The 116,550-nt window shown below is 39.5% G+C and overlaps 5 protein-coding genes and 1 long non-coding RNA gene across 6 annotated transcripts; 3 read left to right on the top strand and 3 right to left on the bottom strand.

The window, feature by feature from the left end:
* The first annotated feature begins 25,856 nt into the window (after nucleotides 1–25,856).
* On the top strand, nucleotides 25,857–43,924 carry LOC113507952 (modular serine protease). The gene is made up of 15 exons (XM_026890894.1): nucleotides 25,857–26,336; nucleotides 30,223–30,274; nucleotides 30,412–30,528; nucleotides 31,545–31,604; nucleotides 32,623–32,739; nucleotides 33,874–34,008; nucleotides 34,405–34,585; nucleotides 34,844–34,923; nucleotides 35,235–35,443; nucleotides 35,916–36,122; nucleotides 39,585–39,746; nucleotides 40,436–40,557; nucleotides 41,163–41,339; nucleotides 41,851–42,010; nucleotides 42,821–43,924. Exons 1-15 carry the CDS (start codon nucleotides 26,303–26,305, stop codon nucleotides 43,012–43,014), a joined length of 2,007 nt encoding a protein of 668 aa, XP_026746695.1. The 5' UTR covers nucleotides 25,857–26,302; the 3' UTR covers nucleotides 43,015–43,924.
* A 419-nt stretch (nucleotides 43,925–44,343) lies between these two features.
* LOC113507951 (probable C-mannosyltransferase DPY19L1) lies at nucleotides 44,344–58,720 on the top strand. The gene is made up of 10 exons (XM_026890893.1): nucleotides 44,344–44,652; nucleotides 45,414–45,664; nucleotides 46,270–46,478; nucleotides 48,965–49,148; nucleotides 50,083–51,017; nucleotides 51,550–51,656; nucleotides 52,521–52,683; nucleotides 53,256–53,381; nucleotides 54,687–54,848; nucleotides 56,092–58,720. Exons 1-10 carry the CDS (start codon nucleotides 44,562–44,564, stop codon nucleotides 56,117–56,119), a joined length of 2,256 nt encoding a protein of 751 aa, XP_026746694.1. The 5' UTR covers nucleotides 44,344–44,561; the 3' UTR covers nucleotides 56,120–58,720.
* A 1,723-nt stretch (nucleotides 58,721–60,443) lies between these two features.
* LOC113507957 lies at nucleotides 60,444–62,916 on the top strand. The gene is made up of 2 exons (XR_003401947.1): nucleotides 60,444–60,625; nucleotides 61,341–62,916. It is a non-coding gene; the product is annotated as an uncharacterized LOC113507957 (long non-coding RNA).
* A 10,142-nt stretch (nucleotides 62,917–73,058) lies between these two features.
* On the bottom strand, nucleotides 73,059–75,515 carry LOC113507956 (piggyBac transposable element-derived protein 3-like). Its single transcript, XM_026890897.1, has 2 exons — nucleotides 75,292–75,515; nucleotides 73,059–74,892 (listed from the first exon to the last, which is right to left on the bottom strand). Exons 1-2 carry the CDS (start codon nucleotides 75,513–75,515, stop codon nucleotides 73,059–73,061), a joined length of 2,058 nt encoding a protein of 685 aa, XP_026746698.1.
* Nucleotides 75,516–83,160: 7,645 nt separating this feature from the next.
* On the bottom strand, nucleotides 83,161–93,385 carry LOC113507954. The gene is made up of 2 exons (XM_026890896.1): nucleotides 92,652–93,385; nucleotides 83,161–83,959 (listed from the first exon to the last, which is right to left on the bottom strand). Exons 1-2 carry the CDS (start codon nucleotides 92,962–92,964, stop codon nucleotides 83,853–83,855), a joined length of 420 nt encoding a protein of 139 aa, XP_026746697.1. The 5' UTR covers nucleotides 92,965–93,385; the 3' UTR covers nucleotides 83,161–83,852.
* On the bottom strand, nucleotides 84,261–88,760 carry LOC113507953. The gene is made up of 2 exons (XM_026890895.1): nucleotides 84,979–88,760; nucleotides 84,261–84,763 (listed from the first exon to the last, which is right to left on the bottom strand). The coding sequence occupies exon 1, from the start codon at nucleotides 86,342–86,344 to the stop codon at nucleotides 85,289–85,291; it is 1,056 nt and encodes a 351-aa protein (XP_026746696.1). The 5' UTR covers nucleotides 86,345–88,760; the 3' UTR covers nucleotides 84,261–84,763; nucleotides 84,979–85,288.
* Nucleotides 93,386–116,550: the final 23,165 nt, after the last annotated feature.

Raw genomic sequence — 116,550 nt, 5'->3', positions numbered from 1 at the left:
TATGGAGCGCACCAGACGTTCCCAAGCGCCGCCCATGTTTGGCGCGCCAGGTGGATGAACTTCCATTGTATGTCGATCTTCTCGGCTTCAGAAGTTAGGTCTTCTTTGTTCATTCCCTGCAGCGCCTCCTGAAGTTCACGGTTGGCGCCGACGAAGTTGGTCCCGTTGTCCGAGTATATAGTCTTCGGCATTCCTCTTCTTGCAGCGAACCTCCGGAGAGCCATCATCATACTGTCGGTTGACAGTGACGGAACCAGCTCGATGTGCACCGCTCGCGTCGTAAGGCACGTGAACAGAGCGCCCCATCTCTTCTCGTGGTGTCTTGCCACCGTGACGGAGAGCGGCCCGAAGTAGTCGACGCCAGTGCATGTAAAGGGTGGACAACTGTGCGTCAGACGTTCGACGGGCAGGTTCCCCGTCGGCAGCTCTCCAGGCTTCCCTCTTCTTGCTCTGCACCATTGACATTGATGCTGGACAGTCTTCAATGCTGAGCGTAGCCCCAGCACCCAATATCGTTGACGGACCTCGTTCATCACCGTGGCGTGGTTCCCATGATTGAAGCGACGGTGGTAGTCTTCCAAGATAAGTCTTCCAATCAGGTCTTTACTGTCGAGCACGATGGGCCGTATGAAATTCCTCGAGACGCCCTGAATCGCGTCGATTCTTCCTTTAACTCGCAGCAGGTCTTCATCTAATACCACGTCGAGTCGTTTCAACTTGCTGTTGCCCTCGAGTTGCTTCCCCTTCTGCAAGTGTCGTATTTCTTCGTGGAAGCTTCTCTCTTGACTCTCCCTCAGCAACAACTTCTCGGCCTGCTCCAGCAGCTCCGGACTGAGGGGTATGTATCTTCTTTCTTCCTTCGAGGACGTCGGTCGCCTTCCCACTCCCGGCGCCTTCTTCTTGATGACCCGCCATGTCGGGTCGGTCTTGCATGCGTTGACCCGGCCTATGGGACGGCAGAGTTGAATGAATTGCAGCACCCTCGCCGTTGCCCGCTGAAGTCTCTTCCATGACGAGAATCTTTCTGGCTTTGGAGTCGGCTGACGACGCTCGCTGTGCCACGACGTCCGTCGACTTTTCTTCGCCCGTGGTCTCCTTCCTGAAGGTCCTCGCTGCTGGCCAATGAGCTTCTTCTTGTCGCAGGAAGTCAGGCCCGGTGTACCAGCGATGCTTGTTGTCGAAGTTGTCCGGCACGTCACGCGTCGCGTCGTCCGCAGGGTTGTGCGCCGTAGGCACCCATCTCCAGTCCTGTGGCTTGGTGAGGTCTTCAATTTCTGCTAGTCGGTGAGCCACGAACGTCTTGAAGGTCCTCGGGTCCGTCTTGATCCAGGAGAGCACGATGCTGGAGTCCGTCCAGAAGGTCTTCTTGCTCGCCTTCAGGTCCATTTCCTCTTCTACAGCGTGCGCCAGCCGGCTTCCGAGGAGGGCAGCTTGCAGCTCAAGTCTGGGAACTGACACAGGTTTCAACGGTGTGACTCTCACCTTCGCTGCCACCAGATTGACGAGGTAGGTCCCGTCACTTTCTTGCGCTCTCCAGTAGACTGCAGCTGCATACGCCGTTTCACTCGCATCCGTGAAGGTGTGCAGCTCCCCCTCGGTGCTACGTGGAGCAGACATCTCGGGATCTGAAGGCCCTGCAGGAGCTTCATCTTCTCCAGGTTAGACCTTCCAAGTTTCGTGATCCTGGTCTGCGATCTCTTCGTCCCAGCCGATGCCGCTGCGCCAGATGTTCTGCAGTAACTTCTTACCTTGAATCAGGACCGGTGATGCCAGTCCCCAGCGGGTCGAAGGTAGACATGACCGCACTGGTAACTTCCCTTTTCGTTGGCACCTTGAAACCTCTCGCTATCTCCTCCGGCGTGTTCCGAAGGTTCGCCCTGAATCCGATGGAGTCCTTCTCTGTGAACCAGCGTAGTCTAGGGTCTTCTCTTCCTTCTCCCCGAGGTTGACCTCGACCTTCTCTGTCATCTCGGTCCTGACTCCGGTGCAGCAGCTCAGGTTGGTGGACGCCCATCCCCTGAGTTCGAAGCCCGCCTTCTTGTGGATGAAATCTACCTGTGCTGTCACCCTTCTTAGGTCCTCTTCTGTGTGGAAGCTGTGCAGGTAGTCGTCCATATAGTGGTTCAGCTCGATCGCCCTTGCTGCTTCTGGATATTCTTCTTGGAAGTCAGCTGCGTTTCTGTTCTTCACGTAGATGGCTGTGCTCGGAGACGAAGTCGCGCCGAAGATAACAGATGTCATCCTATACTCCTTCGGCGACACATCGCGTCGATCTCCTCGCCACAGGAAACGCAGGCTGTCTCGATCTTCTGGCCTTATACGTACCTGCAGAAACATTTCCTTAATGTCCGCTGCAACCGCCAAGGGTCCCTGCCGGAACCTCAGCAGTACGCCGAAGAGTGACTGCAGCAGGTCTGGCCCTGGCAGCAGGGCATCGTTGAGGCTCTTTCCTCCGGACTTCGCTGCCGCGTCGAACACGATCCTAATCTCTTCTTCAAAGGATGCACGACGGCGAAGTGTGGCAGGTACCATTTCTTCTTGGTGTCTTCTGGTTGCGCTGGAGCCTCTTCTGCATACCCGCTGTCCAGAAGATGTTCCATCTGCCGACCGTATTCCTCCTTCAGCTGAGGGTCCTTGTCTATCTTCTTTTCAATGTTGGCCAGACGGTTTTTTTGCAGAAGTATAACTGTCTGGCATCCTTTCTTCTGGGTTCCTCCACAGCAGACCGGCCTCGAAGCGCCCGTCTTCCAATCTTCTGCAGGTCTTCTCTAGGATGGCGATGGCCTGTCCCTCGGCGTCCGTTGAGGGTCTGCGTGGCTGCACACCAAGCGCCTCGATCGCGAAGTGATCCTTGATGACCTGGTGCATCTCTTCTTCTGGTGAGCTGACAGTAAGGCAAGTGTTAATAAACTGCACCCTTTTTATTGCACCACTGTCGGTACCGTGCAACACCCAGCCGAGTCCTGTCCTGGAGGCGACCGGTTCACCTGGCTTCCCTTTTCTTACTTCCGGGATACGATCAGCTCCCAGTTGTCTTGCCCGATGAGTAGTTGCGGTCGCTCTCCCTCGTAGTATAGGGCGTCGGAGAGCTTCGTCAGGTGCTTGCAGCGCTCAATTCTTCCCTTTTCTAGGAACTGTGGCGCCAGCTTGAGTCCTTCCATGGTCCGGACTCCTCTCAAGATCTTCTTGGCCCCTTGGTGTACGCCTTTCACAGCCAGGTCCAGCAGCTGTGAGTCCTTCTTCTGGATGAGCCTGCCGCCAACTGTCTCGATCGTCAGCTCCTCCCTTCTGCCATGAGCGCCGACCTCTTCGGCGACCTTCTGATCCAGCAGCGTCACCGTCGACCCCTCATCCATGAGGGCCAGGATCTTTTTGGAGCCCTTGGTACCGTAGACCTCTACTGCACCATCTTCAGGTAGGCTCGTGTGCTGCTCACCGTGTTCACTGCCGCCATGACCGCTGCTGCCTCAGTAGCGTCCTTGCTACTTGAGGCCTCTTCTTGTGCTTCTGCATGAAGCAGGTGATGGTGCCACCTCTTGCAGGTCTTGCACGGAGGCTTGCGACACATCTCCTTTCTGTGCCTTCCCTGTAGACATTTGAAGCACACCCTGCTCTTCTTCACGGCCGCCCATCGGTCTTGCACTGAACTCTTCTGAAACTTGCGGCACTCCAGCAGCACATGTTCGCCCTCACACATCGGACACTTTCTTTCAGCCTGCCTGGGCTCCCGCTCCTGCGAGTCCCGCGTGACGTGTGAGGCGTGCTTGATTGTCTTCCTGTTTCTTTCTTCCAGCGCGGCGAAGGCTCCACACTTGTCGGCCTCCTGGTTCAGGAACCTGCTGATGAGATTCAAGTCCGAAAACTCACCATCATCCGTGGCTGCAGTGTAGTCGTACCACCGGAACTTGAGTACTGTTGGTAGCTTCTCAACAATACACTTCACGATCTCCGGTGAGTGCAGGTACTGCGGCTTCTTGAGTCCCTTGATGGCCGCCACGCTGTTGTTTACTTGACTGGCGAACACGCAGATTTCCCTGGGGTTTTCCGATATCCGCGCCAGGGTCTTCACCTTCTCCAGCTCCGCCAGGATCAAGGCATCCGGTCTCCCGAACCTCCTCTTCAACGCCTGCATGACCTCTTCTGCAGATGCCTCCGAGTACAGAAGACTTCTGATAGCTTCTCTGGCGTTGCCCTTCAGCGCTCTTCTTAGTCGCGCCATATTCTGGACGTTGCTGAACATGTGAGCTGTGTCCTCGTAGACCACCTTGAAGGCCATCCACTCGCTGCTGTTGCCGTCGAAGTACGGTAACTCGTGGATATACTTCGGCTGCCCCGTCGCACCTTCTCGGCTTGAGAAGGCTTCCTGAGAGCAGCAGTCAGCGCCTGGATCCCGTTGAAAGCACCTCCTGCAGAAGCCTCTTCTTCTGGCTTCACCTTCTGATCTTCTGCTGGTCGCTGTCCTGGGTCCACATCCGCTGTCTTGGTGGTTTCATGTAGCACCGACGTCTCGATCCAGTTCTTGACGTGGGCTGTCCTTTCTTCTTCCAGGTCTTCATCTTCTTCCATGGAGTCCTCGTCCTCGCACTGCGTCAGCTCCAAGCGGATGCGTGCTAATCTTGCCGCCGCCTGAGCCTGCTCCAGCTCCAGGCGTGCCAGTTCTTCCCTGGCTGCTAGCTCCTTTCTTCTGGCCGAGGAACTCGTCGTCTTCGTAGACCTGGCTCGGCGACCGACCCCCATTGGTTTCAGAGTTGCGGAGGAACCCGGCAACCCCTTCCCCAGGGCCTCTTCTGGGGTCTTCTTGTTCGCCTTCTTCGCGGCCGTACTTCTCTCTGATGCCGCCGTGGTCGCAGTCTCCATGGTCGCTTCGGTGGTGGTAGTGTACTCCCGTTGCTGTTGTTCCAGAAGAAGTAGTTGCTTCTGATGAAGGTGCCTTAGCTGGTGCTGTCGCAGACGTGGCCCCTTCTGGCCCTGACGATGGAGCCGCCGCGTCCAAAGGACGGGACGGAGGGCGCAAGGGAACATCCTTCTGAGACCTGGTCACCGGCATCTTGCAGTCTTCAATCTTCTTTCTTCTTGCAACCTCTTCTTAGGTTTCGAGGGATCCGGCTCGAAGGACCAACTGTTGTGGGCGCGGTCGACCAATGGCCACGAGGTAGCTGTTAGACTACGGTCGCGGCGGTCGACTGCCCGGGGACGGTGTCCCACAGTGTTTGGTACGTGCGTAGCTTGCGCTGGTGCGCACGTACCCCACGCACCCCTCTGTGCGTAAACTAGAGAAACCAATTGAAGAGGGTACCGAGGTACCGAGGTGCGACGTCATACACCCCACGTCTCTACTAGAGGATTATTGAAGAAAACACGGAGTAAATCTTCTAATCAGGATCGGAGGTTCGCCAATTTTTCTTGAGTGATGTTGTCCGTACTGAAGCTGAGCTGCGACTGACTCACGACGGAAAGCCCCGCTGCTTTTATACAACGAGACTTTACCGCCGCGTGCGCCACTCCAATAAGACTCGTGTTGGAGTTAATTTTCACTTTGGCGAACCCCTTTACCTTGTATTTATTCATCCATTTTACATTAAATACACCTTTTTATGTTTTATTATGATAAATATTTGTTATTCTTATCTAAATAACACCTTACAAGATACGTACTTAATTGTATTTATTAATTATCGACCCAGAAACACCAATATACCGGCCGTCTTATTGGAGTCATTTACACATTTGTTCATAACTTTTTACTCCGACGGCCGATCTTCAAAATTCCAACGGATTTGGCGTTTCTGGGCGATTTCCAATAAGATATTCACCCTTACATTTAAAAACAACTTAAAGTAAAAAAGTCAATTTTACAATTCTTATTACGTAACCATTAACTTTCATAGTTCAACAATTTTACACTTAATAACTTTACAAATGGACACAAATGTGGCAATAGTCTATGATAGCGTAAATAACAATAATTAGAAATATAAACAATAATAAAAATATGTAAAATCCTATTTCTAATTCACTATATGTCTGTGGGGCGGGCCGCGATGTGCGCGGTACCCCACACCTTTCTTTGCCGGCGGCAGCGCGGCGCCTTACTTTGGGTTGTTGATACTATTATAACTAATAACAACTTAACCTAACCAACGTAAATTACAACAAATAAACAAAAATGCAAATATCTTATTTCTAATGAAAAAATGTGTGTGAGGCGGACCGCGATGTGCGCGGTACCCACACCATTTGCCGGCGATAGCGCGGCACCTTACTTTTAGTCGCCGACACTCTTTATCGCGAAAACCCCTAAACGGGTTTACACGAAACTTGGTACACAGATTGCTTAGACCCAGGATTAACATTATACATATTATATAGGATAATTTAGGTTTAGATCCCTATTTAATGTTCCCGTGGGATCATTTTCTAGCCTAGTAGGAAGTCTAGTAGTAGGAAGATATATTATACACAAACATTTGTCCTGGGTAGAAGTCGAACAAAACTATCCCTTTTTTTTTTTTTTGTTTAGGCGGGGGAATCCTCATGGACACCCACTCCCTCGGGGGAGGAAATGGGTAGTGTCAGACTTTTACTGACTAAACCTGAACCGCCGTGCTACGTCATCCGCGTTTTTGTGTCGGTGTATGGCAATGCGTTGCAATCCTTCATACACCGACCGCGGGCTTCCACCGGCCAGTAATGTGGGCCGGTAGGTCACTTTCTTGTGTTGTGTGGAGGCCGACGTGTAAAGAGCGTCGGCCTCCTCGCCTCATATTGGGACCGCATCCATAGCACCGAATGTGGCCCCCCGCCGTGGGTAATATACTCGGACGACAGACACCCCCGTGCCGTCGCCCAGAACCCTAGTTAGGGCGGGAGAGCGCGCTCATGCGCGGCTCTGCGCCGCCCCACTCGACGTCGGCGTATGGCGGGCGCGCTGGGGTCAGTTTCCCGAACGCGCTCCGCCGCCTCCTTCTGTGACATCACTGTTTCACAGAAGGAGGCCAATGCATCCCACGCCGCCCGGCTGCCGATCGCTGCAGCGATGACAGCCGACAACTCGGCGACGTCCACTCCACCCAGCGCAGACACAAGTTCGGCGCGAGGCTCCGCAAAGACCGGACATGCGGCCAGTGTGTGAAGAGCGGTGTCATCCGCGTCACCGCACTGATGACACACTGTGGTGACCTCCCTTCGGGCCACCCGAAACAGGTAGTGCCCGAAGGCACCGTGTCCGGTCAGCATCTGCGTGAGGCGGTACGTCAAAACACCGTACCGCCTCTCCACCCACTGTTGGAGATGTGGGCGGATTGCCTCCACCGTAGCCCGCCCCGCCGTCGGATTGGCGAGCCTTAGTTCCCAGAACAAAACTATCCCTACTAACTAATATTATACCTACATGCGAAAGTAACTCTGTCTGTCTATTTGTCTGTCTGTTACGTTTTCACGTCCAAACCACTGAACTGATTTTAATAAAATTTGGTACAGAGATAGAGTTGACCTTGAGAAAGAAGTTTTTAAGTTTTTAGTTATAGCTTCTTTCTTTTTTATTTTTTTACACACTATCTGCATCTCTTCTTATTCTAACTCTCCCATAACGGGCCTGCTGGAAGAAATTTCTGTTGAAATAAGCTGTGCCTATGTACTATGTGTTCTATCTTTCTTCTTTTCTGTACTCTGTGTATCTGTGTACATAAACTATTAAATAAAATAAATAAATAAATAAGAAGATAGGATAGTTTTTATCCCGGACTTTTGAAGAGTTCTCTCTGAAACGCGATATAACTAGTATTTTGCAAAGGTTGTAGGTGCGTCGCGCGTGTTCCAGACACCGCTGCCATACGCATTAATCCTCCCTAATATTATAAATGTGAAAGTGTGGATGATTGGATGTTTGTTACTCAATCACGCAAAAACGGCTGAACAGATTTGGATGAAATTTGGCATGCATATAGCTGATATAGCGTAGCATTGACACGGAAAAGAAAATAGGCTACCTTTTCTCGCGATTTTTGAAATAGTTCCCGAGGGAAAATATAAAAGGTGTGTAAAAGCTCATTCATTTGATTTGATCATTAAATGGATATATTTCCATGGAAACGGGGACCACCGAACTGAAGTCCACGCAGACGGAGTCGCGGGCAACAACTAGTCTATATATATATAAAAGAAAGTCGTGTTAGTTACACCACTTATAACTCAAGAACGGCAGAACAGATTTGGCTGAAAATTGGTAGGGAGGTAGCTTAGAGCCAGGAGACGGACATAGGATACTATACTATACTTTTTATCCCGTTCGACAGCGTTCCCGTGTGACTTGACATGAAACGTCAGTCACTATAAAACGTGGTATAACAAAACGCAAATGACAGCTATGTAATGACGTATGGATTACTATGGATAACAATTTGATATTTGTAAGAAATCAATATTAAAACTACTTCTATCTATATATATATACTAGCTGTTGCCCGCGACTTCGTTCCCGTGGGTAGAAGAAGATATAAGTTATGATTTATACCCCTCCTGTTTTTTCCCACATTTTCCATTGTATCTTCGCTCCTATTAGTCGCAGCGTGATGGTTTATAGCCTAAAGCCTTCCTCGATTAATTGTCTACTCAACACAAAAAGAATTTTTCAATTTGGACCAGTAGTTCCTGAGATTAGCGCGTTCAAACAAACAAACAAACAAACAAACTCTTCAGGTTTATATATTAGTACTAGCTGTTGCCCGCGACTTCGTTCCCGTGGGTAGAAGAAGATGTAAGTTATGATTTATACCCGTTCTGTTTTTTTTCACATTTTCCATTGTATCTTCGCTCCTATTAGTCGCAGCGTGATGGTTTATAGCCTAAAGCCTTCCTCGATTAATTGTCTACTCAACACAAAAATAATTTTTCAATTTGGACCAGTAGTTCCTGAGATTAGCGCGTTCAAACAAACAAACAAACAAACAAACAAACTCTTCAGGTTTATATATTAGTATAGATAGATAAGAAAGTCGTGTTTGTTACAACACTTATAACTCGAGAACGGCTGGACCGATTGCCATGGTTTTTGATTTGTTGGATTTGTTTCCGTCCCGAAAACAGAATACATCTTAAAAACAATGAAAACTCGATAAGTGTAATGAATACTTTCATTTCAATAAATGCTGATTTGTTTATTACATGTAAAACTTTTGTTGTCCATAGGGTGATACCAGGAGATCAGATAGTAGTATTTCATGAGGGTTGTAGCTGGGGAGCACGAGGGCGGTACCAGGAGAGCACGTAGCCGTAGTTGATACCAGGAGATCAGATAGTAGTATTTCATGACCTTAGAGTAGGTAGCAGTCATGAAGGGATTACCAGTAGAGCAGTGAGGGTTATAGCTGGGTAGCAGGTACTGTACGCGTGAGAGTAGGGTGGGACCTTAGAGTAGGTAGCAGTCATGAGGGGATTACCAGTAGAGCAGGTAGCAGTAATACATGAAGGTGGTACCATTAAATCGGGGAATGGTAGTCAAAATCAAAAATAAACTAGATATCTATTGGCAGCACCCATGAGTTTGGCTCTAAGTTGCAGTAGATGTATATGAAGGTGGTTGCGATCTTGCTGAAGGGCCGCGATTAGCATAAAAAACTAATTCAATCGGCAATATTAGTAAATCATGTGTTTCTTATTTACAACCTATATACAACTTAAAATGATTACTGAAAAACAATCAGCAATATTATCATCGACTCTAAGGCGGTACGAAGTCCGCCGGGAAAGCTAGTATTATATAAAGATAGCTTTGTAGGTGCGTCGCCGACTGACCATTCATGAGACAACGCTACCATACGCATTAATAGATAATATTTATTACAATTAATTATGAAAAGACACAACGCAAATACAAAAAAATACAAGCTTTCAATCTAGTCCTTTCTAAATTGAATCGCACAAGACAATATCTAGTAATATTCGGAGTCGCGTCAGATCTCCAAACACGCTGCTATCTCGCTCTTACTTTCAAAACTTTGTGTTCTATCTCGCTTGCTCACTCCGCCCACGAAAAGATGGCGCGCGGTACTTAGTAATTACTGAATTGTTTAATGTAATTATTCTACGGACAAATAAGAAATAAAAATTGAATTTAAATAAAATTACTTACATTTAATATTATAAATGCGAAAGTTCGTACGTATTGAAGTGTGTTCGCCTTTCACGCAAAAATAAATGAACGATTAAGACGAAACTTGGTACACAGATAGTTTATAACCAGGATTAACACACAGGATACTTTTATTCCGATTGTATGTTCCCGTGGGATGACTTGATTTGTAGCGGGCGGGCCCGCGGGATACATCTAGCTAGATTATAGTTACTGAAGGATTGGGATTAGGTTTGCTCCAAATAAATACTCAACTTGGATAATAACTAAGTATATTTTAATGCGTTCAGTTCAACGGTTGAACAACAAGTGTCGTGCATAATCAATTCAAATACATAAATCAACTCCCATATTGAGGGTACCGGAAATGAACATTAAAAATAAAATAACTTAAAAAAAAGTACCAGCACAAATGTCAACGACATCCAGTGTAAAATAATCTAGCATATGTTATGTATGTTTACAACTCGGCCATCCTTTTCCTGAGTGAGTCCTCTCACTGAATCTACAAATACTGTAAAGGACATAATACATCGTACGAAATATATATTAATTTACATATTATTTATATAATTACAATTTATATAATTCAAAATGATACCTGAAAACACAAAAGAATAATAATTAACTTTTATTGTTTCACTTGAACACATCACTATCGTACGTTACTCATTCTTTCTCCTCAGCGTTCCACAATCGCCAAAACGCTATGCAATCAATGCTCACATCGTATTTTCGTCAATAGAGATGGCACAGTCTGCTATGATCTACGGTCATCTGTGCGATGCTAATTGCTTAGCACCGTTCGCTATCTGCACTGACCGCTCATAGCCCATGCTCTATCTCATCCAAATACGTAGTCTGCTATGATCTACGGTCATCTGTGCGATGCCAATTGCTTGTTGACACCGTTCGCTATCTGCACTGACCGCTCATAGCCCACGTCTAAATCTCTCAAGTCACCATAGTCTACCATGATCTGCAACCATCTGTGGTTCTCTGGTTGCTCATGGCCTATGTGTCTTGTCATGTATAGGCTAATTAACTCATGCAATTTTGTCAATCAAACAGTCATATCATTTTAGTGTCATATCAAGTGATAAACATAGTAATAAACATCAGTCTAAGTTTTAATATTTAGTCTTTACAGCCCGATTCGTTACCACTATTGTCGCTTTCGCTTTCCTCACTATAAATATCCTTATAACTGAGCCAGGGGTGTATTTTATCTACTGCTACTACATTTTCGTACTTTTTATGTCCTCTTTTAGTTAAGGGAGTACTCTCAATCACGAATCTATCGTTTTCTAAAATTTTAACTATGCGATAAGGACCATGGAATTTGGGTATAAGTTTCTTCGATTTGCCCGAATGCTCTTTATTGATTATTGTTCTTTCGACTCTAACTAGATCGCCAATACTGTAAGACGTTGCCTTTTTCCTATGCTTATCAAACTCTTTCTTTGAAATACCCTGCTGTTTATCTATATTAGCTTTAGCCTCTGTCCTCATTTCCGTCAATTCTTTATCACTAACACGAGATATAACATCAGTAAGTACTTCATTAATAATATTTTCAGGAGGACTTAGCACCCTAAATCCAAACAAAAGTTCAGAGGGGCTTTTTCCCGTAGTCTTGTTAACAGTAGTGTTCATGCCTAACTGAATATCACCTACATATTCGTCCCAGGTATTGTCACCTTTACCGTGGCATTTCGTACTCAAAGCATTCAGTATGGTTCTATTATAACGTTCTATCTGTCCGTTCGCTCTTGGAGTCGCTACTGCGTTCAATATATGTTTAATGTTAATATTCCCTATAAAAGACTTAAATTTAGCGCTCGTAAAGCAAGAGCCTCGGTCGGTGATGAGACGCGATGGCGTTCCAAAGATACTAAAGTGTTCTTTAAATATTCTTATGGCTGTTGAAGTTTTTGTGTCTCTTACTGCTCTAATAGTTATAAACTTAGTAAAAGAATCAATTATAGCAAGAATATACGTGTTGCCTCTCCTAGAGCGAACGAACGGACCTAAATGATCAGCGTGAAGCGTTTGGAAAGGAATATCCGCCTTTGGTATCGGGTGGAGCATCCCTTCCTTGCGACCACCCGGAGCCTTGTGATGCGCACATTCAAGGCATGCGGACACGTACTTTTTGATAAAACGTCGCATCTTTGAGAACCAAAAGGTCTCGCGAATTCTGCTAAGTGTCTTCTCATACCCGAAGTGGCCCACATCATCATGGTTCATTCGTAGAACCTGCCACCTCACAGCCCTTGGAACGACCCACTTAATTTTACCGTCAACGATTCTGTAAACGTGGTTCCCTTTCAGTTGGTAATTTTTGTGTACGTCTGCTACAAATTTCGTATTTTGGTCTTGTAAAATATCCTTGATTCTACCTATTTCTTCATCATTGCTTTGTACAGTTGAGATCCAGTCTTTAAGGTCAATATTTAAAATATCAAGTGCGCGAGGCTCGTCATCACCTACCACGGGGTCAGTTACAGGAGCACGGCTGAGGGCATCTACGTGCGCCATGCGAGTTCCAGCCCTATATTCAATTTCGCAGTCGTACTCCTGGAACTGCACCCACCATCGAGATATTCTTGGAATAAGATCGCGCTTAGTTAGAGTAGTACGCAACGCGTTACAGTCCGTCACAATTTTAAATTTCAAGCCTAATAAGTACACACGAAAACGATTTAATGACGCTATCACCGCTAATGTTTCTAATTCGAATGAATGTAATTTTTGCTCATCTCTAGTTGTCTTTCTACTGTAATACGCCACAGGCTTAAGTATACCGTCACTATCCGTCTGCATTAGAATACCGGCAATTCCTAACTTTGAAGCATCAGTATGCAATTCGGTTGCTAATTTAGCATCATACAGGGCTAGAATTGGTCGATCAATTAACTTCTGTTTAAGGGTCTCAAAAGCTCTAATATGTTCATCACCCCATTTCCATGTAAAATTGGACCTAAGCAGATCAGTAAGAGGGCGTGCGATTAACGCGAAATCCTTCACGAAACGTCGGAAAAAGCTTGCCAGGCCTATGAAACGTCTTACGTCATGAACATTTTTGGGTACTGGGAAATTAGAAACAGCCAATGTTTTACGCGACCCCGGCCTTATCCCCTGACTACTGACCTGGAATCCCAAAAAGTCAATCTCCTTGAAAAAGAAGTTACACTTTTTAAGTTTCAGTGTCAACCCAGCTTCAGAAAGTAGCTCCAGTACTTTTCCTAGTCGCTCGAGACCCTCGTTAAACGATTTGGCGGGGATGAGGATGTCATCCATAAAGATGATCGCAAAGTCAACTTTCGATTTGGCCAATATCTTGTTCATAGCCCTCTGGAAGACTGACGGGGCGTTAGCTAATCCAAATGGCATACGTTTAAATTGGTATTGGCCATCCGGTGTGACGAATGCGGTCTTATCTTGGGAACTGTCTGCTATGGGCAATTGGTAATAACCTGATGCACAGTCGAGTGTGATAAATAAGGAGTTTCCAGCTAGCATATCGAGCTGGTCATCGATCAACGGCAAAGGATAATGTTCCTTCTTCGTTTTATTATTTAAAGCACGATAATCTATACATAACCGCTTTTCGCCAGTCTTTTTCTTCACAAGTAGAATAGGACTGGCGTACTGAGAGTTTGATTCGCAAACTATATCGGCTTCAATCATCTCCTGTACCATTGTTCGAACCAGCTCTCTTTCTGGGTAAGACAGTCTGTACGGGCGATAAACAACCGGCCTATTATCCGTTAACTCGATTTCCATTTGAACTATGTTAGTAAACCCCAAATCTTTTAAATTATTTGAAAAACATTCCTTATAACTTATCAATAAACCTTTTAATTCTTCTAATTCACTAGTCGTCAAATCCGGATTATAATTGAGTTCTGAACAAAATTCTTCATTTTCAACATTAAGAACATTTATATTCATGTAACTATCAGTTTTGATCGCGCGTGTTATCAAAGAATCACTTCTTAACAAGACCGCATTATTAGAAACATTCTGAACCAGTAAAGAACCATGCCCCTTGTCAATATCGTATTCACCCGGTAAGAGATAAAATTCATGATCAGACTTGCCACGAAGTGATCCCCGGACGTATACTGCCCCTGAATAGTCTTCTGAACAACTAACTTGAATTAAGCACATTTCCTTTGGCCGTATAGAAGAGTCTGTCACTAATGTAAAATATAACTTGTTTCCAAATTCGCGTGAAAATATCAACGAATCATAAGTTTTGGTGATAATAATACCGGGTTTTTCTGTGAAATTCTGACCAACTAGTAAGGGGTACTTAATAACGCTATCCTCTACAATTAGTACTTCTATTTTCTCTATAATATTCTGTATCTGTAAAGTAACGGTAACTAATCCGATTGGTAACACAATATTGTTACCTATACCTCGCATAGCGGGTAAAGCAGCGTCAGTCGCCCATTTAAGACCTAACTTTTGGGCATCAGTGCAACGGATCAAAGTACACTGACTGCCCAAGTCTACATACCCTGTTATAAGTTGTCCGTTAAGCATCAACCGCATGATATACTTATCATTACTGTTAACAAGCGTTAGGTTATCTATACGCAAAATTTCCTTCTGACCTATTTTATCCATCTTGCTGCCATTGCTATCTGAAGGGAGTTTAGTACAGTTCACGGAAGTGTGACCTAGCCTATTACAGAGGTTGCATTTCAAAATTTTCTTTGTACATTTAAAACTAAAATGGCCTGGTTCGTTACAGTTATAACAAACAATGTTGTTGTTTGAAGTCTTATCCTTTAATTCACTAGTACTATACTTAAAATTATTTGATGAAGCATTAGGTCTCCTGTCATTATTAGAACGCGATTTATCTTCACGCGGTTGTTGCTTAATGGACTGGAAATACTTTAAAACCTGTTCAGGCTCCTCGCACTTTAATGCTTTCGCGCCTAACCTCAATGAGCGATCATCAATTCCATATAATAAGCAATCGACAGCATGTTTTCCTTTAATATCGCAACGGTTTAACATGTTAATTTTTTCAAAATAATACAATTCTAACGACTCGTTGTATTTTACCCGCTTGGATAACATCTCCGTTAACAACTCTGCATAATCATCACTACTGGGAAACGATTCTAATAATTTATTTTTCCATTCGAGCCACGAAAATGACATAGTAGGTAAAGCTTGGTACCAAGTTTTAGCGACACCAATCAATTTAGGTAAAGCGTAATGTATGATTTGGTCGTCGCCCCACCTATACAGCTTAGCACATTCATCAACTTTGTTGAGCCACATTTGAATGGTCTGACCTTTTATCATTGGATCAAAATCAGGAATGACGTTGCCTAACATTGGAAATTTATTGCCTTCAGAGCGATTATTTATTAAATTATTTACCAGTTTAGTCAAGAGTGCATGCGTCATATTATCAGTATAGTCATTGGAACGTCTTACCGGTGAGCGGGGCGACTGTCGTGAAGGCCTGCTGCTGCTGCTGCGTGTGTCGGTGTCGCTGCGGCTAGCACGTCTGCGCTCGCGACGACGGCTGCTGTGCTCGCGGTGCTGCCGGTGGCGCTCATGATGGCTTCTCTTGTTCTTGCGATGCAGCCGGTCTTCACCACGACGCTCACGAGAACGGCTCCTCCGTGCTACACCCGATTCTAAAGTTTCGCGCCTCGAACTTTGTTCGCGCCCGCGTCTCTTGCTTTTATTCTTTTCGTGACTCTTTTCAATTTGTTCGCGTTTCCTTTTCCTTGCATGTGATCTACGGCGGTTGCTTGATTCACAGGGCGTGTTTTCATCTTCCATAGTTTAAATTGTTCGTTATGAAGAATGAAGGAGAAAAAAAAATATCGTAAACTAACACTATTGAGCTAGCCTTTCGAATCCCACTTCTGAGATGAAGGATTGGGATTAGGTTTGCTCCAAATAAATACTCAACTTGGATAATAACTAAGTATATTTTAATGCGTTCAGTTCAACGGTTGAACAACAAGTGTCGTGCATAATCAATTCAAATACATAAATCAACTCCCATATTGAGGGTACCGGAAATGAACATTAAAAATAAAATAACTTAAAAAAAAGTACCAGCACAAATGTCAACGACATCCAGTGTAAAATAATCTAGCATATGTTATGTATGTTTACATTACGGACTTAATGCAACGATTTTATAATGTCAACTAATGTAGGTACACATATTTAAATGCGTAATATGCTGTTGCATGGGCAGGCCTCGTTTAAGGAGCTATGCTCCTAAAATATAAAGAATGTATTTAAGTCAATTTAAGAGGACATTTAGAGACGCAACGCAGTCGCGAGTCAAACTAGCAGTTAGAAACTAGTCAGGCAATCTCGATAAATACGCGTGGGTAATCTGTTGTCTCTTTTAAGTGTGAAGTATCTTCACAAAATTACTATTGAACCTAAGATATACACGTAATACTAAATTAAGTCTCAGTTGAGTTAATTAAATAAATGCTTCGTTTAGTATTCGAAATGTCATAAAACCTGTCCGCCATTTTGTAATGATTTTATTCACACGAAAATGCAAAGCAAACTAGAATAGTAGAATGTAACAATGTGAAACAAACGTCAATAAACAATCTAAAAGATGTAACAGAGAAGTTTATTTAGCTTTAAATATTTAATTAATACTTAATACTTCATTAACCGTATTTCTTACCATGTCGTAAAGTCGGTAGGTATACGTTACACGCAACACATAAGCGTTACAATGTAACATACATACAATGTAACAAATAGTGCGGGCATAACATTATCGATAAAGAAATATATCTTATAAATTCTCACGGCTTTTAAACATTAAAAAATAAATATTATTAAAATCTGATGAACATAAATAACAATATATATACAAAATGCGTGACGAAAACTCCCGACTTTTAAAAAGTTTTGTATAACAATATTAGGACTTCACCCATATACTGAAATCGTACTTATTTTACTAAAAACTTAAGTAGGTACTTACCGCAATGTACGGCGACGAACTCATTAACAAACACTCACTTTTACACTCGTAAAATGTTTTTATATCAATAAAGTTTATTACTAAGAAGTACGGAATAAAACTCCACATAAAATGAAAATTACTATAATTCTATTAAGGAAATTAAATACTGAAGCTTTCTGGCACAATCACTGGGTACTGGATTTGCACAAGACTGATCCCGTAATCCCGTCGCCCGCGCAATGCGGCCGCCGCCGCGCCGCGCCGCGCGCCGGCGCCCGGCCGAGTTCGCTGTTGCCTCGCTCTTTCTCGCTCTATCTCGCTCACTCGCCACGCCCCCGAGTAACAGGGGTGACAGGCTTGCTTTTTATGAAACAGCTAGTATTTTTTGGATAATAAATTAATTTTGAAAGTACTTCTATTAGTACTTGAAGAACACACTTACTTGATTGCTTGTATCCCCTTTTAATTGATGTTATTTTCATAATAAGTGTCTGTTAAATTTTGCTATTAACACTTAGGGTCTCGCGCCTCGATGTAACACACAATCTCGCTACCGGGTGCGTTGGACCCAGTATAATAATGTAGTTTATTCCAAAACTGATTAATAAAAGTGAACGTTTACTGTAAGGGTAATATATGAATAAACACAGACAATTTTCAATCAAATGCTTATATTTATTGTTTTTAATTAAGAAAGTTTCTTACAGACCGTACAATAATACAGTAGTTCGTAGTTTTTAAGAAGATAATAATGTCACATAAGTGTTATTTAATTTAATAATTCAATGAACGTTTTCAGCCCAAGTTGCCCGCTTTTTTTAGTCTTTATCTTTAAAAAAAACGAAATTTGCACAAATATAAGTAACAAACAAAAATTAAGTAAATTTATTCGATATTTTATAATTTAGTACATGTTGCAACCCTACAGGAGGCAGGCGTCGCCACGCATTACGAGCCCACAAGTTTACAAGCGCTGTTCACAGATGGCGCGATCATCGTAACTTTATCGACATGATTAATTTACTTCACTAAACTTTATCTTTGCGACTTCCTATGTATTATTTATTTATATAAGGCGTTATGGACCTATCGATACTTTATTGAGGTGTCTGCAGTCAAACGCTAACTCTGACAAATCAAATCTATGTAGCTTTAATGTCTAAGTCACCTCGCTTGTCGAAAACGAATATTATTACTGTAATTTAAATGCACGTTTGGTGTATTTACGCTAATTAAAAATAAAAGCTTTAAGCCAATAGGGATGATGACAATTTTTTTTTGCAGTGTCCGTCTTGTAGTTTTTTGTATAATAATGGATACGTATTTTTTAATTTGTCCCGCAAACATAAATTGACCTATTTACAGTGAATGAAACTTACGAGTGACGTCACGATTTTGTATAAATTTTACCATATCGTTACGTCACAAGCCCCCTCTCCTAAACTTTAAAACAGTTAATATTTGTCAATTCTATTTTTTCTGAAAAAGTAAAAAATACGTGTCTCATACTTTTCAATTATCTAACTGAGGGACTAAGGAGATTTTTTATTTTTATCCCCAGTCGTCATCCCTATTGAATTTTTAAGGGTATCTTTATCCTTCAATATATTTTACGTTTTAATTTAAACTGCCGTTTAGTTTTATTATTACCTTTGGATTTAAGCCACTTTCTCTAACAGTTTTTTGTCTACAAGAGTTTGGCTAATTGTTTGTTGACTGCCTCGTAAACCATAACTACAATAAACATTAACAACTTAATTAAATTGCCCATTTGTTAGTCACAAATTGATTCCTACATGAAAATATATTTATATTATATATTATATATAAATATATTTTAATAACATAGAAGTAAGTAAATAATTAAAAGAAAGTTATAAGAAAAAATGATTATTTCGTCTCCTAGACAAGGCAATTATGTATATTAAAATTAGATTACAACAGTTGACAACAGATGGCGCTCTTCGCTACTTACAATATTCTGATATTACCAAGCTAATTGTCTTCAATAATAGATTTTGGACTATGCAGTCTTTTCCAAATAGCTTGTATTTGGTACATTTTGCGTCTAATTTATTTATAATAAGTAAGAAATAGGTTAGGAATTCATAAACCGGATAACTAGTTTTAGATTTCCCGTACCCCGTTATTGTAACATATTTAATAACTGCTCGGTTCCTATTAATTATAGCGTGATGATATACTACTGCGCAACTAGAGACATTATTATAACATTTCGTGAGATTTGAACACAATGATGATGTCAAAATTTATGTTTGCTGGACAAAACAAAAGGAAATATACGATTCCTTTATTACGCATTAAACGCATTAGTATGAATGGATGTTACTTCTGCTCTCACGCAAATAACACTGAACAGATTTAGACGAAACTTGGTGCACACATAGTTTTAACTAGGATTAACGATTAACACAATACATATGATAATTTTTATCCAGATTTTATGTTTCCGCGTGCTCATTTTCGAGTTAGAATATAATATGTGTCATTTAATGCCGGATATGTATTTTAATTCCACCCTTGTTTCACGCTTTATCCAAATAAGCTTCTAAATAGAGAGAGGGTACACCATAATTGAATCGTACCGACATTTCCACACTAAAAGAATTATAAATGATTGACTGGCTTGTTGGTTTAATGGTGAGTGGCCCCGACTGCTATACCGGAGGTCGTAGGTTCGATTTCAACCCAGGACAAATGTTTGTGTGATGAGCATGATCATTTATTCTGTGTCTGGGTATAATCTATATCTATACTTCTATACTAATATATAGAGCTGAAGAGTTTGTTTGATTGTTTGTTTGTTTGAACGCGCTAATCTCAGGAACTACTGGTTCAAATTGAGAAATTCTTTTTGTGTTGAATAGACCATTTATCGAGGAAGGCTTTAGGCTAAAACATCACGCTGCGATTAATAGGAGTGAAGATACAATGGAAAATGTGGCCCTCTGTTCAAAAATTCCTAAGTTATAACTTCTAACCAGGCGGACGACGTCGCGGACAACAGCTAGTTTATCTATATTATGTGTGTATTTAGAAATATTATATAAATTTAGAAATACAAGTTTAGCTTAGTTTGGTTAACTCGAGGATACAAACGAACCGTGCTGTGCTGAGCTGTGTGAGGCTACGCTCTATATAAAAACGCAGCAGATTCGAGCGAGACGCGCCGTGCTGAACTCTGCTGTTTTTTATGGAGCTCTGCCATACGTTTTTTTTTTTAAATAAAATATTTTTTACCGAGATAAATGATTACACGAGCTCCTGATTACTTTTAGAAGTGAGCTAAGCAAAGCGCAGCACAGCTTGATATTGGTTTTTTAAAAATACGTAGCTTTAGAAACAAAGCAAAGCACAGCGCAGCATTTGTCGATGTTGATATAGCGTTACTGATCCTCACGTAAATGCCTGTACAGTTTAAATTGGGCAAGCTTTTGAAAATTGCTACACGTTCTTCTACACGGCTTTTTTTAAGGGACTAGCCCGCCACACATGCCCGTCATTGCAACTCCTGTAAGCCAGGATCTACAATGAAATCAACTAAAACCACCGGACTCGGACTGTCAAAGGAGAATTAATTAACTGCCTTGGAACGGAGATGCGCTTGCACAGGTCCGAAAAAGAATCGAATCGCACTGAGTAATTTAAATCCTTGTGTCGTTGAAGGATTCATAACCTTTCGTGTCCCATCATATATCACACAAATGATTGTGACAGTGAAGCCATTACATATTTCTTTACTTCAAGTAAGTTTAAGTAAATCTAAGCTTCGGTTTTCGCATGCTACCGTTTTCCAACTTCACACACAGTGTTCAATACACAAGAACAATTAATACTGTGGTTAAATCTACACGTGTGATACGATACACTATACCTTTACAATAACGGCATATGATAATTCACGTGTTGCCTGACGTGTGTGAATGTAATTAGCGTGTTGTCGTTACACAGGCTCGCGTTTGAAAGCGCTGTGGAGACGATCCCGCGGAGTCAGTAGCGTACTGCGTCGTCTTTCTGCGCGGGAAACGAGAGCCCGCCCCCGCTGTCGCCTCTGCAGAGCGATTTACCTAAACAGAAACATGACTCGAAGGTTCATTACTTCCCGAAAGTCATATGTAATACACCGAAAGGAATATAACAAAACAGAACCCTTAAAATAACGCCATCTAGCGGTGAGTAGCTCGAGTAATGTAATTTGGTCAAGCGCCATCACGGCGATATATTTATTTAAGTTTAGTTTAGTGGTCATATGACTCATATGTAATCAATTAGAAACTAAATACAGGAAAGAGACAGCAATACTCATTGTAATATGATATAATAATGTGTCACAACGAATTTAATGATTTAAAACTGGGATCATTAAGGACAAGTAGGTACATGACGACGCGCGACGCCGACGCGACGTGTCGTGGATTCGAACGCGGCGTAGTATACCAAAAATAATGCATAAATAACATAAACATAATAATATAATTGCATAAGTTGATAAGAAATGGTATGCAATAGTTTTACCGCGGCAGTCTCCGAGGCCGCACGTCTTTATTTTTATATAAACACTAGCTGTTGTCCGCGACTTCGTCCGCGTGTTGAGAAAATATAAGTTAGGAATTTTTGAACAGAAATCCCTCGAAGATGAATAATTTTCCCTGTTTTTTCCCGCATTTTCCATTGTATCTTAGCTCCTATTAGTCGAAGTGTGATGGTATATAGCCTAAAAACTTCCAAACCGAATGGTCTATTCAACACAAAAATTGTTTTGTTTTTCAATTTTAACCAGTTGTTGGGGCGTAACTCCCAACAGTGATTTGTTATGTTGATGTTGTATATCAAAAATGTTATGTTAAATGTTTTGTTGAATGAGTAGACAACTGATTCGTATAAAAGGTTTATTGCTACTAAAAATAACATGTTGTTGGGCAATAATATACAATTTAACGTTCGACACGTAAAACAGCAACGTTTCACTTTAAGTAGAACAAGTAAGTTAGGTTCAATGTACAGCGTAGCTCGTACACCAGTAGTTCCTGAGATTAGCGCGTTCAAACAAACAAACAAACTCTCCAGCTTTATACATTAGTTAGTAGATATAGATATAGATAACCATCTAAACAATCCATACTTACCACTGAAGTCTCCAGCGCATATCTTGTCATTGTTGATGATTGAAGGATTGCATCGCATTGCCATACACCGACACAAAAACGCGGATGACGTAGCAGGGCGGTTCAGGTTTAGTCAGTAAGAGTCTGACACTACCCATTTCTTACCCCGAGGGAGTGGGTGTCCATGAGGATTCCCCCGCCTTACCAAAAAAAAGGGGAATGATGATGTTATTGTACAGTTAATCAATTGTCTAGGACTATAAAAGCTTTGCTTAGTTTGAAACTAGATGGCGTTGGGTAAAAATTGTGGAATATTAATATTATTTTAGAGAAAAATTGTAATACCTGCAGGAATTGTTCGTCGACTGAAGCACAAAACGAAAGACTGAAACATAACAAAAGCTAAGCACAAAAGCTGAAACATAATTGTTAATTTTTGTAATGAATTGCATGTCAATCCCGAGCGAAAAAAATCTAAAAAACAAACAGTTAAGTAGGTCTTATAATATCATCCCACCAAAAACATTTTGAAAAAACTAGCCAAGTCAGAGTTGCTTGTTTATCTTTAAAAACGAATGAAAACTAAACAAATTCGTTCCAAGTCTAGGGTTAATAACTGCGTTTCTTTATTATTATAGTAAATGTTGTGACTTGGCTGTTGAGGGGAAGTTGAATATCATTCCGATCGTTCTGATTTGTATTATTTTGTATCCTTTTACTGCCGTGCCCCCAGATTTGTCAAAAAACAACTTCTTAATAGGGATCAAAGTACTTGTCAAAGCCAAGCAAGCAAAGTCAAACTAGACGTTGGTGTTTCGTTTTTTTTGCCAAGCTCCTATACTTAACCTTACTAGCTGTTGCTGTTAAAATATATAAATTCGCGACAAAAAATATCTTACGTTTTAAGTCAATCTATAAACTATCCGTTTACTAAATTTCGTCCAAGTTCATCCATTGGTTTTTTTGCGTCAAAGCATTACAAACATTCATCGATCCAGACAGACTTTCACGTTTATAATATTATGATCCTTTCACGCAGCGCATGCAACGCAAAAATCAGAACAAGAAACCGGACAAAATCATGTTTAAATTGAAAGATGTGATGAACAGACAAAGGGACAGTTTTTGTATAAAAATAACTTACCAAAATGTAACAAAATAATTTTAACCAACATTTTGAAATAGCACTCGCACGAATAAAAAATTATTAATGATATTAATTTGGGTAATAATTAGGTTGAATTTTCCGACTTATGTTCCTAAAGTGACGTCATAGTCCGCACACACACACTGATAATCTAAACTACGTATATGCAATGCCGTCCAAAAATTGATAAATTTTTAGAACACTTAAAAACGCGGAGTTTTTTTAATCTATTAATTATTTTTAGCTCCTGACGCAAAAAGAGCGTATTAAGTTTGATAATCAAAAATTAAAAGCGAGCGTTTTCAGACAGGTTTATTAAAAAGAATTGCCTGTTGGTCTAATGGTTAGTTGCCCTGACTGCTATGCTAGAGGCCGTGGGTTCGATTCCCAGCACGGACTTCTATGCATGCAGTCCGACTATGGAACTCACTGCCGCCTGACATAATTGGAATTATTCATCTGTCCTCCTATTTCTGTTGTTTTATATTCATAAAATTATGTTATATAATGTATGTATTTATTTATACCTCTCCCTCTGTTATAAATTGTATTTGTTCATTCTTCTTTCTATACTTGTACACTGTTGCATATTTTTTTATTTGTTTTGTCCTTTTGCAGGCCTGCTGGAAGAGATTTCTTAAGAAATAAGCAGTCCATCGTACACCTCCTTCGAATGAAGTGTTATTTTAAGCCGTTTGTGTACATAAATGGTAAATGAAATATGAAATGAATAAAAACACGACAACACCGCAACAAATTCGCGCGAAATAATGAACAATTGATCGTATTCGCTTCATTTCGCGCCTCTCCGCTCCGCTCCGCATCCCGTGGGCGTTCGGTTATTCAAGCCCCGTCAGTACCAGCGTTAGGGGCGTGATGGGGCGATGGAACAGGGCGACAATTTCTGAGGGCCGCCAAGGTCTGAAGTTGGAGTCTCTTGCCTCTCCTGGTACAAACCCTCAGAACTGTCTACGCTCTGTGCATATGCTTATTTTTTCTTGAGATTTTTGCTTCCCTCAAGTGGGCGCCACAATACTTTCGCCCGGGATGTCAGTGGCCGTTACGCCGACACCTAGCCCCGACAATATGATTCATGAGTTTGTTGTCTACGTGCCACACCGGTTCGCGTACGTGTATAGATCGCTCACACACTACGTCACTACAGAAAGGTGGAGGATATAAACTAGCTTTTTGCCCGCGGCTTTGCCCGTGTCGACGTGGGTAACCAAGAGAACTCTTCAAAGGTCCGGAATAAAAACTATCCTATGTTCTTTCTCAAGATCAACTCTATCTCTGTACCAAATTTCATTAAAATCAGTTCAGTGGTTTAGAAGTGAAAGCGTAACAGACAGACATAGTAACTTTTGCATTTATAATATTAGTTAGGATAACATAGCAAAAGTTCACGAAAATCAAAATTATTAGCGTCGTCTTATCGCACTGTTGTTATAACTTGTAACCTTAAATAACCTGTTTGGATGTCATGAACTTTGTTGCCAGCGTGTAAAAATTGCCACAATTGTGGGAAAAATAAAATAAATTAAATTTATTGGTATACGGACAGTGGTGTGGCCTTGTAAGGTATAACAAAACTATATTAGATATAAGTCATGTTTTTTTTCGTATACTGTTTTGCTCGACAGGTGGGCATTCTATCTACCACTACTTACGTCAAGGCCGCTATAGTTTCCCAAGCAAGAGAATAGTTTTGCTGTTAAATAGTTGTGTGATTTGATTCTTGATTGCTTGATAAACATTTCAAGTAAACAAAATTTAAAAAAAATGTTTTAGTTGTCTGCAGGAGCTAAGCTATAACCGCATTTATAAGTGAATGAATCACAGGTTAAGCTACTAGCTATGCTTGACCATCTTTGTCATAACGAGTTCCTCCGTGTTTCGGAAGGCACGTTAAATTGTGGGTCCCGGCTGTTATTCCTACATCGTTAACAGTCATACAGGTAGTCAGAAGTTTGAAAAGTCAGACAACCAGTGTAACCAAGGGGTATCGTGTTGCCCAGGAAACTGGGCTGAGGAGGTCATATAGGCAGTCGCTCCTTGTAAAACACTGGTACTCAGCTGAAACCGGTTAGACTGGAAGTCGAATGCAGTATAGTTGGGAAAAGGCTAGGCCGATGATGATAGTCTGCAGAAATTGAGATGACTGCAATTGACAAAAAAATCTGTTTATTCCATTGTCCGTCAGACAGATTTCTAAAAATATTGTATACGATTTTTTTTCTTTTATTTCCATGATAAAAAAACTAAGTGTATACAAAGATTTAAAATCTCTTGTGACGTCACTTAGCAGTATTTGCTAGTAAAGCAAATAATGTTTTTTTTGATAGTAACTGTCGTGAGAATGATTCATTATTAAATGATGTAACGGTTCGAGTTCGACTCGCGATCCCGCCGCGTCTGCTCATGATTAAGGACTCCGGTTATGTCCGAAACTAGTCGGGCTACCCCGATAAATACGCGTGAGTAAACCGTTACATCATTTAATAAATAATGTTTTTAGCCACTATCTAAGTGCTTTGTATCTTCCATGCTTTTTAATATTGAAATAAAATGACAAATATTTATTCAATATTTTTATTGGAAATCTGTCTGACAGACTGAACAGATTTATATTAATAGATTATCCTATTAAATGGGGTAAGTGCAGATAAAAAATAAGAGGCAGAATATTAAAATAATAAATTGACATTATTTCTTTAAAACAAAATAATTCCCGTTTGTGTAAATAAGGAAAATTGATTCCGTAATCTGGTATCACAGTTTTGTCGACGGCTTCTTCTAGCGAACAAGTCAGTCGAGTTAATATACAAGACCATGACGCTTGTTTTGTAAAATAACAATAAACTAGTCAATTAAATAGTTATTAATATTTCAATAAGTGTTGTGTCAATATGTTTGTGTTAAAATTAGTTTTTATTAGCTTAGGTGAGTTTTATTCTGTTTTTATTATTATTATCACCCCAAGGTTATCGATCTCAAAATAGTTTATTCTGCTTTAAATTAAACTTCAAATGAAAATAAAATACGTTGATTCTGACTTGGTCTATCTCAGAATCCACTGAACCGATTTTGAAAATTCTTTTATCAATTGATAGCCACGTTATTTGTGACTGTGAGTGTCGTAAGTTATACTGGTTCGGAAAATAAAGACCGTCTGAAGAGGTTAACAAACATCTAATGAAGTATTGATCTCGTCGTTTGGCGTCAAATGTTTTGATAAAGAGAGGTAGAGGAAAATGGTTTGTTGTTTTTTTATAATTGACATTCCGACTTGTTGTTGTTGTTTTTTTTTTGTTTCGTAGTTTTTTTCGTCTGTGTGTGTGTGTATATTATTTTAATTCTTATAACTTCTTTTCCTTATCTTGTATCGATAACAATGATTGTTGGTAAGCTCATAACTCAATAATGGATGGATCAATTCGGCTGATTTTTTTTGTGTGTTCTTTGAGATCTACAAAAGGTATTAATAATTAATAAAAAATGGTTTTAAGATAGTTATGGGGGAAGGGGTTAACTCTAAGCTTATGTGTTGGATATTGCGTGAAAATGTTTTGATCCTAAAGAGACCGTATGAACCCAGAGTAAATATAAAAAAAATCTTTTATTTAAGTCAAGTCGCTACATGTTTAAAGTTAAGTTATCAACGTAAGAAAAATTAATTATTAAAACCGAACAAAATACATAATCTACATTAAATAATTAAGGAGAATACAAAACACACGGCTTATTTATGGCATTCTGCCAAAAACAGGTAAGAATGAATGATGTTTTTATCGCAAGAGTTCCTATTCATTGCCGAGCCGCACAGATAGCACTAGATAGCATTTCATATTGCGAACGGCAATGTATAATCTAAAGACATAATGTAAATTCACGTGATACGTCGCATATTTTATGCCGTTATCATAAAATAATGAAAAACCAGTTTATGTATTTTGCTAAAACCTAGACGATCTCCAAAACTTGTATTTCATTTTCCTCATCAATTTAATAAAAATGACGTCAGAAAGCTAAACAGAAGAGTAAATTATTATTATTGATTTCTAATTTGCTTGAATATTGAAGCAAATGATCCCACGGAAACATAAAATTGGAATAAAAACTACCCTATGTGTAAATCCTGGTTATAAACTATCTGTGAACGAAGTTTCGTCAAAATCCGTTCAGCACCTAGTTTTTGCTTGACATTGGAACAATCCCTACTAATATTATAAATGCGAAAGTAACTCTGACTGTCTGTCTGTCTGTTACGCTTCCACGTCTAAACCACTGAACCGATTTTAATGAAATTTGGTACAGAGATAGAGTTGACCTTGAGAAAAAACATAGGATAGTTTTTATCCTGGACTTTTGAAAAGTTGTCTTGGAAACGCGATATAACCGACGTCGACACGGGGGAAGCCGCGGGCGAAGCTGCAGGCGAAAAGCTAGTCATTCATAAATCCAAACATACAAACTTTCGCGTCTATTTTATCAGTTGGATGTATTATATATATGTTTCGAGTTCTGTACTCTGTAAAGACAGTTGAAACTAAAAGAAAATATTAAAAAGGCTTTAAAGACTCTGTTGGGGTCAAGCCCAAACCACATTATATCCCGGCATTCCGACTCAAACGTTAACCACTGCGAGCTGTACATTAAACTCCACACGAACGGAGTAACGGGCAAAAGCTAGTACCGAATACATTCGACATAGCTTTGTCGTAAAGAGGAAAACCCGACCGGCAAAAATCTCCGCGCACTAATGTGTTACCGAGAAAAATACTCGGTGTGTTAAATTACGCTGTTATCAAAGCTCTCAACCTTATTCATTTCAATTCCATTAAATACTACTGGGTTTTACTTAGTAAGGCCTATTACAACATCATCATCGTCATTCCCTATCCCAATATTCTATTTGGAGCGCAACATGTCTTCTTCTTCCATACCTTTCTATCGGACGTCATCTCACAAGAAACACTCTTTGCAGCCATATCGTTTTTCACACAATCCATCCATCGTTTCCTTGGTCGTTCTCTTCCCCTATATCCATCCACATCCATACTCAACACCTTCACCACTTGACTCTCATTCCTCCGCATAACATGCCCATACTATGACAGCCGGTTGCCACGTAGTTTCTCTGGAAACTGCCAATTTCAAACTCCCCCCTATATACTCATTTCTTACTCTATCCGCTCTCGTAACACCACACATTAACACATCCTCTTAACATCCTTATCTCTGCTGCATGCAGTTGTCTTTCATTCATACCTGGATATTCAACAAGGACGAGATTTTAACATCATGTCTTTTAGGTTAGGTTTCCATACCCAGAAAGTTTAAGGAACCAGTCCGTCTATCAACAGGATGTCTCAAATGAATAATAAATAAATATAGATAATTTAATTTATTAACTGAAGAATATAAAATTATGCAGAAGTTTGTCTCATGACATCTTGAATCTTAACTCCACTCTTCTTCATTTAAGTAAATACTTATATCCCAACCAGCCAGGATTTAGGATTTATGAATGAAGTTGAATCTTATTTAGCTTCAATGAGATTTTAACTCACATTTAGCATATAATTCTCATGTCCATCTCGATATTAATAATAATAAAATGACCAAGGCAATGCGCCGTCAAATAAAAACGATACAATTTATTTAATTTTCGAGTAAATTTATCACGAATAGTAAACATTTGAGTCATAAACATACTTATTATTATTACATGTTTTGGTTTATCCCAGGGTCATGAGGTTATTATGACATGATAGCACTGAAAGTAACTTTATTTCAATTCTATAAGTACTTAAAAATAGATAAACAATTTAATTTTGTCTTATAACTCAATTTAAAATAAACGGCATTTAATCGCGTTTTATTGATTGGAGTATTAATTACTATATAAATGGGTTTATGATTGATTATAGTGCTTGTAATTATTTGAATGTCATTAATTTTGAATTAGTCTTCCAGAATTAGTAGAAGGTATTAGTGGAGCTAGAAGAATATTTTTCGTAAATAGTAATATTGCTGCGCTTGACGTATTTTATCTTCAGGATTCGTGAAACCATCCGTTTGGTCTAACAATATTAGTACTTTTATTAGCCGCTAGGTGTCACTGTAGCTAAGTTGCCATGGTTACGGAAATAACAATATTAGTACGTCTCTTTGCCGCTAGGTGTCACTATAATTTGGTTGTCATGGTTACGAAAACAACAATATTAGTACTTTTATTAGCCGCTAGGTGTCTCTGTAGCTCAGTTGCCATGGTTACGGAAATAACAATATTGGTACATCTGTTAGCCGCTAGGTGACTCTGTAGCTCAGTTGCCATGGTTACGGAAATAACAATATTAGTACGACTCTTTGCCGCTAGGTGTCCACTATAATTTGGTTGCCATGGTTACGGGAGTAACAATATTAGTACGTCTATTTGCCGCTAGGTGTCACTGTAGCTTATTTGCTATAGTTACGAAAATAATTTTTAATTTGACCACTAGATGGCAAGTCGTACTTATTATACAGACAGTATAGTACACACTGTCATATTTATCCAATGAATGAATCAATCAATAAATAAATTGAAATTATATATTGTATAATTGTATTGTATGTAGTAGAAGTAGAAGGTATATTTTTTCCACCTTTGGATGACGTCTTAAACGTCTGTCTGAATCATGCCGTTTAAATATGCCATATCAGCTGATAGCTTAACATTTTTATAGTTCAGTTCAATTTACGTAAATGGCTACGGCAGTACAAAATTTTTGTCATAAATAATTAATAATTATACATAACTATAATTGGTTTTAATAAATTCCAGCTATATCTTCAGCGCTGGGATCAGTGGCGAGGCAGCGGAGCAGTTCTTGTGGGTAAGACATGTTCAAACTAAAGGATGCGGTATTACCCCGAAAGGACCTAAGGCCTAGCATCATCATAAATTAACAAGGCTTCATAACAACCCACAACGTTCAGTCAAATATCGTCTTATGGTTTTCCTCACGTCCAGTGTCGGAGAGTTCCCTTGTTCGGACCGCGTATGCGTGGCGGCGGGCCGCGTGTGTGACGGACGCCGCGACTGCAGTGACGGCGCCGACGAGGCGGTCTGCTTCACCGGAGGCACTCAGTAAGTACTGCACGGATAGCTCAGTGGTTGAGGTCGCCAAGCCAAACCCACTGAGCGCGTCATGTCGATGTTCGATCCCCGCAGATGACAAGTATTTGTGTGATCCACTAATGCTTGTGCTGAGTCTGGGTTTCTTTGTGCATGTGATTTGAATGTTTGTAAAACCCCCCGCGACACAAGGATTAACTTTCTTAGTGCGGGAGAAGTTTAAAAAAAAAGTGACAGACTGCAGAAAAATGAACGATGATCTGTGTTATAGTCGAACGTCATCCGGACCTAGATTATAAAAGAGACGTGCTCTGTGTAAGAGGATCAAGGATACAAAAATGAATAATGTAATGGGCACGCTCCGGACTCGGCTTGGGCATCCTTAGCCAGTAAGGATTCTCAGTAGCTTGAAAGGCGGCATAAAGAAGAGCTCGGTGCTAAACGACGACCTCCGTGGTCGAGTGGCGCACGCACCGGTTTCAAGGTGTCGCTAGCTCTGAGGTCCCGGGTTCGATCCCCGGCCGGGTCAATGTAAAAATTCACATTTCTACATTGTCTCGGGTCTGGGTGTTTGTGGTACCTTCGTTGTATCTGAATTCCATAACACAAGTGCTTTAGCAACTTACTTTGGGTTCAGAACAATGTATGTGATGTTGTCCGCATTTATTAAAAAAAAAAAACGAGATGAGAGAACGAACGGAATTACCTACGTGGGAGGGGTGTTGACTTGAAGTGAATATGGACGGACTTTCACTGCAAAAATTAGCTATGTCAGTCACCAGAGGACACACCAGCGATGCTCTCAATAGTCGAAATCGGTCAAATAGATCTCAATCCAGCGAGCATAGTTTTTTCTACATGTGAAGTTATCAAATGAATCCTGTGTCATTTGTCCAGTGTCATTTGCTGATCTCAATCCACTAAAACATTACCCAAAAGAAGATTTCATTCGATGCTCGGTGATGATCAAATTTTGATTTTTTTCTGAGTATTCAAATAGTACTAATAAGGTTTTGTTCAACTTTCAGAGACGAATTGTTTGAGGATCCTGTTCTGCATCGGTTAAAACGGCAGGCGTCGCAATGTAGGTAAGTACTGGTTTTAATTCTTCACACTTACTTCAATCTTCTTAGAGTACTCTTTATATATAAAAATGAACTGTTCGTTAGTTTTGCTAAAACACGAGAACAGCTAAACCGATTCGGCTTCTTTCAGTCTTGGAATATTCCTACTTGTTCAAGAAAGGAGTAAACCGGGAGATTTAAAAAAAGTCGAAAAAAAAAACAGAAAAAAATAGCGGAGAAAACAGTAAAATTACCACGGGAGTGAAACCGCGGGAAACAGCTAGTTCGTTTATAATAATACCTTTATGGCACTGGCCTCTTCAACTATAGATGCCTGTAATTGGTCATAACGCTTTCTTGACCTAGGAATCTTAGAAGAGTTCCCCCGATTTCTACAAGATCCCATCATCAGATATTGAAATGAAGCACAAGCTTTCAAATAAAAAAAGAATCATGAAAATCGGTTCACCCAATCGCAAGTTACGAGGTAATAAACATAAAATAAAAAATACAGTCGAATTGAGAACCTCCTCCTTTTTTTGAAGTCGGTTAAAAACAAACAATTTCGTCCAAAGAACAAAATATTTTTTTTTTGTGTGTGGGTTGCCCACACAAAAAAAAAATATTTTGTTATCACTTAGGGGTATGAAAAATAGATGTTGTTCTATTCTCAGACCTGCCCGATATGTATACAAAATTTCATAAAAATCGGTCGAACCGTTTCGGAGGAGTACGGTAACTAACATCGTGACACGGGAATTTATAAATATATTAGAAGATATTATATAGTAAGGATAGGTACCATGTGAGTACCAAGTTTTGTTTTAATCCGTTCAGTATTTTTTTTTGCGTGAAAGATTAACGAACATCTCCCATTCAAACTTTCGTGTTTATAACATGAAGTACTTAGGGTAATATTTAAAATATATACTATGTCTTTAAAGGGGCGTAACGTTTTTAAAACTCTAACCGATATATCTAGGTGGTCGAAATTTTAAAGTTTTTTAAATTTGTCTTATAACAACTTTCTTTTTGTTTCCAGAAAGGATCAGTGGCAGTGCCGAGACGGTACTTGCATCGCTTTCGATGGCAAATGCGACGGCGTGCCCGACTGCCAAGACAAGAGCGACGAGACCTTCGCGCTCTGCAGGAAGACTAGGTGAGTTCAAATATAAATAATGTCCAGACCCATAGTGCCGAGCAGGCTGTAGGCCTGATTTGCAAAAGTTATATGTAGTGCACAAGTTTGCTACACAGGACACTCTCGTAGCCCGATGAGACGATTGTCGGATAAGACCTGAGGGAGTTTAAACTTAGCATAATTTAAGCGTGCTTTCGGAAACACAGAAGCTGTGTCATTTATTACTGAAACGCATATTAAAAACTAGCTGTTGCCCGCGACTTCGTCCGCGTGGGTAGAAGATATAAGTTATGATTTATACTATCTATAGATAGTATAAATCATACCATCACGCTGCGACTAATAGGAGCGAAGATACAATGGAAATGTGAAAAAAACAGGGCAGGTATAAATCATAACTAATATCTTCTACCCACGGGGACGAAGTCGCGGGCAACAGCTAGTATTAGTATATAGTTATTAGTATATATAGATTTGTCTTTGAATTATTGCGGTCTATACTAATATTTTAAGGAGATCAAATGTGTGATGTTGCGGCAATATCAGGGTCTACTAAACGAAACCAGGTTATTTGCAGTGGTCGAGGGCACCAAGACAAATTGTGCGTGATGACGCGAGTATTTGACCGTCCGCGTACAACAAGCGTTTTTGTGATCCACGTATACGTCCTGGATCTAGATGTATTTGTGTACGCAACTTGAATTTTTGTGGAACCCTCCGCGACGCAAGGATTTAATTCCTGTGGGAGTCGTTTTAAAGACAAAGTTTCTTAAGTCAAATGAGGAATCGTATTATTTCTTGTGCATATAGATCGAAATAACAAGGGATACGATTAAGCGATCAATACGAAGCAGACTAAAACCTTTTTTTATATCGAAGATCATTAAATCCTTCGGCTTTGGGTTGAGCAAAACCTGTCAGATTTCTACTGAATAAAATCCACCCAAGGTATCTCCTCTGGTCTGGTCTTTATGTACCGGGGCCACGGTAACCCGGTCGGACAATCCCGCTGCCCCGACAGGCATAAGCCCTAATAGGCTCCACAGAACTTGCTGATTCCTCTTTAAGGTACGAGGCAGCACATTGCACTGACCTTAGCCTCGATATGACTGGTATGGTTTTTGATTTTGTATCGAATGTGATCGTTCTCAGATGTCAGCCGAACTGGTTCCGCTGTACGTACGGCGCATGCGTGGACGGGACAGCGCCCTGTAACGGCAAGACGGAATGCGCCGACAACTCCGACGAGCTGATGCCGTCCTGCAGGAACGAGACCAACGAGGCCCAGTAAGTTTCATTTAAACGCAAAAAAATATGGAAAATATAGTATCATCAGCTGAAACTTTTCCCATCTATGTTGGACTCGGCTTCCAGACTAACCAAGCAAATTACTACTGTTTTACAAGGAGGGACTGCCTATCTGACCTCTTCAACCAAGTTAGTTACCTGTACAAATTAAAATAAGTAGTTAGAAGCTTTAATGTCTGACAAACACTCAAACTATGGGGTATCGTGTTGCCCAAGTAACTGGGTTCAACTGGGTTGAGGATTTCAGATAGGCAGTCGCTCCTTGTAAAACACTGGTACTTAGCTGGAACCGGTTAGACTGGAAGCCGACCCCAACATAGTTGTGAAAAGGCTAGGCCGACGATTGTCATCGTCAATACTTACCTATTTTTACAGTGGTATCTTCAAGTGTTCAGACGGCACCACCATCCCCGCATCCGACCACTGTGATGGCACACCAAACTGCGCGGACGGCTCGGACGAAACTATAACCGCATGCGCAGCCAAAACCTGCCCCTCCTACCTGTTCCAGTGCGCGTACGGCGCCTGCGTCGACCAGGGCTCTGACTGCAACGGGGTTTGTGTATATTATGATTACTTCTCAAAGAAGTTCAAAGGTCGAAAGGGGGTTGATTTCAAACACGCTGCGAGCGATGCTGTAAGCGCAAGCGATCCCGTGGCTCTGGCTCAGGCAGTTGAAGGGGCCCGGGGGGTTTTTAGTCGGTGGGAGACCGACATACCCCCTTGCCGTGCCCTCGGCGTAGGTTGAAGTCATCAGAGTTTCAGCCCGGACAAAAAAAATCCATCTAATTATTTTTGTTTTTTCCTTCTGCAGAAAACAGATTGTGCGGACGGATCGGACGAGTCGGACGAGCTGTGCGACAAGATGCTGCCTCCGGTGGAAAGCACCACACTGTAATAGTCCTTTCACATTAAAATTCCTATTAAAACTTTCTCGGTTAAACGTGCCGGCACTAAGATGCGACCTCATTTCAACTGCAATTTGAATTCAGTAGACTACACTGTAATAAAACTGCAGTTGATTGGTTGCGGTCACCACGCCAAACCCGGTCGGATCAATGTAAAAATTAACATTTCTACATTATCTCGGGTCTGAGTTTTTGTGGTACCTCCGTTGTATCTGAATCCAACTTACATTGGGTTCAGAACAATGTATGTGATGTTGTCCGCATTTATTTATTTATATGTATGAATTATGTTCCCAGTCCGGTGTCGTCGGGTCGCTGTGTCCTGCCGCCGTACCCCGAGCACGGGTCGTACCGCGTGTCGGGCGCGCCGCGCGCTCGCCCCGGGCAGGCGTTCCGCGCGCTTGCACTCACCGTCGTCTGCAACTCAGATTACGTACTCTCAGGCAACAATCTCGTCTTCTGTCAGGACGGCACTTGGTCCGTTGACTCCTTGCCTAAATGTACTCGTAAGTATTTTTTTTGTTGAAACAGTGTTTTACCAACTGTATTCGCCTACTGGTAAAACCACAGGACTTCCAATGTGTAAAAATCAATATCTAAAATATGCGTAATTTCTGAGGCACCGTTCAAGTATTACGTAACGCAATTCAGGGAAGGGTTTTTTTAAACGTTACGGTGAGTTACAAGGGCGGCAGGGGGTGTTTATAAACTCGTTACGAACCCTTTTTATTCAAATATTAGAATCTTGTAAAACCACAACTCTTTTTGTCTATGTGTTATGGGGAAAATGTAAAATGTTACTTCACATTTAGGGAGGGGGGTATAGATAAACGTTACAAAGCGTTACATAGAGGGGAGGAAGGGTCTAAAATCTTCAAGAATTGCTTGAACGCTCCTTAAACTTAAATACATACAAAAACATTCAGTTTCTTGAATCAATTGAAAACTGTTTCATCCGACACTTATTTTATCTTACAGGTTATTGCAAACTGGAAGCGAGTTCAGCAGTGCGCTACGACTGCCTCGTATCTGGCAACATCACTGGCAAGCGGCCGTGCGGCTCCCAGGAACCGGTCGGCACCGTCGTCCAACCAGAATGCAACACTCCTAACTACTACTCTACCGACAGCCGGCTGATGCGCTGCACCGAGTCGGGGTGGGACTACACCGCCCATTGCTACCCAGGTTTGCCCAAAAAAGGATATAACATCACCATAATTATCAAAGATGTAATAACTGTATCCGTCGGTAGCTTCTTGTACTCTAGCAATGGGAACAGTTCAGATAACTCCCTATCCAATATGACCGTTCATGATAATACTGTGACTGGAAACAAGGATGTCAATACTCCTCTTGCAAGTACCACGGGTAATCCGCTAGATTACGAAATTAGTGAGGATGATTGGCGCATGGGCCCTATAGGTCCCCCTATAACACAAAGTGTAGCACCAGCCGATAATAAAAACAATGATGGCGGTGTCAATGTCCATATTTATAACAGCAGTGTAACCGTCAATACTAATGATAAGATTCATTTTCCAAATTAAATTAAATCTGATGACGGACGCATATTTGATATAACAGGTAGATAAACTCACTATAAACCAACAACTATGATAACACAAAACTACAGGCGTCAATTCAAGTAAGACAGATGTCAAAAATTACTGAATCAAACCTTACCTATATGTTCGTTAGATAAACCTTTCAAATTATCTAAATAAGCAAACGAAAACTAGCTTTAAAACAACTAAAACCCACGTTTTTAAATTTTATCAAAATCGATCTAGCCTTTTTTATAGTTGTAAACTGCATTATCATCGAGTTCGTAGCTACCCTGAAAATTTCAGTCAGCTAGCTTATCGGGAAGTGCCTTTAAATTGAGTCACAAAAATTCAACCCGAACGACAAACAATTAAGAAAAGTAAGTGTGTCAAAACGTGGGTAAAAAGAACTATATAAAACAACTAGCTGTTGCCCGCGACTTCGTCCGCGTGGCTAGAAGATATAAGTTGTGATTTATACCTGCCCTGTTTTTACCACATTTTCCATTGTATCTTCGCTCCTATTAGTCGCGGCGTGATGGTATATAGCCTATAACCTTCCTTGATGAATGGTCTATTCAAAACAAAAAGATTTTTTCAATTTGGACCAGTAGTTCCTGAGATTAGCGCGTTCAAACAAACAAACAAACTCTTCAGCTTTATATATTAGTATAGATAATACACTATACAGTAGGGGATGTCGAGACTCTATCTGAACTCTTGGTTAATAACCTTGATAGCCTAGCGTCGTCGTGGCGTGGCGCCTCGTGCTTGCTAATCCAAGGCCCCGATTCTGCTATTTACAATGGCCGTAAGTTTTCCGTGAATGAGACACCTATGAATAGAAATGATAAAAATATTCATATTCTCTTAAGTATTTTACCAACAAAATTATTGGAAATTCATTGTATTGATCTTGAGTGTACCTACGGTCGCATACTGAATTTTCAATTACGAAAAGAATCACATACGAAAAGTGTCATTTTAAGCCAATTTTCATCGGCCATTGTCAGAGGAAAGATTTGTATTTTTGACACCAATAAATAGGCCTCGAAATTACTGATCTGATTTGAAATATTCTTTCACTGTTGAGAAGCTACATTATCTCCGCTGAACATAGGCTATAATTTATTTCAAAAAATTAGGGTTCCGTAAGAAAATTGCGATATTGTAACCAAAGGTGTCATAAATTATAAATTGTAACCACGCGGACAAAGTCGCGGGCAACAGCTGGTATTTATTAAATTGCAAAAAAACATATTCGAAATCAAAAAGCTGTTATTTGTAATAGGCCAAAAAGGCGTTTAAGAAACCATTTATTATAGAACTATTGAGTCTAAGATCGCAGAACTTCCAATATCTCATGCCCGTGGAAAAGAAACGGAAAAAAACCTCCAACTTTGAAATAAAATATTGATACAAGATTGTATGCGTCTAAGCCGCAGGATCGCTATTAGTTAGAATCTGAAAACTTTTTAGGTTTTAATAAAATGCCTACAGCCTTCAAGTTATTCGATTCCATAATAAATCTCTGTGACACATTTATCAAAACTACTCGACCATAAAGAAACGAGATATTCAATCATTTTATTATTTGGTAGAAAAAATATTATTTTTGGTCGTCAATAAAATCATGAATCTCAGATTTCTAATTTGATCTATATTTTGTCAAAATAGATACGATGTGCCACATTTTCCTCTTATTTAGCATAACTTTACATAATATTTATAGATTTCATTATAATATTCCAAATAAATAAATTAACAGTTTGAGCTCTAACAGCGCCATCTCTTGATCTCAAATTACAACTATTTGTGTACACTAGATGTCGCTACTATTTCGTAAGAGACTTTGATAAGAGATTAATTGCAACCAACCAAAGAATTCGTCGGTAGTTACTCAGTTCCTATAGCGAATCTGTAAAGGTTTTTATCACAGACTTATTGATAATATAGTTTTAATATTATACTTTTTGTCATAATAGCATATATATCTAACCTAAAAAATATCCTTTACTTATTTATTTTGTTCGTCGTTTATATTAATAGTACAGTAATGTTAACAGGGTGGAAATTGTTTATTTTCAATAAATGATCTAATTATTTAACGTTGTTTAATTTTAACCTGTTCCACCATCCTATTAACATTACCTAAACATCTTGTTTATTTATAATATAACAAAAATTACCATTGTTTATAGATATATGAAGATATATTATATGTAGATATAATAAGTCTGAAAAGAGCGCTTCTCGCCTTCAAACCTAAAAGTTTGGCGAGTTGGAATAGCAAGGAAAATTGTATGATTAAAAAAAAGGGCATAGAATTATAATTTTATCTGTGTATTGGTGTAATTTATCTATATTATGTATGTAATTAGAAATATATAATAAGGATGTTTATCAGTTGTTTAGTACTCATAATACAAGATTTACAAGGGCTATTTAATTCTTCGTCTTATAGCAGGGCCCCAATTCTGCTATTTACGATGGCCGATAAATGAATGAAAATTGGCTTAAAATGACACTTCGTGAGAAATTCAGTACGGGCCGGTACAATCAGAGTCAATACAATGAATTTTCAATTTGTTTGTGTTTTCATAACGCATTAGAATAATTTCAAATTTAATCCAATTGCCCGTTTCGCGGGTTCGATCCCCGGGTGAGGACAAGCATTTGTGTGATCCACGAATGCTTTTTCTGAGTGTGGGTGTCTTTGTGCACGTGATTTGTATGATTGTGAAAGCCCCCGCGACACAAGGATTAAATTCCTTACTGCGGGAGTCGTTTAAACTCGTTTAAAAAAAAAAGTATTGTACTTTGTGTAATGGATCGATGGGCCTGTTGGTCTAGTCAAGTCTAGTGGTTAGTGACCCTGACTGCAATACCGGAGGTCGTGGGTTCGATTCCCGCCCAGGACAAAGGTTGTGTGATGCGCATTTTGTTCTGGTGTCTGGGTGTAATTTATCTATAATATGTATGTATTTAGAAATTTATAAGTAAGTTTATCAGTTGTCTGGTTACCATAACACAAGCTCGGGACCAGATAACCGTGTTTGAGTTGTCCCAGGATATATAAATATATTATATTCGATATCCCCAGAGTGCGGTCGCGTTACGCCAGATGGTGTGGACCTCATTATCGACGGGCGTCGAGCCAAGCGCGGCGAGCTGCCGTGGCATGCCGGCATCTACCGCAAGAACACCAACCCCTACATGCAGATATGCGGCGGATCCCTCATCTCCAACACTGTTGTTATATCAGGTACTGGCTGTCCCCCGCCGGAACATCTGCTACACATCGAAAATGATCCCAAGGGAACATAACATCCAGGTTATAAACAGATGTGTATTACATAGTCAATTCAACTCATATTTGCGCGCGGCTTCAGTATTGGGTAGCCCTTGTAAGTACACACTGACCTGCTCATAAAGCCCGTAAGTGGGAAAGAGAGAGAAACACTCGAATGATTTATGACACAGCTTTGATTTGTGTGTCACTGGCACACAAATTAAAGCTTCCATTATAAACAGTCGCTGTCAATTGCACGCACACATAGCGACACGCGCACAAATGAGTTGAACTATCTGCACTAAGTTTCGCCTCAATCCGTTTAGCAGTTTTTTCGTGAAAGAGTAAAAAATGTGGTGAGGAGGAAGGAGAGGAGAGGTTGAGTTCACCACGCCGAACACACTGTGAGTTGTGAGTTCGATCGACGAATGTTGTTTCTTTTCGTGGTAGGCGGGGACCCTCTTCGGGAGAGGGAGTGGGTAGTGTCAGAATATTTTTGACTAAATCTGAACTACCGTGTAACGCCTCCCACATTTTGAACGGTGCTTGATAATGCGTAGCAATACATCCCGCACCAACGAATGCGTGTCCTGAATCTTTCCCTTCTTTCCGGAAAAGATTTTGACAGGGACCAAATTATTTAGCCAAAACTTGTTTTCTAGCTGCTCATTGCTTCTGGAACGATTTGACCAAGAAGCAGCCGCCTTCTAACTACGCGGTCGCCATCGGGAAGCTGTACCGTCCCTGGGCTAACCAGATGGATGTCGACGCGCAGAAGTCTGACGTAAGATTCAATCTATAATATACTTCTATACTAATATATAAAGCTGAAGAGTTTGTTTGTTTGAACGCGCTAATCTCAGGAACTACTGGTTCAAATTGAAAAAACATTTTTGTGTTGAATATACCATTCATCTAGGAAGGTTTTGGGCTATATACCATCACGCTGTGACTAATAGGAGCGAAGATACAATGGAAAATGTGGAAAAAACAGGGAAAATTAATTATCTTCGAGGGCTTCCGTTCAAAAATTCCTAACTTATATCTTCTTACCACGCGAATATTCTTTTTTCGAAATCTACCTGTGTAGTATTTGGACACTATAAGCTAGCGACTTAAAATAATATATCGTGTGTAGACCAAGCAGCATGCAAAGATTTTTTTAAAGAAAATTTTCTTATGGTCCTTTGACACGGGGGGCAAAAGACAGACAGAGCGATATTTCATGCGTGGCACTCGAATTACTTACACATCACGATGTTTGACTTCTTCCGCGCGGAGGGACTGCACACACTTATTTATCACTAATATTCGATGTAGAACTTTCATTTTATTGCGATTCTGTTGTGTTTTAAACATGTGTTTACCTCTCGTATGTTGGTTGAACAGGTGAAAGACCTGCACATCCCTCCTCGTTTCCAAGGCAGCGCGGCAAACTTCCAGGAAGATATTGCTATTGTGATCCTGCAAACTGCTTTTGAGTATCGGACGTATGTGCGCCCGGTGTGCATCGACTTCGAAGTGAACTTCGATAGAAGACAACTGCAGCCATCTAAAATGGGCAAGGTATAATTATCGTGAGAATAATTCATTATTAAATGATGCAACAGTTTATGAGTAATCACTCCGGTTTGGTCCGAAACTAGTGGGCTACTACTACTAGGGGGCGACCCCGGGAAAATAAACCGTTGCATCATTTAATAAGGTATAATTAATCTATGTTCTGTTTTTGGGTGTAATTTACCTAGAAGATGTAAGTATGTAACTATTTAAAAATATATAAGTATGTTTATCAGTTGTCTAGTACCTACTCATAGCCCACGCTTCGCTTAGTTTGAGACTAGATGGCTTTGTGTGAAAGTTGTGGAATATTACCTATTAGAACAGCAGCCGTTAAATAACTTCAGACAATAGCGAGAGCTGTTTCAATAGAAGTGAGCACGATCAATAACAGCATACTGGCTGGCTGAATTGGAACTACTTTTAAAGCCAATGTCAAGGCCATAAAGGCCACAAAAAAAGAGTTAAGAGTTTTTGTTCTTTTAAAAGTTGATAAAAATATTGTATCGGTTACCAGGTGGCGGGGTGGGGACTGACATCTGAGAACGGGGTCGCGTCGCAAGTGTTGCAGGTTGTGGAACTGCCGTACGTGAGCATCGAGGAGTGCATCAACACCGCGCCGCCAGGCTTCCGGGAGTACATCACCAGCGACAAGATCTGCGCTGGATATACTAATGGTAGGACTATTTGAGTAGATAAACCTTTACAAACCACGCGCAGGTGACCTTTTTTTTTGTTCTGGCGGGTGTATCCTCATGGATACTCACTCCCTCGGGGGAGGACTGACTAAACCTGAACCGCCGTGTTACGTCATCCGCGATTTTGTGTCGGTGTATGGCAATGCGTTGCAATCTTTCACACACGCGTGAAGGTGACCTGCTTCAATGGGATTTGCTGCACAGTGCTTCAAAACCTATTGAATTGTTGGCAAAACCTTTCTGCAGTATCAGCAGCATGTGCTACAGTCTTAGCCCCAATAGACACCGCTTTATATCCAACGGAAATTGAAACTTTTCCAGAGAAATTATAACTGGAAAGAAGATTCACATTAATTGCTTCTGGAGAGAGGTCATCACGTGGCCAAGCATTTGTGACCCACGAAAGCTTGTTCTGAGTCTGGGTGTCTTTGTATATGACTTTAATGTATTTTTTTTATAAAACGACTCCTGCAGTAAGGAATTTAATCCTTGTGTCACGGGGGGTTTACAAACACACAAATCATATGCACAAATACACCCATACTCAGAACAAGCACTCGTGGACCACACAAATGCTTCTACTACGCGGGGATCGAACCCGCGACATAACGCGCACATTGGGTTTGGCGTGGTGACCTCAACCACTCGACTAAACATGTAGTCTGCACTGTTTCTCGAAGCAGATTAAAATTGATTAGTACAGACATTAATTTGAGGGATGACTATTCATTGTTGCATGTTTGTTTTTTTACGAATTCGCCATTTTCATAATGACTTTTTTCTTCGCAGGTACAGCCCTGTGTAAGGGCGACAGCGGCGGCGGGCTGGCGTTCCCCGAGCCTGAACGTGGCATCGACCGTTACTACCTCAGGGGCATAGTCTCCACAGCGCCTAACAATGAGAACGCATGCAACGCCCACACTCTCACTACCTTCACGCAGATCACGAAACACGAAATGTTTATTAAACAGTTTCTACAATAAACTGTAGACATGCTGGCCGTTCTAGCGAACTGACATGTCTACAACCTTTTGTAGACATTTGGCTTCGGTAAAACTCATGACTTTGACCTGTCATCTTCGTACAATCGCGCTTTTTGATTACCGAACAATTATTGTTGATTTGTCAATTCGCTGTAGGGGCCGGCTGACATTACGGTGACATAAATTGACAGTGGATATCTATTGCAAGCCGTTTTTAAGCGAATCTTTTACTTAAGCTGTCTGTTAGTCTGTCACCAGGCTGTATCTCATGAACCGTGATGATCTATTCCCACTATAACAACAAATAACACAAATAAAAATTGTGTTTTTGCTATTGTTGCTGCGGTCATTTTGTTGAGTGATCAACTTCTATTGCATTTTTATCTGTTCAGTCTTTAGTCTATTTGTACTGAACCGTCTATGACATGTGATACATTTTTAATTACAAAAGACAATTGACAATAATGTTGCCATATTTCTGCAAGACCAACAATGAAGGTATAGATTGTGTACGTGTATAATTTTATTAAACATTATCTAAAAATTACCTATACGAGACATACACATTTGTGACTGAATGATGCAACGGTTTACTCTTGTATTTATCGGTAAATCTCACAATAGATTACTACAAAAATGTATAGAGTATTTAGTCAAACACCCTATTATGAGAGCAAATCAAACTTACCTTTCGTTTGGTCTTTAATATAATTGAATCTATTAATTGCGCCATCAAACTATATTATAAGTGAAAAACTATGTTATAAACAAATGGTTGTGAAAATACGTATCTTACAAAGTTGTTTTTTTATACTTAATTAATTACTGTATATTTTGAAAGTAATTTTATTTGAATTTTTTTAATAAATACTTATAAACACTGCCTCTTCATGTATGTTTTAATAACCAATTTTCGTTTTTTCTTTTATGATTAAAAAGCTCCAGCAGGAATTTAATTTGTGGATCTCACAAATGCTTGTGACCTCAACCACTCAGCTATTCGTGCAGTCAAAGGTTTTATGGGTAAGGTGGCCGATAACCATCAACATGATTGTTCATGTAAATTAGTGGCGTTTTGCTAAACAAATTATGAATTAAGTTTATTGTCCTCGAGAAGTCCAAATAGAGACTACAAGTAAAAATAAAGAAATGTCATCACATTATTTAGAACCAGGGTAGAAAAATATTTGCATACGTAGCGACTAAATCTGTGAAATATGTCGTGAAGAAACCTGGATCCCAAAAATTCGAATAGATTGGAAATTGTTTATAATTAATTACTCATAGCTTTGCCTGTTTAAAAAACATATATAAATAAAAACATTAATAATGCACGATGTTGTTGTGAAAATAATTTTCAAGGCTCTGGTAACATTGAAACGGACTATATCTCTTGTCAAACGACCTTGTCTGCCACTGTCAATTGTCAAACTGTCAACTTGCCGTCATTCACTGTTTGTGGGTGATTTTATCAGTAGATTGTGTCAGTCGAAATAAAATTATATTTCTTGGTTTTTATAGCTATTCAATCAAGATATGTGTGAGAAATGGAGGAAAATAAAATAGAGACGAACACTGGAAATAAAAGAAAGTTTGCGACGCGCAAGTTCTTTAAATTCTGCTTCATTGTTGTCATTGGTAATGTAATGTAATGTTTTTTTAAATAGTTTTTGGATGAATACAATTTGTCTTCGCCAAGAGGCGAAAAAAGTGTTCAATTGCATATATTATAAGTTTGACATACATAAATATTCCTGGTTAAAATAAATTAACACTTTTAGATATAAGTTTCATTTCGAGCTATTTTTCTTTTTGAACTACAAAAAGTCTTTATCCCATTAATAAAACAAGTTGAAGTGACTATGTCTAATTGTAATACACGTAAAATTAAATGCTCACTGATAAACAGAAAGTCTTTGTAATTGAATTGCATTGTTTTGTTGTAACTTTTAATTTTATTTATGATTACGGCTGAGTAAATAGTGATTATGCCATAGCATGCAATGTTAAAGGGTCACAGGCAGTCAAATGGTTTAATAAACTATAAATAAATACTTTTTTTGCATGAACTTACATTTTACAAAAAAGGCTTATAATATTTTTCCCCTTATGCATATTGAATATCTTTATTTATTCATGATTTTCATGGCTTCTTACACAGTATTGTCCCACTTTTAATTGATAACACAGAATTAACGATTTTCGTAATATAAATCTAGCCTTATGCCTTACTAATTTAACTAATTTCAGCCCCTCATGAGTCTTCAATCATAAGCTGACACAGCAACAGAGTTACCACAAGCTCATCTGACTCATTTGTGACTTGTTGGCCTCCCCTTTTTCCTAAACCGACCTTTATGAGTCAGTTTACTAAAAAAACTTATTTTTGCCTTTTCCAGCATTTGGCCTGGGTTACGTTCACTACCGTTACGTATCTCACCTGTTTGAGAATGACCGCAACTTTTCATACCTCTCCGAAATGGAGAGAGAGATGTCTTTGCGGACGGAGATGGGTTTCTACTACTCTTACTACAAGACTATAGTTGAGGAGAGACCGTTTATAGCAGGGATATCGAAGCTTATGTATGACAGACTGGTTGAGTATCCCAAGGATGTGAACGCTTTTAATAGATTCAATATACATCCTGAGGTAAGTTGTTAAAATTCAAGTGTTTTTTAACTGTATTACTGCCCAGTGGTTGAGATGATCATGCTTAACACATAGTGTGTGACGTTTCCCGGGTTCGATCCTGATTGGAACAAACATGTTTTTGTGAGCTCCACCACAGTTCACAGTGTCATGGTGATTCCAGGTTCACAATATCAAGTCTTTTTTATATATTTAGGTGTTGAATCTAACCATAAAGAAGTAAACAGGTTGTATAAGTATTTGTCACCTCATTTCTAGGCTAATGATTATAGACATTGTCCAGCTAAGTCTATCAGCAAGGCTTTTTCCCAACTATTTTGGAGTGGCAACAGAATACCCTTAGTTTGTATGGTTGTCAGACTCTTGCTTCTGACTACGCGTAACAACTGTTAAAGATTTTACCCACAATGGAACCCTTCCGAAACGCGGACGAACTCGTCATGACATAGATGGTCACCCATCCACGGACTGACCGTGTCAAGCGTAACTTGACCTGTGTTATAACTTAGCTACGAGCAACTCATGAGCTCTGATGCATTATATCAAGGCATTATGCATATACATTATACCGAAACTTACTATTTTTTCTTTTTTTCACATTTCAGGTGATCATCGGTGCTCTGTACCGCTACTTCGAGCCGTACCTGAACACCACGACACACAGACAGTGCCACATGGTCGACCGCGGCGAGGGCCTGGCCCCGGTCGAGAGCTGCGTCGGCCTGGGCCAGCCCATCTTCTTCTATTTGGAGGCCGTCTGGTGGCTCGCTGGCCTCACGGTGGCCGCACTGTTCTTGCATGCTGCCGCTTTGAGGTTAGTCGACAATAAAGTGGCATGTTGGCCCATTGTTTACTTTCTTTTTGTTAATTACTAGCTGTTGCCCGCGACTTCGTCCGCGTGGGCTTCAGTTTGCAGCACGCGGTAGCATATCTAAAACTATAGTCAATTGGTTTGGATATTGATGTGACCGTCGGTAAAACAGTACCCAGGACCTTCATTACTGAATCGCTAGATGGCATTGAAACATTTTTTTAATTTCTCGTAACAACATTTTTTCCTTAATAAAAAATATCCTATATTACTTCTAATACTTCCAAGAATATGACGTGTACAAAGTATCATGATGATTGGTTGAGTAGTTTTTGTCTAAAAGCGTAACAAAATAATTACTTTCACATTTATATATTAGTAAGGAAGTAAGGATAAGGATTTATTCTTATACATGTTGGTAAGTAAACTAATAGACTAAGCCCCACAAAACCGTAGTAATTGTTTGTGGGGTGATGTGGATGTTAGAAGCCCTGACTGTCCGGACTTAGCTATACATATAGTAAAACTACTCTGTCTGACGTCAGTACATTGAAAATATTGATAAAATAATAATTGGGGGTTGTATAGAAGCAGTAATAGAACACGAGTATATCTGTTTGTCTGACCTCGCTAATCGATAATTTATTTTTAACTGACTTCAAAAAAAGGAGGAGGTTCTCAATTCGACTGTATTTTTTTTTTATGTTTGTTACCTCGTAACTTGCGATTGGGTGAACCGATTTTCATGATTCTTTTTTTAATTGAAAGCTTGTGCTTCCCGTGTGGTCCCATTATCACCATTTCAATATCTGATGATGGGATCTTGTAGACATCGGGGTAACTCTTTAATAAATAAAAGCAGATTAACCGCAATTGTTGCTATAGTATATCTAAGCATTGTTTACGCCATCACACAACATATTATCGCGCCTGTACTCACTACAAAGGTTATAAAAACTATTTCGAAAAAAAAAAATGTTCAACGGCACTTACAAAGTTTTACAAAAAACGCAATACTGAAACTAAAATAAACATAATTAGATGTTTGTTCTGATGAGATATTCGGTTATTCAAAATGGCCTCCATAATTAACATCACTCTCAAATGGTAACAGACTGGGTGGAGGCTTTCGAACAAATATCACTGGGAATTCTGGGCAGTTTCACGGGGGCAAAGAATTCATTACCCATACTAAAAATCACTAACTTTCCACTAAAAAGTGAAAAATAAAATTAATTTTGGAAAAAAATAAAAACCGACTTCAAAACTACACTAACAATATATACAATTGAACTAAAAAGTATAAAATAATATTTTAATTACAAGCCAAAGAACACTAAAGGAAAATCAACGAAATTATTGATACTTATGCATACTATTTACATTTTAAAATCAGTTATTTTTGGAGTCGGTGCCAGCCAAAACAATATATTAATGACACAAAAAGAAATTACATAAATAATTGAAAAACAACCGATAATTGAAAAGAAGACAATAAAATAATTTATCTATTAATAACACAAAAAAGAAACATAAACTAATACATACAAACATAAAACACAACCATCAGCGTCTGCCCGCATTCGGCACCGACTATCAATAAATGGTAATCTAGGACCAAATGTGAAAATACCCCAACCACAATACAATTCCACAATACCCAACCCCAAGTACTTACCATCCAACACCAAGTACTTACCATCCAACACCAAGCACTTACCATCCAACACCAAGCACTTACCATCCAACACCAAGTATTTACCATCCAACACCAAGTACTTACCATCCAACACCAAGTACTTACCATCCAACACCAAGCACTTACCATCCAACACCAAGCACTTACCATCCAACACCAAGCACTTACCATCCAACACCAAGTATTTACCATCCAACACCAAGTACTTCCCATCCAACACCGGGTACTTATCATCTAATACCAAGTACTTACCATCTAACACCAAGTACTTACCATCCAACACCAAGCACTTACCATCCAACACCAAGTATTTACCATCCAACACCAAGTACTTCCCATCCAACACCGGGTACTTACCATCTAACACCAAGTACTTACCATCTAACACCAAGTACTTACCATCCAACGCCAAGTCCTTACCATCAAACACCAAGTACTTACCGTCCAATTAAAACACCCCTCTTATATTGTCATTTTTCAGTCAGATTTATTTTGTACTAATAGCTGTTGCCCGCGACTCTGTCTGCGTGGACTTCAGTTTACAGAGTTCGGTGGTCCACATTTCCATGGATAAACATCCCCTTAGTGATCTTATAGCTTTTACAGATCTTTTCAATTTTTCCTCGGGAACTATTACAAAAACGGGATAAAAGGTAGCCTATGTTCTTTTCATGCCAAATTTCATCCAAATCCGTTCAGCCCTTTTTGCGTGATTGAGTAACAAGCATCCAAACATCCACACTTTCACATTTATAATATTAAGTAAGGATTATTGTATTGTGTTTGCCAGTGAGAGCACGTTAGGGGGTCTGGTTGCCGTGGCTCAGTACTTCGGCAACCACGCGGAGGTGACCCGCGTGCAGTGGGCGCCCAACGAGCGCGAGAACCTCGCGGCGCCGCTGCTGCTGCTGCAGGCCTGGCTCGTGTCGCGGCAGCTGCGCGACAGCCGCGCCAGGACCACCTTCCAGCTGCAGGTACACACGACACTAATACTTAAACATACCTACACTAATCTACATCTCCACTAATATTATAAAGAGGAAAGAGTTGTATGTATGTTTCTAATGAATAAGCTCAGAAACTACTAGACCCCTTTCGAAAATTCTTTCACAATTAGAATGCTTTATTATTCCAGGTTAACATAGATCATAAATTATTTTGAAAAAAAAAACGATCCTTGATTTGAAAAATTATGTCGGTGTAAGATAGTATGTTCATTGAGGAAGGCTATAATATATAATATACATATTATCTTCCATTACGCTATGATTAAAAGGAGCGGGGCAGTAATGAAATATCTTACAAATACGAGCCGAAATCAGATGGAGTCTAAAAAACACATCCTATTTAAAAAAATCCTTACTTATATCTTCTAACCACGCGGAAAAATTCGCGGGCCACAACAAGTACTTAATATTATATAGTAACACCAGCCTACATACGTCCCACTGCTGGGCACAGGCTTTTTTTGTATCTTGTGCATGGTTTTTATAATTACTATTCTAATGCAGTTGACACGACTGCAACAGAACTGAAAACCAAACGTGCAGTCCGATTGCAGTTCAATTGCAGTCGGCGTGCAATGTCAACTTGGACGATGGAAAAGTGCTACTTTGTAGTATTTTAATTAATGATTTTTTAATTTGGTTATGATGTTCTGGAGTACAGAATAAGATTCGGTGAAATCCGAGTCGGACTCGCGACACTCCTTACAATAAGGCAAGAAAAAAATACTTTGCATTAAATTTGCTTGCCAACTGTTGTCGACTTTTAACAAATGACTAAAATTAAAATGAGGTTTGATGAGATACAGTCTGGTGACAGACGGACGGACAGACAGTGTAGCCTTAGTTAAAGTATTCAACATTGATTTAAGTAGACCTTAAAATAGTTAAATCCTTGTTGCAGGTCTCGATCTTCATCCTGAACTGCCTCTGCCTTCTGTTCTGGCAGTTCTCTCAGTTCATATTCCTCACTCAGACCGCCATCTTCTTCGTAATGGAACAGATCCGCGTCATCGACATCAAAGCCCTCTGCATCTTCCTACACTCACACTTCTGCGGCCTACACATGGCCGTCCTACTCCTACAAGGCAACGACATGCTAAAATCGTCCTTATACGCGTCCTTCTTCCTAGTAGTCTCCATATACTGTCTATTTTTCAGTTCTTTACGCATTAAGGTACAAAATCGAGTGGATTTGTTCGTCGAAGCTTGGTTAGTTGTTTTAAGAATAGCCATCGTGATTGTCGCTTCAGTTTATATTAAGAAGTTGATTAGTAATTTTTTGGAGGTCGAAGAGGATTCCCACGTTTGGGACATTCTATACTCGAAATTCACGAATTATAAATCATTCCATACGATGATCTACACGTGTTCAGACGTCTTTGACTTCTTACCGTGGAGTACAGTTAAAAACTTGTTCAAATCATTTCTCATTCCATTCGTTTTATTAAGCGTTGTAAATGTTTGCCACCGCTGGGCCTCAGACGCGGCCGAAGAATGTAAGAAAGAGATCAGAGACCAGACTTCGGTAGAAAAGGACGGAAATACAACTGACGAGTCCGACTCTGGTATTGAAAATTCTGATACGAAGCTACGTAAAAGAATAACTGATTTGGACGTTATTGACAAGGGTGTGAAGTCTAAATTGGAGGGTGAGGGTGAGCAGGACTTGCTGCTGATGTATCTGCGTCACTTGCGGGCCGAGCCGGCGATATTCTACAACATCTCACAGATGGCGGTGTTCGGTGTCATGGCGGCGCTCGTCATGCGACTCAAGATACTGTTCGTGACGCAACTGTGCGTCGTCTCGTCACTCATGATGAACACGTCTTACTATGTGTGAGTATTTATTTTCTCCCATTATACAGTCCACCCTCGAAGCTAGAAAGTCTGACAACTAGTCTGACTAAGGAGGATTCGCAGTCGCTCCTTGTGAAGTTCTTGTACTAAGCTGCATCTGTTTAGAATGTAAGCCTATCCCAACATAGTTGACATTCAAATGCACACTGCTGTTTTTATCTGTTCTATGGCATCATGATTGGTCTAGCTTCCACTCTAACAGGATTCAGCTAAGTACCAGTGTTTTACAAGGAGCTATTGCCTATCTGACCTCCTCAACCCAGTTACCTGGGCGACACGATACCCCTTGGTTAGACTAGTTGTCAGACTTTTCAAGCTTCTGACTACCTGTAACGACTGTCAAAGATGTAGGAATAACAGCCGGGACCCAACAATGTAACGTGTCTTCCGAGACCAACCGCGTCAAGCGTAGCTTAACCTGTGATCGATTCACTTATGCGGTTATAGCTTAGCCACGAGTTCCAAGGAGATACCATAATAATAAATCTATTTAATGTTTGTGTGTTGCCAGCATACCAAAGCAGTATCTCCGCTACCTGCCGTTCTTGTGGGTGGCATGTATGTCGCCTCTAGTGCAGCATCTCTTCCACAGCGTGTCGTACGAGATGTCACACATCGGTGAGCGAACACACGGTTATTTTAGACGAATTTTAACTTATTCTGAATCAGTATTAAGATGTAAGCAAAAAAAGCAAATACTTTAAAAAAAAATAAACATACTCAACAGCACAAATCTATTTCTTCCTTTAAAAAAACGACTCCCGCAGTAAGGAATTAATCCTTGTGTCGCGGGGGGTTTACAAACAAACAACTCACATGCACAAAGACACCCAGACAATCTGTTCATTCAGCTTGCGGTAGACGGATACTAGGCACTCTGTTACGCAATACGTCATACATTCTAAGTATTATACTTGTAAGTTTTACCGACGGTAGTTAGTTAGGTAAATGTTTATAAGTTTAGGGGTTGATTGTGTGTGTAGCCATCCAAATATTATAATTGCGATAGAATCTCTGTCTGTCAATCTCGCTTTCACTTGAAAACTATTTAACCGATTGTAATGAAAGAGGAGGTTCTTTGTAGGCTACGAATATACATAATTATAATTAACTAGCTTCCCGCCCGTGGCTTCGCCCGCGTCGAGGTCGGTTATATCGCGTTTCCGTAAAAAGTCCGGGATAGAAACTATCCTATGTTCTTTCTCAAGGTCAACCCACTCTGTACCAAATTTCATTAAAATCAGTTCAGTGGTTTAGACTTGAAAGCGTAACAGACAGACAGACAGAGTTACTTTCGCATTTATAATATTAGTAGGGATAAGACATGTGCTCAGCGGTTTTAGAGTATTTTGAGTTTATGTCAGTTACATAACTATGTAACGTTTTAAAAGTGCCTAAGAAACGGCCTATTTGAAATAAAACTTTTGATTTTGACTTAAAAAAAGGTTATAAAAGTGGAATTGATGAATGTCGTTTATGCAGGTGAGTTTAGCGACGTCCAGCAGGAGCAGCTGCTGCAGTGGATCGCGTCGCAGACGGCGGCGGGCGCGGCCTTCGCGGGCTCCATGCCGCTGCTGGCCTCCGTCATGCTCAGCACGCGCCGGCCCATCGTCGCGCACCCGCACTACGAGCACAGGGAGGCCAGGTACTGCCCTCTATACTTACCGGCACGGATCTTGAGCGCTGAACTTCACCTGCAAAAGTGATTTCATGGGGCCCCTTTTGCGGTATGTGAGTAGAGTAAGTGAGGCGCGGGGCGGATAAAAGTGTAGTGATTGTCGTAGCCGACATGAGTGATTCGTCGAAATTCGTTCTTTGGTGCAGGTGCATGCACCTCAACTCGGCTCAAGATTGGCGTTTTACTTTGTCATGAGTGTTCGATGCGCAAAGCGATCCCCACTCTTCCGCCGAGCGCTCAAGATCCGTGCCGGTAACTATATCACACTATAAAAACGTAAACAAGCGGACCGTCACTGAGTTACATTGCGATCGCGAGGGATGGCTTAAAATAGCTAAGGAAGTACCTATAATTATATTTACAAAATTCTGGATAACATTGTTCGTTGTGCTTATTTTGAATTTATATGAAGATCTAGATAATTTTTAATATTCTTCTAGCATGTCCTTCAAGAATTAGGTAGAATCTTTCCACCAATAAATAACTCAATATTTTTCATCCTTGAAAAGCTACAATAACATCGCGTGTTATGTTCACAGAGAGCGCGCGTACGCTGTTCACAAGATGTATGGAAGGTTTTCGCCGCACGAGCTGTACCAGGAACTCAGCAAGCTGCGGGCCACGTACCTAGTCGTCGAGACCCGGTACTGCTACGGCAGGAGTAGGTGTGTAAATGTCCTGAGGCCAATGTAGGTTTGTCACTCGATCAGCTGACAGGCCAAGAAAGAGACGGGCTTGTCATCCTACGGCGTTCTTATGAGGGGTGACGTATGGCCTCTTTATGTCCATTCTTAATGAGAAAAGGAGTCTAAACGACTAGGGCCAGCCAAAGTCGTGCAGAAGTATTAAGAACCGTGCAAAACCGCAACTCTTTTTTGTTACGTCTAGGGAGGGGGCGTACAAAAAAACGTTACGATGCGTTACATAGGGGAGACGGGGTCTTATCTGTCACACTTCAGGCCGGTGAAAGCCCGCGGTCGGTGTATCAAGGATTGCAACGCAAAGCCATACACCGACTCAAAAACTCACTCTTAGTAAGAGTCAGTAACCATTTCCTCCCCCCGAGGGAGGAGCGAGTCCATGAGGATTCCGCCGCCTAAACAAAAAAAACGGTAGGGTGTGCCTAAAATCTTCTAAAGTTGCGTTACGTACTACTTGAACGCTGAGACTGTGAAAAGGTAAAATTGAACATGATGATACTCAATACTCAATCATTGATTGCATTCCATATGTTACAGAGATGGTAGAAAATAAATAACAGTTAAAGTTCAATATGGACCATGTTGGGCACGCAAAAATTTAGGAGAGAGGAAGTGGGCAGAATAGCAATTTAGTCAAATTAATATTGTCATAAATTATAATTAACCGTCTTTCATTATGTATTTTGTACTGTATAGGAATAGGTGATTTTATTGTAATCTATACTGTATACTAATATATAAAGCTGAAGAGTTTGTTTGTTTGTTTGTTTGAAAGCGCTAATCTCAGGAAATACTGGTTCAAATTAAAAAAATATTTTTGTGTTGAATAGACCATTCATCGAGGAAGGTTATAGGCTATATACCATCACGCTGCAACTAATAGGAGCGAAGATACTATGGAATATGTGGAAAAAACGGGGAAAATTATTCATCTTCAAGGGCTTCCGTTCAAAAAATCCTAACTTATATCTTCTAACCACGCGAACGAAGTCGCGGGCAACAGCTAGTATTGTCATAAATTATAATTAACTGTCTTTCATTATGTATATTATTATGTTTGGGTATTTTGTATTAATATAACATAATAAATCTTTATTGCACTAATTGCGGTAACATTATATGGTCTTAACATAAGTTTACAGCTCTGCACAATTTACCTACATAGGCATGCAATAGGACACATAGCTTACATAAAATGTTACGTATTGCATAGGAATAGGTGGTTCTATTGTAGTTTTAACTAGATAGGATATGGTTTGTCGTGTCCAGTTCTGGGTGTTCGTGGCTGGACATCTGGGACGCGGAGTGGCCGGCGCGGCGCGGGCAGGCGGTCGCGTGTCGCGCGCTGCTGTCGCGCCCCGTCGACCACTTCTACCCCGTCTTCAGGAACGACCACTACGCCGTCTTCAACGTGCACGACTACAGCGTACGGTGAGTCTATACAAATAAATGCTGACAACATCACATACATTGTTCTGAACCCAAAGTAAGTTGCTAAAGCACTTGTGTTATGGAATTCAGATGCAACGAAGGTACCACAAACACCCAGACCTGAGGCAATGTAGAAATGTGAATCTTTACATTGACCCAACAGGGAACGAACCCGGGATCTCAGAGCTAGCGACACCTATTATTCATAAATAGTTATTTACAAATAACTATTTATTAAACGGCTTATCTTATCTTTGTTGACCTCTGTGGTCGAGAGGCGTACGCACCGGTTTCAAAATGTCGCTAATTCTGAGGTCCCGGTTTCGATCCCCGGTCTGGTCAATGTAAAAATTTACATTTCTACATTGTCTCGGGTCTGGGTATTTGTGGTACATTCGTTGTATCTGAATTCCATAACACAAGTGCTTTAGCAACTTACTTTGGGTTCAGAACAATGTATGTGATGCTGTCCGCATTTATTATGAAACGACTTATACTATTTTCTTGAAGGTGCTCGTGGCTAAGCTATAAACGCATAAGTGAATCGATCACAGGTTAAGCTACGCTTGACGCGGTTGGACCGTAGATGGGTGACCATCTTTGTCATAACGAGTTCCTCCGTGTTTCGGAAGGCACGTTAAATTGTGGGGTCTCGGCTGTTATTCCTACATCTTTGACAGTCAGGTAGTCAGAAGCTTGAAAGTCTGACAACCAGTCTAACTAACTGTTGGACGTTGGGTATCGTGTTGCCCAAGTAAATGGGTTGGGGAGGTCAGACAGGCAGTCGCTCCTTGTAAAACCCTGGTACTTACCTGAATCCGGTTTGGCTGGAAGCCGACCCCAACATAGTTGGGAAAAGGCTTGGCCGATGATGATGACTCTTTTCAACTTAGTATATATAAATGCATTCGACTGCACGGATAGCCGGTGAGTGGCGTGTCGTGGGTTCGATCCCCGCGCAGTACAAGCAATTGTGTGATCCACGAATGCTTGTTATGAGTCTGGGTGTCTTTGTGCATGTGATTTGTATATTTCCGAACACCCCACGACACAAGGATTAAACGCTTTTCTGCAGGAGTTGTTTAAAAAAATAATTAAGACGTTTAGAATATAGAATGCTGGGCAAAAAAAAACATACAGCAAATTCAAGCGCCGTCTTCAAGCGATTTCCGAAATACAACCTTCTTTTAAATCCTTCTTATTTACATTAAATTAATTATTCTTATATTCCTCTTTCTTACAGATACATGCCCCGTAGTTTCGACACTTGACATCAGGCGAACACACACACAGATAAAGACTGACGTTATTATTAGATAATCAGGTGAATGTATTGTTCGTTAAGAATATTAAGAATATTAAGAATATTTATTACTTATTTAACGACCGTACAACTTTTTAATCATTTTGACAGGCAAATGACGTCTGTCAACAAATTAAACTTGTAATCTTGACAGTTCGGTGACGGCTAATATAATTGCGCAATTATAAATAATGTGCATTATTGTTGTCCGTATCGTGCTAATATATACTGGACTGGACTGGCCTGTTGGTCTAGTGGTAAGTGAGCCTGGCTCTATTCTGGACGTTGAAGTGGTTTCTTAGGTTTACGCGAATGTTAGACATTGAAATGAAACTACTTTTACGGATTTTATCGCGGTTTCATTTTAGATTTTAGTTCCCGACGTTTTGACACCTTTGCAGGTATCATGGTCAGGAGCAGACTAGACTAGAATAGACTAAAATCTAAATTTTAAGTTAAAGTCTAAAATTAAGTTTCATTTTCAAGGTTGGATTTCCAACTCAAGACAAATGTTCAATCCTTTGGTTTGTATTCAAAGTATATTTAATTATTTTTATCTGTTGTCTAGTACAATAGTAAAATCTTTGCTTAGTTTGAAACTAGATGGCGTTGTTTGAAAGTCGTGCAAAATATTATGTTTAAGATTGAGCAAGAAAGCAGTTTTTTTTGCTGTATTGTAATGACTGAGTACTATGCGTCTTGGGTTGTTGCGAATTATTATGCGAAGTCGATAATATTCGTGATTGAATGCATGTAATGGTAAGGAAAATATTAAATCTCGGTCAGGACTCAAAATTGCGACTCCTTGTTCAACGCACCGGTCGCTTTGCCAAAATTTTGTGTAGATAGCTGCCGGTCAAAGTCACAACTTCTGGTATAACAGTCAGAGCAACTAATTCCTAGATTTAATTTATGTATTATATTAAATTATAATTGTATTGAAAGGTTCGCAATTATTGTTTGTTCTGAGTCAGTGTGTTATTAATCTATAACATCTATGTATATGTATAAAAATATATGTAAAGTATTTGTCAGTTGCCTAGCGCTCATACTACAAGTTTGTTTAGTTTAAGACTAGATGGCGTTGTCTGAAAGTTGTGAAATATTAATAATTAATAGATTTAAAATATCTAAGAGCCCACGTTTTCAAAAGACACCAAAAAGTAACTCTAGATTGAGTTTAAAATTTCCAACCTGAACGACAAAACAACAAGAAAAGTGTATAAAAACGTGGGAAAATGTTATATTCGTGACCGGGGTCTGTTGAATATTTTTTGTGCCTATTTCATATGTATGCTTGTAAATAAGTGATAGGAATCGATTTAAGATAATGTTCCTATTGAGTGTTATGTAAATGTAGTGTTGTGTGTGCAATAGCCAACTTGTACTACGTATAGATACAAAATTAAAAGTCCGTCACATAGATTAGTTAAAAAATATATGACACTTATTTTTTCCCTTATCTAAATAATAAGTTAACTGAGCGTAGGGCTTGTGACGTAACGACTAACAATCGCGTCACGTCACGAGTAAGTTCGATTCACAACAATATGATGTAATTATGTTTTTATAAAATAAACATTATTATTTATGAAACTATATGACAGACATAAAAATATCATCATCCCTGTTCGTTAGCGCTGGACAAAAACTCTTGTGTTTACAAAAATATATCACTTAAGTTTATCTTTCTTGGTTGAAAACAAGTTTTTCAATACATTATTAAGACAAGTTAGGCTCTACAAAAGTTTATTTTTTTAATTAATATTTAGTAAATACTGTTCATCGGGATGAGAGTTTCAAGAGGTGAATAGATGATAGTATTTTAAGGGGTTGCGTTTGCTTACATAAAAGTGCTTATGAATAGCTCGAGAAATTTCATAAAATCTTTATATTTTGTCTTCTTAAACGAATCTTAATAAAAACTGTTTCTATCCACCGCAAAAATGCCTCTATTCATAACGTGATTGTAAAGAAACATCTTGGTGTCATTTATTTAATTTTGTCTGTCTTTTGACTTAAGTACAGGTCGAGTTTTAAACGCATGTGACTATAGTACTGTAAGGCTCTACTCCAACTCCAATCCAACCGCAAATTGCAGTCGAATGCGGTCCGTCTGTCTAGAGACTAAATTTTACATGTAATAGACTCAACAGCTCGTTAAAGAAAGGATAGTTTTTTCTCATTTTGTAACAGTTACAATAGTTACAAAATGTTATGAAGTCAGGAAACGTCTTAAGCTCAGTCACAGCTATTATCGTGAGAGTGCATTCGTCGAGTATAATAGTGTCTGCCTGTCGCTCGTAGTTTTAAACCATTTCGACAGTTGTCACACAAACCTGTCTTGTATTGACGAATGAATATTCTCTATTTAAATGATTGTTAATCCGCAACTATCTTTCTTTAGCTTAAACTTGGGCCTACTAAAATTTAATTCGTTTTTTATTCTGGCAATACTTTGAATTTGAACTGCCAATAAGTCTGTAAATAAAAGTATTAACCATTGTGATTACTTACTGTATGTATATAGAAATGTCGAGTTTATTTTAAATAAATCTATTCTGTTATATTTATATTGTTTTATTACCTGACTCCACCTCCTTTTTATGACGGGTGGGCGAAACTGGGTGCTGTCCAATGTAACCTGACCTTCAAAAAGTGCTACTTAGTAGCCTAATTTGAATAAATGAATTTTATTGATTCCGTACAAAAGAGGGCATAAACAGACTCTGTTACTGAACTGTCTGTCTGTATGTGCAACTCATGACCGTTACCTGGTAGTATACCGTGAACCGTGACATAACACGTCGTAAATATCTGTGCACCTCGCTGGAATGCGCTTTCCCTCGCGATGTCTGGTAAGGCTTCTCTAAATTGTTAACTTATAAATAACGGATAATTAAAAATTATAAAAAAAATAGATGCGCTCGAATAAGATATTTTATTTTATGTTTACATCGTTTTTTTTGCAAGCTCTAATGTTGGCATGACGTCATAAGCCAGGGGCGCAGATATTTTCGACGGATTATAGCTAGGCAGCTAGATACTTTTCGAGATGATACATTTCTGCTGCCGCAAAGACAAATACAATACAAATAATAAAAAATAATACCGAGGGAGGCAACATTGTTATGAACACATATTCATTCGAGTTCGTGATTTGACATTTCAAGTATTGTAAGGTTTTTTTTTATTTCTTGATAAACAGGTTGCATTATCCCTACAAATATTATAAATGCGAAAGTTACTCTGTCAGACTGTCTGTATATCTGTGACGCTTTCACGTCTAAACAACTGAACTGATTTTAATGAAATTTGGTACAGAGATAGAGTTGACCTTGAGAAAGAACATAGGATAGTCTTTATGCCTGACTTTTGAAGAGTTCTCTTGGAAACGCGATATAGCCGACCTCGACGCGGGCGAAGCCGCGGGCGAAAAGCTAGTAATATATATTACTTCTGTTTCTTATACATTAAACTAAAAAGTGTCAATTAACTATAAACAAACTGAAGAATTACCTGCCAGACAAAAACAGTTGGAATCATGTTTCAATTATGAATCATGAATCATTAATTTGCTGTTGCACATTGTCGTAGTTTTTATCAATTGGCAATGTCTCAACAAGAGATATAGAACAGATATAGTACTTGAATAAATTGGAATCAGAGCGAAAACAATTTATTGATTAGAAAAAAACACTTAATTTAGCGCCATCTATTAGACAAGGTTGATTAAATGGTGTATAAGAATTTCTAAACAAAACACCGGTTTTATAACTTTTACAATTAATCGTAGGTAGGTATTTGTATTTAAAATAATGAATGAGAGGGTAATATAAAAATAAAGTGGATTCGATTTCACAAAACATAAAAATAGCGTTAAATTAATGTTTGCTAATTCACAGAGAAGAATAAATAATATTATTTCAGAAAAATAAAAAACTAATTATGAACAAAGTTTTTTATGTTACTAAAAACTCTGTACTGAATCTAAATTTCTTCTCCAGAAAAAAAAAACGTTTATGCTAATACTTTTTAAAAATTTAATGACGATTAGTAGAAGACTTTTGATGACTAGACGTTGCACGCATTTTTTGGAACTGTTTTATTGAATGCCATCAAAAACTCGCATAGCATAATAAGTCTACGAAATGGAAATCAAAATTAGTAATAGGATTGCCATCAAATTATTTATATGTAAATTAATATATATCTAGTTACCGACCAATCATATAATATCACATTTTTATAAAATTTGTTACTAAATCTGTAAGCCTGTATGACAATCGATTCTTACAAGAGTTTATTTAGTTGTAGTCTGTGGCAGCATCGAGACTAATTCTTTGTTATGTCTGTGGACGTTTGGGCAAGTCGACTCTTGTTGAAAATAAAATACATGGAAGTTGAAAATAAAATGATGGACGGGTCTTGCAGTTGCAATTTGCATTGTCGCGGCCTGCTACTAGTAAATAAGGTAATAAAAACAGTATTAGGATCATTGTAGGCATTTTCATCAGTTTACAACATTTGATATACATAAGATAATATTTGTCAACTTAACGACTTTAAAACCGTACAACAGTGAATGTGTAAAACAAATTTATAGGTAAAAATAAAATAATGAACATTGCTTACATATGTTTTATTTAACGGTTGAGACATGCAACCTTATGGATCCAACATGAGAGCTCTTTCAAAAACCCCTTCATGCAACGTCCATTTTCCATCAGATAAGCAATGAATTTTTCTCACCGAAACAATATTTTGCTACTTGATTTTGAACACTTATTCGTAATTCGTTAAGTCTGTTTGTAGTCTGTTTTACTAGTTTTATGAATAATCTAATAAATTTTAAATGATAAAATGACCAATACTTATTATTAACCACTTGTTAAAAACTTTTACATAACCTCTCACTTTTTATGTATTGCCTTAAATTTATACTTAACAAACCACCTTGTAACATTCTTCGGCGTCATTGTTTTTAAAATGGTCTAGATGTAATTATAATATTATGCAATAATATATATAAAACATATCATGCCAGTATTCTTGTATTGACAAGTTAATATTGAATTCATCACATTCATTGTTCAATGTACTCGCAATAATTTCTAGAATATTCATGTTCTAAATATCGTTTTAATCTAATTGTGTGTGTACTAAAATAGATTTTTCATTCATTTCAGATGTGAACGCTGGTTTTAACCTTTGTTTAATCTGAATACTTATCAGCGTCAACAAGCTACAGTTGAGAAAATCAAGTCTGGTTACTGGGTTTGTGGAAAAATGTTCCTACACAATAAAGGAAAACCTTTGTTTAATCTGAATACTTATCAGCGTCAACAAGCTACAGTTGAGAAAATCAAGTCTGGTTACTGGGTTTGTGGAAAAATGTTCCTACACAATAAAGGAAAAATCAGTCTGCAATCTAACTTAGCTAAGTTAAGAGTCAAGAAGTTCAGAAAATTAAAAAGAAAAATTACACTTTAAAAGTTTTAAGGATACCAATGAACAAAACTTTTTTTTTAAAGTTAAAAAGTAAAATCTTTTTATTCTGAAAATCCGCTCTACAGTACAGATATGTCAGCATTGAATAATTATTTGAAAAAGTGGTTTTGTTGTCCTGTCCGTCTGTTTTTATTCGATATTGTTTTGTTGGAGTCAAAATTGAACACAGTAGCCATTGCTGCCAGTTATACAGATTCACTTAAATGTGTCTCAAACATTTAAAAAGTTTGTCTTTTGTTTTTTTTGTTTGGTTGTTTGATGTTCTTGTTGTTGTTTGTCATGGATTGTTGGTCTTGTTATCCATTAAGGTTATTGATTGTAAATCTTTGAAATGTTTGGTTCTTAAAGCTATTTATTATAGGAGGTTCTAGTTCCAAGCGATGCTCAGTGTACCATATCTTAACCCTTAACAAGGCCCAAGAGAACTACACAATTTACATAACTTTCAACAATGGATTCTATATACCAGGGGTCAGCAAGTAGTTTTAAGTAAGGTAGGGATAAACCTTGAAAATATTTACGAAGTCCACTAAAGAAAAAAAAACAAGGGATAATAATTAAGTGTTAGGCAGCTATTTGTTGTAGGATTAAAATTCTGAAATATAAAATTGTAGAATTAATGTTATGAAAAATTGCATCAATGGTCTTGAGCTAATTAAGTTCTCGAGAAGAACAGCAAATTCGAAGAGTGCCGTCTAAGTGAGCGTCTGTTAACCCTTGAATGTTCGATTTTTTTATTTCCATTGAAAAAAATTAAAATATAAGTAGTACTTTAGGCTTACTTTACAGTAAAAATAGTAAAAAGAATCTTTGATAGATTTTACTGCTTTTTTATCAAAAATGTTAATGTTGTTTTATAGGTATGTATGGGTATTGTGTCGTACGGGCTCCAACTTTGCAGCATAGAGCACCGCACGAGCACAACTATTTGGGGTGCCGGATTGGTGAAATGAGAAGGCCCTTATAAAAACCTAACTTGATTTATTGACGCTCCTTTTAGAGGATATACATATGTAAACAAACAAAGTTTGTTTACTACAAAAACGTGTAGGGCTCCACTGAAGTCCTCGGGGCTCCGTCAACGTCTATGGGGCTCCGTCGACGTCTATGGGGCTCTGTCGACGCCTATGGGGTTCCGCCGTCGGTGAGGGCTTCGCTGTCGCCGCTGAGAGTTTCTTGTCGCCGATTTCTTGCTGTTTCCCGCTTCTCTTGAGGTGTAGCCGCCGAATGTGTAGACCCTCTTTTTTTTTTTTTTTTTTTTGATTGGTCTTCAAGAGTAGACAGCAGGGTGTCTTCCTCTGCGACACCGGACTATAATGGCGAGACTAATGGTGCCTCCAGCCAGAACAATATAAATGAGCTAGGGTCAGCAACGAGTTCTAAGGGCACCCCCTGCGGGGCTCGAACCTCGACTTAGCCGTTGCTGACTATCGAAATTAATTTCAAAAAACAAAAGAGACAGCTGGATCTGTTTTCGATTATTTAGGGATCTGTTTTATTACTAGTTTGACCGGTATAAGAACGGACCGGTATATGCACTAGGGACGGGGGGGCAACAGTTACGTTACATTTAATACACGCGACGAGCCTCGCCGGCGAGGACGGACACGATAGTGTCCGCGGTTCTGTGGAGTGTTGCTAGTACTTTGGGAACTAAACGCTTCCTGAAGAAGCGTAGTACTATCATCTGGATACGTTAACGTGTGACGGGGGCGCTTGATGCGCGACAGTAGGGAGGGCTTGTATCGTGCAGCCGCCACGATACGAGGGTTTCTATGCGAGTCCGCTGACTCGAAGAATCGGATGGAGGCACGTTTCATGAACTGCTTGAGGGTCGGCAGTTTAAGGTCGCAGTGAAGCTGCGAGTTACGCACGTACAGTCAGCACCAAAAGTCGATGAACAGAATCAACTTGACAAAACACCTGTTCACAATAAAATGCCATAAGTTATACAACACAACTAGGAAACAAAATAGCCTGTATACCAGAAATTTACAAAAGTCGTTAAACACGAGTATCTCAAAAGTATCTGTGCACTAGTATTCCTAAAGTCGCTGTACACCATCAATCCAAATGTCGCTGAACATCATTGTATCAAAAGCACTAAACAGCAAATTTCACCTGACTAAACTAACTAGTACTAAATATAGAAACTGCTGATATTATTATTATAGAACAAAGTGTTGGGTCTGAATAAAAGTATAATTAAAAACGTAATCATTTATTTATTAATAGCACAATCAAAAATTCAAATGAAAATATTTTAGATATTATAATATAAATCTTAACGCAAAATCAAAAATTTTAATATATAAATAATAATTAATAGCGGGTATGGCCTCCATTCGCGTCTATTACTGCCTGGAGACGTTTGCGCATATTACCTACCATATTTTTACAAATATTTTGGCCCCTAAATCTCTCCCAAATTTCTGTTGCATGAGCTATTATATTTTGTCGGGTGCGGAGTGTATCGGGATCCCATGCTTGCACCATAAGAGCCCACAAATTTTCTATGGGGTTGAGGTCCGGGCTCTTCGGCGGGAATGGAATCTCCATAATTTGCTCAGTGTTTTCATTAAACCATACTCGGCATACACGTGCTTTATGAATTGGACAGTTATCGTGAACGAATTTTATTGGCCTCTCTTCTGGCAACATAATTTGTGTCGTCGGCAACAAAACATCGTTCAAAATATCTATATAGCCCGCGCTATTTAATCGACCTCCTATCTCGATTAGTTCTCCAGGGCCACCAGAGCACATCCAACCCCAAAACCCAACAGATATTCTGCCACTGGCACGGTTATCGATTATATTACGTTCTGCATATCGAGTATTATTTATGCGCCAGAGCTACATACGACCATTTTCGGTAGAATGAAATGTTTTTTCATCCGAAAATATGACATTTGCAAAATCATAATTCAAAAATCTTTGCGCAAATTCGAGTCTTTGCAATTTGTGTCTTGCTGTTAACATGAGTTTTTTGGCTGGTACTCGGTGATGAATACCTGCTTCGTGCAGTCGGCGCCTTACTGTATTAAGGGACAAGTTATTATTGATGGCTATTACATCAGTACGAGTGAAACCGTTATTTCTGAAAGCGTTAATAATTGTTTGGTCTTGTTGGCGAGATGTTTTTCTAGGTCTTCCTGTTTTTTTGAACTCCCTTATGTGACCATCGTCATCCCAACGCCTTAACCAAAGATATACGGTGGTGCGCTGAAACAATGTTTAGCTATGATTAGACATAAACATATATTTCTTTCTTGCAATGATGCGACTGAGTACTTATCGGGTAAGTAATAGATGCACCCACACTTATCAATATGTGCTTGAATTTTACCAAATGATTGATTTAATAATAAAAATATAACACTAACTCGTTCTGGCAATCGATTCCTAGACTTTTTGATCGATTTTATGTAAAAATATCAAATAAATAAATGTTATTTATTTAAAATTAAAACTGTTTAATTATTAAAATGTTTTAGAAATAATGCACACTTTATTTGTTTTTATTAATTACAGCAATCTTAATACCTACTTACAATTATTGTTAAACATGAATGCAAATATGATATAATATTATACGTTTTATTACTTACCGAAACTCCTAATTCTGCAGCAATTTCTGATACATTGTATCCTTGTTCTTTCAAGAGAACAATTCTGTGACGTTCATGCTCCGTAATATGCACATTATACGGCATTATTGTGATATTTATCGATTGATGTACCTCAATAATATAAATAAACAATTATGCACTTACAAAACCTTTCAATTACTTCAGACTACTATAAGGGTACTCAGAAAATATAACACCAACGTGTATTTATGAAATTCTTTATTTTTCAGTCCGTTCTTACAAAAGTTCACATCTCAATTCCCCCGCTCAATCCGACCCCCCGCGTTGTTTTTTCTTTTTTTATTATTTTTTTTATAAACCCACCGTCGCGGCGTCGTCAGTATGGCCAGTGTCATCATTGAAATCAGAATCAATTTAAATCAAGAATAAAAGAAATAAACTTAGGATTAAAATTAATAAAACCTTACACTACGACAATCATACGCTAGACTAAAATTATCACAAGTCATGTGAATAGAAATAATAAATTAAAAATTAAAGGAAGGTAGGTTTTGTAAGATTCGCGCAAAGTAAATTACAAGTACCGTCACAATAATCGCTTCGTAGATCATTAGAGTTATGTTTATGTTATTTCATATTATAGATTAGTATGATTACTGACAATAAAATATAATTGCTTTGTAAATAAGTATTGAAATAGATACTAACGTGTTCACATACATTATTAAGGTCAAGCAAACACTGTCCCAAAAGTAGCTGAACAACATAAGCGTCAAAACTATATTAACACACGGCAACATTAAAAATATACTTTGTTAACCTATTTTTGTCTTTACTGCTGTTTAGTGACTTTTGATACAATGATGTTTAGCGACATTTGGATTGATGGTGTACAGCGACTTTAGGAATACTAGTGCACAGATACTTTTGAAATACTCGTGTTTAACGACTTTTGTAAATTTCTGGTGTACAGGTTATTTTGTTTCCTAGTTGCGACTATAACTTATGGCATTTTATTGTGAACAGGTGCTTTGTCAAGTTGATTCTGTTCATCGACTTTTGGTGCTGACTGTACCACGGGGCGTCCGTGATCTTGCGCATGAAGCGGTTCTGAAGGGTTTGCATTCTACTGAGGCGGCTGTCGGTTACGTGTGAGAACACAACGCATCCGTAGGTCATTATCGGTCTCACGCACAGTTTGTAAATACTCAGCTTACAAGTAAGCGAGAGTTTACTACGTTTGTTCAACAGACAATGAAGACGGGACAGAGCGAAGGCGGCTCGGTTACGAACCGTCCTTATGTGCTCACGAAAATTGAGTTTCCGATCAAAGATGATACCCAAGTACTTGGCTTGCGTCTCCCAAGGGATAGGCTTGCCGAAGAGTCGAATGGGGGGAGGAAGAACGGGAGGGCGAGTTCTGTGGCTAAACAGGATCGCCGCGCTCTTGGTGGGGTTAACTTCGATCCTCCATTTCGTGAACCAACGCCCTAGGGCGACGACCGCGGCCTGGAGGTGTCGACCTATCGGTTCCGGTCTCGAACACGAGTAGAAGATAGCCGTGTCATCGGCGTACATTGCTACTTGGGGCTTGCCACCGGTGGGAACGTCGCTGGTGTACAGCGAGAAAAGGAAGGGAGAGAGCACCGAGCCTTGCGGCACGCCTGCGCGTATCGCGTGAGGAGACGAGAGCGTCCCGTCGACGCGATACTGGAAGGTACGATTCGACAAGTAGTCTCGTATGATGAGAACGAGACGATCTGGCACCTCGAACGAGTACAGCTTGTAAATCAAGCCGTTGTGCCAGACTGTCGAATGCCTTTGCGACATCGAAAAGGACCATTCCAGTGAGGTTTCCAAGTTGGAAACCCGCGCTGACGTGCTCGACTATGCGGTGGACTTGTTGGACGCACGAGTGTTGGGCTCGAAAGCCAAACTGCTCGTCGGGAATGAGACTCCTGGACTCGGCAAAGTCCATTAATCGAGAGTAAATTATGCGCTCGTACAGTTTCCCAAGAACTTTGAGTAAACTGATCGGGCGGTAACTAGTCGGCTCAGACTTGGGTTTACCCGGTTTGGGAATGCCGATAACTATCGCCTCCTTACACCTTTGTGGAAAGAGGTTGTTACTTAAAGCCGCATTGAAGATGCAGGTCAATAAGATAACTAACTGAGCGGGAAAGAGCTTGATCACTCTGGAAGAGACACCGTCTGAGCCGGGGGCTTTACGCGGGTTCGAATCCTTGATCAGAGATCGGACTTCGTCTACGTCGACGGGGGCGAGAGGATGTTCCGGATCCTCGACGGGGGAAGGGAGGCCCTGCGTTCGACTTCGTCGTCGACTAGAGAGATGTGGGCCCGGTCGGCCGGGAGGGTACTAGGGGAGCATTGGGCTTCTAGACTGTCGGCGAGACACTCCGCCTTCTCGTCGTCATCGAAGGCGACGCTCTGATTCGGACGATTCAGCGGAGGGATCGTGGCTTAATCAGTGCAGCGAAGTCTGCGCTGAAGTTTCCAGAAGTTTGTATGATTGGGCTTGAAATCACTGAGGGTGTTATCCCAACGAGCCTTACGTTCCCGAGCGATGCGCCTCCTCACAGCACGCTGCAAGGCACGCATTCTCAGTTTGTTTGGCTCGCTGGGAAAGAGACATAAGCGCGGGTGGCGGCGTTCTTCACCCTTACCAGTTCACGTATCTCAGGCGGTAGTTCGAAGCGACCGTCGCCGGTCACAGGTACCGACCTTGAACAGTCGCGCACCGCCGACTGTACGTGTTCCGTCAGGAAGTCGATCGCGCCAAGAGCGTCCTGCTCAGAAGTGATTTTATCGGGGATGGCATCGAGATGAGGCGAATCGGAGGATGACTTGAGGGGAGCCCCAAGCTTTTTCCAATCCGTGATCGTCTTAGTGGGAGTGGGCTGATCAGTGCCAGGGGGACCTGAACGGGGACCTAATACTATGAGCACTGGTCTGTGATCTGAGTCTAACTCTTGGTGAACCTCAATAGAGCGTAGCGCGAGGCTGACGTTTCTGAAGAGGGCCAAGTCTAGGGTGGATGGCCTGTGAGTGACCTGGTCGGGATAATGGGTCGGACTCATCGGGGCGATGATGTCGAAGTTGAGCACTGTCGAGAGGTCGTTTAGCTGTTTTCCCCGCGGGGTGCGGGTATGACAGCTCCACGCCTCATGCTTAGCGTTGAAGTCACCCGCCAGAAGGACGGAGTGACCGAGAACGAAGAGGGACTCTAAATCTGGTTGAATATCAGCCCTGCTGTCTACGGGGGAGATATAAATGGAAGCTATGAACAGAGGGCTGTGACCGGTCATGCCTATCCTACAGACAGAAGCCTCAATGAGAGATAGAGGGGGCGGGTCTACAGGGGCGCAGTATAGCGACCTCTTATAGTATATAAGCGTGCCACCTAATGTGCCACGGGTACGATCATTGCGGACCATCGAATAGTTCGCAATGTTGGGATTCCTTTGGCAAGGTTTGAGAAACGTCTCTTGGACGAGAAGGACGTCAAATAGATGGTCGCGGAGGAAGGTCGCGATCTCATCGCGTTGGGACTTAACACCTCGGGCATTGAAAAATGCTATCCGAAGTTGTCGGGGTTTGAGTTTTCCGCTTGTGACTGCCATTAGTGACCTGCACGGGAGAATGAGTTAAGGGTTGAGATCAGGCTGCGGATCTCGGTGAAAATCCCCAGGGCTTCCTGGGGAGATCGGCTGGCGCCTAGGCGCTGGGACATGACGTCCATGAGCTCACCATCGAGGACGTCGATGAGGGCTCGAGTGAGTCTCATGTCGGAGGTGGGCTGAGACGCAGGGGGTGTTGGCCGTGGCGCGCGGGGAGGCCGCTGGGGCTGAGAGGGGGGAGGCGGGATGTTCAGTCCCATCAAAGGTGGGATGAATGGAGCCTGAGGGGCTGGAGGGGGGACTTGCAATCCCATCAACGGCGGGATGTTGGGTGCCTGAGGGGCATTACGTGTGAGGGGCGAGGGGGGGGAACGCACTCGGGTCGCCGAGCTTGTTCCAGAAGGAGGGCCTGTGGGGTCTCAGCGCGGTCTGGGCTGAGGTAGGGGTGGGCGCAGAGGGGCGAGTGGAAGCTCGCTTCTTCGCCTTGTTGGGCTTTGGCGCGGAGGGCGAGAGCCGGCTCTTGGGAGCCTTAGGGCATCCGCGGTAATTGGCGGGGTGTCCCTGCTCACCGCAGAGGACGCAGCTCGGAGGCTCCGAGTCTGGAACTGGGATTTTGGGGCGGGGGCAGGACGCCGTGGCGTGGTCGCCTAGGCACTTTACGCACCTGGCGCGCGCCTTGCAGTAAGTGCTGGCGTGCCCGTAAAGTTGGCAGTTGTGGCACTGCCCAGGAGGACCGCGTTTATGCGGGGTCTCGACCGTGATGCCAGACAAGTGGCATACCGTCTTGATTTTAAAGATCGCCTTTATATCGGCGGATCGGGGAATGACGGCCAATACCATTTCAAATGGCGTTAGGCCTTTGGCACGGTGCATACGGTGCACCTTGGTCACAGCGATGCCCTGCGCCGTTAGATCGTCTTCGATCTCCTTGGTGGAGAGCGAGACGGGAAGGCCCTTTAGAACGACCCTGAGGGTGCGCTCCTCGGGGAGGGCGTATGTGTGATACTGCAGGTGACGTGCCTGCAGCATCGCCGTCAGCGACCTAAAGTCGCCAGACGTGGGGACAAGAATTTTTATGCCGTCTTTGACGAGGCGGCCACTGGTGAAGTTTACATGGTGCTCTGTGCACCACGAGGACACTTCCGTCCATTTTTCCTTCTGGTGAAGGAATATCGGAGGGGGCTTTTGGCTGCGGGGGGTGACCCTCTGTGAGCCAGAATTGGTGGAGGGTACCGCCGCGGCCGGGGAGGCGGCTGCTGCGGGGGCGGGGGTGGGGGCAGGGCCGGACGCCGAGGGGGCTTCGGTCTTGGCGGCCTTCGCCTGAGTCTTGGCTTTCGCTTTACGCGACCGTTTCTTGCCAACGACTGTGAACTCGTCGGCTGAGGAGGACGATGATGATTCGGAGGAGGACTCCGTAATAACTTCTTCCGAGTCGGAAGCCATCTCCGCGTCTAGTACAGGCGCGAGATGGGCGAAGAGGGGGTGGTCGGCCAAGGCGGCGCGACTGAAAGAGGGGGTCGGGGTGGGGCGGACCGGGCTGCGCGACTTGGAGCGCGCGCTGGGGGCGGGGGACGCAGAGGGCGCGGGGAGCGCTGAAGGCGCGGGGAGCGCTGAGGGCGCGGGGAGCGCAGAGGGCGCAGGGAGCGCGTCGTCAACCCACGGGTCTCCAGCGAACAGGTCAGGGTCCACTGCGTGTACCATACGTAACAACGCAGGGTTCCCAGACACCGTCGAGTAGAGACGCGCAAGCGACTCGTACGTCGGGGTAAACGGAGTAGGCGCGGCGGGACGTGACATCCTAACGACTGCCTAGCGGATTCGGGTTACGCGCACGTGTCGACCCTCGGTGTGGGCCTCATTTTATACAAATTCGGGCCCCGAAATTCCGCCGCTCCCATTGGCCGACCAATAAGATCGCCTGCTTTTCGACCAATAAGAGCGGGGGCGGGGCCCGCGCGCGTATTTTATTCTAACCTTAAGTATGACGATACTTTACCACACCGAGAGCCGTTTACATATTTTTATTCATTATTATCCTATACTTAATCCTAATACTTATATTAAATCACTTTAATTGTTTACTGTTCACACTGTCCCGCACAGTTATTTACACTGTCCCGCACAGGTATGATAAAGACAAAAATTGTTGTAAAATTATATTTATTTACTGAATGTTGTGAAATTTATAAAATACAATTTTTTTTTTGGTTTCACATACTGACACGTTACATTTTTTTAACACTACAGTAGGCGCGCCTCTATTTGGGACGTTAGTAGTCGCGCGCTCTACATTTGTAGAACATATTTAGTGATGGAGTTTTAAAGCAAAGCTTCATAAATAAAAAGTGTTTGTATAGTATTGAGATAAACTTTATTATTATAAAGCTAAAAGAAACAAAACATAATCATATTTAAACATAATAGGAACTAAAAAACAGCCTTTTTGAAAATAACAAAAAGAACGCAAAATTTTTGCTCTTAACATTGTAAGTCTCATATTTCTTGATCAGTCATGTCTTCCACCTCCATTTCTTCGTTTTTGGCACAGTCGGGACAAAGAAGAACCTGATGGTCGGGACAAATCCACTTGTTACATATATAACAAAGCTTCCTGGTGGACTTGTTGCGCGCTCTGCCACAGAAAGAACATTTACCAACACGTCCGGTGTTTGAGGGTTGTGCTGGGCCCGGGTTCAACTCAGAGGGATCATTTAGACCCAAAAGAAGTTTTCCTTTTATTTTCAGGGATTTTGGAATGCATTCGACAGTTATTCTGCGCTTTATGCACGGAGCGACAAGGTGAAAACCAATTTCGTACAAATAATCTTTTCGTGGCTTGTTAGTGTAGCCCTTGTTTATTATATACACAACATATCCGTTTATGGCACTTATATTCATCATATCAAAGAATACAGTGAGCGGCCAACGTCTAGAGTTTCTGGAAACGTCGTAAGAACCGCACATTTTGTCCACAATATCCACGCCATATTTTGTATTATTATAAAATGTTATTATCTCTGGCTTACGTTTCTCTCCTGTTGTCAAATCGATATTTCCATCATAGTGCATAGAAGAATACATTAGCACCACCTTGTTTTTTTTTGGCACGTATGATACTAAAGTCCCCTCTTTTTGGAAACCAAATATTGAATCATTCTTACATCGATGTTTAGTAAGCTTGAAGGATTCGGGAATTTGTGGTTTGTTTTTTTTCAAAGTGCCAACAACGGTAATTTTTTTATTTAGAAGCTCTGTGCATTGCTCTATATTCGTGAACCAATTGTCCATCGTGACATTACGACTCGAGTTATTCACAGGAGTAAGCATTCGATTCACAATATCCACAACCTTGTTCGACTGTTCATATGGACCGGGAGGCTGGGCGCCCGCATATATTTCCATGTTGTAGGAGTACGGTACTTTAGCGTCTGCTAGTAAAAAGATTTTAATACCATATTTAGCAGGTTTGTTTGGGATATATTGTCTGAAAGGACAAAGTCCTCGGAAAGCTACAAGTTGTTCATCTAATGTCATGTATTCACCCGGTACAAAGTATTTTTGAAAGTTGGCGACCAGTTTCTCAAAAATATCTCTCACAGGAGCTAGCTTGTCATGCTGTTTACGTAGTCTCTGTCTCTTATATTGTCGAATCGTATTGTTCGTAGCAGGAATCTAAATCTTTTTAGAGACATGACGAGATAAATTAATTCGGTACCTGTACCTCGGGTCGTATTCCAAAAATCCTCCAAGTTCCGTCTTCCGGATTTTCCCGCACAGTTATTTACACTGTCCCGCAAGTATGATAAAGACAAAAATTGTTGTAAAATTATATTTATTTACTGAATGTTGTGAAATTTATAAAATACAATTTTTTTTTTGGTTTCACATACTGACACGTTACATTTTTTTAACACTACAGTAGGCGCGCCTCTATTTGGGACGTTAGTAGTCGCGCGCTCTACATTTGTAGAACATATTTAGTGATGGAGTTTTAAAGCAAAGCTTCATAAATAAAAAGTGTTTGTATAGTATTGAGATAAACTTTATTATTATAAAGCTAAAAGAAAAAAAACATAATCATATTTAAACATAATAGGAACTAAAAAACAGCCTTTTTGAAAATAACAAAAAGAACGCAAAATTTTTGCTCTTAACATTGTAAGTCTCATATTTCTTGATCAGTCATGTCTTCCACCTCCATTTCTTCGTTTTTGGCACAGTCGGGACAAAGAAGAACCTGATGGTCGGGACAAATCCACTTGTTACATATATAACAAAGCTTCCTGGTGGACTTGTTGCGCGCTCTGCCACAGAAAGAACATTTACCAACACGTCCGGTGTTTGAGGGTTGTGCTGGGCCCGGGTTCAACTCAGAGGGATCATTTAGACCCAAAAGAAGTTTTCCTTTTATTTTCAGGGATTTTGGAATGCATTCGACAGTTATTCTGCGCTTTATGCACGGAGCGACAAGGTGAAAACCAATTTCGTACAAATAATCTTTTCGTGGCTTGTTAGTGTAGCCCTTGTTTATTATATACACAACATATCCGTTTATGGCACTTATATTCATCATATCAAAGAATACAGTGAGCGGCCAACGTCTAGAGTTTCTGGAAACGTCGTAAGAACCGCACATTTTGTCCACAATATCCACGCCATATTTTGTATTATTATAAAATGTTATTATCTCTGGCTTACGTTTCTCTCCTGTTGTCAAATCGATATTTCCATCATAGTGCATAGAAGAATACATTAGCACCACCTTGTTTTTTTTTGGCACGTATGATACTAAAGTCCCCTCTTTTTGGAAACCAAATATTGAATCATTCTTACATCGATGTTTAGTAAGCTTGAAGGATTCGGGAATTTGTGGTTTGTTTTTTTTCAAAGTGCCAACAACGGTAATTTTTTTATTTAGAAGCTCTGTGCATTGCTCTATATTCGTGAACCAATTGTCCATCGTGACATTACGACTCGAGTTATTCACAGGAGTAAGCATTCGATTCACAATATCCACAACCTTGTTCGACTGTTCATATGGACCGGGAGGCTGGGCGCCCGCATATATTTCCATGTTGTAGGAGTACGGTACTTTAGCGTCTGCTAGTAAAAAGATTTTAATACCATATTTAGCAGGTTTGTTTGGGATATATTGTCTGAAAGGACAAAGTCCTCGGAAAGCTACAAGTTGTTCATCTAATGTCATGTATTCACCCGGTACAAAGTATTTTTGAAAGTTGGCGACCAGTTTCTCAAAAATATCTCTCACAGGAGCTAGCTTGTCATGCTGTTTACGTACGTCTCTGTCTCTTATATTGTCGAATCGTATTGTTCGTAGCAGGAATCTAAATCTTTTTAGAGACATGACGAGATAAATTAATTCGGTACCTGTACCTCGGGTCGTATTCCAAAAATCCTCCAAGTTCCGTCTTCCGGATTTGTGGACACCCATCACAAAGAGTATGCCAAGGAATGCTTTAATCTCTAAAATATCTGTTAATTTAGCATCTCTGTCTCTAGAAAATTTGGATTTTACGTGCTCAATATAGATGTTAGTGGAGTTTACTAATATCTCTATAACAGATTGATCAAAATACAGTTCAAAACATTCTAGCTCGGACTTCGCATTTTTGGCTGCGTCTTTAGGCCCTGCTCGTTCCGTAAGAATATTACAAGTACGTGTTCTTGTGACAGGATAAGGCGTTTTCTTCCACTTAGTACCATTTTTGGACGTATAATATTGGTCTCTGAGTGAACTTAGGGGTATATCATCATCGGAATCTATATCGGATTCATGGGTGCTAATCATACCTCGTTCCAGGTCGGGCTCTGTGCTATTTCCTTCCTGTTCCGTGTCCGTATCATGCTGGGATTCTTCCAACCAGTCCTCTTCTAATATACGATCTTCAGGGTCACTCTCCGCTATATCACTAGGATCAGTGTCTTCTCCCTCCAGCCATCTACTAATTCTCTCTTCTTCACTCTGGGAAGCCATTTCTCTGAAAAAAAGGGCCACTCTTGTTACTACTAACCTCACAATAAGTTGTACATGTCATAACAATAAAAATAAATAAACATAACAATAAATAAAAAGGTAATAAACATTATTACAACAAAAAACATGAATGGCAACTTACGAGAAAAATATGACGCGAGTGGTCGCGCGTTCTACAATCGTAGAAATTCACTTTTGGCGCCAAATTTCACAGACATGCGGCCGCGTCCGTCGCTGCAAGGGCACTGCAATTGTTTATTGCCTAGTAATAGAGGAATACTGAGAATGTGTGCGTGAGTGACCTTCAACTTGCGACAAAATTCAACAAAATGTACACACGTTCTACAATGGTAGAACGCGCGACTACTGTAGTGTTAAAGTATAACCATTGGGGAATTTGCACCTTTGTTGTTTGTCCAGCCTAACAGCCCAGGGAGATGTTTGATATAATCTCACATCTTTAGATGGGACTGTTTCAGCTGGACCAGAAAACTTCTTCAGACGCAGTTCTCCTTCTAGGGAGCCCCCATAGGCCGACCCATTTGAAGGAAACCCAGCGTGGGTTAGAGTATCGGCAAGTTCTAGCCAGAAGCTGCCGAGGTTGAGCAGTTTGTTATTGCCGTTCATTGTATTTACTTTTTTATACATGATCCAAGAATTTATTATTGCGACGTCCAGGAAATGGTAAACCAATCGCATGGTACACTTGCGGCTTTTCATAGTTATATGGTAACAACCAATAAATGAATCTAATAGGACCACACCTCCCATATGTGCGTTATACTCTCCAATTACTTTTGGGCATGCAATAGCCACTCTTTCTTTTTTAGTCGTATCAAATCGTGTGACTGAAGTGGCCGGTTCTGCTCATACATATGTAGAAAGAAGGGTTTACTTGCGTGCTAGGCGGTCACTTTATTTACAACCGCCACGTTCTCCGCAAACCCTCTGGTCACGTCTTTTTTTATTATGGTGTTTTTATCGGGCAATTTACTGTTTTGAATCGGTTTACGCGCACTGTTCGGCTGCCCCATTTCAAAACCTAGTAAGGGCCTAAAACGAAATTTGACAGGAGAGCGCATAAACGTAATTTTGGTTAGCCTTTAAAAAGTATTTATGTTAAGTAAATAAAAGATTATTGTTTGTGAAACCCCTTGCTAACTTTGATAATAGACGCGAGAAAATTCCTTTCATGTAGAAGTTGGTTTCAAAACATAGTAAGCGTACTTGCTAGGTTTTGTTCTGGATTATGTTATATGAAACTTAGCACTGTTATTGAGAAAATACAAGTAACGATATAACGGCTACTTAAATAAAATAATGATTTATTGAATACAAAAGTTTATTAAATAAAGCGAAAAAAAAAAAATGTTTACATCAGTTGAGCTCTATTCAATTATAGGCATTTGCCCATCATTTGTTAAATCCACAGACGCGTCATTCACAGGTAAATTATGCCAAAAATGACTTTCTTGTTTCAGGCATCAAACATACTAATTTATTAATAATTTCTTCTTTTTTATTTTGCTTAATGCCCCTTGGAGCGACTATTGTCTTAGGTAGGGCACTGCAATCAAACTTTTAATGTTAATAAATAGTTTTTTGTATCTAATATAGCCTTCATCCAGAAATCTCTGTTGCTTAATCGTAAGGGGGCCTTGTAGCCCACACCATAAGGATTTTTAGCATTAAATATATCAAAAATTCTATCAATCATTCTTATACATTCTACCGTTGCCTCGCTACCATTGAAACTATCCTGACCACTGTTATCTAAAAATTGAATTGCATCGGCCACAGAATTACTAAGTACTTGTGCAGCTAATTTGACATTCATTTTTTTTCCATAAAAGTTTATATGAACGGCGGAAAGTTTATTTTTCAATTTTAACCCTTCTTGTTCCTGTAAATCATGTAATCTCCTAACATATTTAAAGTCAATGTGTCCTTTATCTGAAGTCAGATTACATTCTCCAAAAACATTGCGGGCTAATTTTATCATATGCGGTGGATCTAACAAGCAGTGAATATAATTATCCTTGGTTGGGTGCTTAAAACACGCTTTTAAATCATCAATATTAGAAAAGTTGCAGCCTAGAAGCTCATAGGTTTTGATATTTGTAGCAGTGCCATCACAAGTTAACGATCTCACCGTAATGTTTATATCGGCCAAGAGCCTAATAGCTGTTATAACTAATTGACATTGAATGTTGGCAGATATTTTATTTATAAAAAAATACCCAATTGGGCATTTAAATGTTCTCGTATATAATACCATCATTATTACGAGTACTTCAGTAGCTAATGCTTCTGAATCGTTGTTAACTATACCACCATAATCGACATATCCCCAGTATTTATCTTTATTCTTGCCATATGTCAATTCTGACCTAGACCTGCATCAAACATTAGACTTACATCTTTTGAAGAAAGATCTTTGTGAACAGAGATCTTTAAGAACTCGAGAACTTGTACCATGAACCCTGTGTTACAGTCATTTGTTGATAAAATGCGTCTAAGTGTTGAGGGATGTGGTAAACTCATGTGATTTCTTAAAAATCGAAAGGCTTTCGGTGAATAAAAATATAAAGTTAAAGCAAATGATTTGAGCTGCTCACTGTAACGTACGATTTTATTATATGATTTTTTGATATTAATATGGTTATGAATGTTACTGAAGTTATTAAGTGTCCTTAACTAACACACTTTCTACACTCGGCGTCAAAAAAATCGCACCTCTGCGAAAATAGCTTTCAAGCGTTATTTTAACAATTACACACATATTTACCCCCACCAATATTGGTGTCATTTGGTAGCCTATTAAATGAACTTATAAAAACAATTCAATTAATTCTTATTTTTTATTAAAACAATGCAAAAAACAATAAAGTTTACAAAACAATAAAAATTCTTAACTAAGCCAAAATTAAAAACAGATGAATCATACAAAAAAATACACAAAAAGTTTCTTAAAACTAACCTAAAACCTAGTGTTACCCCCCCGTGCCCGGATGACGGCTTCCATACGCTCCCTCATGGATCTCACCAATTTTAGGAGCTCTTCTTGAGGGATACTAGCCCATTCCTCAATAACGGCCTCTTCAAGTTCCTGGAGAGTCGTAGGAGCGGGATCACGAGACCGAACCTTGCGTTTCAAATGGTCCCAGAGGTGCTCTATCGGGTTCAGATCTGGACTTCTCGCTGGCCACTGCATGACAGAGATCCCAACCTCTTGAAGGTAATCGCGCACAATTAATGCAGTGTGAGCGCGAGCGTTATCGTGCATTAATGTGAACCCCTCGCCAATAAAACCGGCATAGGGAACCACATGCTCTTCCAGGATCTCTGTGATATACCGGTGAGCAGTCAACGATCCTTGCCCGCGAGCACCTGCAGTCTGGGAAACGCACACAAGGTTGGTTTTGCCGTCAGCCGACATGCCACCCCAAAACATACAGGAACCACCCCCGTATTCCACTGTCTCCTGGATGCAGGCTCGAGCGAAACGTTCACCCTGTCTTCTGTACACTCTTTTGCGTCTGTCGTTGCAGTAAAGGCATACTCTCGTCTCATCCGAGAAGAGAACAGCGCTCCATTGGTCAAGAGACCAATTTACGTGATCGCGAGCAAACTGTAAGCGGGCTCGCCGATGCTCTGCGGTCAATTTTGGACCTGTAGCAGCTCTACGAGCCACTATCTTCTTCTCCCTCAGTCTTCGTTTAACCGTAGAAATGCTCACGGTAGTTCTGCGAGCTGCCCGGAGCTGTTGTTGCAACTCAACAGCATTAGAAAACCGATTTCTTAAAGATGTCGATACGATGAATCGGTCGTCTCTCTCCGAGGTGCAGCGACGTCTACCAGACCCATGCCTCCGGACATGGCCACCGGTCTCTAGGAACCGCTGGTATACTCACGGCTCAAGTTCAGTTGCCGAGCGACATCACACTGTCGCATCCCTGATTGCAGTAGTGCAATCACTTGAGCGGCTTCTTCAGCAGTAGTATCCATCTTCAAGGCGTTTTTTTTTGTGAACGATCTTCTCGTGTGTCTGAATTGAACCTGTATTAACCCTTTTATACCCACTAAAGGTAGCGCAAGTTGTGGCCCCGCTGAGGAGCAAAATTTGCCTTTTTTTATCAAGTTACATTTGTGGTATCAAACTTTTTTTTTATTAAATGAAATGGTGTTTTTTTATAAGTTTATTTATTTGGCTTTCAAATGACATCAATATTGGTGGGGGTACATGCGCGTGTTAAGGTTTAATAACGCTTTGAATGTTATTTTCAAGGAGGCACGATTTTTTTGACGCCGAGTGTATTTCTTCAAAATTAGAACACTTTTTCTTGATAATATTTAAGGCAGATTTGAGGTTATTAATTTTACTATCCCGCCTCTTCAAGCGCTGAGATAATGGAGGTTCCATTGAAGTGCCTGGAGTTGGCTCCAAATTTTCTTTTCCCTGAATTATCAAACAATTATAGAATTTGAATAATTGCCAAATTATAGTTGCAACAAAATATCTGGTTTCATTTGAATCACTATCGAAAGGACACTTAAAAATGAATACCTTGTTAACATCCAGTAGGTTTCGTTTTTGAGCCCGTTTTAAAATAATGTTGCTCAAAACATTAATGCGCTTCTCTGGTAGAACTTCCTGAAAATAAATGTTTTGTAAATGGTTTCGGTGAGGTGTTGGTCCAGCCGTAGACTTCGTCCGTTATACGTCGCCAGGGTCAGTTTTTTGAGGTGGTGGTAGCCTCCCGTAGCCCGGAGATTCTTAGCACCCCCTGTCCCGCCGTTAGCCATTGGAACGATTTTTTCTGTAGACTGACACATTTCTGTTTATTATATTAGTGTATTGTACTAATTAACATGAAATTCAGAGATTAAACAATCCTGTGGAAAAGTTTTTTTAGAGATAATGCACGTACAACATATTATATTACAAGAAAAAATAATAGGAACATCAAAATAGTCCAAATTTTGTAACAACTTGCAATATAACCGTTACCCAGATAAACAGTAAGCACATTAACATTCAAAATATTAGGAACCACAAAGATAAAACAAATCTAACAGATAATATCTATTATGCTTCTTCTAGTAATTAGGAAAAATAACATTATGAACCATAAACAAAAACAAATAACAAAGTTTTTATATAGTCATGAACGGAGCGATACTTTCATAAAAAATATTTATTTGAAAGAATACACGTGTTACAAGTACAAGATTTGCAATTACAATGAGCAACTTAAACTACGTTACATTTGTTTTTATAATGCTAAAACCTCTATTGGTGTGTGTCCATGTATGGTCACACGGTGGGCCTGATTCACTGCAAGTGATCAGTCTAATTGTTTCAGTGGTCATTAATTTTATACAAATTGCATATTAGTAATGTATCCATTGGTGTACAATACCAATGGTGTGCTTTGATAACAGTGGTGTGACATTACTTAGTGTACCAACAGGGTACGCGGTAAGGGTTCGCTATGCGTAACTATATTCTGTAAAATATACATAAAAAAATCAACAAACTTAAAATAATTAGGAACATTGTTAAACATAAGAAAATTCTAACCAATTATGGTTTTCAAAAATAATTAGGTTCATAGAAAACATATAAAACTCTATTCTCTTAAAACTATTTGGCAACTACCTCATAATCAGTCTGCTTAAAAAATATTAGAGATTCTCAAAAAACGGTTTATAAAATCTTGGAACAATATTTTTGCCTATTGATGAAATATCAAAAAAATATTAAAAAAATCTTTAATATCAAAAAAATCTTCGTGTACTAACTCATTTACCTGATATGGTTTACCAGATTTTTTAGCATTTCTTATAATGTGCACATACTGGTCAGGTGTATATATGGGTCCAGACTTCAGAGCTTTACTTACTCCTCTTTCAATAAGGGAGTGGACATTATCACCCTCATTTTGTGTGTGCCCTTTTATAAGGAATTTGTGGGTTATCGAATTAATAAAATCGAGATGGTAAACCGCATATACATAAAGGGCTATTATGTACTGGTTCTTTTGCTGGCCGCAGCAATTATCGGAATAAAAAACTATATCTAATTTGGAATCTAGTTCTTCAGCTTTAATTTTTAAATTCTGTATGTACATATTTGAGAAAACAAGATCCTATTTCTATAGCACCGCGTTTAGCTTCGCCTTCATGCCAGACGTAGCATGCAGTGTCTTTAGACTTTATGTCGCAAATTATGAAATTGTACGTATTTAATTTTGATACGTAATAAAAATTTGATGCGTCTCCTCTGGGGCAAGGCATTGCGGCCTGGAGATCATAAACCGCTACAATATAACTGTATTGTAGCGGTTTAACCCTTTATAAGGCAGAAGGATTCAGAGTAATAAAATAACCTGCGCTTATATTTTTGGCATGTTTTTATTTGTATAACAAAAATAAACTTAAAAGAAAAACACTAATTATTTCGGAAGTTTTGGAAAAATAGGTGGTAAAAATATTCCCACTGCCCGTCAACAGAGCCACATGCAAGCGCAATTTGAGACATTATTTTCTATGAAATTGTGCAAAACAAGGCGTAATGCAAAGAGGGACATTACACTTGCTACATTTTATTTTGCTACGCTTATCTTTGACCTTTGTGCTACACAATTTACAGCGTCGGTAAGTCTCCAACTCTGCTGGCATATGGTCACCTACGTTTACAAACCGCAGTTCTTCAGGTACAGCATTTATAGTTTTTTGATATACCTCTGGGCATGCTATGCGTGATTTCTTGCAGATATATGTAGGCAAGCTTGATCTTCTTTTTCTGCTGCTATAGCCACCAATCAACCCTCTGGCAACAGCCACCCGAAATTCTAAGTTGGTAAGCTTTTCTACTCTCGACGTTAGGGAATATAAAATGAAAGAGTTTGTCAAACTTGCGTCCACCAAGAAGTAGAATATCCGCAACCACCAGCGTTTACTTCTCCTTCCGACAGCATACGTCCCCTTCACTTGGTCAAAACGGTCGACACCGCCCATTCTTTTGGTGTATTCTTTCACAACCATAGGACAACTTACAGCTTCCCTGGTGCCATTTTTTTGCGTTCTTTGTACAGTTGTTACTTCCACTTTAGGATGAAATGCAGTTGTCAACAATAAAACCTCTTTAGTATCTTGCCACACAATAAATGCTACATCTTGTTTAGTTCTCCACTTGAATTCACCTTTTTTCAACTTTAGGCTTTTGTTTCTGCCGTTTCTTTTTGTGTTATTTTTTATTATGTTAGGTAAAATTGCTCTATTCCTTCTTACTGTTCCAGTGGCATAAATATTTTTTTCATACAAGTACTGCATGAGAGAAAAATCGCAAAAAAAATTATCGAATGTAACATGAGACTTGAAATTTTCTTGTGCTAATTTACTTGACAATTTCTTTACGACATTAGCCCCTAGACCCTCTTCTGTTCCTTGTCCTGTTTTACCGGTATAAATTTCATAGTTATACAAGTACCCTGTGCTACTATCACAACAGCACCACACTTTATAGCCCCTTTTTATGGGCTTTAGCGGCATGTACTGCTTCAAACTGGACCTTCCTTTGAATAGTATCATGCTCTCATCTATACTTTGGGAAGAGGAATTGAAGGCATTGTTTTCAAATGATTGACTTAGTAAAGATATAAGAGGACGAATTTTATACAATTTATCAAAATTTACATCTTCTCTACTTGGTTGTTGATTATTATCGTTCAAATGCAAAGTCTCTAAAATTTTCTTGAAGCGTTTTACTGGCATAACTTCAGCTATTTCATTCACACGAAATCCGGGATCCGATGACCAATATAAATCGATATGTGGAAGAATATGATAACCCATTATAATGAGAATGCCTAAAAAAGCACTAATTTCCTGTGTGTCAACAGGCTGCCAATTTTTTATATTTTGCTGCTCCGCATACAAGTTTGTCTGAGTAACAATCAAATCGAAGACTTCATCACTAAAAAACTTTTTGAAATGCGCTACTGGACGTGCTCTCCTATTCAATAAATACCGAGGTTTTATTGTCACCTTATCAAATTCATCGGGATCTGGCCTGGATGTCCAAAAAACCTTCCCCCATGACTCATCTTCACATTCAGATTCATCAGTCAATTCTTGTTCTAAGGGTGATGATGACTGTACTATCAAAGGCTTTACTGGCTGCAAGTTATCTAATTGTGAACATAGTGCTATTGTAGATGTACCTGACTCGGAACAACTGTTAGGGGTAGTATTCAAATGAGTGGGAGAATTTTGTAAAAGGTCACTTGAATCATCAGGTGCTTCAAGTAACCGTTGTATTGTATTCACATTGAACTCTTCTGCCTCATCAGACTCAAATCCGTCTTCTGAGCCATCATCGGGTATGTCCAGCATCTGCCCAATATCATTTTCATTCAAATAGCGCGGCATCTTTCATAAAAATCTGAGAAAAGAAGGAACTAGTTCAACAACTGTACATAACACTCCGCGGGCAGCGGGAATATTTTTCCCACCCAGTAAAAAGTCTTCTCACATCTAAATACGATAGTAACTTGTAAGATATAGAAAACAACTTGTAGAATAAACATAAATACATAATAAAAAAACAGTTTCTTACCTCTTTTCAAATAAAAAATATAAAGATTCACGGAGTAACAAATTTTCTTTCCAAATTACCGCAATTTTTGACAGCTAGTGGCGCCAAAAACAAAAAATGTCACACAAACGTTTTTTCTTTTTTTTTTAAAATATTAAACCAGACCTCCTTAGTTGCCAGTGCAACAAATTAGGACTCCTTTGATAACTAACATAAAAAGATAAACAAAGTTTTTGTTGGTGGTAAATATATCGCCTCTGCCTTAAAAAGGGTTAAATAGCGGTCAGGAGTAAATTTCTTGTCATCTTCTTTATTTTGCCGTGACAAATCTTTCTCTTTTAAATGAATATCAAACTTCTCCTTTAGTTCTTCCTTATCGTTTTCTGTGGCATTACTGTATGATGTACAATCCTCACATTGATCCTTTTTCGGTTGGAAAAAGGCAATATTGAATTCGTTGCTAAAGATCCTGTAATACATGAGATAATTGGCGCTTGGTAGACTTTTCGGGTTAGTCCCGCTATGGTATGGTCCCGGTATGGCACCCTCTTAAAATACCTATCAAAAAGTCCCGCTATGGTACCCATCTTTTAGATCTACGTTAGACAATAGAAGGTACAACTGAAAAGTGTATCTATAAATAAACACTTTTAGGAGTGTATCAATAAAACGTCTGTTTGCGATATTAAATCAGTCTTTTATTAATTCAAAATATTTATAAAAAAATATCAAACAGTAAAACGAAATATTAATTGCAATGTAATTTTTAAAATAATCAACAATATTAATTACCAATAATCAACAATAAAAAAAATATAAAAAATCCACATCTCAGAAAAGTATTACTGTAAATATTATAAACTACAAATAAAAACAACTTCCAGACATAAATATTAGTTACAAATAATCAACATTGAGAAAAGGCAGTAATTGTAAATTTATATAAACTACAAAAATAATCAACAACCAACTAGACAAATATATTAATTACAAATAATCAACATGGAGAAAAAGGCGCAAATTGTAAACATAAACTACAAAAAATAATCAACATCGAGAAAAAGTATTAAACATTTTATATGCTAAAAACAAAATTAAAATAAACTATTTTTTTAAATGTTCTGATCGAAATATTGACTTTGATATGTTAATCAGAAAATCACCAATGGAGATAGCTTTATTTTCGTAACTTTTTGTTAGCTTTTGAATCTGGCGGTCGATTTCTATACTTGTTCTTTTTCTTGAATTTATAGGTGATCTTTTTAGTCGAAAGCTATAACAAAAATCATCAGTTATTTAAGTTAAGCTATATTTTTTTCAGTAACCGTCTGTGTAATAGAAGGCGACAACCAATAATATCTACCAAAATAAATAAAATCAAATCCATTTTCAAATTCTTCTATGTACTCGTATTATGTAAAAAAATATATATCAGCTTTTAAAAATATTATATCTGCTTAAAAATATTGTCTAAAAAATACAACTTACTTGGCTTGTTTTATATCAAAGTGACATGTGTCGTTGCCAATTGTTTGCAGAAAAATAATTTTGTTAAATCTGCCATTCCATGATTCCGCCAAGTTAGTTGTTCTATGGCGTTCATTATGGCAACACCAAATGAGGTCTGGATATTCAAGCCACTGAGTGACAAAATAGTCATTGAATTTGGTCATAACTTCATCGTCGAAACTGAAAAAAATACTTATTAAACGTTCGTACTTGTAAAGCAATGAAATTAACAGGTCCTTACTGATATTGTTGTTCTTTACTTTTTTGCCATATAATTAGAGTTAAGTACTCAAACATCATTTTGGAAAGTAACCAAGATATTATACCTATTTTCCATTATATGCAGCCAGCCGTCTTCAATATCTTGTTTTGGCAAAAACGCCAAGCCTATGCATTGCTTAACATGGTTCGAGGACTCTTCGTGTTCCATGAGATTTAAAGATTTCGCTTTTTTGATAACGTTCTTTTGAAAATGTACGTTACATCCATTTATTTTGATATCAGGAAAAATCTTCGCTGCTGCATTTATTACTCCTATTTCATAATCGAAGGTAAATTTCGATGGACGCCATTCAGGCAAAGTTTGTTTAATCAATTCGAAAACTTTTTCATAAGTTTTCCCTTCTTTGTTTTTTAACAGAATATAAAATAATGGTGCTACATTCGTGGATAAGTCAGTGCTTCCCATGTCTCCATGAATGACATAAACTTGTTCGAATGGGTTTGGGCAGCCGTCGAAAGTGCCATCACCAAAGTAATGCGTTACACATTTTATATGTTCCTTTACTTCTGTCGAGGAAAATATAATTATTCGATTACAGTCTTCATTACAATAATTAGCCAATACATACTTATTAAATTCTTCTGGTATTATAATTTCTTCCACATTCTTAAATTGTGTTTTTGGTACGTTCAACGACTTATTTCGGTGTCTGTATAATACTGTTTTTAATTTTTTATAGTCAGGAACATTTCCTGTAAGGTGTAACCCTTTGTCTTTTAAGTTACCCATGTGTTTTTCGAAAATTTTCTGTACTGATCCGTAATTTGAATTTACTTCTTTTTTGCACTCACTTATAGCCATTTGAACTTCATTGTCTTCAAAATGTGGCACGCACTGATCACTGTGTTTATAATCTTTAATTATTGTATTATTGGTATTCTCAATAGTTATATATCCACTACATTTAATACTATTTGTCCTATTTACACAATGCCAAGTACTTGAATTTTTATTTTCTCTGCGTTTAATATATTTATGTCCGGCACGTAATAAAGTTTTTCCACCGCGTCGACTGTCAATAATTATTAAATTTACACCACGTGAACTACTTGACCCAGACATTGCAATAGATAAACTAACAAGCTATCCTAATTACTCATATCGCAAAAGTACAGCTGCAAATAGCAAACTAAACCCGGAATAATACTGTCTCTCTCTATTTTCATAAAAACAAAAGGGAAGAGCTAGATACGAATTCGAGGAAGGGCTCGTCTCTATTGTTTTACGAAAAAACCGGTTGGTCAGGTAACTACCTGAAGTGAAACGACAATTACCGAGCGTGATTTGTTTAAAAAATAGTATTAATAAATATTATCTTGCTTAACTATAATAGTTAAGAAAAGATATTTTTTATTAATACTATTTTTTTCTTAACGCATTGTATAACTTTTCTTTACAACAGTACCAAAAACTGAAGGGTACCATAGCGGGACTTTTTGATAGGTATTTTAAGAGGGTGCCATACCGGGACCATACCATAGCGGGACTAACCGGACTTTTCGACTGACAGTCAAGTTCGTAATCTCTATGTAAGTCTGCTATAGTTTTGCCACCATCAATATAAAGCCTTTTTGTATCTGCACGACAATAGTGACTTTCAATCTTTGGAATAGAGTTGATGTGTTTAATAATACCTTCTTTAATAGCTGCATCTAAATGAAAATGTTGGCTGTGTTTGCCACGATTATCCAAATCTAACATGCCACACGAATTCTTCTTCTTTTGAAGAACAGTTCGGATAGAGGCATCAGTTATATCTAGCGTAGCTTTAAAAAATACTTTACACACCAGTGGCGAAAATGATAAAATAAAATATGTATCTACTCTACTGTTACATAATTCTTTAAACTGACTGACTACATTTCTACTTATACTCTAAAGCTATTCGTCTATTCTTTTTACAAAATGTGCTAACACATTATCATAAAAGTTGGGTTGATTTTTAATTTTGAGCAATAAATGTTTTAAAAAAAAATACTACATAATATTAAAACTTGTGGAAAAGTGTCACCTAAGAAAGAGTTTTGAAATCTAAGGTAAAGCTCGTAAACATCTAATTTGTTTAGAGATGGAGTTGTATATTAAACTTTCAACTCATTTTTTAAAGCAGCGTGCCACAATATTCTAGGAAATTGAACTACAGTAAAGAAGATAAGTAAATTAAGAAAAGTCATATTGGAAAGTGATTGGTACCTGTGTTGTATTTGCGACTTAACATTGTCTATTATTTCAATGAAAAGACGTCTATACAAAGTTCTGATGTCTAATTCAGTATTTAAACGCCTACGTTGTCGCGTTGGTTCACTAAACTCCTGTACGCTGTCACAAATAAAATCGAAATTGTTAATAAAGTTATTTGAAATCCAACTATTAAATGAATCTATTTCGCGGTGAGCTACTTCGATATCAATCTGTTTTGACTGGAGTAAATTAAAAAGAACATCGGTTTTTTCAAAAATATTTGATAAAATGTGCAAAAGGAAGCAAAACTGCTTGTTTTCCAACTTACTGAGGAAACATTCTGCCAAAGAAAGAGATTCACTATCCCAAGATTGCGGATTATCTAGAATGGAATTAAAAGTTTCGATCATGTCTCGCAGTTAAAAATAACGTTAATAATACGCGAATGATAATGCCAACGCGTTTCGGATACTCCGGGTAAACGACGGTCAGCTATTTCCTTTAAAAGATTCGAGCGTTTAGACGATTTATTAAAAAAACGAACAATACTATTAATGTGTCCAAAAAATGTCTTTAGTCCTGTATGTTTTCAAGGGACCGACTAAGTACTAAATTTAATATATGTGCGTAACAAGGAACAAACATTGCCTGCGGGCATGCTTCGCGAATTTTCGCCTGAACTCCACCGTGCTCACCAGACATTGCAGCCGCCCCGTCGTAAGATTGACCGACTAACTTGTTCCTACAGCGATACTGGTCGAGTATCTCTAACAACTGATTTGATAAAACATCAGCAGTCCGACTGCCGCTAACGTCATAGAAACCAAGAAAACGTTCTTCGATTCCAGTTTCAGATAAATACCTCAATATTATCGTTAGTTGTTCCCTATGACTAACATCGGGCGTTTCGTCGATCATGACCGACACAAACTGCGCTTTATTTATTTCGAATTTAATTTGGTCGCGTAAAACGAATGCGATACTTTGTATTAAATCATTTTGTATATCGCTCGAAAGACCAGAGAATGTGGGATTCTGTGTTGATGAACATTGTTCCAAATGCGAATCGATTACGGTATCATACTTGCTTAAATATAACAATGTTTCGATATAGTTACCGCGGTTATCGGATGCCAGATTTAAGTGGTGTCCGCGAAAAGCTAATTCTTGTTTACCTAGCAAAATGACTGTGTCGATGAACCGTTTCATTAAACTTCTATTCCGATCTACATTTTTATTATGAACTACATGCGTATTAGCAAAAAATGTTTCTATCCTATGATTTCCGAAATCATGCAATGATAAACAACTAAGGATATGTTTTTCGGTCTGAACATGTTTTTTAGATGAATTTGTAAGATTATTAATATCATTAAATCCCGTGTGGCTCCATAAGCTATTAGAATCTGAGAATAACAAGCAAGGAAAACAAAACATTTTATTCAATTTACAACTTCCCGTGAGCCAAGGATACTTGTCGTAAAAAGAACTAAAGTAACCGTCATGAGAAGCTATAAATTTTGTAAACAAGTGTTCAGGAGTTCACAACATTTGGACCAACAAAAAAAATGAATTTGTTTAAGATTTAATAAATTATTAAGTAACAAATATTAATTAACATAAATATTATTTAAGAATAATTATTCGTCAGATTCAGATGTTTCCATTTCTGTGTCAGAATCAGTGACATGTATCACGAAGCTGTCTACAGTTTTATCAATCATCTCATCGATTTTGGAATAAAAATTATCTTCTTCCTTGATAACATGCTCCACACAACGCTTCCAATTTTCCGAAGTAATCTGCTGCAGTCCCTCTTGTAATAATTGTTTTACCTCGTCAAATTTAAAATTTGTATTTTTGCGAGCAACATATCCTTTTACGTTGGCCCAAATTAGCTCAATTGGATTAAGCTCACAATGATATGGCGGGAGTCTCAATACTTCCACCTTATATTTTTTTGCAAGCTCGTCCACTACATAAGTTTTAAAATTGTCTTTAACATTTTTTACTTTTAGCAGTAATTCAGTCTTAATTTCATTGTCGTCGTAAGAAATATTCTTACTTACAAGCCAATTTTGTATATCATTTTTTTTCCAGGCAGTAGTAGGAATTCTTTCAAGACGCCTTGAGTGGTATGGTGCATTGTCCATTACCACTACTGCATTTTCTCCAAGTTTTGGGAGAACGTTTTCGAACCATTGTTCAAAATGTGTTGCATCCATTGATTCATGGTAATCTCCCGTCTTCTTGCATTCAAATATATTTTCACCGCCCTCTACAAAACCGTTCTCATTGCCGATATGGGTAATTATTAATCGTTTACCTTTTGACGTTGGGTTACGTGCACCAATGCTAAGTCCTTCTAGGAAAGCCTGCTTCTTACTTTTAACTTGTTTGTCTACCCAAGTTTTATTTACGGTATGTCCTGTAAAAACAATTAAACATTTGTTAATTAGCGTCTTGCGCAGTAAAAGAGTTAAAGTACATTATTATTAATACACACTTGTGATAGCCCTTAAGAACTAATGTCTCAAGGTCGGCGGCGCGTGGGTTATATTTATTTTGCAAATAGATTTGCAGTATCATACACATCACTTCACGGTAAAGGCGACGGTATTTGCTTACAATCAGGCGAACCGTATGGTAGTCTGCCGTTTCACTGCAATAAAAAAAAACACACTAACCTGCATTCACCCATGTCTCATCCATGTAAAATATCTGGCGATTTTGTTGTCTATAGTCTTTAATAGATTTCAAATATTTTCGCCGCCATATTGTTATGTCATCTCTATCAATAAGTGCGTTATTTCGCTGTCGTTTTATATATTTAAAGTTTAAATGCTTTATTAGCCGCCTGAGAGTTGTTTCGCTAAAATTTGGCATATCTTCATCGTCATTGACTGCCTGAAGAATCTTGGGAATTGTTGGTAATTGGCCATTTAAAAAGAAACTGTGAATTTTTTTCCTAATTACGGATTTATCAAAATCGTCTACTTTCTGATAAAATTTAGGCCTGTCTTTAGACTTGATAGGTGATTTTATTCCCTCTTCTGATTTATATTCTTTTAATATATTATACACAGATGCTATGCCAATTCCCAAAATCGATGCTGTTTTTTTATTTATTTCGGTTTTGTAGGGATATTCATTCGATGGCCAATTTTCTTTCACGTACTTATATACGTTGATCACCATATTTTTCTCATTAACCGTAAAGCTCGTCACCTGTAAAAATCACCGGTAGTCACTTGTCACACGAAGCTCAAGCTATATCTCCAGGTATACCAATTAACCTAACCAATTACTTCACAATTTAAAACCTACTTCTAATATTAACCTTAAGTTTCCAAAGATTAGCGCGTTTGAACAAACAACTCTTTCTTTTTACTTATTATATATTTTAGATAAATTGTATTACGCACCTTTTGACGTTTTTTTCGTGGCGAATTTATTTCCTTAGATGTACTGGCTACTGGCTCCATTATACGTAATAACAAATAAAATTAACGCAACAATTAAAGTAACAACAATAAAAAAGTGATAACGAAACAATAACAAAATTAACAATAACAACCAGATCCGCGATATATGCAAAGCAATGAAACAAACTCGTACGCATTCGAAACTCGAATGATGCGTTTATTTCAAAATGGCGTCCCGATAGTTCACAATCCCTGCGACGGACGCGTTCCGGTACCAAGAAACACAAACGATAGCGCTTTGCGTCGTTAAAATATGATCCGACTAAATTAAATAGGTTGTTACTTTCATATAACCCGTCTATATTTCATGTCGATTGAATATGGTCAATTTATTATTATCTCGCAGTATAAAATGTTTACTTAGTAAAAGATGTTTGTTTACATAATTTATAGCTTCTCGTGACGGGTACTTTATTAAAATGTTTGAAAAACCCATCGCGTCGTTTGTTATTAATAATCATGTCAGGGCGAGCACGGCCTAAATGAATTACATTTTTTTTATTTTCAAAACTCAACTTTGAAAAGTATGTTTCCTCAGTCAACAAATAATCTGTCAGACAGCATTTTACGTTCACTAATGCTATCGAAGTTACTCTATTATAACAAATTAACTACTTAAATAACACAACTGCTTCTATTAAAACTACAAACTAAAACAACTTACCTAAATACCTAGGCGTGAAATAGACGACTACCAAACAATACCACTAAACTGCACTACACGACAAAACTATCACTAATTCACTCTAGTTTACACTACTTTACACAAATAAATAAATTTCAACAATAATACATGAACAATTCTAAATTATGATATTAATATATCGAATGAAATGCAAATGGTCTGGTGAAAAAATAATAAAGTTTTACAGATAAATGACCGCGAAGGAACCAAAAGTGAAATGAAACTATCATTCTATCTCGTTCTGGCGGACGGATTTAACATCTCTAGCATAGGAGTTATGCTAGAGATGTTAAATCCGTCACGAACAACGAAGTTCGGTATCTTAGTTCGGTATCATTCTATCTCTTCCTGGCGTATCTCTCCGTCCCTATAACTCGAAAAATTGCGGCTTCCCTAGCTCCTAACATTGGCTTGCTTTGTGACGTCAAGGTCACGATCGCTGCAATAGAAACTATGTACTGGATTCCTGTTTCGCCTTACGAGTTACCTTAGTCCTTACTAACGACGACCAATTGTGCGTGAGCGGGATTTATTGCGCGGTGTAAAATGGTAGGCGCGGATTTTTTTTATAGTTATTTTTAAAAGCAATTGTTATATCTGTACTATAACTTCGTAAATTATTAATTGTTTAAATAATAATGAAAAATAATAGACACTAGTATTTGCTATATTTCGAAAGGGAAGCCGGTAGAAATCGAGTTGTATGGAGCCTTCGCCACTGTTACACACTCGAATTCTCTTATTATCAATGGTCAAATAAAAGGCATTGTTTTTCCCCGGTTACTGTTATGCATCTTGTATCAATATCGTGGTTCAATGACGGAGAGATGGCGTAAAATGAACTCTCGTTGCCTTTGTAAATCTCCCATGCCCCAAAAGCATTCAAAAACTTCTTTGCGCTGTAATTCTGTAATATTCTGAGTACACTTTTGTTTGCATTTATCAGTACACGTTGGTTATAGAGACTTGGCAGGCTCAACGGTTTTTCCTTTTTTAGTATTGGATATGTAGGACTTACCAGAGTTTCTTAGGATTTTCGCCTTGTTACGAATCCAGGTATTGGGTGTAGATTTTCGTTTTCGTCCTTTATTTGAGCTGTTATTGTCTTCACAATCAAGACTTTGTATAGGATTAGTATTAGAAGTAAGTCCCAAAGTAGAAAGAGGTGTATTAGCTGTAGAACGTGATGTTGAAGCTACTGGCTCAATCGAATCATTAACTGCCGTTACACATTCATTATTCAATTCATCGTTGGAACTCTCGGAATCTGATGAACTAGATCCATCGCTTGAACTTCTTCTAGATTCTGTTTGCATGGGGGCTATCGGCATAGCTATTGGGGATCTTGTTTGGCTTATGATGGAAACATCGTTACTAAAATTGTCACATTGTTTTTCATTACAATCTATTTCACTTATAAAATTATTAAAAACTTGGCGCTCATTTCTCAAAAGAGACCTCTTTCTAGATCGGGAAGTATCAATATCTACATAATCAGGATCCTTCAAACTATCATCTGAGCAAAAGTCTTTACTGACATTAGATAAATCTATATTACCTTTATGCTTGGGAGACAAAATTAACTGATCCTTTTCAGGGAATTGTTTGGAAGTTGAAGGCGTTGGTATTTCACATTGTGTAATATCTTCATTAACTGGTTTGAGGTTCCGGATTATTTGTAGAGTACGGGGATTCGGCACTGTAAATAATAGGAACAATTCATAAAATAACAAGCCACACCATACTATGCCGTGCTATGTCATGCCACGCGCACACCGTATCTATCACTCTACACCACAATACAACACAGCATGGCATCATGCCTGTAATAACCACCGGCTATGTCTCTAGGTCTCATGTATACGTTATAGGGGTGAGCCCATAAAAATCTAAATAACAAGGTAATTGTTATTTAGATTTCTATGGGTGAGCCCTTTGCTGTTCATCTGGCACAATTTCTAACTCCAACTTGCTATTATGACTTTTCTAAATTATAAATGACTATTAGCACGTTTACTGCTCGGCCAGGATTCGAACCCGGGACATCGCGGTTGTATAAGGCCCTATGCAATGAGCCGGTGGGCAGCGAAAAAGCAATCGAAACTATAATTAAAACTATTATATCATTATATTATATCGTTAAAAATAACTTAACTTGCTTTCGGTCCTAAATAAATTATTCAACTTTATTTAAAAGCAATAATAACCTATTTCGCGAATATATTAAAAATATACATATTTCTATCATGAATAAACGTATAAAACTTAATAAGTATAATTGTCTTACTTACTCTTTCGCGAAGAATGTTGCAGTACAAAAATCAGCCGTTTCCAACAAAAAATATTAACGAAAATTGACAAGATTTTTATCTTAAATAATCAAGCAACTCAAAATGTATCAATATTGAAGAAAATTTTACGAAACTTTGCACTTTAAACACACGATTATTTAGAGATGTGATTTTATTCCCGAAAGTTTTGATGTGGTCACGCGAAAACAACAACAGCAACTGGCGATCGTCGACTGTTGCACAAATATGGCGTGATAAATCAACCAATGACATAACGACATTCTTGCGCGCCACTACGCCGGTTTTGCCGTTATGAATGTGAGTCTTACTGACCATGAAATAAGGAGTATTTGGCATTTGACTGAGTTATAAACCAGTATTTTCAAAATTTTGGTTTGTGCGGGTATTCATGCAAAGCAGCGAGATGTACTCGCCTTTACTTGAATCAACATCATGTTATTTGAATTCGTACTTTTAGGACTACCTTGATCAAATACCGAAGATTCATTAAGGTTATCTACAGTAGGAATTGTTTCGCAGCACTGAGCGTGTTGTAGGGCGCAAGCGTAACACCCAGTATTGCTGTCTGCACTCGTTCACTGTTGCTTCTACTCCCGCGTGATGTAGCTGTTAGTGTATTGCTCGTATCCATGACTTAACTATAGGATGGTGTCCGTCTATTATCATAGGGCTCTTGAAGTCTTCTGTCATCTGTTTAACGGCTTGTATGCGACTACTAAGCCGGAGGGCACCATCCACACACATGACGCTGAGTTGATGGAGTTTGCTTTCTTTGCTGATTGGCTTCCCACTCCTCATGTTGGCTATCTCTTCTGCGAAAGACTCTTCTTGAGAAGCACGCATCAGCAACTCTTCTGCTTGTTTGAGGTTCTCGGCTGAGGCTGGAAGGAACTTTCTGTTCGTCGTTGTCGACGTTTTCTTGTGTGTTATGTTAGAGTTCGACGTCTTACTCGCTATCTTCTTCCAGCTTGGATCCTTTTCTTTATTTTTCTTCGTTCTTCTGTAATTTACACTTTCTTTTGTTCTTCTGCAGAGTTCAATGAATTGAAGGACTCGCGCTGTAGCGTACCGAAGCCTGTGCCAGTTCGAAAAGCGTGAGGTTTCGGGTAGGTAGACTTTCTGTTAACCTCGGTTCTCTTCTATTTGTTATGTGGTTCACCTTCTCTTCTCCAGAAGTGTCTTCTATTTTCTTCGTAGCACCAGCGACAAAAAAGCAGATACAACAGAATTTTGTGTTACACTGAAATATCTCACAATTCCGCCCATGAATTTGGTAACACTAACGTCTGTAAATTCATCCAAAATAAGGCTATATTTTTGGCTGCCAATATCTTTGACAAACCTGGTTGATAATCTGAGTGCGCTTCGTCCTATTTTATGTCAGCACATTTTGAATCTGCAAACACATCTTTGCACAATTCTGACAGATGCTCTATTTGGGAAATTGTACTGCGTTCCGTTATACATAAGGCAAGCTTACCTTCGGCTTTTTGGGTACTGTTACGGGGCGGGATGATGGAGACTTTTTAAAAAAGAACACTTTTGTTTGAACTAGAAGAAAATTATTCTGATTTAGAAAATACACGTATTTTGGAATATGTGTCCACATCGAAGTTATAACCCGATCTGTCGTCTCATACCAACGGAAATGCTTACGAAACTTTGTATTTACGTCATTACTTGGAAATAAAGTAAACAACTGAAGCCGTGTCAGCAGTTTACTTCATATTGGTCAAAGATTAGTAAAATATTATAACAACCCCCCCGATAAGATTGATCATCACGAGAGAAAGTGATGAGAAATTTACGACGAGGCTTTTTTAATATTCACTATGTAGTATCAATAATTAAATTTACAAAAAAAACACTTAACATTTTCATTCCCTTTAAAATATAAACAGTCTCAAAAGTTCAGACTTTTAGTAAGTTAATCATGAGGAACTTAACGTAACATTATTTTGAACATAATTAACTCTTCTTGTTTAATAATCAGTCTCACTAATAGTATTAAATCTAGCCAGCTTACCTAAGTAATATTTTTACTATACAGCATCAATAATAAAAATTAAAAAAAAACAGTTTTATTTTCACACCCTTTAAAAACAGAAACAGTCTCAAATGTTCAGACTTTTAGTTAATCATTAAGAACATAACGTAACAATATTTTAAACATAAATAATTCTTTCTCTTCAGTCTCAATAATAGTATTAAAGCCAAAGCTTACGTAAAGTATATTTTTCAAAATCAGAACAAATCAAAATTAATAGAATAGTAATGAAAGTCTAAAAATTACCCATTATCGCTTGCATACTTACAATGCATTTCAAATAGGAATAGGATCGATTTCGTCACGATTTTCTGTCAACTGTCAACGAAATTTTTAAATCTTAATTTTTTTACGAACAAAGTTTAATCACAATCTAGTTCTTCAATTTTACTCATTTCCTAGTTTTTCAATTTTGGAAAAATATCTTCGATTTGACAGTTCACAAAATAGCAATCGATCCTTATCTTATGGTGAACGCATTATACATCATCATCTTGCATATTTGGATCATCAATGTATTCGTCAGGGTTTGGATGAGATGATACAACAAGATTTTCATAAAATACTCTCCTTGATGGAGGCATGCACTTGCAAAGCAGTAACAATTCTCTTTTTTTAATTTCAGTTATGCCACTGGCTTCAGTCTCTCTTGGTAGTCTATCAAGCAGGTCGGCTTTGTTTTCCACAATATCGTAAGATGGATTTTGTTCATCTTTTCTTTTCAAGAAATGTATTTCCTTAAATTCACCTTTATAGTCATTCTTAGCAAACATTGTAAGATATCCCCTTTTAAACTCTATACATTTGAGGTTATGGATATTAAACCCTTTCGGGTACACAGGCTTTGATTCATTTGGAAATACAATCATATCTTTGTGAGTTAGAACAACCACCTCTACGTTTTTACGCGATGTTTTTATGTTATGCACAAAGTCATCAAAGTCATAGATTTCTTTACTCATTTTGAGCTTTTTGGTAATTGCTGCGTGCACGGTGTCGGCAGCCATAAACGTGTGCCCGCTCTCAAAATACTCCAATGTTCCTGTTTCGATATCTGTCATTTTATCATTGATTAATCGTACAAATGTTGACATAAGAGTTTTGTTCTTATTCTGTGCGTTGCAATTATCAAGGAAAAAGTAAACATGTTTTTGATCACGACAGTAATTTCTTAAAAAATGAGCGTAAGTTGTAGCTACATTATAGGCTTTCCTACCGCTCTCTCCTTCATGCCAAAGAATACATACTGCGGTCTTGTTTTTGCCTGGTGGGACAAAAAATTCATTAAAGAGTGTGAGTTTACGGGAGAAATAATATTCTTTTGTTGTCAGTAACGGCATTTGTATCGCTTTCTGCATGTCTACTGTGTAAACAGACTCTTTTCCTCCACTTCTTTCACACTTTTCTTCCACTAATTTGAAATCTTTTCTCGAGTTTCTTTTGTTCTCTAAATGCTGAGCTAGGTCAATACAGTCCAAACAGTTGCAAGGAAGTGGGATTGTTTTGTGAGTAATTTCGTGATTTTTACATTTTGTGCATATGTCATGTACTGGCTCTGCAGTAGAAATATTCATCTCTGTAATGATCTTATGAAAATGGGTCCAACTACACTTATTTTTAGATTTCTCGTCACAATACCTTATGAACTCTTTATAAATATAGGAAAAAGTAAGCCCTATTGGAAGGTAACGACGATTAGGCGCATGTTGAATGTTGTAGTGAGAATGAACGGGATTATATTTTAATATAAAATTTCGAATTTCTTTTTGATAAGACGCAGGAAATGCAGTCGAACTAGGGTGACGTCCTCGAGGGTCTTGCGCAGCGCCTATTTTTGTAGGCAACGATTCTTCCGCATACAGCCAAAGCCGTGGTTGATTTAATAATTTTAATTTTTTTTACACCCAATGCATTGGAAACATTAAAATTATTTAAATTAACAATTATTTATATCACATATTATAAATCAGTTTTGTTATTAAAAAGATATAGCATTTTAAAGACCTATTACCGGTTAATCGTCAAGACTTGAACAACACTCGAGCGGCCCGCAACGTAGCTAACTTCACTTCTAACAAAACAATCTCGGGGCAATCCCGATTTCAATCCAATGCTGACAATATTGTATTCAAGAGTACCGGATCATGTGACTGCAAAATTGACATTGAAATCGCATTGGTTTTGGATTGGAATTAAAATTAGCTTGAAGAGTAAGCCCCCTGTTTAGAGACACTTATTTAATAATTACTCAATAAATTATTATATTATTAATATTTGGCATTCGAAATGCACTAATACAATTTAATATAATACAATTTTAATTTAAATACACTAATATAATTTATTATCTCACTATTTCGCTAGTTCAGAGGTCGCATCTAAGTATTTATTTCTATTTAATTTACTCACCTGGGGTGTGGCCCACGTAAATCATACTGACATGCAGAGTTCTCAAGTCTTGTACCCCATTACTTTCCAACAAACACTTTCCACAAAATTGCAGTATTACAAACATCACAATCAATATAAACATCGCACTCATTACATAATTTTTGCGTATTGCGTAATACTTGGGATAGGCGCCGCCATGATTTTGGTTTATTACATGACATTTTGACGTTGACACTCACATATTTGGCATGGATTGAACCAAATCTGCGCGAAAGGCTTCCCGAGTGTTGCCAAGGAATATTTATCTATTTAGTCGATTTTAGTCTGTATTTATTTTTTTCTATTATGATATCTGTTTAGTTTATTTTTTACACCTTATTTAATTCTTGCCCCAGCAGACGTCATCGCGTTAGCTTCGGCTCTCGCTGAAAATCAGCGCTGAGGCTTTTGTCCTGTACAGGGTCTCAGCATTATGCTGAGCAGTGAGCATAATGCTGAGCTCGCCGCTGGCCAGTGAGCATAATGCTGAGCTCGCCGCTGGCCAGTGAGCTTCATCTCGTTGCAGGAAGACAGGCCCAGTGTACCAGCGATGCTCGCAAGCCTTCAGGTACGTCACGCGTCGCGTCGTCCGCAGGGTTGTGCGCCGTCGGCACCCATCTTCAATCCTGTGGCTTAGTAAGATCTTCAATTTCCGCTAACCGATGAGCGACGAATGTCTTGAATGTCCTCGGGTCCGTCTTGATCCAGGAGAGCACGATGCTGGAGTCCGTCCAGAAGGTCTTCTTGATCGCCTTCAGCTCCATTTCTTCTTCCACAGCGTGTGCCAGCCGGCTTCCAAGGAAGGCAGCTTGCAGTTCGAGTCTGGGAACCGATACAGGTTTTAATGGGGTGACTCTCACCTTTGCTGACACCAGATTGACGAGATAGGTCCCGTCCCTTTCTCGTGTTCGCCAATAGACCGCAGCTGCATACGCCGTTTCGCTCGCATCTGTGAAGGTATGCAGCTCCCCCTCGGTGCTATGTGGAGCCAGACATCTCGGGATCTGAAGGTCTTGCAGGAGCTTCATCTTCTCTAGGTAGACCTTCCAGGCTTCGTGATCCTGGTCTGCGATCTCTTCGTCCCAGCCGATGCCACTGCGCCAAATGTTCTGCAGTAACTTTTTACCTCGGATCAGGGCCGGTGATGCTAGCCCAGCGGGTCGAAGGTGGACATGACTGCACTGGTAACTTCCCTTTTCGTTGGCACCTTGAAACCTCTCGCAATCTCCTCCGGCGTGTTCCGAAGGTTCGCCCTGAAGCCGATGGAGTCCTTCTTCGTGAACCAGCGTAGTCCCAGCGTCTTCTCCTTTTCACCAAGGTTGACTTTAATCTTCTCAGTCATCTCGGTCTTTACTTGTTGCAGCAGCTTAGGTTGGTTCGATGCCCATCCCCTGAGTTCAAAGCCCGCCTTCTTGTGGATGAAATCTACTTGCGCTGTCACCCTTCTTAGGTCCTCTTCTGTGTGGAAGCTGTGCAGGTAGTCGTCCATATAGTGATTCAGCTCGATCGCCCTTGCTGCTTCTGGATACTCTTCTTGGAAGTCAGCTGCGTTTCTGTTCTTCACTTAGATGGCTGTGCTCGGAGATAAAGTCGCACCGAAAACAACGGATGTCATCCTGTACTCCTTCGGTGACACGTCGCGTCGATCTCCTCGCCCCAGAAACCGCAGGCTGTCCCGATCTTCTGGCCTTATACGTACCTGCAGAAACATTTCCTTGATGCCTGCTGCAACCGCCAAGGGTCCCTGACGGAACCTCAGCAGTACGCCGAAGAGTGACAGCAGCAAGTCTGGCCCTGGCAGCAGGGCGTCGTTGAGGCTCTTGCCTCCGGACTTCGCTGCCGCGTCGAACACGATCCTGATCTTCTTTTTCAAAAGATGTACGACGGCGAAGTGTGACAGGTACCTTCTTTTCCTGGTGTCTTCTGGTTGTGCTGGAGCCTCTTTTGCATACCCGCTGTCCAGAAGATATTATATCTGCCGACAGTATTCCTCCTTCAGCTGAGGGTCCTTGTCAATCTTCCTTTCAATGTTGGCCAGACGATTCTTCACAGAAGCTTAACTCTCTGGCATCCTTTCTTCTTGGTTCCTCCACAGCAGACCGGCCTCGAAGCGCCCGTCCTCCAATCTTCTGCAGGTCTTCTTCAAGATGGCAATGTCCTGTCCCTTGGAATCCGTTGAGGGTCTGCGTGGCTGCATACCAAGCGCCTCGATCGCGAAGTGATCCTTGATGACCTGGTGCATCTCTTCTGCTGGTGAGCTGACATTAAGGCAAGTATTAATGAATTGAACCCTTCTTACGGCACCACTGTCGATAGCGTACAACACCCAGCCGAGCCCTGTCCTCGAGGCCACCGGTTCACCTGGCTTCCCTTTCCTTACTTCCCGGGACACGATCAGCTCCCAGTTACCCTGCCCGATGAGTAGTTGTGGTCGCTCTCCCTCGTAGTATAGGGCGTTGGAGAGTTTCATCAGGTGTCTACAGCGCTAGATTCTTCCCTTCTCCAGGAACTGCGGCGCCAGCTTGAGCCCTCCCATGGTCCGGACTCCTTTCAAAATCTTCCTGGTCCCTTGGTGCAAGCCTTTCACAGCCAAGTCCAGCAGCTGTGAGTTCTTCTTCTGGATGAGCCTGCCGCCAACTGTCTCAATTGTCAGCTCCTCCCTTTTACCATGAGTGCTAACCTCCTCAGCGACCTTCTGGTCCAGCAGTGTCATCCATGAGGGCCAGGATCTTGGAGCCCTTGGTACCGTAGACCTCTACCGGCACCATCTTCAGGTAGGCTCGTGTGCTGCCCACCGTGTTTACGGCCGCCATGACCGCTGCTGCCTCCGTAGTGTTGCTCCTTGCTAACGAGCTACGAGCCTCGTAAGAGATACCTCCCCAAAACATTATGGACCCTCCCTGGTAACACACTGTTTCTGTTACAGTGCGTGGAGCAAACCTTTCATTTCGGCGGCTGTAGACACGCTGACGTCCATCTGGACCTCTTAAGGCTATTCTGCTCTCATCTGAGAACAGAATGTCCTTCCAATCCGACACAGTCCAATCAGCATATTTTCGCGCAAAAGCAAGTCTAGCTCTATGGTGTTGTGGGAGCAGTTGTGGGGCGCGAGCTGGACGAAAAGCCCTCAGATTTCTTTCTGCTAGTCTTTTTCTAATCGTACGCTCACTCACACTGACATTTCTCACCTCAAAAAGGCGCGTACGAGCTTCAGTAGCCGTGCAAAAGCGATTTCTCAATACGCTGCTGACAACGAAACGGTCATCTCGAGTTGAAGTGCATCGATGTCGGCCTTGACCTGGCCTGCGGGTGTACAGGCCTGTCTCCCGAAATCGTCTGATGGCATCCCGTACCGTAGTTCGAGGTACACCGAGTACCTGAGCGATGCGACGTTGGCTGTACCCAGCGTCAGCTAAAGCCACTGCTCTAGCCGCATCAGTTGCATCCAGTGGCATTTTTACAGTCACAAACAATAAGCGAACACTGCAAAACTCAAATTAAACAATATTCCCTCACTATGGCAGAAAAGAACAGGAAATGTTAACACGGCAACAATGTCTAACAACGACTAAATTCCAAAAACCCTTCAGCGACACAAATTTAAGAAATTAAATAAGGGTATAAGTGTTTAATTTATTGCTAGAGTACCCACTTGACAAAAAATAAAACAGCTGATAACTCATAGTTAACGTAAACAAACAGGGCGACGAAAGATATAGGTGGGCGGTTAATTGTGCCTGTGAGTGTATATTAATCGGAGCAATCTAAGATACAGGTAAATTCAATTTCCTTTGCAGAGTTTCCGATACAAAAGATGATAGCGTACCGCTATCCAGAAGCGCCTTAACGGTATAAGTTTTATTCGATATTGGTCCTAAAATCTCTAATCAAGCAATACACAGTAACACACGGCCAGGTATTACGGCAGACAGGGACACCTTGTTATTATCATTATCACCTTGAGAGCTACCCGGTAAGTTAGTGGACTCATTACTTTTATCTACAGATTGTGTATGTAATAGCGTATTACGCTTTGAATCACAATGATGACAGCTCTTCTTAAAATAACGAGTGGCCTGGCCGGAGACAGTTCAAGCACATTTCAATCTGGCCACTTGACTCGATCTCTTTTCCAGTTGTCTCTTCACTTAAGTATGCTGTCTCTAAGTTCTGCTACCTGATTTGTACGATTTCTTGCAGGTTTGGCAATTTTTGGGACTGGATTTAATTCGCAAGTCAAGTCCTTGTTTGAAATAAAGTAAACTACTCAAAACAAAATTAGGCCCACTACATTTTTAAGCTGTAATTACAAAATATTCATATTTAATTGTTATTTTTTGATAAATGTGGTTAGGCTAAGGATTAAGAAACTGTTTTAGCATAATCAACAATCAAAATTGTTGATTTCCTTAAAAATACACATAAAATTGACTTTTTAGGTAAATTGCAACAAAATAACGAGCAATGTAAACTTAACCTAACTTTGTTTTTTTTTGCAAATAATCCTAGAGCAATATTTTTCTTAGTAACGAGTAGGACCTCCTCTACTCTACTGGATGCACTCTCTGAGCCTATCTAGTACACTTTCAATCAGGTGGGTAGCATTTTTTTAGCACGAGTTTTAGCGCGTTTATGAGCTCCAGCTATGAGACTATAACTAAAACTTAAGGCTTCTCTTTAGTTGATCCCATAGATGTTCAATGGGATTAAGATCGGGGCTCATTGCAGGCCATGGCAAAATGTAAATGTTGGCTTCAGAAAGTGCTCTTTGTGTGATGCGAGCCGTATGGGGACGAGCATTATCTTGCATTAACACAAAACCAGCACCCACTCTTTGTGAAAATGGGATAACGTGAGGTTGGATAACTCGCTCAACGTAACTGGTGGCCGTTACGGACCCTTCGTCAAGAATTACAAGTTCTGTTCTGCCCCTCAAGCTAATTCCTCCCCACACCATAACACTTGGACCCCCAAAACGATCTGTTCCATGGATGCATTGTTCTGTAAATCGATCGCCTTTCTTTCTCCACACGCGTATTCGTTTGTCGTCACTATAAAACTTGACCTTACATTCGTCTGTAAAGAGTACCGTGCTCCAATCCTCTATAGACCAAACCAAATGTTCCCTAGCGAACTTTAAACGTGCTGCTCGATGAGCCCTGGTCAGTTTGAGTCGAACTGCCCGTACTCTGGAGCATTGACCATCTTCATGGAGACGATTTCGGATGGTTTGGTCACTGACTTGGATACCTGTCGATCGCCGTAGTCGCATTTGTAAGGTCCGGGCGGTTACTGTTCGCTCCTGACGTGCAGTTAACCGGATATAACGGTCTTCATGTGCAGTTGTAGCTCTTGTTCTTCCTGTTCCAGATCTCCTAGCTACACTCCCGGCTTCCTGGTAGCGCTCCCACACGTTTCTAGCTACAATAGCTCTTCGCGACACTCCGACGCGTATTGCTACTGATCTCTGGGACTCTCCCTCCTGAAGCAATGCAACTGCTCTTGCAGCTGTTTCCAGGTCCATGTGGCGTCGAGAACTAGCCATAATAACCACAATTATAACAGAAATTAAACAAAACCGTTCAAGAAGGCAACGTCTAACCACAAAACTTAGAGTCACACTGAGAACATAAGTGACAACATGAATGCAACTTTGTGTTTTTTCAAGCACTTCACTTTTTCTGCCCATCCACTTGAATAAAACGCATAAATCGTTGCTCAAAACGTTAATAATGACTTGTAAACATGTCTACTTCACATCTTAATACTTCATTTTGCCAACTGGGGAATTCTTAAACAAAAAATTAAAATTAATTAATTATTGGCCCTATTTTGTTTTGACTAGTTTATTTCTTCTCGTACGAACGATCTTAGCCTGTTTTCACTGAACACCAGGGTTACCTTGGTTTTTACACAAAACATTAATTAAATAATTATATCAATCATTTGGATTAGTGAGATCAATATTGTATTAATATAAAATTAAATTGAATATTTTTAATTCTCCTCATCCTCATCTGTTTCAGCTAAAGCATCACCTACGTTACCATCATACTTCATACTTAAATATTCTTGATGGTATCTGTTTGGAATCACGTTTTTGTTACACAGATCCTGTAAATCTTTGTATTTAGCTAATGAAAGTTTGAGCTCTTCGACGTATAAAGGTATAGGTCCCTTTTCCACAATAGCTCTGTTTGCTCTCGATCTGATGATGAAATCCATGTTTATTTCGTAATTGTCTCCATCTTCGAAAAAACCGTATTGAAATTTAACAATAGGATTATTTCTATGAAATTGCACCACCCTTAATGAATTAAAATTAATCTTAAATTTTGCCGGTAATAAAGCTTGCGAAAAATTCTTCTAATCCATGAAGTCTCCATAGTTCAAAACATTTATATTGTAGTTTCTAGGCTTATTTCTAGCATTAGTAATCATAGTTGGGCCACTCAGAAGGAGCCCATACTGTTTTATTACGCACAAAACTTTCAATAGTGCTATGAATAGAGTCAACAGGCATCATGGTGTGTCCCGGTAAAAGATAAGTTACCTTTATTTAATTTATTAGTGTGTGTATCATTTGGAAATAACATAGTTCGTGCGTGTATTAGAGATGGAAATGATTGGTATTTAGAAATCATGATCATATGATCATATGATTTTTTTAATCACAGTGAAATCACTTGCTATTATTCACACCTGCTATTTATCATTGAAAATAACGAAATGAAATGACATAGTAATTGAATAATGAATATGATGTAACAGGACACGTTTGTTGTTTCATTAAACTGGTGTAAAATCAACTTGTGTATTATTAGTCAATGAAATTCCCTTCATACTTTAACAGGCTTAGGACTGACAATGTAAAAACTTAAAAACCTTAGGAGGAGACTACGTTTAAAAAATAAAAGCTTTTGGACTTTACATTGGCGTATTTAGAAGTTCATTGATTGATTATCTATACTAATATATAAAGCTGAAGAGTTTGTTTGTTTGTTTGTTTGAACGCGCTAATCTCGGGAACCACTGGTTCGATTTGAAAAATTCTTTTTGTGTTGAATAGACCATTTATCGAGGAAGGCTATAGGCTATATAACATCACGCTGCGACTAATAGGAGCGAAGATACAATGGAAAATGGGGAAAATTCTAACCACGTGGACGAAGTCGCGGGCAACAGCTAGTTATCTATATACAGCCTTCTAATCAAATATTATTTACATTGGTTTTGTACATATTTACATTTGTTACATTTTTTATTTACAATGGTCATAATTACTATTTAGAAAATCCAATTGTGAAGCACGTTTTTTACTTAGACGTGTTCTTCGATCTGACAGCATATATCCTGCTTTCGAAAACACTCTTTCACATTGAACTGATGCGACTACAATGTGGCAATGTTCTGTAAAAATTTCTGCCAAATTGGGATACACTAATGCATGTGTTTTCCACCAAGCAAGAGGACAAGACTGGCGGCTAATGACGTCTTCATTGAGATACATTTCAAGCTCGTGTTTGGCTTTAATGGCGACATCGTCACCTGATGATGTGATTGCAGCAAGTGTTTTATCAATTTTTCCCCAAATTGAAATAGTCTTTTCTTCATTGCTTGTACTAACTAGCCTGGAATACATCGTGAGCTGGAGGAAATGCATCCTTTTTTCTCTCCTGTATTTTTGATCGGAGTAGAGCTAAAATGTGTTCATTAATTAGATATGCACGCCTGGATCTTTCACACTCCTCATCGGTTGGGGCCACAGATGTACCAGAATCATTTTCTAGAAATGCATGAATTTTGAAACGCGGATCTAAAAATGTACAGGTTCCCAAAAGTAGGTTGTCGTCAATGGCGCTTTTTGGGAAATAGATGGCCATATTTTCTTCTAAAATGTCCAGCATTTTTTTTGCTACGCCATAAAAATCTTTTGTTTTTAATAATTTTATAACATTTCTTAAACCATCGGTTAGTACAATAACGAGCCCGGCGGTCAAATATTTCGATCCACTCATAACTTTGGTTACCTCTTCAAATGGTTGAAGAATCATGCAGATCTGTTTGATTGCATCCCACATTTCTCCAGTAAAAATCGGTAAATCAACTCTTAAATTGGGTATCACGGCCTGAAGAGCCACTTGGAGCTGTAAAAAGCGGTTCAACATATAGAACACGGAGTTCCATCGTGTGGGAACGGATTGTACCAAACGTAGTGCCTGTGCTTTTTTTTCAAAATCCGTTTGGTACTTACTGAGGGCTTCCGTGGGAATATGACTTTTTTTAAAGTGAGCAACAACGTTTTTAGAGATGCGCAGGCGCAATAGATACGAGGTCCTTTGCGCAAACAATTAATATTGGGTTCACTGCACAGATGGCGCTGTTAGCAACGACCGTTTATAGTGATGTTTATGGGGTTATGGGTGAACAGTTCAAACACCATGGAGTATACACCGCCACACAGTAAAGACGCGCACACACTGAGGCTGGTTTTAGTCTCACTTCGTTCTTCTAAACAATAGTCATTTATTTTATTTATGTATCGGGTAGTTAAAACTGTTAATTGATAAAATAAAAAAACGTAATAAATAATAAAACGTTTTGTCTTTATTTTATTATTTATAATATGGATCCACTGGATAATAGTGAATTACGTTTGCGGCAGCAGAATGATCGAAAAAAAACCGATATGATCTTATAAAAATTAGTTTATTAAATAGAAATTAATATTACAAATTAACCCTAATGAACACTGTTCCACATCTAAGTCGGAATATGGAATGTTATTCTCACAATATTCTATATTAAAATTAATTTACGAAACCGATAGACGTCATAGATGCATCAGCAATTTAATGCAGTAAACAGGATGTGGGGCTATGCACTGTCACCGGTCCTCATAGAATAGCGCTACGTAATTAGTGTCACTTATCCACACTTGTTTAACACGTCCTTTTACAAAAAATAACTGTAAACTGATTCGTATTTTTCATTTTACTAAAGCACTGTACACAGAGAGCTTATGGCCAGTAGACATCCGTGACGCCAACCACGAGTGGTTATATAATTATCATTGTTGAAGAATTTCTTTTTCAACTCTCCATTGGGACTCAATTCTGTGTGTATGAGTCCAGTCTGGGGGCAACAAATGGGTTTTCTGGATCTGAATGATTTACTTTTTTATGTATGTGGCTATGTTGCCCCAAGCCTTCATATGCCCTTCAATAATCTGTATGAATTGTTGTACCCTCAATTACATGTCTTTTGATGAGAGGAATTGATATATCATTTCTCACCTCAAATCTTCGCTCCCATCTTAAATAAGACCAAGGATCCAGTGACTCTCAATCAGAGCTCCTACAAAAAAGATACAACTTATGATTGTTCAGGGTGAGCTATAAGGTTGTTGGCAGTTTAAATATTCGATTTATAAAGAACTACGAAGCATAACAAAAATATTTTTTTATTTTAAAAAAATAGAAGGATAGGACTTAAAAATAATATTGTCCAAATGACTTCCCTCGGCTGTTTGGCACTCTTGGAACCGAAGTCGCAAATTTTGGGAAACTCGTTGAAAAGTTGTTCTCGCTATTTTGTTACTTTTCTGAATAATATTCCTATTCAGCTGCTCTAAATTGGTCGGATTACTCTCGTAAACTACCGGTTTGAGGTAGCCTCATAAAAAATAATCGCATGGAGAGAGATCGGGGCTATGCGGGGGCTATTCAATATCCCCCCACTGATATGGCCCACCTTGTACAATAATATTTCCATGTCATAATAATTGTTAGGCATTAGGGTGGACTTTGAAGTCTATTTCTGGGTAGTTTATAAAAAAAATAAGGGGGATCGCCGTATTACTGCAATGATGGTTTGGAATTTGGTTTATATACATATATTCTCACATAAAATAGTTGCTGTATTTACCTTTATTATAATTTATTTTCCCAAATTTACTTCCATCGATTTGGACTACCTTGCCAGGACCATACTCTTCTAATATACAGGGTGTTTGGCAGAACGTTGAACATACGAAAATGGTGGATAGGTGGGGTCATCTGCTACTTACTCAGCCCTGATTAATTTGGCCCTGGCCTACTGGATATTTTTAAATTTTATTTTCTTTCTTCTTGTTTCACCACTTTCTTAACTTTAAAGTGTATTTTTTATTAGAAAACTCATTTATATAGGTTTTACAGAATATAAAATAGTATAAATATTTTAAAAATCTTGGCGATTGTCCGGCGAGGCGATCCTATCATTTAAGTATATAATAACCCAAGCGAAAATAACTTCATTATATTAAGTAAAATAACAATTACCGATTTTTCATTTTCGTTTTCCATTATTGAAGAAGTTTGAGGATCTAATTGTTCTTTCTGATCCTCGACATAACTAATGAACTGAAAACTCGTTCCGGGTTGAGGTTCATATTGTTCATAAGAGCATGTACTATTGCCGGGTCTTTCGGATGAGCTCAGAGGAACCTTTTCTTCATTCTGAAAAATAATTGATAAGGTTTAGCAATCGCCGTTCACTCAAATTTAAATTCCTGTAGCAACACGAAGGACATGCTGCACACGGTTACATCGACGATGCTCGTGTACAACCTATCCCCTCTGTACGTCTCGAAGGTGGGAGTCTGTCCGGTGTTGAGGATATGGAGTTCCATTTCGCTGATAAACGAATTATACTCTGCGCCTCGGTGGTCTTCGGAGTTACTCCCCCACCACTGGCTCCAGGCGTTCACGTCTCCTCCTACAATGACGTTGGGTGTGTATTTTTGTGTTTTTGTGAGTATATGTTTGACTGTATTTGTGTATGGTGTTATGTCTTGGTCGCCTTCGAAATAAACCGACAGGACCGCAAACTTGATTGCCCCAACCTTTATTAATACGGCTGCGATGTTCTCGGTGACCAGCTGAGGGTCATGAATGACCTCCAGCTCGTCCCCGAAGACTATTACCGCCGCCATGTCAGGTTTCTGTCTGCCCAGGGTTCACTGGATGACTTGTGTGCCTGCGTTTTGCTTCAAGCATCCCGTTCTTCCTACGTAGGGTTCCTGAACGAGAGCTATCTTTACGTCTTTCCGCTGGGCCGCCATGTGGAGCTCTGTAGTTGCAAGTTTGGACCTTTGGAGGTTCGCTTGAATGACCTGCAAACCTCGTGTCGAATTATTCCGAAGGTTGACCATTTTATGTTGTGCTTGAGTGCCCTCCTCGTTAGCAGTATGCGATCCTAGATCTGGCTATACTGTCCCATTTCTGTCGTTCCGGGCAGTCTGCACTGTAAGAGGGGTGCTTCAGTTCGTCCCCTTCCTTCTTTACCCGGACGCAGTTCACGCATTTGGGGTCTTTTCCCTTCGCTTTCAAGGGGCAGCCCCTCCCGGTATGCTCTGCTGAGCAGAAGCTGCAGATTTGTGCTTTTTCGGTGCATATGGTCTTTGTGTGGCCATAGCCCATGCACTTGCTGCACTGTACCAGAGGGGACAGATCCTCTAAAGGGACCCTCTTTAGGCCGCAGAAAACTTTGGCTTCGCCTTGCGTGAACCGTCTCCACAGTTCTGGGGACAGCTCGAAGACCGGGTGGCAGATTACAGGAACCCGGGCTCTTTACCTGAATCTAAGCTTCAGCGTCTGGCTTCCCGGTTCGATGCCATGGAGGATTTTCCTGTTCTGAGACCATAGGAGACTCTCCATTTCTGCATCAGTTTGGTAGGCCTCGACGCCTCTAAGACAGACCAGAGGATTGCCCGGTTTCGGCTCTTGAACCTTAAGGTCATTTTTGCCGATGATTTGGCGCTTTACGACATCCATGTCCTCTCGTGTCGCGCAGCTTAGGATGACCTTTTGGTTTTTCGCCTTCCTGGTTTTATTAATGTTCGCCCCCGAGGTCTTCAGGTCTAGTGCCACTCTAATCTTGTCCATGACATTGTCTCCTGTGTGTTTCGGATCAGTGGAGGAGACAATTAACGTGTGTCCGGACTATGGCGGGACGGTTGGTTTTGCCGCTGCTTTTGGTTGTTGGGGAGCGGGTGTCCTATCGCTCATCTTGCCGATTCCTTTGACAACTTCAGCCAGTGTCCGCTTGACCTCTACGATGGCGAGCTCCGATTGCAGGTTTGGCGCTGCGGGTGTGGGGGCCGGCCTGTCGCGGTGGTCTCTAATGTCAGAGGACACTGACTGTAGCTTCTCCTTCAGTGGTTTGAAGTGTCGGCTGATGTCTTGCTGAGGAGGAGGCGGTGTGTTTATGTGTGTTGTGAGTTGCGTGGTCAGTTTTGACACTTGTGCCTCCAGTCTTTCCATCGTGGAGGCGGCCGTCACCATTGCGGGGGTAATGCAGCATTCGTGCTGGATGGACTGCGCGATGCTGGTGGCTGGAGGGGTGAGGGGGGTGAAGGGAATAAGGAGGGGGTGACAGGTCCTGGATTTCCCAGTCAGAAATATCGAAATCCGGTTGTCCTAGGACAAGTCGTTCAGGAGTTCCCTCGGACTTACCTGGTGGGCCGCAGTGGTGTCTTCAGCTCTGGTGTGTGGGGTCTTCAGGCCGTCTCCGCAGTCTCAGCTTGTGGCTGCGCTGTCAGGTGACTGGTGACAGATGGCAGTTGACGTTTGACGTTTCGCAGATGTCAGTGACACTTGACTTTGACGTTTAATGTCACTTGTCAAAATGACGTCTGACGTTCGATTTGACGTTTGTCGCCGCGTGTAGCCTTGGAGGTTAGTTATGCGCCTCGTGTCGAATTGAGGTTACGACCACGTGTTTTTAACAAACTTTGGGGGCCTATAACTCTTCAACTAGGAGCCCGACAGACTTCGACGATACGTCAAAAAACGGGTCTCCTTTGCGCCGATCTTTTGGTTATAATTAGTTGACTGGTTAACTAACCTCCTTGATTTGACACTGCCGCAAGCTAGATTTGTTCCTGGAGTCACGACCTTTGACCTTCGACCTTTCCCACACTAATCCTGGTGAATCGGGATATGAGGAAACTTTTCGTACCACTTTCACACGCGAATTCGCAAAGATGTAATTTTGGCGAATTTTTTAGTCGGAGCTCGATGTGATGTTGTCCGTAGTTAGGCTTATACTCTTGTATCATAATAATTTATGCAACCTGTCCACCGGGCACTGTTATTACCTACTACTTAGATAGTTTATGATTCCTAATGTGAACAGATCTAGCGCAGATCAATAGTAAAGTCATATTTTATTTTACATAAATAAATAGTAATTTTGTAAATAAGCCATAATAATGCTCTTAAACAATTCTGGTATAAAAAAATGTAAATATTTAAATACATAAAAAGATTTTATTCGAACAAAAGTACATTTGATTTGACTTCCATCGAACAACATAACATATGCGGATAGTACATTATTTTACTAATGAATCTCCAAAGAACACAGTTACATCTGCACTCATTGTATATAATAATGATGATACATATTTCCGAAGAATAACGTTACATGTTCCCTTGAGAAAAAAATATAAAAATACAAATTTATATAAAATTAAATGTAATTACTTTTACCATGACAACAACTATTAGTTTTCATATTAAAACAACATTTTAAAACATTGTATAGTTTTCAAAGGAAACTGTTTCACGTGCATATGTATCTGTTTTGTTCGGAGGACACAAAATTTTGCGGTTTAACTTTCTTTAAGGATATTTTCATTAACAAACAGTAAACAATCATAATTTCATTACATAATTAATAAAAATAAACACTTACCATTATCTTTTTGGATTAATTTTCGTTATAGCTGTTGACTAGAACTTGTATTATCTATACTTTCATCGGGCAAAATTAAAGACAATATTTTCTTCGAACGTTTCATATTGAATAATAAACTCAAATATCAAAGGAATATGTAAATGCAATTAGAAAAACAAATAAACAACATGTAATTTAACCGTCACCCATGCACAAGCAAACACATGGACACCTCCCGCCAACACGACCGCGAATGACGAAGTAACCAGCGCGCGGGCAGCGGGAGCGCGGGGTGGGGCCCGCGTACATCGATCTATTCATGAATTGCTATTCTTCGAAACACTACTGCGTGTTACGTTCTTGGCACATTATAACTTCGAAAATAGGCTTCATAAAAAGAAAATAAATACACCATTAGATAGCTCTTGTTATTCTAAATTAAATACGATAAACAAAAAAAATTGATACTTTTTTACAAGTAACTGTGTTCTTCGGATAGGTCGATATTCATCAATCACCTTTTCCAGAGTGGCCAATAACGGAATTACAGATGATATTGAAACATTAGCTGCACTTAGTTCTCGAGTTATTTCTTCAAAAGGTTGGAGCAATGTAATCAAATTTTCCACAAGTATCCATTCTTCTGAAGTTAGTTGTGAAATTTTGTTGCTGATGGAAGAATAAAGGCACAGCGAATCTTTGTTTTTCAAAATGCGTTCCAGCATGTAAAAGGTGCTATTCCACCTCGTAACACACTCTTGGATTATCTTGAGCTTTGGTTGATTAAGCTTTTCTTGTAGATTAACAAGTTCATCTTGAGCTACATTAGAGTGATGAAAGTGTGTTGCTATCTTTTTACATTTGTTAATGGCTGAAATGATAGATTCTTCTGACTTAAGCCCTTCTTTAACCACAAGTTGGATTTGGTGCGATAAACAATCAATGTTTTTAATACTTAATAAAGAAATACCTTTTTTCATGTTAGTGCCACCATCTCTAACAATACATAATATGTTTTCTTTGGGGATTCCCCATGATGACAACATAGTTTCTAACTTTGCCGCTATATTTTCTCCTGTATGTCGCCCATCGTTGAATACTTCTGCTTTCAGTACAATCATTTTTCGTTCAGAATTATTGGTGATTCCGTGACAAGTGAAACTTATTAGCGACACACCAGAGCAAGAGTCAGACCAGATATCAGTTGTTAATGCAAATTTTTCAAATGATTTGATTAATTCCAGAATTACATCTTTTACCTTGGCGTATAATTTTTCACAAATGAAAGAAGTAAAATATTGCCGACTTTTTAAATTGTCTCACAAATTCGAGACATTCCACAAAACTAAATGGTAAGTCCTCCAGTGCGATCATTTCGCCAATCAAATTATCCAGCTCCAAAGACTTGTTGTTGTTGTTATCCCACTTTTTAATTTTTTTCAACGCAATCACTCAAAGACATTTGCTTAAGGTCAGTTTTGGCACATTGTCGCGAAGAGGACGCGAATGAATTAATTTTAGCAACACTTTGCGTTTGGTGTTCTCTGTTTTTTAATTCTTCATATTCATTTTTGTGTTTAGCTTCCAGGTGATTTCTCATGGCACTCGTGGTCCTGCCTTTACGCGAGTACTTTTTATCACACAACTTGCAATTTACATTTTCAGCATCAACTATTGTAAAATAAGTCCAAACTTCGCTGATGTGTGCTTTGCTCATGTTTTTATGGCACTCTTCCCTTAAATATCAGTTAAATTTGAAGGATAACATAAAACTAACCTCACAACAAAACAAAACATTTAGAATGAACTTTCTGTGACTAAATTCATTCAATTAACCAATTCCCGCTCGACTATGTTCAATTTAAACCTGGCTGACACGAAGCGTCAAAGCTGTCAAACACTTCAAATTTTAAAATATTCGCATTCGTGAATGTTGAAGATAAATTTAATATTCGTAATCGCATTCGCATTCGCGAATGTCAAAAATTCAACATTCGTTACATCACTAGTATGTATGTATTTGTGTATAGCAAAATTAATGAATTTCAACAACAATACTTACTGTTTTTAATATAAAACATGTTTTTGATATAAAATAAAACAGGGCAAATCGTCGTTTGGTGTCACATTTCATATAGATTAATGTTGTCAAACGGGCCTCTGCATGTTAGCGTCGGCTCCATGCACGCCTTCCAAATTTCCGGAATCCCATGACCCCGAGATGGTAACGACACAACATAATAATAATAATATAGGAAAAATAAAAATAAATATGTTTCTTTTTTATATTCATATTTATTGTAGTTCACCAACAGTAAACTTCTTACTAAAAATACTTCTTAAAATGACATAATAAAACCTGCTACTGGCCCTTAAAATGTATTAATTTTGTATAAACCGAATTGATTTTGATTCGTTTTTTTTTTTGTTAAATAAGCCAGTCGTATATCAACATATTTATCTATAACGCATTTTATTAAATCAATTAAATGATTCACGTTTTCAAAATCAAACTGATGCTGCAGTAAATCAGGAAATAAGTATTCATTTGTTAAGGAGTGCAAAGTTTTTGAAGAAAAATACATCGAACGGCATCTTGGTTTAATTTCTTTTAAATCAGTTGCGAATGATAATTTCACACCTTCGGCATATTTTCACCACAGAATCAGAAGGATATATCAGTCCTCCTCTATCTCTGGCAAAAATAAGGGAATTTTTCTTTTCTTTTAAAGATAATAATGCTGTAATACACTTATTACATTTATTTTCTTTATTAACGAATTAGCAACAGACCCAGCAATGTAGTCAATTATATTTTCGGAAAAAAGTGACAAAGTAATATGTTGTAACGCTTCAGCAAAATTTTCATCAAATTCCAATTGACAGTTTATATCAGTGGTTTCAGTCCTTACGGTTGATATATTGATTCTATCAATGGCCGATGAACAATTCAAAATTGAAATATTTTCCCGCGGTATGCTGGACCAGAAGCAGACGGTCGGATTTCCGTATGGATCAAGATTTTTTTGTATATAGCTCCAAACAGCCTTGGCGTGGGGTTATCATTTGAACCACCGCTCGATCTTATATTACAAAAAAGTAACTCTATATTGTCCTGAGGTCCTTAATGATTTTATGTAAAGGTAAGTAGTGTATTGGGCAAGATTCATTCTCATTTATATTTTTAAATAAAAACTTGGCACTTTTGATACAAATGCATAGTCCAATAAAACCTGTGTACCTGGGAGAATGTATTAAATTCACATATTTTACTTTACCGGCTTTTTTATAGAATACTGGGGTCTTTAATGTCAGTTAAAATGATTCTGCTTCATCCATTTTCTTTAAGTCCGTATCCGTGAGTTTTTGAATCCAATATATCAAAAAGATCATTTAATAGCATTAACATATTGGCAGTAGCTGTGACATCTTTAAAACTAACTAACCTATTCTTAGAGCTAGCAAGGTACAACGTTACACTATTTTATTTTAGAAAATAAAAACATGCTTTTTAAAACGCCAATCGAAGTGTGTTACGTCAGCCCTCAGTAAATACTATCACTGTCACTGTCAAGTTCTATACATTTTGATCTCTAATGTTTACAAGTTTGCTGAGGGTTGACATCACAGCAATGTCAACGCCGGTGACTGCGTTTTGCCGCGAATAAATGAACGTTTCACAAAAAATTTTTTTTATTAATTACAGAAATATTATATTGTTTAGTAATAGTAGTAGATGCTTGAGAATATTTTAAGACATATTTTCTTGCCCATTCTAAGTACATATTCAAATTTTCCATTAAAATATCATTTATCAACTGGTATGTGTGTCGCACGGGCTCCAACTTTGCAGTATAGAGCACCGCCCGAGCACAACTATTGGGGGTGCCGGATTGGTGAAAAATGAGAAGGCCTTTATAAAAAACCAAACTTAATTTATTGACGCTCTTTAGAGGATATAAAACGTAGTTTGTTGACTATAACGTCGCGTAGGGCTCCGATGATGTCCTTGGGGCTCCGTCGACGTCTATGGGGCTCCGATGTCGATGAGGGCTTCGCCTTCGCCTGACGAGAGCTTCACTATCGCCGATGAGAGCTTCGCTGTCGCTGAGGGCTTCCTGTTGCTTCCTGTTGTCCGCTTATCTCGATGTGTCGACCCTTTTTTTTTTTTGATTGGTCTTCTGCAGTGTAGACAGCAGGGTGTCTTCCTCTGCGACACCGGACTATAATGGCGAGACTAATGGTGCCTCTAGCCAGAACAATATAAATGAGCTAGGGTCAGCAACGAGTTTTAAGGGCACCCCCTGCGGAGCTCGAACCTCGACTTAGCCGTTGCTGACTATCGGATTTAATTGCAAAAACAAAAGAGACAGCTGGATCTGTTTTCGATATTTAGGGATCTGTTT

The sequence above is a fragment of the Trichoplusia ni genome, unplaced genomic scaffold (genome assembly GCF_003590095.1).
Source record: "Trichoplusia ni isolate ovarian cell line Hi5 unplaced genomic scaffold, tn1 tig00003514, whole genome shotgun sequence".
Taxonomy (NCBI): domain Eukaryota; kingdom Metazoa; phylum Arthropoda; class Insecta; order Lepidoptera; family Noctuidae; genus Trichoplusia; species Trichoplusia ni.
Note: the sequence above shows the minus strand (reverse complement) of the source record. Positions and strands in the feature narration are given on the sequence as shown.

Coding starts and splice junctions, on each gene's coding strand:
- LOC113507956 (XM_026890897.1), bottom strand. CDS start 75,515: ATGAACGGCAATAACAAACTGCTCAACCTCGGCAGCTTCTGGCTAGAA. Junction 74,893..75,291: donor AGGCTGGACAAACAACAAAG/GTGCAAATTCCC, acceptor CCTTTTTTTCAG/AGAAATGGCTTCCCAGAGTG.
- LOC113507951 (XM_026890893.1), top strand. CDS start 44,562: ATGGAGGAAAATAAAATAGAGACGAACACTGGAAATAAAAGAAAGTTT. Junction 44,653..45,413: donor CTGCTTCATTGTTGTCATTG/GTAATGTAATGT, acceptor TGCCTTTTCCAG/CATTTGGCCTGGGTTACGTT. Junction 54,849..56,091: donor GTGCACGACTACAGCGTACG/GTGAGTCTATAC, acceptor TCTTTCTTACAG/ATACATGCCCCGTAGTTTCG.
- LOC113507954 (XM_026890896.1), bottom strand. CDS start 92,964: ATGCCGATAGCCCCCATGCAAACAGAATCTAGAAGAAGTTCAAGCGAT. Junction 83,960..92,651: donor GAAAATCCTAAGAAACTCTG/GTAAGTCCTACA, acceptor CATGTATTACAG/GATCTTTAGCAACGAATTCA.
- LOC113507952 (XM_026890894.1), top strand. CDS start 26,303: ATGTTTGTGTTAAAATTAGTTTTTATTAGCTTAG. Junction 31,605..32,622: donor CGGCAGGCGTCGCAATGTAG/GTAAGTACTGGT, acceptor TTTTGTTTCCAG/AAAGGATCAGTGGCAGTGCC. Junction 32,740..33,873: donor GCGCTCTGCAGGAAGACTAG/GTGAGTTCAAAT, acceptor GATCGTTCTCAG/ATGTCAGCCGAACTGGTTCC.
- LOC113507953 (XM_026890895.1), bottom strand. CDS start 86,344: ATGTCTGGGTCAAGTAGTTCACGTGGTGTAAATTTAATAATTATTGAC.